Raw genomic sequence first — 144,179 nt, 5'->3', positions numbered from 1 at the left:
TGTGGTAGCTGCATCTAAAATATGACATAGAGATTTTTAAAGCACACACGGATCTGAATATTGCAGACCCGTTGACTAAAACCTCTCTCGTAAGCATAACATGATCAAACCCTAGAACTCATTGAGTTTTAATCACATGGTGATGTGAACTAGATTATTGACTCTAGTAAACTCTTGGGTATTAGTCACATGGCGATGTGAACTTTGAGTGTTAATCACATGATGATGTGAACTAGATTATTGACTCTAGTGCAAGTGGGAGACTGTTGGAAATATGCCCTAGAGGAAATAATAAAATGGTTATTATTGTATTTCCTTGTTCATGATAATTGTCTATTCTTCATGCTATAATTGTATTAACTGAAAACCATAATACATGTGTGAATACATAGACCACAACATGTCCCTAGTAAGCCTCTAGTTGACTAGCTCGTTGATCAATAGATGGTTATGGTTTCCTGACCATGGACATTGGATGTCATTGATAACGGGATCACATCATTAGGAGAATGATGTGATGGACAAGACCCAAACCTAAGCATAGCACAAGATCGTGTAGTTCGTTTGCTAAGAGCTTTTCTTATGTCAAGTATCATTTCCTTAGACCATGAGATTGTGCAACTCCCGGATGCCGTAGGAATGCTTTGGGTGTACCAAACGTCACAACGTAACTGGGTGGCTATAAAGGTGCACTACATGTATCTCCGAAAGTGTCTGTTGGGTTGGCACGGATCGAGACTGGGATTTGTCACTCCGTATGACGGAGAGGTATCTCTGGGCCCACTCGGTATTGCATCATCATAATGAGCTCAATATGACTAAGTAGTTAGTCACGGGATCATGCATTATGGAACGAGTAAGTGACTTGCCGGTAACGAGATTGAACGAGGTATTGGGATACTGACGATCGAATCTCGGGCAAGTAACGTACCGATTGATAAAGGGAATTGTATACGGGATTGATTGAATCCCCGACATCGTGGTTCATCCGATGAGATCATCGTGGAACATGTGGGATCCAACATGGGTATCCAGATCCGCTGTTGGTTATTGGCTAGAGAGGTGTCTCGGTCATGTCTGCATGATTCCCGAACCCGTAGGGTCTACACACTTAAGGTTCGATGACGCTAGGGTTATAAGGAAGGTTTGTATGTGATTACCGAATGTTGTTCGGAGTCCCGGATGAGATCCCGGACATCACGAGGAGTTCCGGAATGGTCCGGAGGTAAAGATTTATATATGGGAAGCGACCGTACGGTCACCGGAAGTGTTCGGGGGTATGCCGGTATTGTACCGGGACCACCGAAGGGGTTCCGGGGGTCCACCGGGAGGGTCCACCTGCCCCGGAGGGCCTTATGGGCTGTAGGTGGAAGGGAACCAGCCCCTAAGTGGGCTGGGGCGCCAAACCCCCTAGGGCCCATGCGCCTAGGGTTTGGGGGAACCCTAAAGGGGGCACCCCCCCTTGCTTGGGGGGCAAGCCACCTCCCCCTTGGCCGCCGCCCCCCCTCTAGATCCCATCTAGAGGGGCCGGGCCCCTTCCTCCTTCTCCCTATAAATAGAGGGGTGAAGGGAGGGCTGCAAGACAACATCCAAGGCGCAGCCCCTCCCCTCCCCAACACCTCTCCTCTTCCGCGTGTGCTTGGCGAAGCCCTGCCGGAGAACTGTCACTCCACCACCACCACGCCGTCGTGCTGCTGTTGGAGCCTTCTTCCTCAACCTCTCCCTCCTCCTTGCTGGATCAAGGCGTGGGAGACGTCACCGCTCCGTACATGTGTTGAACGCGGAGGTGCCGTCCGTTCGGCGCTTGGATCATCGGTGATTTGGATCACGACGAGTACGACTCCATCAACCCCGTTCTCTTGAACGCTTCCGCTCGCGATCTTCAAGGGTATGAAGATGTACTCCCCTCTCTCTCGTTGCTAGTTACTCCATAGATTGATCTTGGTGATGCGTAGAAAATTTTGAATTTATGCTACTTTCCCCAACACTTCCACAGGTCCGTCTTCAGATCATATTGAGGCATCTACCTTGTCTGGCCACTCAGCCATCGACGTCACCATGACGCCAGACAGCTACCTCCTCTTGCGCGAGTCCATCCCGCGCATCGGACGCCGAGCCTCCACAGTGCCATGCCGCCGATAACCGCCGCCATCAATGTGTGAGATGAAGCACCGCTCCGCCGAGTCTGGCAGGGCTGCTGAAGACCAAGCACTGTGGAAGAAGGACTCCCAGGCTGAGCACATAGGCGGCAGAGCGTCAACGCACCGCCACCAGACGAACTCCGACCACGCCACCAACCGCCGCCAAGCAACCAAAGCATCACATCCACCCCAAGCTCACCACGAAAGACACCCCCAAGAGGGTGACGACGCCCGGAGCGCCGCTGTCGCTCGATCCGGCAAGGATTTGGGCTTTCGCCCGGCATACGAGCTGGTGGAAGGAGGAGGGGAAGGAGGCAACCTGGACGGCGCCTACAAGAAGGGTACGGCGCCCTCGGGCGTCGCCGCCGTCGTGGCCAGCACTGCTGGCCTCGGATTTCTCCAGAGCCACCTCCCACCTCCAGCCGCCAAACAGGTACAACTCCGGCGACAAAGGCCGCCCAAAGCAGGACCATCGGAGGCAGCCCTGGTTGAAGTAGACAGAGGCCTTCAGATCTGGATCGGGTGCCGCCGAGACGCCCGCACCACAGCCGCCACCTACCGCCGCCTCGCCGCCCCCGCGGCCGAGGAAGAACGGCCAGCACCAACGAGCACCGGTCACCGCTGACCCGGCGTCGATCCACCAGCCGAGGCCGCCACCACGAATCCAGATAAACATGCCATTACACATCCCGAGACATTGATTGGCCAAAAATCCGTCTGTGATGATGTAGATTGGCCGGTCAGTGTTGTTCAGATCTGTAGTAGTGCATGCAATTCTAAGGAGCCATTAAAGAACTAAGAGTGGTTGTTCTAAGGATCAGTAAGGCTATTCATAGTGGGTCATAGTGGGGAGTAACATATACTAGTATCATGCATATGATACTAGTATATGATACTACCTCCATAGTGCATCGTATCGTAAAGTAGTATCATAGATGGTCATATTTATTGCCATGCATGACACAAAGTAGTATAGCATTTAACATGATATGATATCTACCTATGTTACTCTAACCCTCCCTCTCTTATTTAATTGTGTGCCACATAAGCATGTTTGCTAGTTCCAGTGCATGTTACCGGTTATGTTACCCCCACTATGGCCAGCCTAACATTCGACTAGAAGGCCCCCCCGTCCCCATCCCGCGTCGCCCTCCTCTGGCGACACGGGGCAACCCTAGCCACTGTCGCGTACAGCCCCGCCGCCGGCCTCCCCGTCATCCTCGGACGCCCCCTCCTCACGCACCTCCACCCCCTCCGCTCGCGACCCGGGGTTCCTCCCAATCATTCTCGCCCCCCCCCCTACCAGCTGCTGCTCGTGCCCGACGGCCAGCGGTAGTCCCGGCGCTCCTGGTCGTTGCCATGGGCGGAACCCCCTGCAGCTACACTCCTTCCAGTGTTGTTGGTGTTTGCTAGCCGTAGTTGGGGTTTGAGATCTGCAGTCGGTCGCGGGGCCGTTCGTGGCCTACCTCCCGTGCAGGCGGCCCTCCTTGCCCGAGCCCTAGTGACGGCTCTCGTGAGGAAGCGGCAATGCGTCTGCGGTTGTGGCTCACACGGGGCCCCTCGCGGCGTGTCCTTGCTGGCGCTGTTCTGGTCCCGGCGGCCTCAGGCCCGTGTCTCTCTGGTGTCCTTCGCTATCGGCATCCTCCACCGGTTAGCTCCGGCCTCGGCAACCGGGTAGCTGCGCGCCTTCCAGCTCACCGGGCTCACCGACACCCTGATTGTTAAGGCCACAACAGCTCGGATTTACGTCCCTCCTGTCCTAGCTTGCCGGAGTTGTTGGACGCTGTCGCGCCAAGACTCCCGCATGGTTAGCCCCGTCGCCCTCCCTACCCTGTACGCCTCAAAGCCCCCCTTTGCCAGATCCAATGCTCGCAGGTTCGAAGGCGGTCTCACCCTGCGATGGCAGGTGCAGCCCCGCCAACTCCCTGACTTGGTGATTCCGACCAGCGTTGGCCTCCCCATCTACGATTTCCGCTTCAGCGGCTATAGGATCTCTCAGCTTCAGGCCAGGGGAGAGATCCCTGCTGAGCTCGCCGGTGCTAACCGCGACGGCGCCCTCGGGTGTCGTTTTCCTCTTTGAAGGCGATGCCAAGGCCTTCAGATACACCCGTCTTCGAGCTAAGGGGAAACTCCAGGTCCGGGCCACCCAAACCAGATAGTGACGAAGTCTCGACATCGTATTCTTTATTGAAGGCACTATATTGCGCGCTCGAAGTGTCTCCGGTTTTGGCTCGGGCAATGTTGGAGTTCTTGTTGGTTTGACATCGCCACTATTGGCTCGGGTTTGGTAGGTTTAGCTGTGATGTATCCTCTGTTCGGGCCGAGCATCCCTTGTCTCTCTGCTCCGAGCACCATGTTCACGTCTTCCTGCGTTCGTGTCATGTGTAGGTTTGGTATGTTTTGGCTCGGGTTTGGTAGGTTTTGGATCGGGCAATGTTGTACCACCTTGTACTCATTCTACTTCTTCTATAAATGGAAAGATACGCAACATTGCCTATTCGCGAAAAAAGTGACCATTCTAAGTTTGCCTACGTCTAATTTTATCAAAATGCCACTTTTTTTTAAAGAATCAAATCCATCACCAAGAACCAAATTTGCATATCATATGAGTATATGGTATGATTACACTCATTTTAGTGCTTGTAAATGATGATTGGTAGGTCCCAAGTACATTTCACCACTAACTGTCGTTCCCCTTCCCTCCCCTCCTCCACATGAATCACAATCATTGGAATAATCAATAACTCAAATCTGTATCGTCCCCTCCCCCCCCCCATTGGATACTCTCGTATCATGGTGAATCAATAATAATTAACATAAAATATATCGCTAAGAATCTGTCACATTTTTTCCCGGGCATAACCCCTTTCTATTAACTAAATAACGGAAATACAGCCGCCCATGTCAGCAAGAGTTTTAAGGAAGCTAGAAAGGTGAACCAAGAATACGTCACATATTTATTGTTTCTGTGTTGTAGTCGATTTTTTAACCGTACAATTTGCTGCAAGATTTGTGCGTGGCAGTGTCCTCAACCCTTTATATCTCCGCTCGCTTTCTCCACCTAATCCCATATCCATTCGCCCTAGCGCGGCCTTTATGAGCACCCACGCCTCGATCACATCTTGACCACAGCCAGCAGCCAGCTCTCCATCGTGGCTCCGCCCTCCACGCGTAGTTGAGCTACCGGGCGAAACCCAGCCTTGTCGGCGACCATGTGACGATGGTGGTTAGTGATGGTCTCAACCATTTGGAGTTGGTTTTCAAGGATGGTCTTGGTCGATCGGGTGGCGCTGGTGGCAACGGTGTCGGTCTCGTCGACGAAACGATCAAGAGATGTGTATCGCCATTCCTACCTTATTGTTTCTTCATCTAGACAATCGGGGTTTTGCCAACCAAAACGAGCGAATCCGTGCGGGAAAGGGGGCTAGGGCGCCATAGTGTAGTAGGTTGTGGTGGCCGCAGTCAGTCAATCAGGAGCAGGGTTTTTAATCTCGACCGAGATTTTCGGAAACCAGTCAAAAACCGGCCTACCTGTTAACAACCGACAAAAAAACGGGGGCGATGGGCGAACGGGCGACTGGGCGGGCGACCGAGGCCACGGCCGCGGCTGCGCCGTCCCTTGCCGCCGGTGATCGCCGGCGAGTCGGAGGCCGGTTTTGGGCTCTTGCCGATTCAGACGAGGAGGATGCGGACGGCAACGGGGATGGGATCCCGGCGGTTTCTCCACCGTCTCCGACTCCGTCAGATCTCATCTGTGAGTTTTTTCATTCAGGGTACGACGAAGATGAAGTGGCAATGACGATCAACAGTGTTCTGCCACCTGATGATCCGGCAAGAATTGGATTGCACGCGGGTGAGAAGAAAGAGATGATCCGTCGCGTAGTTCACCGGAGAACGGCGGCGACGGCAATCAGACCATGGAAAGGTCCCTTCCCGAAGGTAAGTCTTCCAAATCTTACTCTGTTCGATTTGATTAGGCCGGAATCGTGGATCACGGTTAAGAGAAAGAAAAATGCGCGCCGGGCAACCGCATCTAGGACGCCGGCGGCGGCCGTGGCGTCATCGTCGGCGGTTCAGGCGATCGGGATCTCCGCGGTGCGTGCGCACCGTTTGAATTGCATCTTGGGCCACGAGCTGGGAGCGCGAGCGGATGGGCCGGCTCTGGGTGAGTTGGGCGAGAGAATAGACGGGCCAGGGCTAGCTGGGTATGTGGCCCAGGCTAACCCAACCCCTATACCTCGACGCTGCGCCGCCCCATGCACGCTTTCGATCGCTTCACCTCTGTGTTCGCCGTCGTCTGATCGGACTGGGGTTCCTCGACGCGGCAAGCCGGGGTTCCGTGTGTGTGGCGCTGGTAGAGCCCGGCGCATCCCTTCCCTCCTGGCCATGGCTGGCCGTGGGTTGGCCGCGCCGCCAGGCAAAAACGCCGTCGCGGGTGGGGTTGGCCGCGGTGGGACGGCTCCGCTGACGGGAACCGGCCGCGGTGGGATTGCTCCTCTGCCGGGGACGGGCCGCGGGAGGACTGCTCCTCCGCCGGGCACTGGTGCCGGCCGTATTGCCCCGGTTTTGTCTGCCCCGAGGCCGCAAGTGGGTGACGGGGCGGCACTTGGCACGGTAGGGCGCGGTGGTGGTTTCCCGGGCGCTAGACCGCCGGTGCAGGTTCCGGTCGCGCAGCCGGCGGCGGGACGGGGTGGTGCGAGCCACGCTCCTCGCCCACCACTGCCGAACTCGGTTGCGGCTGCTGCTGCGGGCAGGGGTGGTTCGGCCCAAGGACTGAGGCTGCCAACCCCAGCGACCGGCCTTCAACCTCGTGCGGCGCCGCCTCATTACATCGCGAGGCCGCCGCAAAAGCGACCTGGTCCGGTGCAAACTCCGACACTGACGCCTCAGAACGGGGGTGCCGGAGATGATGGTGGACCGCCCCGAGGACAGCGGGGTGATGATGGATATAATGCTTATGGTGATGGTCAGCACCGGGGTTCCTCGTCGACCAGGTGGTGGCCGCGGGTATGCTTGGCAGAGTGACGGCTCTGCTGAGAGGCTGTTTTATGGTCCGCCGGGTGGTTTCGTTGAGGGGGCGTCTGGCCCTAACCATTGGCATCGAGGTGGATACCGGGGCCCTCGTGGTAGAGGGGGTCGGTACCGTAACCGTCAGCCGCCTCCGCATGTTGTCGTCGAGCAGACGGCCGATCCCGGACAGACGCCCGCACTGTCTGGAGGAGAGATGGAGGTGGTCACCGTGCTCGCCAGTGCGGAGGTTCCGGAGACTGGGACCGTAGGGACGGGCTCGGTCGAGGCTGCGGACAGGTCTGATGTTGATAGGGCGTCTAAGTGGGCGCGTAAGAAAGAGAAGATGCTTTGCTACCGTTGTGGCGAGAGGGGCCATTTTATTGTTGAATGTGTGGAGCTATGTGACACTTGCGGCAAGCCAGCGCATGCTACGGGGGACTGCCCGATACTTCGTGATCAGATGCCGACTATCACTATGTATGGAGTGTACTGCGCTGAGCTAATGTTCTTTAAGTCTCCCAGTGCGAGGGAGATCCCAGAGGAGGCACAGAGCTTGACAACTGGGGTGGTGAAAGTAACCAAAGGTGAGGTCTCTAAGAATCAGATTGTACAGAGGCTCAAGGAGTTAGCTCCTGGTGACTTTCAGTGGGACCTTGTTAGTATCGAGGCCAACATGTTTAAGGTGGATTTTCCTTCTGTTGAGGATTGGCAGAGGGTTCTGAGCTTCGGGCTGTGTAAAGTGCCTGGCACGGAGTGTATCCTGGAGTTCCATGAGTGGAAGAGGGTTGAGCCTCAGGGTAAGCCTCTTACTCAGGTCTGGTTGCGTTTCTCCGGGGCTCCCTCGAAGCCGTTGCAGGATGCTCGAGTCGTTGCTAGCTTGGGAATCCTGTTCGGGAAACCCGAGAGAGTGGATATGGCATTCACACGAGCCCACGGAGTGGCCCGATTATTGGTGAGTGTTCTGGATATTGAGTTTGTGCCTGATGTGGTTAAGTGGACTTATAGGGGCTAGATATTTGATCTTGAGATTGAGTTTGAGGATGCTGATCTCTTCGCCGAGGCCATTAATGGTCCTGATATTAACATGCACGAGGGTGATGACGACCAGGGTGCTAAGGAGGCGCCCGTGGACGAGGCTGGACGCGAGGTGACTAACGGGTCGGCATCCGTCCCTCAGACACCCGGAAACGGGGCGGCACCATCTTCTACGGTACCTATGAGCACCTTGAGATTTGGGTCTTTTCAGCCAGCTTCTGCTCCTTCCCGACTCTGGAGTGAGAGGGTGGAGTCCGATGATGTGTGGGAGCGCGTGCGACCGACATTACGCGTATGCTTACGCGAGACTGGTTCTACCGACGTGCTTTGCACACAGGTGGCTGGCGGGTGTCAGTTTCTCCAACTTTAGTTGAACCGAGTGTGGCTACGCCCGGTCCTTGCGAAGGTTAAAACAGCACCAACTTGACAAACTATCGTTGTGGTTTTGATGCGTAGGTAAGAACGGTTCTTGCTAAGCCCAGTAGCAGCCACGTAAAACTTGCAACAACAAAGTAGAGGACGTCTAACTTGTTTTTGCAAGGCATGTTGTGATGTGATATGGTCAAGACATGATGCTAAATTTTATTGTATGAGATGATCATGTTTTGTAACCGAGTTATCGGCAACTGGCAGGAGCCATATGGTTGTCACTTTATTGTATGCAATGCAATCGCCCTGTAATGCTTTACTTTATCACTAAGCGGTAGCGATAGTTGTAGAAGCATAAGATTGGCCAGACGACAACGATGCTACGATGGAGATCAAGGTGTCGCGCCGGTGACGATGGTGATCATGACGGTGCTTCGGAGATGGAGATCACAAGCACAAGATGATGATGGCCATATCATATCACTTATATTGATTGCATGTGATGTTTATCTTTTATGCATCTTATCTTGCTTTGATTGACGGTAGCATTATAAGATGATCCCTCACTAAATTATCAAAGTATAAGTGTTCTCCCTGAGTATGCACCGTTGCGAAAGTTCTTCGTGCTGAGACACCACGTGATGATCGGGTGTGATAGGCTCTACGTTCAAATACAACGGGTGCAAAACAGTTGCACACGCGGAATACTCAGGTTAAGCTTGATGAGCCTAGCATATAACAGATATGGCCTCGGAACACGGAGACCGAAAGGTCGAGCGTGAATCATATAGTAGATATGATCAACATAGTGATGTTCACCGTTGAAACTACTCCATCTCACGTGATGATCGGACATGGTTTAGTTGATATGGATCACGTGATCACTTAGAGGATTAGAGGGATGTCTATCTAAGTGGGATTCTTAAGTAATATGATTAATTGAACTTAAATTTATCATGAACTTAGTCCTGATAGTATTTTGCAAATTATGTTGTAGATCAATAGCTCGCGTTGTTGCTTCCCTGTTTTATTTTGATATGTTCCTAGAGAAAACTAAGTTGAAAGATGTTAGTAGCAATGATGCGGACTTGGTCCGTGATCTGAGGATTAACCTCATTGCCGCACAGAAGTATTATGTCCTTGATGCACTGCTAGGTGACAGACCTATTGCAGGAGCAGATGCAGACGTTATGAATGTTTGGCTAGCTCAATATGATGACTACTTGATAGTTTAGTGTACCATGCTTAACGGCTTAGAATCGGGACTTCAAAGACGTTTTGAACGTCATGGACCATATGAGATGTTCCAGGAGTTGAAGTTAATATTTCAAGCAAATACCCGAGTTGAGAGATATGAAGTCTCCAACAAGTTCTATAGCTAAAAGATGGAGGAGAATAGCTCAAGCAGTGAGCATGTGCTCAGATTGTCTGGGTACTACAATTGCTTGAATCAAGTGGGAGTTAATCTTCCAGATAAAATAGTGATTGACAGAATTCTCTAGTCACCATCACCAAGTTAGTAGAACTTCGTGATGAACTATAGTATGCAAGGGATGACGAAAGTAATTCCCGAGCTCTTCGCGATGCTGAAATCGACGAAGGTAGAAATCAAAGAAAGAGCATCAAGTGTTGATGGTTAACAAGACCACTAGTTTCAAGAAAAGGGCAAAGGGATGGAAGGGGAACTTCAAGAAGAACGGCAAGCATGTTGTTGCTCAAGTGAAGAAGCCCAAGTCTGGACCTAAGCCTGAGACTAAGTGCTTCTACTGCAAAGGGACTGGTCACTGGAAGCGGAACTGCCCCAAGTATTTGGTGGATAAGAAGGATGGCAAAGTGAACAAAGGTATATTTGATATACAGATTATTGATGTGTATTTTACTAGTGTTCGTAGCAACCCCTCGGTATTTGATACTGGTTCAGTTGCTAAAGAGTAGTAACTTGAAACGAGAGTTTCATAATGAACATAAACTAGTTAAGGATGAAGTGACGATGTGTATTGGAAGTGGTTCCAATATTGATATGATCATCATCGCACACTCCATTACTTTCGGGATTAGTGTTGAACCTAAATAAGTGTTATTTGGTGTTTGCGTTGAGCATGAATATGATTTGATCATGTTTATTGCAATACGGTTATTCATTTAAGTTAGAGAATAATTGTTGTTCTGTTTACATGAATAAAACCTTATATGGTTACACACCCAATGAAAATGGTTTGTTGGATCTCGATCGTAGTGATACACATATTCATAATATTGAAGCCAAAAGATGCAAAGTTAATAATGATAGTGCAACTTATTTGTGGCACTGCCGTTTAGGTCAAATTGGTGTAAAGCGCATGAAGAAACTCCACGCTGATGGGATTTTGGAATCACTTGATTATGAATCACTTGATGCTTGCGAACTATGCCTCTTGGGCAAGATGACTAAAACGTCGTTCTCCGGAACAATGGAGCAAGCAACAGATTTGTTGGAAATCATACATACTGATGTATGTGGTCCGATGAATATTGAGGCTCGTAGCGGGTATCATTATTTTCTGACCTTCACAGATGATTTGAGCAGATATGGGTATATCTACTTAATGAAACAAAAGTTTGAAACATTTGAAAAGTTCATATAATTTCAGAGTGAAGTGGAAAATCATCGTAACAAGAAAATAAAGTTTCTACAATCTGATCATGGAGAAGAGTATTTGAGTTACGAGTTTGGTCTTCAGTTAAAACAATATGAAATAGTTTGACTGCTCACGCCACCTGGAACACCACAGTGTAATGGTGTGTCCGAACATCATAACCGTACTTTATTAGATATGGTGCAATCTATGATGTCTCTTACCGATTTACCACTATCGTTTTGGGGTTATGCATTAAAGACAGCTGCATCCACATTAGAAAGGGCACCGTCTCAGTCCATTGAGACGACACAATATGAACTGTGGTTTGGCAAGAAACCAAAGTTGTCATTCCTTAAAGTTTGGGGTTGCGATGCTTATGTGAAAAAGTTTCATCCTGATATGCTCAAACCTAAATCGGAGAAATGTGTCTTCATAGGATACCCAAAGGAGACAGTTGGGTACACCTTCTATCACAGATCCAAAGGCAAGACATTCGTTGCTAAGAATGGATCCTTTCTAGAGAAGGAGTTTCTCTCGAAAGAAGTGAGTGGGAGGAAAGTAGAACTTGATGAGGTAACTATACCTGCTCCCTTATTGGAAAGTAGTTCATCACAGAAATCTGTTCCTGTGACTCCTACACCAATTAGTGAGGAAGCTAATGATGATGATCATGTAACTTCAGATCAAGTTACTACCGAACCTCGTAGGTCAACCAGAATGAAATCCGCACCAGAGTGGTACGGTAATCCAGTTCTGGAGGGGTCATGTTACTTGACCATGATGAACCTACGAACTATGATGAAGCGATGATGAGCCCAGATTTCGCAAAATGGCTTGAGGCCATGAAATCTGAGATGGGATCCATGTATGAGAACAAAGTGTGGACTTTGGTTGACTTGCCCGGTGATCAGCAAGCCATAGAAAACAAATGGATCTTCAAGAGGAAGACAGACGCTGATAGTAGTGTTACTATCTACAAAGCTAGACTTGTCGGAAAAAGGTTTTTGACAAATTTCAAGGTGTTGACTACGATGAGATTTTCTCACTCGTAGCGATGCTTAAGTCTGTCCGAATCATGTTAGCAAATTGCCACATTTTATGAAATCTGGCAAATGGATGTCGAAACTACATTCCTTAATGGATTTGTTAAAGAAGAGTTGTATATGATGCAACCAAAAGGTTTTGTCAATCCTAAAGGTGCTAACAAAATATGCAAGCTCCAGCGATCCATCTATAGACTGGTGCAAGCATCTCGGAGTTGGAATATACGCTTTGATAAGTTGATCAAAGCATATAGTTTTATACAGACTTGCGGTGAAGCCTGTATTTACAAGAAAGTGAGTGGGAGCACTACAGCATTTCTGATAAGTATATGTGAATGACATATTGTTGACCGGAAATAATGTAGAATTATTCTGCAAAGCATAAAGGAGTATTTGAAAGGAGTTTTTCAAAGAAGGACCTCGGTGAAGCTGCTTACATATTGAGCATCAAGATCTATAGAGATAGATCAAGACGCTTGATAATTTTTTTCAATGAGTACATACCTTGACAAGATTTTGAAGTAGTTCAAAACTGAACAGTCAAAGAAAGAGTTTCTTGCCTGTGTTACAAGGTGTGAAATTGAGTAAGACTCAAAGCCCGACCACGACAGAAGATAGAAAGAGAATGAAAGTCATTCCCTATTCCTCGGCCATAGGTTCTATAAAGTATGCCATGCTATGTACCAGACCTATTGTGTACCTCACCAGGAGTTTGGCAAGAGGATACAATAGTGATCTAGGAGTAGATCACTGGACAGCGGTCAAAATTATCCTTAGTGGAATAAGGAAATATTTCTCGGTTATGGAGGTGATAAAGAGTTCATCGTAAAGAGTTACGTTGATGCAAGCTTTAACACCGATCTGGATGACTCTAAGTCAAAATCTAGATACATATTGAAAGTGGGAGCTATTAGCTAGAGTAGCTCCATACAGAGCATTGTAGACATAGAAATTTGCAAAATACTTACGGATCTGAATGTGACAGACCCGTTGACTAAATTATCTCACAAGTAAAACATGATCACACCTTACTACTCTTTGGGTGTTAATCACATAGCGATGTGAAATAGATTACTGAATCTAGTAAACCCTTTGGGTGCTGGTCACATGTCGATGTGAACTATGGGTGATTAACCACATAAAGATGTGAACTATTGATGTTAAATCACATGGCGATGTGAACTAGATTATTGACTCTAGTGCAAGTGGGAGACTGGAGGAAATATGCCCTAGAGGCAATAATAAAGTTATTATTTATTTCCTTATATCATGATAAATGTTTATTATTAATGCTAGAATTGTATTAACCGGAAACATGATACATGTGTGAATACATAGACAAACAGAGTGTCACTAGTATGCCTCTACTTGACTAGCTCGTTGATCAAAGATGGTTATGTTTCCTAGCCATAGACATGAGTTGTCATTTGATTAACGGGATCACATCATTAGGAGAATGATGTGATTGACTTGACCCATTCCGTTAGCTTAGCACTTGACCGTTTAGTATGTTGCTACTGCTTTCTTCATGACTTATACATGTTCCTATGACTATGAGATTATGCAACTCCCATTTACCGGAGGAACACTTTGTGTGCTACCAAACGTCACAACGTAACTGGGTGATTATAAAAGGTGCTCTACAGGTGTCTCCGAAGGTACTTGTTGGGTTGGCGTATTTCGAGATTAGGATTTGTCACTCCGATTGTCGGAGAGGTATCTCTGGGCCCACTCGGTAATGCACATCACTATAAGCCTTGCAAGCACAGCAACTAATGAGTTAGTTGCGGGATGATGTATTACGGAATGAGTAAAGAGACTTGACGGTAACGAGATTGAACTAGGTATTGATATACCGACGATCGAATCTCGGGCAAGTAACATACCGATGACAAAGGGAACAACGTATGTTGTTATGCGGTCTGACTGATAAAGATCTTCGTAGAATATGTGGGAGCCAATATGAGCATCCAGGTTCCGCTATTGGTTATTGACCGGAGACGTGTCTCGGTCATGTCTACATAGTTCTCGAACCCGTAGGGTCCGCACGCTTAATGTTTCGATGACAGTTATATTATGAGTTTATATGTTTTGATGTACCAAAGATAGTTCGGAGTCCCGGATGAGATCGGGGACATGACGAGGAGTCTCGAAATGGCTGAGACGTAAAGATCGATATATTGGACGACTATATTCGGACTTCGGAAAGGTTCCGAGTGATTCGGGTATTTATCGGAGTATCGGAGAGTTACGGGAATTCGCCGGGGAGAAGTATTGGCCTTATTGGGCCATACGGGAATAGAGGAGAGAGGCCAAAAGGAAGGAGGCGCGCACCCCCCCTCTGGTCCGAATTGGACAAGGGGTGCAACCCCCTTTTCCTTCTCCCTCTCCCCCTCTTTCCTTCTCTCCTACTCCAACAGGGAAAGGAGGAGTCCTACTCCACCGGGAGTAGGACTCCCCCCTTGGCGCGCCCTCCTCCTTGGCTGGCCGCCTCCCCCGTTGCTCCTTTATATACGGGGGTAGGGGGCACCCCATAGACACAACAATTGATCATTGATCTCTTAGCCGTGTGCGGTGCCCCCCTCCACCATATTCCACCTCGATAATATCGTAGCGGTGCTTAGGCGAAGCCCTGCGTCGGTAGAACATCATCATCGACACCACGCCGTCGTGCTGACGTAACTCTCCCTCAACAGTCGGCTGGATTGGAGTTCGAGGGACGTCATCGGGCTGAACGTGTGCTGAACTCGGAGGTGCCGTGCGTTCGGTACTTGATCGGTCGGACCATGAAGACGTACGACTACATCAATTGCGTTGTGCTAACGCTTCCGCTTTCGGTCTACGAGGGTACGTAGACAACACTCTCCCCTCTCGTTGCTATGCATCACCATGATCTTGCATGTGCGTAGGAATTTTTTTGAAATTAGTACGTTCCCCAACACCTTGAGATTTGGGTCTTTTCAGCCAGCTTCTGCTTCTTCCCGACTCTGGACTAAGAGGGTGGAGTCCGATGATGTGTGGGAGCGTGTGCTGCCTGTACTGGATTTTGATGTTGCTGAGAGTCCCGCGCATGGGGAACCGGAGGGGATTAGGCTGCTGACGACAGCCGTGTTGACGGCTACGCCTAGAGGAGGGGGCTCGGGCCAGGTGGCTTCGGCCCCTTCTTCTCCTCGAGCGGCGATGGCGGTGCTGAGGGGAGGGAGCTTGGGGCAGGCGGCCTCGGGTTCTTTTTCTCCACTTGCGGCGCCGGAGGCACCTAGGGGGTGGGGCCCAGGGCAGGTGGCCTCGGCTCCCACTTCTCCTCTTGCGGCGACGATGCCGCACCAGGCGACAAGGCTTAGGGTAAGGAGTCCGGACCAGGTGGTGTCCGCTCCCTCCTCTCCTCTCGCGGCGACGGCGGTGCCGAGTGGAGGGAGCCTGGGGCAGGCGGCCTCGACTTCCTCTGCTCCTCTCGCGGCGACGGCGGCGCTGAGTGGAGGGAGTATGGGGCAGGTGGCCTCGGCTTCCTCTTCTCCTAGCGTGGCGACGGCGGTGCCGCGGGGAGGGGGCCCGGGGCAGGTGGCCTCGCCCCCTTCTTCTCCTCTTGCGGCAACGGAGCCGCTGCCGATGTCCAGGCCTAGGGGAGGGAGTTCGGGGCGGATAGCCTCGACCCCCCCTCTCTTCTCCGGTGGCTAAGGTGGCCGGCCAGAGGGCCGGGACGGCAGGGCCATCCACCGCCCTTGAGTCCACGGACCATGGTTCGAGGGCACCCGTTTCTCGGGAGGAGGTCATTGCTTTTGGTGGGATTCCGGACCCGGTTTCTGCAGGGAGACGGATGAGCTGTCGTCTCCAGGAGCATCCGGAGGTTGACGACATACAGCAGCGGTGCGCCATGAGGGCGGCCAAGCTTTGTGGTATTGAGGCCACTACTGGTATGTCGGTCAACATATCTAATTCCATTTTGCACTATACTAATAATGAGATTATTAATAATGCAAGTCAATTAGGAGTTTCATTAGGCAGAAATGATAGTGAAATTTCTAGTTCCGTCAATCATATGCTTGATTTGGAGGCTGAACGCGCTTTAGAAATGATTCGTAATTTAGCTGCGGTCAGGCCTATGAATGATTCCGAGATAGATGCATTGGGGGTCAGGGTGCACGATAATTTTGTTGGAAATATGCCCTAGAGGCAATAATAAAATGGTTATTATTATATTTCCTTGTTCATGATAATTGTCTGTTGTTCATGCTATAATTGTGTTATCCGGAAATCGTAATACATGTGTGAATACATAGACCACAACATGTCCCTAGTGAGCCTCAAGTTGACTAGCTCGTTGATCAACAGATAGTCATGGTTTCCTGACTATGGACATTGGATGTCATTGATAACGGGATCACATCATTAGGAGAATGATGTGATGGACAAGACCCAATCCTAAGCATAGCACAAGATCGTGTAGTTCGTTTGCTAGAGCTTTTCCAAATGTCAAGTATCATTTCATTAGACCATGAGATTGTGCAACTCCCGGATACCATAGGAGTGCTTTGGGCGTGCCAAACGTCACAACGTAACTGGGTGGCTATAAAGGTGCACTACGGGTATCTCCGAAAGTGTCTGTTGGGTTGGCACGAATCAAGACTGGGATTTGTCACTCCGTATGACGGAGAGGTATCTCTGGGCCCACTCGGTAATGCATCATCATAATGAGCTCAATGTGACCAAGTGTTTGTTCACGGGATCATGCATTACGGTACGAGTAAAGTGACTTGCTGGTAACGAGATTGAACAAGGTATTGGGATACCGACGATCGAATCTCGGGCAAGTAACGTACCGATTGACAAAGGGAATTGTATATGGGATTGATTGAATCCTCGACATCGTGGTTCATCCGATGAGATCATCGTGGAACATGTGGGAGCCAACATGGGTATCCAGATCCCGCTGTTGGTTATTGACCGGAGAGTCGTCTCGGTCATGTCTGCATGTCTCCCGAACCCTAGGGTCTACACACTTAAGGTCCGGTGATGCTAGGGTTGTAGATATACTAGTATGCGGTAACCCGAAAGTTGTTCGGAGTCCCGGATGAGATCCCGGACGTCACGAGGAGTTCCGGAATGGTCCGGAGGTGAAGAATTATATATAGGAAGTCCAGTTTCGGCCACCGGGAAAGTTTCGGGGGTCACCGGTATTGTACCGGGACCACCGGAAGGGTCCCAGGGGTCCACCGGGTAGGGCCACCTATCCCGGAGGGCCCCATGGGCTGAAGTGGGGAAGGGAACCAGCCCCTGGTGGGCTGGTGCGCCCCCCTTGGGCCTCCCCTGCGCCTAGGGTTGGAAACCCTAGGGCTGTGGGGCGCCCCACTTGACTTGGGGAGCAAGTCCCCCCCCCCCCTGGCCGCCGCCCCCCCTTGAGATGGGATCTCAGGGGGCCGGCGCCCCCCTGGACCCCTATATAAAGAGGGGGGAAGGGAGGGCAGCCGCACCCAAGCCCTGGCGCCTCCTCTCCCTCCCGTAACACATCTCCCTCCTCCCGCGGCGCTTGGCGAAGCCCTGTTGGAATCCCGCTACTTCCACCACCACGCCATCGTCCTGCTGGATCTCCATCAACCTCTCCTTCCCCCTTGCTGGATCAAGAAGGAGGAGACGTCGCTGCTCCGTACGTGTGTTGAACGCGGAGGTGCCGTCTGTTCGGCGTTCGGCGCTCGGTCATCGGTGATTTGGATCACGACGAGTACGACTCCATCAACCCCGTTCACTTGAATGCTTCCGCTCGCAATCTACAAGGGTATGTTGATGCACTCCTCTCTCTCGTTGCTAGATGACTCCATAGATTGATCTTGGTAATGCGTAGAAATTTTTTAATTTCTGCTACGATCCCCAACAGTGGCATCATGAGCTAGGTCTATGCGTAGTTTCTGTGCACTAGTAGAACACAAACTTGTTGTGGGCGTAGATGTTGTCAATTTTCTTGCCACTACTAGTCTTATCTTGTTTCGGCGGCATCGTGGGATGAAGCGGCCCGGACCGACCTTACACGTACGCTTACGTGAGACAGGTTCCACCGACTGACATGCACTAGTTGCATAAGGTGGCTAGCGGGTGTCTGTCTCTCCCACTTTAGTCGAATCGGATTCGATGAAAAGGGTCCTTATGAAGGGTAAATAGAAATTGGCATATCACGTTGTGGTTTTGGCGTAGGTAAGAAACGTTCTTGCTAAGAAACCTATAGCAGCCACGTAAAAACTTGCAACAACAATTAGAGGACGTCTAAGTTGTTTTTGCAGCATATGCCGTGTGATGTGATATGGCCAAAAGGATGTGATGAATGATGTATGTGATGTATGAGATTGATCATGTTCTTGTAATAGGAATCACGACTTGCATGTCGATGAGTATGACAACCGGCAGGAGCCATAGGAGTTGTCTTTATTTTTTTGTATGACCTGCGTGTCATTGAATAACGCCATGTAAATTACTTTACTTTATTGCTAAACACGTTAGCCATAGAAGTAGAAGTAATCGTTGGCGTGACAACTTCATGAAGACACGATGATGGAGATCATGATGATGGAGATCATGGTGTCATGCTGGTGATGAAGATGATCATGGTGCCCCGAAGATGGAGATCAAAGGAGCAAAATGATATTGGCCATATCATGTCACTATTTGATTGCATGTGATGTTTATCATGTTTTACATCTTATTTGCTTAGAACGACGGTAGCTTAAATAAGATGATCCCTCGCAATAATTTCAAGAAAGTGTTCCCCCTAACTGTGCACCGTTGCGAAGGTTCGTTGTTTCGAAGCACCACGTGATGATCGGGTGTGATAGATTCTAACGTTCGAATACAACATGTGTAAGCCAGATTTACACACGCAATACACTTAGGTTGACTTGATGAGCCTAGCATGTAAAGACATGGCCTAGGAACACGGAACACCGAAAGGTCGAGCATGAGTCGTATAGAAGATACGATCAACATGAAGATGTTCACCGATGTTGACTAGTCCGTCTCACGTGATGATCGGACACGGCCTAGTTGACTCGGATCATGTTTCACTTAGATGACTAGAGGGATGTCTATCTGAGTGGGAGTTCATTGAATAATTTGATTAGATGAACTTAATTATCATGAACTTAGTCTAAAATCTTTACAATATGTCTTGTAGATCAAATGGCCCACGTTGCCCTCAACTTCAACGCGTTCCTAGAGAAAACCAAGCTGAAAGATGATGGCAGCAACTATACGGACTGGGTCCGGAACCTGAGGATCATCCTCATAGCTGCCAAGAAAGATTATGTCCTAGAAGCACCGCTAGGTGACGCACCCATCCCAGAGAACCAAGACGTTATGAACGCTTGGCAGCAGCGTTCTGATGATTACTCCCTCGTTCAGTGCGGCATGCTTTACAGCTTAGAACCGGGGCTCCAAAAGCGTTTTGAGCAACACGGAGCATATGAGATGTTCGAAGAGCTGAAAATGGTTTTCCAAGCTCATGCCCGGGTCGAGAGATATGAGGTCTCTGACAAGTTCTTCAGTTGTAAGATGGAGGAAAATAGTTCTGTCAGTGAGCACATACTCAAAATGTCTGGGTTACACAACCGCTTGTCTTAGCTGGGAGTTAATCTCCCGGATGACGCAGTCATTGACAGAATCCTTCAGTCGCTTCCACCGAGTTACAAGAGCTTTGTGATGAACTTCAATATGCAGGGGATGGAACAGACCATTCCTGAGGTATATTCAATGCTGAAATCAGCGGAGGTGGAGATCAAAAAGGAACATCAAGTGTTGATGGTGAATAAAACCACTAAGTTCAAGAAAGGCAAGGGTAAGAAGAACTTCAAGAAGGATGGCAAGGGAGTTGCCGCGCCCGGTAAGCCAGTTGCCGGGAAGAAGCCAAAGAATGGACCCATGCCTGAGACTGAGTGCTTTTATTGCAAGGGAAGTGGTCACTGGAAGCGGAACTGCCCCAAGTACTTAGCGGACAAGAAGGCCGGCAACACCAAAGGTATATGTGATATACATGTTATTGATGTGTATCTTACCAGCACTCGTAGTAGCTCCTGGTTATTTGATACCGGTGCGGTTGCTCATATTTGTAACTCAAAGCAGGAGCTGCGGAATAAACGGAGACTGCTGGCAAAGGACGAGGTGACGATGCGCGTCGGGAATGGTTCCAAGGTCGATGTGATCGCCGTCGGCACGCTACCTCTATTTTACCTACGGGATTAGTTTTAAACCTCAATAATTGTTATTTAGTGCCAGCTTTGAGCATGAACATTGTATCAGGATCTCGTTTAATTCGAGATGGCTACTCATTTAAATCCGAGAATAATGGTTGTTCTATTTATATGAGAGATATGTTTTATGGTCATGCCCCGCTAGTTAATGGTTTATTCTTAATGAATCTCGAACGTAGTGTTACACATATTCATAGTGTGAGTACCAAAAGATGTAAGGTTGATAATGATAGTTCCACATACTTGTGGCACTGCCGTCTTGGTCACATTGGTGTGAAGCGCATGAAGAAGCTCCATGCTGATGGACTTTTAGAGTCTCTTGATTACGAATCATTTGACACGTGCGAACCATGCCTCATGGGTAAGATGACCAAGACTCCGTTCTCCGGAACAATGGAGCGAGCAACCAACTTATTATAAATCATACATACTGATGTGTGCGGTCCAATGAGTGTTGAGGCTCGCGGAGGCTATCGTTATGTTCTCACTCTCACTGATGACTTGAGTAGATATGGGTATGTCTACCTAATGAAACACAAGTCTGAGACCTTTGAAAAGTTCAAGGAATTTCAGAGTGAGGTTGAGAATCAACGTGACAGGAAAATAAAGTTCTTACGATCAGATCGTGGAGGGGAATATTTGAGTCACGAATTTGGCACACACTTAAGGAAATGTGGAATAGTTTCACAACTCATGCCGCCTGGAACACCTCAGCAAAATGGTGTGTCCGAACGTCGTAATCGCACTCTATTGGATATGGTGCGATCTATGATGTCTCTTACCGATCTACCGCTCTCATTTTGGGGCTATGCTTTACAGACTGCCGCATTCACTTTAAATAGGGCTCCATCGAAATCCGTTGAGACGACACCGTATGAATTATGGTTTGGAAAGAAACCTAAGCTGTCGTTTCTTAAAGTTTGGGGATGCGATGCTTATGTCAAGAAACTTCAACCTGAAAAGCTCGAACCCAAGTTGGAAAAATGCGTCTTCATAGGATACCCTAAGGAAACCATTGGGTATACCTTCTACCTCAGATCCGAAGGCAAGATCTTCGTTGCCAAGAACGGGTCCTTTCTGGAGAAAGAGTTTCTCTCAAAAGAAGTAAGTGGGAGGAAAGTGGAACTTGATGAGATGACCCCTCTCGAACCGGAAAGTAGCGCAGCACAAGAAAATGTTTCTGTGGTGCCTGCACCGACTAGAGAGGAAGTTAATGATGATGATCATGATCAAGTTACCACTGAACTTCGTAGGTCCACAAGGACACGTTCCGCACTAGAGTGGTACGGCAACCCTGTCTTGGAAATCATGTTGTTGGACGACGGTGAACCTTCGAACTATGAAGAAGCAATGGCGGGTCCAGATTCCAACAAATGGCTTGAAGCCATGCAATCCGAGATAGGATCCATGTATGAAAACAAAGTGTGGACTTTGACAGACTTGCCCGATGATCGGCGAGCGATAGAAAATAAATGGATCTTTAAGAAGAAGACGGACGCGGATGGAAATGTTACCATCTATAAAGCTCGACTTTTCGCTAAGGGTTATCGACAAGTTCAAGGAGTTGACTACGATGAGACCTTCTCACACGTAGCGAAGCTGAAGTCCGTCCGAATCATGTTAGCAATTGCCGCATTCTACGATTATGAAATGTGGCAAATGGACGTCAAAACGGCATTCCTTAACGGCTTCCTTAGGGAAGAATTGTATATGATGCAGCCGGAAGGTTTTGTCGATCCTAAGAATGCTGACAAAGTATGCAAGCTCCAACGCTCAATCTATGGGTTGGTGCAGGCATCTCGGAGTTGGAACATTCGCTTTGATGAGATGATCAAAGCGTTTGGGTTTACACAGACTTATGGAGAAGCCTGTGTTTACAAGAAAGTGAGTGGGAGCTCTGTAGCATTTCTCATATTATATGTGGATGACATACTATTGATGGGAAATGATATAGAATTCTTGGAAAGTATAAAGGCCTACTTGAATAAGTGTTTTTCAATGAAGGACCTTGGAGAAGCTGCTTACATATTAGGCATCAAGATCTATAGAGATAGATCGAGATGCCTCATAGGTCTTTCACAAAGCACATACCTTGACAAGATATTGAAGAAGTTCAATATGGATCAGTCCAAGAAGGGGTTCTTGCCTGTATTGCAAGGTGTGAGATTGAGCACGGCTCAATGCCCGACCACGGCAGAAGATAGAGAAAAGATGAGTGTCGTCCCCTATGCCTCGGCCATAGGGTCTATTATGTATGCCATGCTGTGTACCAGACCTGATGTAAACCTTGCCGTGAGTTTGGTAGGAAGGTACCAAAGTAATCCTGGCATGGAACACTGGACAGCGGTCAAGAACATCCTGAAGTACCTGAAAAGGACTAAGGATATGTTTCTCGTTTATGGAGGTGACGAAGAGCTCGTCGTAAAGGGTTACGTTGATGCTAGCTTCGAACAGATCTGGATGACTCTAAGTCACAAACCGGATACGTGTATATATTGAATGGTGGGGCAGTAAGCTGGTGCAGTTGCAAGCAAAGCATTGTGGCGGGATCTACATGTGAAGCGGAATACATGGCGGCCTCAGAGGCAGCACAAGAAGCAATCTGGGTGAAGGAGTTCATTACCGACCTAGGAGTTATTCCTAATGCGTCGGGCCCGATGACTCTCTTCTGTGACAAGACTGGAGCTATTGCCCTTGACAAGGAGCCCAGGTTTCACAGGAAGACCAGGCATATCAAGCGTCGCTTCAACTCCATTCGTGAAAGTGTTCAAAATGGAGACATAGATATTTGTAAAGTACATACGGACCTGAATGTAGCAGATCCGTTGACTAAACCTCTCCCTAGAGCAAAACATGATCAACACCAGAACTCTATGGGTGTTCGATTCATCACAATGTAACTAGATTATTGACTCTAGTGCAAGTGGGAGACTGTTGGAAATATGCCCTAGAGGCAATAATAAAATGGTTATTATTATATTTCCTTGTTCATGATAATTGTCTATTGTTCATGCTATAATTGTGTTATCCGGAAATCGTAATACATGTGCGAATACATAGACCACAACATGTCCCTAGTGAGCCTCAAGTTGACTAGCTCGTTGATCAACAGATAGTCATGGTTTCCTGACTATGGACATTGGATGTCATTGATAACGGGATCACATCATTACGAGAATGATGTGATGGACAAGACCCAATCCTAAGCATAGCACAAGATCGTGTAGTTCGTTTGCTAGAGCTTTTCCAAATGTCAAGTATCATTTCCTTAGACCATGAGATTGTGCAACTCCCGGATACCATAGGAGTGCTTTGGGTGTGCCAAACGTCACAACGTAACTGGGTGGCTATAAAGGTGCACTACGGGTATCTCCGAAAGTGTCTGTTGGGTTGGCACGAATCAAGACTGGGATTTGTCACTCCGTATGACGGAGAGGTATCTCTGGGCCCACTCGGTAATGCATCATCATAATGAGCTCAATGTGACCAAGTGTTTGGTCACGGGATCATGCATTACGGTACGAGTAAAGTGACTTGCCGGTAACGAGATTGAACAAGGTATTGGGATACCGACGATCGAATCTCGGGCAAGTAACGTACCGATTGACAAAGGGAATTGTATACGGGATTGATTGAATCCTCGACATCGTGGTTCATCCGATGAGATCATCGTGGAACATGTGGGAGCCAACATGGGTATCCAGATCCCGTTGTTGGTTATTGACCGGAGAGTCGTCTCGGTCATGTCTACATGTCTCCTGAACCCGTAGGGTCTACACACTTAAGGTTCGGTGACGCTAGGGTTGTAGAGATACTAGTATGCGGTAACCCAAAAGTTGTTTGGAGTCCCGGATGAGATCCCGGACTTCACGAGGAGTTCCGGAATGGTCCGGAGGTGAACAATTATATATAGGAAGTCCAGTTTCGGCCACCGGGAAAGTTTCGGGGGTCACCGGTATTGTACCGGGACCACCGGAAGGGTCCCGGGGGTCCACCGGGTAGGGCCACCTATCCCGAAGGGCCCCATGGGCTGAAGTGGGGAAGGGAACCAGCCCCTGGTGGGCTGGTGGGCCTCCCCTGCGCCTAGGGTTGGAAACCCTAGGGGTGGGGGCGCCCCACTTGACTTGGGGAGCAAGTCCCCCCCCCCCTTCGCCGCCGCCCCCCCCCCCTTGAGATGGGATCTCAGGGGGCCGGCGCCCCCCCTGCACCCCTATATAAAGAGGGGGGAAGGGAGGGCAGCCGCACCCAAGCCCTGGCGCCTCCCTCTCCCTCCCGTGACACATCTCCCTCCTCCCGCAGCGCTTGGCGAAGCCCTGTTGGAATCCCGCTACTTCCACCACCACGCCGTCGTGCTCCTGGATCTCCATCAACCTCTCCTTCCCCCTTGCTGGATCAAGAAGTGAAGGAAATATGCCCTAGAGGAAATCATAAAGTTATTATTTATTTCCTTATATCATGATAAATGTTTATTATTCATGCTAGAATTGTATTAACCGGAAACATAATACATGTGTGAATACATAGACAAATAGAGTGTCACTAGTATGCCCCTACTTCACTAGCTCGTTGATCAAAGATGGTTATGTTTCCTAGCCATAGACATGAGTTGTTATTTGATTAACGGGATCACATCATTAGGAGAATGATGTGATTGACTTGACCCATTCCGTTAGCTTAGCACTCGATCGTTTAGTATGTTGCTATTGCTTTCTTCATGACTTATACATGTTCCTATGACTATGAGATTATGCAACTCCCGTTTACCGGAGGAACACTTTGTGTGCTACCAAACGTCACAACATAACTGGGTGATTATAAAGGTGCTCTACAGGTGTCTCCAAAGGTACTTGTTGGGTTGGCGTATTTCGAGATTAGGATTTGTCACTCCGATTGTCGGAGAGGTATCTCTGGGCCCACTCAGTAATACACATCACTATAAGCCTTGCAAGCATTGTGACTAATGAGTTAGTTGCGGGATGATGTATTACGGAACGAGTAAAGAGACTTGCCGGTAACGAGATTGAACTAGGTATCGAGATACCGACGATCGAATCCCGGGCAAGTAACATACCGATGAAAAAGGGAACAACGTATGTTGTTATGCGGTCTGACCGATAAAGATCTTCGTAGAATATGTGGGAACCAATATGAGCATCCAGGTTCCACTATTGGTTATTGACCGGAGACGTGTCTCGGTCATGTCTACATAGTTCTCGAACCCGTAGGGTCCGCACGCTTAACGTTACGATGATGACAGTTTTATTATGAGTTTATGAGTTTTGATGTACCGAAGGAGTTCGGAGTCCCGGATGAGATCGGGGACATGACGAGGAGTCTCGAAATGGTCGAGACGTAAAGATCGATATATTGGACAACTATATTCGGACATCGGAAAGGTTCCGAGTGATTCGGGTATTTTTCGGAGTACCGGAGAGTTACGGGAATTCGTATTGGGCCTTAATGGGCCATACGGGAAAGGAGAGAAAGGCCTCAAAAGGTGGCCGCGCCCCTCCCCATGGTCTGGTCCGAATTGGACTAGGGAAGGGGGGCGCCCCCTTCCTTTCTTCTCCTTTTCCCTTCCCTTTTTCCTATTCCATGTGGGAGGAGGAATCCTACTAGGACTAGGGAGTCCTAGTAGGACTCCACCCTTCTGGCGCGCCCCAGGGGCTAGCCGGCCTCCCCTCCTCCATCCTTTATATACGGGGGCAGGGGGCACCCCATAGACACAACAATTGATCTATTGATCTCTTAGCCGTGTGCGGTGCCCCTCTCCATCATATGACACCTCAATAATATCATAGCGGTGCTTAGGCGAAGCCCTGCGTCGGTAGAACATCATCATCGTCACCACGCCGTCGTGCTGACGAAACTCTCCCTCAACACTCGGCTGGATCGGAGTTCGAGGGACGTCATCGAGCTAAACGTGTGCTGAACTCGGAGGTGCCGTACGTTCGGTACTTGATCGGTCGGATCATGAAGACGTTCGACTACATCAACCACGTTGTGTTAACGCTTCCACTTTCGGTCTACGAGGGTACGTGGACAACACTCTCCCCTCTCGTTGCTATGCATCACCATGATCTTGCGTGTGCGTAGGAAATTTTTGAAATTACTACATTCCCCAACACTTCGCAATGCTAAAGGCCGCGGAGGTAGAAATCAAAAAGACCACTAGTTTCATGAAAAGGGCAAAGGGAAGAAGAAGGGGAACTTCAAGAAGAACAGCAAGCAAGTTGCTGTTCAGGAGAAGAAACCCAAGTCTGGACCTAAGCCTAAGACTGAGTGCTTCTACTGCAAGCAGACTGGTCACTGGAAGCGGAACTGCCCCAAATATTTGGCGGATAAGAAGGATGGCAAGGTGAACAAAGGTATATGTGATATACATGTTATTGATGTGTACCTTACTAATGCTCGCAGTAGCACCTGGGTATTTGATACTGGTTCTGTTGCTAATATTTGCAACTCGAAACAGGGGCTACGGATTAAGCGAAGATTGGTTAAGGACGAGGTGACGATGCGCGTGGGAAATGGTTCCAAAGTTGATGTGATCGCCGTCGGCACGCTACCTCTACATCTACCTTCGGGATTAGTATTAGACCTAAATAATTTTTATTTGGTGCCAGCGTTGAGCATGAACATTATATCTGGATCTTGTTTGATGCGAGACGGTTATTCATTTAAATCAGAGAATAATGGTTGTTATATTTATATGAGTAATATCTTTTATGGTCATGCACTCTTGAAGAGTGGTCTATTTTTAATGAATCTCGGTAGTAGTGGCACACATATTCATAATGTAGAAGCCAAAAGATGCAGAGTTGATAATGATAGTGCAACTTATTTGTGGCACTGCCGTTTAGGTCATATCAGTGTAAAGCGCATGAAGAAACTCCATAATGATGGACTTTTGGAATCACTTGATTATGAATCACTTGGTACTTGCGAACCGTGTCTCATGGGTAAGATGACTAAAACACCGTTCTCCGGTACTATGGAGAGAGCAACTAATTTGTTGGAAATCATACATACAGATGTATGTGGTCCGATGAATATTGAGGCTCGTGGCGGATATCGTTATTTTCTCACCTTCATAGATGATTTGAGCAGATATGGGTATATCTACTTAATGAAACATAAGTCTGAAACATTTGAAAATTTCAAAGAATTTCAGAGCGAAGTTGAAAATCATCGTAACAAGAAAATAAAGTTTCTACGATCAGATCGTGGAGGAGAATATTTGAGTTACGTGTTTGGCCTACATTTGAAACAATGTGGAATAGTTTCGCAACTCACACCACCCGGAACACCACAACGTAATGGTGTGTCCGAACGTCGTAATCGTACTCTACTAGATATGGTGCGATCTATGATTTCTCTTACTGATTTACCGCTGTCGTTTTGGGGTTATGCTTTAGAGACGGCTGCATTCACTCTAAATAGGGCACCATCAAAATCCGTTGAAACGACACCTTATGAACTATGGTTTGGCAAGAAACCAAAGTTGTCGTATCTTAAAGTTTGGGGTTGCGATGCTTATGTGAAGAAACTTCAACCTGATAAGCTCGAACCTAAATCGGAGAAATGTGTCTTCATAGGATACCCAAAGGAGACTGTTGGGTACACCTTCTATCACAGATCCGAAGGCAAGACATTCGTTGCTAAGAATGGATCCTTTCTAGAGAAGGAGTTTCTCTCGAAATAAGTGAGTGGGAGGAAAGTAGAACTTGATGAGGTAACTGTACCTGCTCCCTTATTGGAAAGTAGATCATCACAGAAATCAGTTTCTGCGACACCTACACCAATTAGTGAGGAAGTTAATGATAATGATCATGAAACTTCAGATCTATTACTGAACCTCGTAGGTCAACCAGATTAAGATCCACACCAGAGTGGTACGGTAATCCTGTTCTGGAGGTTATGTTACTAGACCATGACGAACCTACGAACTATGAAGAAGCGATGGTGAGCCCAGATTCCGCAAAATGGCTTGAGGCCATGAAATCCGAGATGGGATCCATGTATGAGAACAAAGTATGGACTTTGGTTGACTTGCCCGATGATCGCAAGCCATTGAAAACAAATGGATCTTCAAGAAGACTGACGCTGACGGTAATGTTACTGTCTATAAAGCTCGACTTGTTGCGAAAGGTTTTCGACAAGTTCAAGGGATTGACTACGATGAGACCTTCTCACCCGTAGCGATGCTTAAGTCTGTCCGAATCATGTTAGCGATTGCCGCATTTTATGATTATGAAATTTGGCAAATGGATGTCAAAACTGCATTCCTGAATGGATTTCTGGAAGAAGAGTTGTATATGATGCAACCGGAAGGTTTTGTCGATCCAAAGGGAGCTAACAAAGTGTGCAAGCTCCAGCGATCCATTTATGGACTGGTGCAAGCCTCTCAGAGTTGGAATAAACGCTTTGATAGTGTGATCAAAGCATTTGGTTTTATACAAACTTTTGGAGAAGCCTGTATTTACAAGAAAGTGAGTGGGAGCTCAGTAGCATTTCTGATATTATATGTGGATGACATATTGCTAATTGGAAATGATATAGAATTTCTGGATAGCATAAAGGGATACTTGAATAAGAGTTTTCAATGAAAGACCTCGGTGAAGCTGCATATATATTAGGCATCAAGATCTATAGAGATAGATCAAGACGCTTAATTGGACTTTCACAAAGCACATACCTTGACAAAGTTTTGAAGAAGTTCAAAATGGATCAAGCAAAGAAAGGGTTCTTGCCTGTACTACAAGGTGTGAGATTGAGTAAGACTCAATGCCCGACCACTGCAGAAGATAGAGAGAAGATGAAAGATGTTCCCTATGCTTCAGCCATAGGCTCTATCATGTATGCAATGTTGTGTACCAGACCTGATGTGTGCCTTGCTATAAGTTTAGCAGGGAGGTACCAAAGTAATCCAGGAGTGGATCACTGGACAGCGGTCAAGAACATCCTGAAATACCTGAAAAGGACTAAGGATATGTTTCTCGTTTATGGAGGTGACAAAGAGCTCATCGTAAATGGTTACGTTGATGCAAGCTTTGACACTGATCCGGACGATTCTAAATCGCAAACCGGATACGTGTTTACATTGAACGGTGGAGCTGTCAGTTGGTGCAGTTCTAAGCAAAGTGTCGTGGCGGGATCTACGTGTGAAGCAGAGTACATAGCTGCTTCGGAAGCAGCAAATGAAGGAGTCTAGATGAAGGAGTTCATATCCGATCTAGGTGTCATACCTAGTGCATCGGGACCAATGAAAATCTTTTGTGACAATACTGGTGCAATTGCCTTAGCAAAGGAATCCAGATTTCAGAAGAGAACCAAGCACATCAAAAGACGCTTCAATTCCATCCGGGATTTAGTCCAGGTGGGAGACATAGAAATTTGCAAGATACATACGGATCTGAATGTTGCGGACCCGTTGACTAAGCCTCTTCCACGAGCAAAACATGATCAGCACCAAGACTCCATGGGTGTAAGAATCATTACTGTGTAATCTAGATTATTGACTCTAGTGCAAGTGGGAGACTGAAGGAAATATGCCCTAGAGGCAATAATAAAGTTATTATTTATTTCCTTATATCATGATAAATGTTTATTATTCATGCTAGAATTGTATTAACCGGAAACATAATACATGTGTGAATACATAGACAAACAGAGTGTCACTAGTATGCCTCTACTTGACTAGCTCGTTGATCAAAGATGGTTATGTTTCCTAGCCATAGACATGAGTTGTTATTTGATTAATGGGATCACATCATTAGGAGAATGATGTGATTGACTTGACCCATTCCGTTAGCTTAGCACTCGATCGTTTAGTATGTTGCTATTGCTTTCTTCATGACTTATACATATTCCTATGACTATGAGATTATGCAACTCCCGTTTACCGGAGGAACACTTTGTGTGCTACCAAACGTCACAACGTAACTGGGTGATTATAAAGGTGCTCTATAGGTGTCTCCAAAGGTACTTGTTGGGTTGGCGTATTTCGAGATTAGGATTTGTCACTCCGATTGTCAGAGAGGTATCTCTGGGCCCACTCAGTAATACACATCACTATAAGCCTTGCAAGCATTGTGACTAATGAGTTAGTTGCGGGATGATGTATTACGAAACGAGTAAAGAGACTTGCCAGTAACGAGATTGAACTAGGTATCGAGATACCGACGATCGAATCTCGGGCAAGTAACATACCGATGACAAAGGGAACAACATATGTTGTTATGCGGTCTGACCGGTAAAGATCTTCGTAGAATATGTGGGAACCAATATGAGCATCCAGGTTCCTCTATTGGTTATTGACTGGAGAGGTGTCTCGGTCATGTCTACATAGTTCTCGAACCCGTAGGGTCCGCACGCTTAACGTTACGATGACAGTTATATTATGAGTTTATATGTTTTGATGTACCGAAGGTTTTTCGGAGTCCCGGATGTGATCACGGACATGACGAGGAGTCTCGAAATGGTCGAGACATAAAGATTGATATATTGGAAGCCTATGTTTGGACATCGGAAGTGTTCCGGGTGAAATCGGGATTTTTCCGGAGTACCGGGAGGTTACCGGAACCCCCCGGTAACTTAATGGGCCTTAGTGGGCCTAGGTGGAAGAGAGGAGAGGAGGCCAGGGCAGGGCCGCGCGCCCCTCCCCCGCCCCCCCAGTCCGAATAGGACAAGGAGAGGGGGGCAGCGCCCCCCCCCCTTCCTTTCTCCCCTCCACCTCTTCCCCCTTTCTCTCCTAGTCCAACATGGAAAAGGGGGGGAGTCCTACTCCCGGTAGGAGTAGGAATCCTCCTGGCGCGCCTCTCCTCTAGGCCGGCCGAACCCCCCCCCCCCCCCTGCTCCTTTATATAACAGGGCAGGGGCACCTCTAAACACACAATTGATCAACGATCTTTTAGCCGTGTGCGGTGCCCCCCTCCACCATATTACATCTCGATAATATCGTAGCGGTGCTTAGGCGAAGCCCTGCGTCGGTAGAACATCATCATCGTCACCACGCCGTCGTGCTGACAAAACTCTCCCTCAACACTCGGCTGGATCGGAGTTCGAGGGACGTCATCGAGCTGAACGTGTGCTGAACTCGGAGGTGTCGTGCGTTCGGTACTTGATCGGTCGGATCGTGAAGACGTATGACTACATCAACCGCGTTGTGTTAACGCTTCCGCTTTCGGTCTACGAGGGTATGTGGACAACACTCTCCCCTCTCGTTGCTATGCATCACCATGATCTTGCGTGTGCGTAGGAAATTTTTTGAAATTACTACGTTCCCCAACAAGAAGGAGGAGACGTCGCTGCTCCGTACGTGTGTTGAACGCGGAGGTGCCGTCCGTTCGGCGCTCGGTCATCGGTGATTTGGATCACGACGAGTACGACTCCATCAACCCCGTTCACTTGAACGCTTCCGCTCGCGATCTACAAGGGTATGTAGATGCACTCCTCTCTCTCGTTGCTAGATCGATGACTCCATAGATTGATCTTGGTGATGCGTAGAAAAATTTTAATTTCTGCTACGATCCCCAACAGATTTTTGTACGGATCTTGCACCATCCTGTCCTGGGTCTGAGGCAGAGGAGGATGTCGTTGATGAGATAGTAGTAACGTCCACGGAGCCTCGTTGTGAGGACTGGGTGGAGGATCAAACTAAACCTAGACGCAAGTGGAAGCGGAAGGTCTATCCTTTGTCGGCGGTGCGTAGGAGTGCTAGGATCCAAACTAAAAAATTTCATGATGAAATATGAAAGGAATCTTTTGGAATAGCAGAGGTCTTACGGACTTGGCTAAGAGAAGGTTCCTGGCGGATGCATCTATCGAACATAGGTTGGGTTTTATTGCGCTTTCGGAAACTGGTAGAGAAAAATTTTCTCCGCGGTTTCTTAGTACCCTATCGGGTGGTGTAGATTTTGATTGGCATTGCTTGCCTCCGAGAGGAAGGTCGGGTGGGATCTTACTTGGAGTCAAATGCGATTCTATGGAAGTACGGAGCGTAGTAATGTGTGACTTTCCAGTTAAGTTCCGGGATAAGTCCAAGGTTGATGGGTTCAATTGGGCTCTGGTGGCGGTTTATGGTGCCGCACAGCCCGAACACAAACCAGACTTTTTGGCAGACCTTGTTCGAATTTGTGGTTCTGACCAACTCCCAGTTCTGGTTGGGGGTGATTTCAATATTATTAGAAGAAGAGATGAAAAGAACAATGACAATTTCGACGGTAGGTGGTCGTTCATGTTTAATACCATTATCGAAAGTTTGGATCTGCGAGAGATAGAGCTTTCAGGTAGAAAGTTTACCTGGGCTAATACTTTGCCCGTTCCGACGTTTGAGAAGTTAGATCGAGTCCTTGCGAGCGTTGACTGGGAACAGAAATTTCCCTTGGTTACAGTCCAGGCGCTTTCGCGCGGTATTTCTGACCACACGCCTCTGCTCGTGGATTCTGGGGAGGCCACTCGCATGGGGAACAAAAATACTTTCTCGTTCGAAATGGCTTGGTTTGAACGAGAAGGCTTCTTGGATCTGGTAGCCAGGGAATGGGCTAAGGATGCAGGAGGTAGGACTGCGGTCGAGCGTTCGCAGAATAAGTTGCGACACTTGCGAAGTTTCTTGCGTGGGTGGGCTAAGAATCTTAGTTGGATGTATAAGGTTGAAAAGGAGAGGCTCCTTACTCTTATTCAGTCCCTGGACCTCAAAGCTGAGTCCACAATTCTTCCTGCCTTGGAGCTTCATGCAAAGCTTGAGGCGGAGATGAGATTGAAGGAGCTTCTCCGTGAGGAGGAATTGAAGTGGGTTTTGCGGGCTAAGGTTCGCAAAGTCGTCCAGGGGGACGCAAATACTCAATTCTTTCACATGATCACTAATGGTAAGCATAGAAAGAAGAGAATCTTTCAGCTTGAACAAGACGAAGGGACGATTCTAGGACAAGAAAACCTAAACTTTATATTACCGAATACTATAAGCAGTTGTTCGGGCCTTCGAAGGATAGTTGTGTATCCCTGGATGAGTCTAGGATTGAGGATGTGCCTCAACTTGCTGCTGATGAGAATGGTATTTTGACCGCCCCATTTATGGAGAAGGAGGTGTTTGATGCTATTTCCCAGATGAAGAATAATAAAGCTCCTGGGCCGGATGGTTTTCCGGCAGAGTTTTAGAAAAAATGCTGGCACATTATTAAGGGGATTTGTTACCGATGTTCCATGATTTATTCTCTGGACAGCTTCAGCTATTTCACCTGAATTTTGGAACAATAACCCTGCTTCCTAAGAAAACGGAGGCCGTGAGGATTGAGCAGTTCAGGTCGATCTACCTCCTCAATGTTAGTTTCAAAATTTTCACCAAGGTTGGGACTAATAGGCTCACGCAGATTGCACATTCTGTGGTGCAACATTCCCAAACTGCTTTCATGCCGGACAGGAACATCCTAGAAGGGGTTGTGGTCCTTCATGAAACGCTCCATGAAATTCACTCGAAAAAACTAGATGGACTCATTTTTAAGGTGGATTTCGAGAAAGCGTATGATAAAGTCAAATGGCCTTTCCTTCAACAGGCCTTGCGTATGAAAGGTTTTGATGAAGCCTGGCGACGTCAGGTCGAGTCATTTACGCAAAAAGGGAGTGTTGGAATTAAAGTGAATGACGACATAGGTCATTATTTCCAGACACATAAGGGCCTGAGACAAGGAGATCTGATGTCCCCTATTTTGTTCAACATTGTAGTTGATATGTTGGCAATTTTGATAGGAAGGGCTAAGGACGCTGGTCAGGTGGGTGGCTTGGTACCTCATCTAGTTGATGGAGGTGTCTCCATCCTTCAGTACGCCGATGATACGATCATCTTTATGGAGCATGACTTGGCCAAAGCAAGAAATATGAAGCTGGTGTTATGCTTATTTAAACAATTGACCGGGTTAAAGATTAACTTTCACAAAAGCGAATTGTTCTGCTTTGGTAGAGCCAATGACGAACAAGAGGCATATAGGCAATTGTTTGGGTGCAAATTGGGGACTTTACCTTTTACGTACTTAGGTATACCAATCCACCATCGTAAGCTGACAAACAGAGAATGGAAATGCATCGAGGACCGATTTGAAAGGAAACTGAGTTGCTGGAAGGGCAAGCTCATGTCATACGGAGGCCGATTAATTTTGATTAACTCGGTTCTCACGAGTATGCCTATGTTTCTTTTGTCGTTTTTCGAAGTCCTAGTTGGAGTTAGGAAAAGACTGGACTTTTATCGATCCCGATTTTTCTGGTAGAGCGATGAATTAAAAAGAAAATACCGCCTCGCCAAATGGGATATCATATGTCGACCAAAGGACCAAGGGGGTCTTGGTATTGAGAATCTTGAGGTCAAGAACAGATGTCTTCTTAGCAAGTGCCTGTGGAAGCTATCGATTGAGACGGATGCCACTTGGGCGCAGATCCTCCGTAGCAAGTATCCCCACTCCAAAACTTTGTCACAGGTGACAGCAAGGCCAACTGATTCACCTTTTTGGAAAGGGCTTATGAAAGTCAAATTAACCTTGTTTAATAGGACAAATTTTATTATTGGCAAGGGTGCTAGTACATGATTTTGGGAGGATACTTGGCTCAGAGAGAACCCCCCCCCCCCCTTGCCATTCAATACCTGTCTCTGTATCGTATTGTTCAACGACGTGAGGCGTTCGTTGCAACAGTACTTCAATCCAACCCCCTTAATATTCAGTTCAAAAGGACGCTAATTGGCAATCGTTGGGAAGAATGGCTCCATCTAGTAAGTAGACTGATGGAGGTTCAGCTAACTCAACAACCGGATAAATTGCGTTGGAAGCTTACTAGGTCTGGAAAGTTTACTGTCAAATCAATGTATGTTGATGTTATCAATTCAAGCTCGATTCCTAGTTCCAAACATGTTTGGGCTGTTAAAGTCCCTTTGAAAATCAAAGTGTTTATGTGGTTTGTCCATAAACAAGTAATATTAACCAAGGACAATTTGGCAAAACGTAATTGGCCGGGATCTACTAGGTGTAGTTTCTGTGATCGGGATGAAACCATCAAACACCTCTTTCTTGATTGCCCGTTAGCAAAAGTCTTATGGCGGACAGTCCATATTGCATTTAACATTACTCCACCGAGTTCTGTCAACATGTTATTTGGAACGTGGCTTAACGGGATTGAGTCCCAAACAGCGAGACATATTCGAGTAGGAGTTTGTGCTTTATTGTGGGCAGTCTGAAACTGCAGAAATGATTTGGTCTTTAACAGAACAATAAATATTCATTTTTTGCAGGTTATCTTCTGAGCCACTGCCTTGATCGGTATGTGGTCGCTACTAACTCTGACGGAGGCCAGGGAGCGTTTGGTTACTGGGTCTACCCGCTGGGAGATGGTAGCACGGGATATCTTCAACCGGTTTGGATGGCGGTCATGTAGGATAGGCAATTAGTTTACCTATCTCTCTTATGCCAGCCGGTTGTGGCTTTTCATGGCCAGTTTGTTTTTGTTCCTTTTGGCTCTTTGTGAGCTCTCTTTTGTTTTCGTTTTGAGACTATAAGACCTTGTTGAACCTATCTATCTTTTTAATAAGTTGGCCGTATGCATCGTTCTGATGCAGAGGCCGGGGAGTCCCCTTTTTTAAAAAAAACCGACAAAAGTAAATACCGTCTGATTTTTTTTTTTTGGAATTTAATAGTTTAGCTCATATCAAATAGCGCTCGTATGGCTTGGGAGACACAAGTCATCCCTCACCTTGGTGGTAAGGTGCTTGTTGTTAGTTCAGGGGATCGCAGTATCAAATCTCTATATTTCCCAAAAAAATAGCAGAAAGCCGGAGGGGTGGTTCGAAACCGTGAGCTTGTGAAGGAAAGAAGGACAAGCTAACCACTCGAACAGATACATGGCCGTCTAAAAGAAGGCTTAAAATATAATATTTTGAAGAGAAAAAAAATTCATTTGAAAAATTCCCACAGAACAAATTCGAAAATTCTGAGATTTTCCGAAAACCGTTTTTCAAGGAAAAAAACTGTGGTCACGAGTGAGACCACCCACCCGGTCCCCCTGTACATTAATTACTACGAACGCTCGCCACGCCCCCTGACTTGCCGTCCACATCCCGCGTCTGCTCCTCAAATCCTCGTCTCCCTCCTCCCGCCCACGCTCCAGCGCCGCCATTCACCACACTGCTTCGCCGTCGCCGCCTCGCACGAGATCATCGTCGAAGGGGCCGCCGGGCCTGACGATTTCGATGGGGAGCGGGAGCTCGAGCGCGAGCGGAGCTGTGGAGTTGAGGGAGATAGCGCCGCCGCCGCCGGCCGGCGGGCGGCCGTCATCGATTCACCGCGCAGGTTCGCGTCCCTCTTCCCTTTCTTGCTCCCGGCAGACAATCGATCCTATTGCTCCCGTCGCATGGCCATGACGCCCGAATCGAGGACTCGCAACCCCTCCAGCGCGACCATACCGCCCTCGCTCGCAGCCGGGCATGCCCAGACGCGGTGGTTAGGTGGAAAAAATTCCGTAGATCCGGTACGCAGAGCCGCGCCTGTGCATGCCGGCGCCCCATGCGCAACACGTGATGGCTGATGCAATCTTACGGGCTAAGGCAATCGCCCGCCGCTCCTCGTGATGCCTCATCTCGGCTGGGACCTCGGCTCCAACGCGCACGCGATCCCATCGGCCCTCCCAGGCGAGAGTCCGGCTCCGCAGTCAGCCGCTCGCGACCGCGATCCCATCTATTGCAGTTCGCGAGCGAGCATGATCGCCATGGGCCCATGGCCAGCGACGCGCAGTCTCCTTCTGCCGCGCCTCCTCGTGCCCGCAAGTCGTCACGCCGCAGCGGACGGTCCGTCCGGCTGCTTGGCCAGGTGATGGACCTCATGTTCGCCGGCGCGGATATGTTCTCGTGAGCAGATGATAGTCATGCTAGTCGACAAATCGTGACACCTTTTCTTTGCTCAGCATTCGACTGGTAGTGCTGGCTTTCAATTCTATTTTTGTTCTTCTCTACCACTTTCCCCCTGGCTATTTCCTTAGCTATCGTACAGTATTTCTTCTTCCCCAACTATAATGAAAACTGCAGCGTTGCAGCGGGAATTAGTAGCACAAAATTTATTGATAATACGGTTAAGAACATATGAAATTGATAAGCAAAATTATCATCGTTATGAATAACAATGACTCCTGACGATAATATTTTATCAGGTTTTTTGAGAATATAGCACATCTATAATATTTTGTAGAACAAAACTTGTACACCATTATTTTCCAAAAGAATCATCATCAAGCAAAAAAAGTATATTAGGCAGATAATCAAAGCTACTGATTCCCTTTCAGTCACCTTCATTAGATCTCAATGTTTTAATAGACTATATCACTTTACTGTTTCACACTTCTCTCCCCTACTTATCTGCAAATGAGAAACAACCACTATGATTAGAGAGGAATGATAATCTTCAGCAATATATGCTATATATTAGTTATTCTTGGAAAAAGAAGCTAGCCTGCCATTTCAGTAAATACTCAATAGTATACTGGTAAGTGCCAATGGAAAATATATTAAAATGTTGTTCGAATCATCACACTACAAAGTTCCATATATCAAATCATCAAAAGACCTGGAGAAAGGCTCTTTGTTCTATACTTAAACTGGTGTGAGATGAAGCAGTGCAATATGAGGCAAGAAAATTGGTAGTTTTTTTCCTAGTTGAACGGCGATTTCTTCGATTATGCAATACCCAAATTACAACCTACAAAAAAACGACAGACTCGAGAATATGTATAGCTCCCAAGCAGCAACAATCGACGGCAGCCCTGAGGGGACGACATGATGTACTCCCGAGCGCGTCAATGGGACCGTGCGGCAGTGGTAGCGCCTTCCATCGGTGTGGCGGCTTGAGTTCGGGAGGGAGCAAGCAATGTGCCATAGTCGATTTAGCCTACTTTTCCTCCCCCGGCGATCTCCCTGCACCACACACGTCCAGGACCTGCACGAAATCCTTGGCCAGACCACCGTGGCTAGCGGCCGTGAGGCCACCATCTTTGAGCTAGGCCGTGTTGCTACATATTGCAACATTCTCAAACTAACGCTTCTATATACAACTTATTGGTAAGACCTTTTTTTTTACCGGAATCAAAGAGGACAAACCGTAGGTGCAAAGTTCAGCAAGAGACGTTGGGTGAAGGACCTCATCTCACCTAATTGATCTGCAAACAGCGCAAATTTGTGGAATACTATCCCTCTTGAGTTTTGATTCCTTCACCTTCTCCATCCAGCCAACAACGGTGTTTCGGATATGCTTTGGTTTCACTTCGATATTGCAGCGCTACTACCTGTTCCATGCATCTTTATGCAAGTTGAACATTATAGAGGTGCTAGAGTTGAATGCCCATGGTATAGAGGGGGCTTCGGTAGGCTAGTAACTATGGCATACCCGGCCCGAGAATGGAGGAGGGGTGGGAAAAAAGCCAGTGTAGAGAATTTGGCCCGACCCTCGTCTTGGAATTAGGGAGTCACGATGGGATGTGGAATGCAGAAGACAACCTGTGCCAGGCAATAAAATGTTGTGCACATTAGTAATAGATGATCGGTTACAGAATTATGTCGGCTGGTCATCTTCCTTGCCGATCGATTCATTTGCACCCTATGGTGAGAGGAGATGTATGGTGCTGCACGTTCGAAAGAGCGAATCAAACTGATGGGAATTAACAATTGCAGTAACTGCAGACGAAGATCTCATTTATAATAAAAATATAACAAAAAGATATGTTGATGTGGCAATTGCATAGGTGAAAATTTGTGATGACATGGCAGCTTGCATGGACTGGATGGCATGTATAATGATGTGGCATAGTTGCATGTGGAGAGAATTAGAGTACTGGGGATTAAATTTTTAGGTACATAGGATGCAGAGCTCCTGCAGTTCCAGTCATAAAAAATAACTAAAAGTACTTCAGTACAAACCCCTTAAAAATATTAGAAAATGGTATTTTTGTCCATCATCTTTTTTGATCATGTTGGAGTTTTTGGGCAGCTGTTGGAGACATTTTTTGCCCTCCAAAAGCCAAAAATGGCAGTACAGCCCTATAAAGGGCAGGTGTTGAAGATGCTCTAAAGAGATGAACATGGCGACACCGCTCAATAACGTCCATGAGGACGCCGAGGGTATGCATGATGCGACTGGAGCCACATGGTTTGAGGAAACAATGAAACTTAGACGGGCCTTTTGAGGAAGAAGCACTTCAAGATTTATCTCATTTTTCACCAATGCAGAAGGACTAAACTGTTCTTTTTAACGCTCTTTCTCTCGCTCTCCCTCTCCCTCCCTCCCCCCCCCCCCCCCCCCCCCCCCCTCCGCTAAACCACTGATAGTTGCAAGTGCAAGATGGCTTGAGATTATGGACAATTGTGGGGTAGCATTAGATTGTGCGATGCACTCGAGGGCCGAGTTTTTATTACTAGTTAGGTCTAGCGAGTTGGCGCATGTAGCTCTGGCGGAGGCTGTTGCGGCCAAAGTTGCGTCGGTTGGCACAAAAGTTGTGGCTTCCAGGGTTAATGTCATGTTGCCCAAGGCGGAAGAGAATGTAGCAGGGGTTGCAGACCCTTCCTCTGCTCGCCGTGTTAGGATGGTGAGGCGTGTGATCAAGGTTGTGAGCTCAAAGGGAGTTCGCATCAAGAATTTGTATCTTATAATGCACTACCTATTGTAGAACATGCATGGTTTCGGCCACACTGGTAGGAGGACACAATTGAAAGAATACATGAGTAGAGAGAATATCCACATGGTGGCGTTGCAAGAATGACCAAGTATGCGTTTAGTGCCTTATATTTGAAATCAATTGACCCACTGGAACGTTTTGACTGGCCCTTGGTAGCATCAATTGGGCATTCAGGATGATCAAGTCTCGAACCGCTCTCGATGGGATTCGAGGAGCTTAATCCATGGCAGTTCATTTGGATATATTGGTGACGGAGGTCCTTTGCACATCCTAGCCTTTGATTGCTTTTCGTCACAAACTTTCTCCTCTGAGATCGCAAGCTGGACTACTTTGTGCTCGAGGCTTCGTAGTGTTAGCCTTACCAATGAAACGGACATCGTGTCATGGCACCTCGTCAATTCTCGGCCAAATCCCAGTACGCCAAACTTCAGAAGGGCCCTTCACAGGACATGGCTATGGGGCTTTGGAAAGCCAGCTTGCCTCTTAAAGTTAAAATTTCTTGTGGCAAATGTTTAGGAATAGGCTTCCGACCTCCGATAACATGGACAAATGTAACAAGCCCTCTAACGGGAATTGTGCAATCTGCGCAATACAGGAGGATGCTAACCACATATTCTTGAGATGTCCCTTAGCACGCTCCACAAGGAGTGCAGTTAGGTAAGCTGCGGACATGAGCTGGAACCCTTTTTTGGGCACAGAGCTGCTTACGATCCTAACTGCTTTGTGTGGCTTTGCTAAATGCGTGATGTGGTGCCATGTCGGGGTTCTTCTATGGGCCATTGGCATATTCATAACAAAATTACTATCAAGGTCATTTTTTTCGGCTCAGGCTCCTGATCTTTTTAAATGCCTTTTGTTATTGCAGCAATGGGTGTCGTTGGGGAAGCGCCTGGACTCTGGGCACATGCAGCCGGCGACGAACAATCTCCGTCACATTCATAGCATTGCTAGATATCCTATCGTTGTTACTTAGAGCAGTTGTGACTTCTCGTGTATCCAAGCCTATGTGCTCTTGTAGGGTGTTCCGGCTCTGTAAATATCCTAGATGTTTTATGTTTGGTTGAACTCCCTTGGTTTCGTGCCTTTATGACGAACCTTCTGTACTCTGCCTGTTGTGGGCTTTCTCAATTTGGAACTGAATGTTGCATGTGTTTTTGTTTAGAAAAAAGAAGAACAAAGCCTTCTCGCCGTTTCCAATCGTGACCGGTGTGGCTGAGGCAAAGAGCACCCTTCCAGTCTGATTGCAAGGTGGTTCCATCCTGGTTCACACATTTAGAATGTTCTAGTAGGGCATGTGTATAATACTATATTAGCCCATGCCGCACTTTTTCACCATATCAGACACCCCGAATCTATCACAATTTTCAGAGGTTCACACTCTCTGCACCCTTCCTTTTCTTGCTTCTGGCTGGCAAAGGCAAACGACATCTCTATCGCTTTTGGACGACAAACAATGTACCCAGTGTGTTGTCAAGTTGTCTTCTCATACACTAGTTAAACGGGTTGTCTTCCTTTTCTCTTCTCCTGATTCCTCCAAACCATGGTCGCACGAGTCGCCATGGCAGTGCCAAGTAAGGATTCAATTATGAAGTGTCCTAGTCATTCAATGTGACCTACTACCTTCTCTTCATCATTCATTAGCATGCACATAGTTTTCATTAAGAGGGAGTGCCCTGATTTCCATTAAGTAATATAAATCAAACCTACATTGTCCACCTCACGCACCCATCCAAAACCAACAATTTTAACCAGGAGCACTTACAAAGAGCAAAGCAAAAGCAAATAGGGGGGAACACAAAGCAAGCAACATTGTTTGGGACTTGCACAAAGAAAACAAGATCAAAAAAAGAACAACAACAACAAGCAAAGATCATATCCATCATCGCCTCGGCAGTTAGCCAGCCTTGGACTCCAAGTGTTCCAACTCCGGCGGCGCACTGTGGACATCAGTGACGATTTGCTCCTGTCATTTTGCACAATGCAGCAGTGCCAGTTTTAAGCCCTCCCTCACCTGCAACACTCTCCCTTCCTCAATTTTGTAGAAGATTTGAAACCTGACTACACTAAGGGCGCCGAACGTAGGTGATATTCCTAGCCTTCTAGATCCCCCAAGAACCCGAGCAACCCCTACTTTAGTTGTTTTCCTACTGCAGTCAGTCATGCCACCTAAACTTGAGCAGATCCCTCAGAAGCTATATTTAAGGGGGGGGGGGAAGGGGAGTTTTGAGCGATTAAACCCCAACTAGCAAATCCCCTAAACCTTTCGTGCATAAAAAATTTGACTTCTAACGCTAAAATATCTCCTCCACTCTATGCACAGATGGTGCCAAGGCATTGTGTCGTCTTGGATGCACGACGCCTTTCAATTGCGTCGATGGTGCATTATCCTGGTTTAGTCTACTAGGCGAGATGGCCTTTGACTTCTCCGTGGCACACAAGTACCGTCGTGTTGTCTCATCCTTGCATGACCTTTCAAATGTACCCTACGACATAGGTGGTGTTGCGGCGTTGTGCAGTCTCGGATGCACGACACCTTTCAATTGCGTCATCGGTACAATGTCATGGCTTGGTCTTGGTTGGCCAATGTCGTTTGATTACATTGGTGGTGCTTTTGTTGTGTCGTGTTATGTTTTCCCTCTTTCTCCCCGTTAATGTGTTGTTTTACTCTATCTCTTCTCCTCATGTTCCCATGTACTACCGGTTCATTTGAACCTATACTTGCAACATGCTACAAAGCACTATAGGATGGATACTAACCTTCCACACTCATGGCATGGTGACCAGCGCTGTGGTTGATTGTCCCTGCACTGGCTGTAAAACCCACACCGTCACCCGAAACCCTAGCCAACCTGGCCGTGCATCCGTTTTCCCAGCCGTCTTCCTCTAGGTCGAGCTCGCGGCCGCCGGTTGAGCCCTCCCCGTCCCCCATGCAGCCCCGTGCTTCCTTTCGTAGATCTTGTACGCCTCCCATACGATACAACCCCATGGCCCCACGCCATGTCCCGCATCCCCGTGCTACCCACCTGCGCCATTTTCGTGACTTCGGCATTGCCCGCCCCCCTGAGCCCCGCGGCCCCAGGTTGCCTCTGCCAACACCGTCCTCTCCAACACAGTCGTCCACTCGGCTTGTCGTCATCCTCCCCACCACAGCTCCGATGCAGCCCCCACCCCGACACTGCCACCACCATCTCCGAAGTACCGCGGCGCCAGCGCCAACCGTGGGGAACTCATGATGGAGATCTGCCAACGTGAACTTGGTCGTCAGTTGTTGGGGATGTTTAACACTGCTGAGGAGGTGTCGCGATTCGTTTCTTTGGGCCAACACCGCAGCCACAACCGCACTTGCCCCTCCCACCATTTGGATTGTCTCACGGCGCGAGGAGATCGAGAGCCGGAAGGCCCAGGAGTAGTTGTACTCTGAGCTCTTGGATTCAGAGTTGATAGCCAAACTCATCGCGGAGGAGCCGGACCTCCTCGCGATAAACCAAGCTTTTTGGGGTCCGTGGAGACGAGCACACAGTAAAGCACGAGCTTGCCGAGCTCGACAGCCTCAAAGTCGAGAGCAATCCATTATTTTACGAGCTCGTTGAGATGCTAGCCGAGTCAGAGTCCAAGGACGACGTGCCATGCAGTTGGTCCACTACCAACGACAACGAGGCAGGCCCCTCCCACTTTCCGGGGGTAATCACCATGTGCTCATCGAACCTAGGCTTGGATGACGACTTCGGTATCTATCTTCGGCACTTGGACTAGCTAGTATGTAGTTCTATAGGTTTAATACCGAGGCTTGGACTAGTTCAATGCCTAGTTATGTTATGTATGATGTAAATGTAGTAAGCATGGGTTATTTAATTATGGTATGTATGGTGCTATTGTGATAGCGTTGTCAAATTATGAAATTAACTAGTTTAAATGGTTTATGCAGAACGTGCATCATCAGGTGTTAATGCAAGTAACACTGGGCAGCAACTGCCTTCCTGCAGAAAAGGCAAGGGTCCCGGGAAACATGCCAAGTTGAAAGGCAACGACGGGGCTACTGGGTTGGGGAGAGTTCAGACACCAGTTGGCGTATTTGAAGATGAATGTATTTTCTGCCATTCATTCAGAACCAGTGAGCCGGTAATATGCTGCATATCATTACATTATCAACTAAAAAATGTCCGTTGAAGTCTTCTTATTTGTACTGGCACTAAAAGAATGTTCACTTTTCCTATGTCAGTGTCATGGTCCGATGGTACTGTATCACGATAGAAGGATTATGCCCAATGACAAGGGAAACCCTACCAACGCCGTCTATGTCCACGAGAAATGCATCGTTTGGTAAGTTTATTTAATTTATACACCATGGTTAACTCTTCATATTTAATTTATTTAGAAAATCATCATACACAGTGTTCATCCATCCATTTCATTCTTTACCCATGTTTGTGAAGGGCCCCAAGAGTGCAATCCAGTGGCAGTACTTTTAAGAACGTGGAGAATGAAATCAATCGTGCTTCAAGATGGGAATGCAGCAGATGCAACCTCCGGGGAGCAGCGCTTGGTTGTTATTACGGCCACTGCCGCAAAACTTATCATGTCGCATGTGCAATGATGATACCAGAATGCCGCTGGGATGTTGTAAGCTTTTGAGTATACCTTGTCCTTGATCCATTTATAAACAGTACTCATGTTCTGACATGTCTAGTTTTGATTTTGAAGGAGGGTCTCCATGTTTGGTGCCCCAATCATGCACCACATGATGATATGAGCTCACCAACGATGGAGAGTGACATCGTGCTTCAAGTAGTTCAGCTGAACACCTCAAGTTCTTCCTTGTCTCAGGGGTACACATTGGTGGAGGTTACTGAGCAGATCTTCAATCATTCTTCATTAATATTCTAATATAATTTGCACGGTACTTCATCATTGCAGCCAATGTTCAGATAAAGAAAGAATTTCTTCCAATTACCGGAGAGAACAAAACCTACAAAATCAGTCTAGCACCCTGGTGGATCAATGGGTTTTGCTTGGTATATCTTTAAGTGCATCAGAAGAGGTAGCACAGACTGTACTAGTATACTAGCGAACAATACTTTCCTTTTAGAGCATTTGGATATATCTGAACAATACTAGCAAACATGTTTACGGACAAGCTTAAGTAATGCCTCAATCCTACTTTATCGTCAAATTTAAATTATATATAATCTGATAGTTTTCGAAATAAATTTTGTTCCATACCAAGCTGTGATAAAATTGTTTGTGTTTGTCATGCAGGATTCCTTGAAGGAATTTGCGTCCTTGACCAATTCAACCTTGGTTGAGGATTGGGACAAAAATGTGACTCATGTTATTGTGGGCAGAAACACAGATACCGCATGTGTGAGATCATATGCGGTCCTGATGGCGATACTGTATGGGAAATGGATTGTCAGAGCCGGATGTTAGTGTTAACCCATCTTACGCCCCCTTGTTTTTATTATATTGATGATATTTTACTATCTCCAAGCTCATGCTACATACTTCTTAACGCGGCAAGCTGCTGGTCTATTTGCACTTCCATTTATCCGCGATGATTTAAAACTTATCCTAGATCAGCAGAGAATATTATTTATCCCTGCACTGAAGCAGTTCGTGTCATATATCTGTCTTAGGGATTGTGGATTTCTTGGTGCAACGAATTCCACACCCGGAAACTCCTTACGAGATGACATTCTATGGGGGTTTGCACACATCAATTTCTGGACCAACGAAAGGAAGAGCTAGAGCTGCTGAAGGGGTATGTAAACATTTCTCTACAGATTCACTATAGATTTAAAGATATGTAGGGAAAACTGATTGCAATTTGTCTTATGCATATGTTCAGGGAATTTGTTAAAAAGAAAATGGATTTTTTTCCTACTGCAACTAACTGTAAAAATGTTTATTTTTTGAAAAAGAGGTTGAAACCCTTTGCCTGTGCATCAATATGTTGCACACAGGACAGAACCATCTTTATTGGAGTTGATGCAAGGCAACGAGGCCAACGTGGCGCGCAGCCGTTGGTCAGCACTTGACGGCGGCCGCCGTTAGGCGGCCGTCGGCATAGATCCTATCCCGACGGCCTACCGGGCTACGCCGACGGATATGTTGCCGACGGCCCTATGCCAACGGGGGCCGTCGGCATAGGCCTGTCCTGACGGGCCGTCGGCATAGGGGTCGATTCCGGTAGTGCAAATACATCAACAAAAAAAGTACATAACATGACAACTACGATAAAGGCTGTTTGACACATCAAAAGCTTAATAAGTGCATCTTTTAGTGTAGGTGTTGTGTGGATTTTTTTTTAGAATCATTTTAAATTGAGAATTGGTCAGTATATTCCAAGAGCCTTTTTTAAAAAGTTGCTGAAGTGCTAAACAGATTTCCTTAGTTTGATCGCATCCACATCCAACAAAGCAATTATCTTTTGCAGTGGTATTATACAAATTCTCTTTGAAGTGGCATTTCCCCTAGAGGGGTGTTTTGGAGTGCCATACACCATAGTGTGTTTATTTTATGATGCACTTCTTTTTTTTTTTGTGGCAAAGAGGAGTTTTATTCCAAAATTATAGGATTACAATCTACTGGCAAGAGATCCTCGATACATGGAGGGCCTCTCTGAAGTAAAATCATGGATCTTATGAATGCACCTCAAAATCATTGTCTAACAATAACAATATTGGGAACACCTTCTACAGCCAAATGATGATAAACCTTGATGTTTGCAGGCACCAAAACTGTTCTCAGGACTGAATTTCTGCTTCAGCGCCTACCTGCACGTAGAAGACTTAGAGGACTTCCAGAATCTCATAGCAGCTGGTGGAGGGCAACCGATGGAGGGAGTCAGCCCAGACTCGTTACCTGAGATTAGGAACAGATTTCCAGGGAAGGTGTACTTCATCTACCACGGCGGACCTCCAAGGGACTCAACTCGGTATTTCAATTGTATCCTAAAGAAGCAGATAGAGGAGTGCGTCGAGTATGGGAAATCGGGAGCACAGGTGATCAGCCACCTGATGCTGTACGATGCTATCCTGTCCTATGACGCGCGGATCCTGGAACCTGGACGGTCTTTTCACGAATATATGTGAGTGAAGGGCGCGCTTCGGATGATGGCTTTTTGCTCGTGTTACTGGAGTTTTTTACTTTGGGTTCATTCCCCCTCATATGAGTTGTGAGGACTGGGGGATGTCGAAACTTGACAAATATCGCATAATCTACTCACCCATTAGACTATAGGGTGATGTCATTGTTGTTGTTTTGGTGCTGGATTTACTTGTTTACCGGCCTCTCTTCTAGTGCTTGCGCTGGACGGGTGTTTGGCGGTATTGAACGCGCTTGTTGTGCAACTGTTATATTATTTGTCATTGACTGAAACATTCAGCAACAGCATATATTTGAACTGTGAAGTCTTAAACCATCGAGGCGTGGCCTGCTGCCGTCTTCTACTTTTTTTTTTGTTCCTTGCATCTTTCTTTCGTGTTTCGTTGCTCAATTTGACGATCTAGGGCTCTTTCTCTGTTTTGTTGACGACCAAAGCAAAGAGAAACCTGATTGAAGTCTGAGGGAAAGAAAACTACATATATATATACTGCAACCATCCCTAGAGAAATTTCCATTGCGCCTGTCCAGCTCACTCCTTTGACTTTCAGGAGTGATGCAAGAAACTGGCAGCCAGATCATTTAAAATCCAGTTATTTCTTTCTCCAAATTAGCCACGCCAAACCACCATTAATTATTAGCACGGAGGTGTTTTTGCTGTTGATGTGTACATTGCATCTCCGTTCAACCGATCGACGACTCGCCTGCCTGTGTGCTAGCTGGAGCCTGGAGGCACACATGCATTATGCATACTCCAACAGAAGCAAATCAAATACTACTACTTGCTTAGTCAACCACCGGCCGGTTCACAAAGAGCACGCATGCCAGAGACATTCCGCTGCCTAGTGACCTCTCGTAGCTCATGTTAGGTTGATCTCTCTCCCGTTCGAGCCCAACGGGTCGAACGGGCCCTTGACTCACGCCCTGATCGGGGGCGCCCAACCAAACCATGGTTGGTGGGCCCCTGTGACCCGCGCTATATAAACAGAGGTGGGGGCCGGGGCGCTATTCACGAGGTTAATCGCTGCCGCAATCCCCACCTACAATCCCTACCGATCTAGGGTTAGCGCGGTGCTCACGGGAAGCTCCACCACCTCGCCCACTCTCTGCCATCGCCGTGCGCCCCAGCACCACGATGGCCTCCAGCTCGAGTTCATCTACTGCTGCACAAGGTAGGTTCACCGGATCTACTAGCCTACTCCGATCCAAAGTCCTATCAATGGTATCAGCCAGATCGGGCTAGTTGTTTTCGGTAGAAAGAAATCACAGCAATAGTTTTTCCTTCTCCCAAAGAACCCTAGAAGGGCAAAGAAAGCTCAAAGAAAAGTTGTGCCGCCGTCATGGCCGCACTTGTTCCTCTCGATCCGGACGCGCATCGGCAAGCCGAGGCGTCGGACGAAGAACTCACCCCACAGGGGCAAAGAGCACCACCACCGATCCGTTCGACGGCGGCGCGCTCACCGCAATGGGAACGCGCGACCGGCGAAGGGGTCGGCAGGGGCGCAACCGCTCCATCCATCTAGGTCGCCGTTGGGCGTCAGCTGCCTCTCTTTCTCTCGGGAGGTGGTGGTTGGAGAGGAATGAAACAGAAGAAAAGGGAAAGAAGAGGAGGAGCGCGCGGCGCGCTGGCTTCCGCCGCCGCCGCCGGCGGCCGGACAGGGCGGTCGGGGCGCAGCCCCGTGCTCACGCCGCGGGAGCGAGTCCAGAAGAAAGAAACAGAAAGGGGGAAGGGAAAGGAGAGGCTCGCGCGGCGCGGTGCTGAACGCCGTCGCCGGCGGCCGGCGCTCTCGCGCGGCGGCGCTCGGCGCCGTTGCCGGCGAAGTCCCGTGCGGGACAGAGGCGAGCGGCGCGTGCAAGGCGAGAGGAAGAAACAGAAATGGGCTAGGGTTTTTCGGATCGACCGTGGGGGCTGTTTTTGTTCACGCGAGATCGACGCTGGATCGTTGGATCGTGTTCGACGGCCAGGATTGAAACCCTAGCCCCGCCCTGGGCTTTTTGGGCCGAAAGCGCTGGCCAGCTGAGCTGCTGGGCCGGCAGCCGCGCGCGCGAGCCGAACAGGCCTTGAGAGGCTAGGCCGGCTTCGGCCAGGACAGGCGCGCACAGCGCGCGAGCAGGCCGTGGGCCGGGCGAGAGGGCAGGCCGTTGATGTGCTGCTCGTTTTCTTTTTGTTTTCTGTTTATTTTGTTATTTGTCCAGTTTTGGGCAAATTCCAAATAGTGTTTTCTATGCAAAATTTTTCCAACGAAAATTTTTGTTTAGTAAATAGCAAAGTAAACAGAAAAATTTCATGAGAACGAAAATTTTCAGAAAAGGAAATGTTCATGAATTTTATAAAGAAAATAATAAAGTTCATGAATTTTTTTATCTTGTCAAAGAAAAGTTTCTGTAAAGAATTAAAAGTTCATGAATTTTTATTCATGTTTTTCCGCTGCGTAAATAATTAATGCTCTTTTACAAAGAAAATAAAAGTTTAGAAAGAATTAAGGTTTTAAGAGCATGTTAAAGTGATTATTAAAATGAATATGATTATGTTATTTTTATGACCAACGTTGTTAATAACATGATCATGTTTTATTATTGAAGTTTAAAGGTGCATTTATTTCTAATTTTTGCCCAACGGTAATATAGATTTAATTGCATAGACAGTTATATGTTTAATTTGACCAACGTTAGATTAATACATATGATTGTTATATTGATGTCACTTAAATTGTAATTTCAGGAGGCTTTCATTTGATGAGTTGCCTAAAAGAAGTTCCGACACTCAGAGGTGACAACCACACTGAGTGGAGGAAGAAAGTTGAACTGGCGTTTGTTTGTGCTGATCTTGACTGGGTTGTGGAGAAACCACAGCCGGTCAGACCCACAGAGCCAGTAAGAGAGGCTACTGACGATGATGCTGCATGGGCTAAAAAGAAAGGGGACTATGCTCCTTTGGAGCAGTCCTACCTTATAGATAATCAAAAGTGGGTCAATGCAAATAAAAAATGCATGGCCTTTATAAAGAACACCATTGAGAGCGCCATTGTGGGCTCCATTGCAGAGTGCACTTCCGCAGGGGAGTTGCTCTCAAAGATAAAGAGCCAGTTCACTGGCTCTTCAAAGATATATGCCACCCAGGTGTTAGAGCAACTGGTGACAGAAAAATACACAGGTGGTAGTCATGGCATAAGAGAGCACATCCTCAGGATGAGCAATATGGCTGCAAAGCTCAAACCCATGGATGCGGATCTGGAGATCAAACCAGCGCTCCTGGTCCACCTTGTCATGGCTTCATTGCCGAAGGAGTTTGAAGCTTTTGTTGTGAACTATAATATGTCACCTGGAACATGGGACGTAGAAAAGACAATAGCAATGTGTGTTCAAGAAGAGGAGAGACTAAAAGCCTCACATGGTGGTACACTCAACTATGTGCATGGTCACAAAAGAAAGAATTACAATCTAAACAACAAAAGTTCTCCTTCAAAGCCACAAGGAAAAGTTTCCTATCAGCATCAGCGTCAGCAACAGCCTTTCTCAGTGGACAAAGACACTTGTCTCCACTGTAAGAAGACCGGGCATTACAAGAAAGACTGTCCTGTTTGGCTAAAGTCGATCATGGAAAAAAGAGGGATTCCATTCGACGCGGACTACGCTAAGAAGCGAAAGACGCATTGAAGTGGCGAACGGAGTCGAAGCAGAAGTTGAAGCTGTCGGTGATATCTCCTTGGAGTTAGCTGATGGATTCAATCTTCTACTTAGAGATGTTTTATTTGTTCCATCATGTCATAGAAACTTAATAAGTGTTTCTTGCTTGGACAAAGATAATTATGAGTGTTATTTTGGACATGGCAAGTGTGCCATTTGGTTAAATAATGCTTATGTGGGTGATGCTTTACTACATGATGAGCTTTATTTGTTATCACTTCGTGAAAAAGTTTATTCCGTTTGCAATGTGAAAGAACATGTTTCTGCGTCGAATAAAGAACAAAAGAAAAGGAAAAGAACATTTGACTCATCGAAATTATGGCACTGTCGCTTGGGCCATATTTCGAAGGGGAGAATAGAAAGTTTAGTCAAAAGTGAAATTCTTCCTCCATTAGAATTTTCAGACTTAGAACAATGCATAGATTGCATTAAAGGAAAGTACGTAAAACAAATCAAAAAAGGTGCAATCCATAGCACAGGCACACTAGAAATCATTCACACTGATATTTGTGGACCATTTCCAGTGAAAAGTGTGGATGGATATGACTCGTTCATAACATTCACAGATGATTACTCTCGCTATGGTTATATTTATCCAATCAAAGAAAGATCGGAAGCGTTAGATAAATTTAAAATATTCAAAGCTGAAGTTGAAAATCAGCACGATAAAAGAATAAAGATAGTAAGGTCCGACCGTGGGGGAGAGTACTACGGTCGACACACTCCATATGGCCAAGTCCCTGGACCTTTTGCGAAGTTCTTGCAGGAGACTGGCATAGTAGCCCAGTATTCAATGCCGGGCGAGCCTCAGCAAAATGGAGTAGCTGAAAGGCGCAACCGTACCCTTATGGATATGGTGCGCAGCATGATGAGTTATTCCAACTTGCCATTGGGATTATGGATGGAGGCGCTTAAAACCGCCATTCACATTCTCAATAGAGTACCAAGCAAGTCGGTGCCCAAAACACCGTACGAGCTATGGACAGGAAGGATGCCCTCCCTACAACACTTCAGGGTGTGGGGGTGCCCTGCTGAGGCCAAAATGTTAATCCAAACATTGCAAAGTTAGATCCCAAAACAGTAAGTTGCCACTTCATTGGCTATCCAGACAGATCAAAAGGTTTTCGTTTCTACTGCCCTGACAGATATACAAAGTTTGTAGAAACGAGACATGCAGTCTTCTTAGAGGACAAAATGATGAGGGGGAGCTTGGTAGCTCGGAAAATTGATCTTGAGGAGAAGAGGGTGCATGCACCTAATCCGATGATTCAGGAGCCATTTTTCTCACTACCAGTTGCAACTCCACCCATGACAGCTATGGGGGAAGACCCGGAACCTGTCCGTCAGGAGCCGACTGAACCCGTTGTTGAGCATGAAAGGGAGGTGCAACAGCAAAATTTAGAAGAAGTGCCGGAAGTTGAGGCACAAAATGTGCCAGAAACTGAGGCCCTTAGAAGGTCTACAAGACCAAGAAAGTCAGCTATTTCTACTGACTTTAAAGTTTATAACACAGAAATGGTTCATATGGAAAAAGATCCCACCTCATATGAAGAAGCCATGAGAAGCCCTCATTCATCGAAGTGGATGAAGGCAATGGAAGACGAGATGAAATCAATGAGTTCCAAAGATGTTTGGGACTTAGAGGAAATTCCCAAAGGAGCCAAAACAGTAGGCTGTAAATGGGTCTACAAAATTAAGTATGACTCTAAAGGGAATATAGAAAAGTATAAAGCACGACTCGTGGCAAAAGGATTTACACAAAGAGAAGGGATAGATTACAATGAGACATTTTCTCCAGTCTCATGTAAGGATTCCTTCAAAATCATAATGGCATTAGTTGCTCATTTTGATTTAGAGTTACATCAAATGGATGTTAAGACGGCATTTCTCAATGGTGATTTAAAAGAAAAGGTCTACATGAAACAACCCAAGGGTTTTATCATGGAAGGCAAGGAAAATATGGGATGCCGCCTGAAGAAATCCATTTATGGATTAAGACAAGCCTCTCGGCAGTGGTATCTAAAGTTTAATCAAACGATTAAAAGTTTTGGATTTAAAGAAAATATTGAGGATAATTGCATTTATGCAATGTTTAAAAATGGGAAATATATTTTCCTAATCTTGTATGTGGATGATATCCTGCTTGCTAGTAGTGATGTTAGTCTACTACAAGAAACAAAGAAATACTTATCCTCAAATTTTGACATAACAGATCTTGGTGAAGCATCATATGTTTTGGGCATAGAAATTCACCGAGATAGGAACAATGGAGTCTTAGGACTATCTCAGCAAGCATATTTAGAAAAGGTTCTTAAAAAGTATAATATGCATGCGAGTAAAGCCACACCTGCTCCAATAGTCAAGGGCGATAGTTTTGGGAAATTTCAATGCCCCAAGAACCAGTATGAGATCGATCAACTAAAAGCAGTACCATATGCTTCGGCAGTTGGCAGCTTACAGTATGCACAAGTGTGCACTCGCCCTGACTTAGCTTTTATCACCGGGGTACTCGGTAGATATCAAGAGAATCCAGGCCTAGAGCACTGGAAGATGGTAAAGAAAGCATTGCGTTATGCACAAGGCACGAAGGACTACATGCTAATATACAGGAGAAGTGATTCCCTAGAGATAAAAGGGTATTCAGACGCAGATTTTGCGGGGGACAGAGATGATAGAAAATCCACGTCAGGATACATATTCACCCTCGCTGGGGGAGCTATTTCATGGAAAAGCTCCAAACAGTCGATAGTTGCATCATCCACGATGTATGCAGAATTCATAGCATGCTTCGAAGCCACGGGGCAGGCGATATGGCTAAAGAAATTTGTACCCGACTTGAAAGTGGTAGATTGTATTCACAAACCACTAAAGATGTACTGCGACAACCAGCCCGCGGTATTTTACGCTCACAACAACAAGTCGAGTAATGCTGCCAAAACAATAGAGATAAGGTATTATGTTGTGAAAGATAAAATCCAGGATCAAACTATAAGTCTCGAGCATATAAGGACAAAGGATATGCTTGCGGATCCGCTAACGAAAGGCTTACCACCCAATGTGTTCAAGGAACACTTAGCCGGCATGGGTTTAAGGGAAAGCCTTATGATTCCTGGATAGGCCCAAAAGGAACAGAATTTGTTTCTGAACATAAAGTATGTTGTAGCTGTATGATTCTAACGGCAATTAAGCCGTGACGATGAAACATGCTCTATGTACCAATATGTGATGAAACAGATAAACTAGAAAGTATAAAGTTAAAAGTAAAGTCGAGATCAAGGGGGAGAATGTTAAGTTGATCTCTCTCCCGTTCGAGCCCAACGGGTCAAACGGGCCCTTGACTCGCGCCCTGATCGGGGGCGCCCAACCAAACCATGGTTGGTGGGCCCCTGTGACCCGCGCTATATAAACAGAGGTGGGGACCGGGGCGCTATTCACGAGGTTAATCGCTGCCGCAATCCCCACCTACAATCCCTACCGATCTAGGGTTAGCGCGGTGCTCACGGGAAGCTCCACCACCTCGCCCACTCTCTGCCATCGCCGTGCGCCCCAGCACCACGATGGCCTCCAGCTCGAGTTCATCTACTGTTGCACAAGGTAGGTTCACCGGATCTACTAGCCTACTCCGATCCAAAGTTCTATCAGCTCAATCCCGCTTGATGCTCATATAATCGCCAACTGTATTGCCTACTAGCAATTAGGTGGCAGTGCACTGTCGCACTGCAAATTAACCGCACTATTAGTACAAGATAAATTTGTAAAGAAGAGAGAAAAACCACTCAAAGAAGAAGAAACAAACACACAGCTATACATTAAGCTAATTCCAGCAGCCTCCATGTTCTATATCAGCTAGATCAGTGCACGCTGATCAATTATTACTCCATTAATTGACATGCATGTGCATGAACACATATCATCTAACTAACAATGTCAAGTTGCTATCTTATCAAGTGCACATACAAAGTACATTCCATCACCTCATCCCATCTGCTCCTATAGCCCACATCAAAATCACACGCTCTCTGGTTCACATCGGCTAAATTCACTAAGAGCTAGCTTGAGAAGACAGAAGACAGACAATGGCCTTAGCTTCTCGTAAGCTTTCTGTTGCGCTGGCATGTGTACTGCACTACTGCTGCTGTTGGTGCCGGCGGCGTGCCATGGCCTGGAGGTGGGTTGCTACAAAGAATACATGCCCCCGCGTGGTGGCCATCGTGAGGGACGAGGTCAAGAAGTTCGTCTACAAGAATGTCCTCGCGCACAAAGTGTTGTTCACGTCGGACACCACCCTTCTTACAACGCTGGCGACGACGCAGATGGTGCGCGACAGTACCAACATCCCCAGGCAGTGGGAGCAGAAGTTTAACAAGGCCACGGTCAAGATGGGAGCCATCGAAGTGAAGACCGGCTACCAAGGCAAAATCAGGAGGAAGTGCAGGGTTGTCGACCACTGATCAATCCATGAATCATCAAGGTGTCGCGTCAATTTGTTTGTGCGCTTTAGGTTTTGCACTGTCTGAGGTCACCTACTTGTGATTTTTGTTAAAATGTTATGCATGTAATTGGTTGTTTTGACTGTGTCCAAATTCTTTGGCTGCTTATTGGTGTTGCAGTTTGTTGTATTATATATTCTTAAAGTATTAGATAAAGGATCTAAACTGGACATCTTAGATTGATTCTCATCTTTCAGGGTCTCTTTTAGTCGTAAGATTATTAATAGAAGTGCAGAAATAGGAAAAATATGAATGCAGCTGCAAAACAAAGTACTGGAAAATGCACAAATTCTGGAAACTTAAGGGCATGATTGGTTGCTCGGATAACACCTAGGCCATGGGGGACTAAATTTGGCCTGTTTGAATACCCGTGCGGTCGGCTGGGCCTGCATAGCACGCTTCTCAAAACAGCCCAGAACTTGCTCTCGAGGAACCGTTGAATCGACCATTTCCAGCGAGTTAGGCATGAGCGAACGCAGCGAGGGCGCGCAGCTGCACACGTGTGGATGAGCAGGAGACGTTGCGGTTTTCCGTGAAAGCCCGCTATAAATCCCCTCATCGCTCACTCTCCCTTCACTAGTAGAAAAAGGGCCTATTGTCCCGGTTGGTAAGGGCCTTTTGTCCCGGTTTTTGAACCGGGACTAAAGGGTCGTTATTAATGCCCTAACCCTTTAGTCCCGGTTCTTACACAAATCGGGACAGATGGGCCTCCACGTGGCCGGTGCGGCGAGCCCAGGCAGGAGGGCCTTTGGTCCCGGTTGGTGGCACTAACCGGGACCAATAGGCATCCACGCGTCAGCATTTCAGGGGCTGGGGTTTTTGTTTTTTTTTTAAAGGGGGGGGGGGTTGGGGTAGGTGTTTCATATATTGTGTTAGCTAGCTAATTAATAGAGAGAAGTGTCCTCTCTTATCTCCGTGCTTGGTCGACGCTACGTACTATATACGTATGGAGAGGACTAGACACGCTAGCTAGTAATCAAATGAAGAAAACAGAAGATCGTCATGAACATATGCATACAGAGAGAAGTGATATCGAGCACCTCTCCTTCTCCGAGAGATTGGTCGAACAACAAGTTCTCGTATATCTATCCGACACTACCGGCTACATATATATACAATAATTATCTCTTACAATATAATATCCTAATTAAATTGTAAAAACACAGGATCCACATAGTATTCTCCGTTTTCAGCGATCACGTGGTCAAGGAAGAATGCCTCCAATTCCTCTTGAATTGCTCGCATACGATCTGGTGCTAGGAGTTCATCTTGCATCCGAAAAATCTAATTTGAAGAAGGGGGTCAATACATATATATATGAATAAATGAAACTCAACACAAATGATGGTAATAAAATAAAATTGTGAATATTATTGCTTACGCACTTCATATTGTTCGTCAGAGTAGCCCCGCTCACAGGTCGTGTAGCGGATGGACTCGCAAACATAGTATCCACAGTAATTATTCACGGGTTCCTGCCACAACCACTTTACAAGAAATAGAGGTCAATCAAACTGATAAGCAAGCATGCTAAATGGTATTGATGAAACTAGCGCTTGAATCACTAGGAGATGCGCGGAACATGCTACTATAGTACTTACTTTCGGGTGTTTAAATTGCAGCTTCTTCGGCAGTCCCGGAGCCTTTTTGGTGAATTTTCTCCAAACCCTGCCAGACAAAGAAAACAATTACTAGATATCAGGAAATGAACAAAGTTGCTGATATGGTGGATAATGATCGATTTAACTTACTTCTCGAGCATTTGAGTCATGTCCGCATAGTCCTGGGGATCTTTTCGGCTCGAGTCTAAGACGGTTACTACTCCCTGCTCAAGCTTAATCTCTAAGAGAATATAGTGGAAACTGCGCACGCATGCATAAGTCATCAATTACATTACTATAACCTGGACTAATAAGGGAAACCGAATATGCACAAGACAGTAACACTCACTTGAAGTTGTAAGGAAAGAGTATTATATCTTTGTTTTCATTTATTACCAACGATCGTAGCAAGTTGGCCTCGGTATTTTCGGCATGATATTTAACCTCAGTTGCATCTATGAGATTTGTGTTAATGAACCCAATATCACCGATTTGTCTTTTCTTCAATTCGGTGATTTTCAATCTGCATAATATAGTGAGGATAATTATAAATACATGCAATGAAAGAGCTGACCTATATAGAGAGACTTAACAACAGAAGTAGTACTACTTACAGACAGTAGCAAGTGATCATTGATTTATCGAGGGCCTTTTGATTGAAAAACTGGAATAACTCTTCAAATGGAACATTCAACAGTTCAATTCCAACGAGGTCATGCTCCGGTTTAACTCTCAGCGTCAAAGTATTCGTCCCCCCAGACTCTCTGCAGGTTTTCATGTACCAATCATGTAATCTTCGCATCATCGTTGTTAGAGGTCTTTCATCTTTGACGAGAGGCTTCCCGTAATGGTATTTGTGTTCGTCCACCTCCAAGATATCATAATGTACATCGTCGGGCAGGTAATCTCCAAGATTGCTATAACCAGGCACCATCCTCGGATCATTGGCGACGATGTCGCTATACACCTTGAGCGGGGCGGCACGATTGGTTTGCTTGTTCGCCGAGCTGGGCAATTTTTTTCCCAGCTCATCGTTCTTTTAACCTTTGATCACTGACAGTACTTCCCGACCGCTCCGCTTCGGCAAATGTCTTTGCAATAATGCGCTCATAGTTGCCTTTCGGCGGAGACTTTGGTGGTTTTGTCAGGGCAGCCAGAGTGCGCTTCGCTTTCACCGGATCTACCTTCTCCTCCAGAGGTGGATGTTTATTTGCTTTCACCCCTTCAAAGAAGTTCGTCACTTCGGCTCGCACGATCTTCATGGTTTCCTCCTTGGTCCTCTCGTATGGTAACTTCTCTGGAGTCTTCAGAGAAGGACCGAATCTGTATTGCCTCCCGCCTCTGGCTATACTGCTAGACGCCGGCAGAGCAGACGGAGTGGTTGTGGATGTCTTCTTTCCTTGCTTACGAGGCGGAGGAGAAGGACTATGACGCGCCGGAGCAGCCGGAGCGGCGGCGGGTCTCTTCCGCCCTTGCTGACGAGGCGGAGAAGGAGGAGGTTGGCTGCTCTGGCGCGCCGGCGCAGGCGGAGAAGGAGGCGGAGTGCCGCCACGCGCTGGAGAAGGAGGCTGAGTGCCCTGATCACTCGCCGGGAGGAGGCGGAGGAGGAGGCGGAGTGCCGCCACGCGCCGGAGAAGAAGGTTGAGTGCCCTGATCACTCACCGGAGGAGGAGGCGGAGTGCCCTTACTCGCCGGAGGCGTCCAGTTCGGAAGGTTGATGAGCTCCTTCCGCCATAGGCATGGAGTCTTCAGAGCAGAACCTAGCCGAGTCTCCCCTTCACCGGTAGGGTGGTCAAGCTGGAGGTTCTCAAATCCCTCCGTTATTTCATCCACCATCACCCTAGCATATCCTTCTGAAATCGGCCGGCAGTGGTAGGTTGCGCCGGGTTCAGGAGGTGAAACAGAGCCAATAGCCGCCTTGACTTTGAAGTTCTGCCATTGCGTCATAAGGTGGCAATGTTGAGACTCCGTGATAGCATCCACGGGGTAGCTAGCAGGAGCCGTCAAGACATGCTCCGGCTGAAGCAGCTCGGTGGAAGCCACGCTGCTTCTCCGCTGAGATGGCGGGGTAGCTTCGGGGGTAGTTTCGGCATGTCGATTGCCGTCTCGTTCCTCTAGCGCTTGAACCCTTTCGTGCAGCTTCTGAATTTGGGTCTGCTCCACTTTTTTCCTCCTCTCCGGGCTTTTGTAACCGCCTGCGTCCGGAAAACCAGCCTTCCATGGAACGGAGCCTGGCGTGCCTTGTGTCCGTCCAGGGTGCTCAGGATTCCCGAGGGCCATTGTGAACTCGTCGTTCTCTCTGTCTAGAACGAACGTCCCTTCCTGCGCTGCATCGATATGGTGCTGAAGCCTCTTGACTGGTATTCTCAAAAGCTCGTCCGTGCAAACGCACCTCCCTAATACAGGGTCCAATTTTCCACCAGCCCCGAAGAACCAAGTCCGGCAACGGTCTGGCCAGTTCATTGTCTGTGGTTCGATCCCTTTATCAAGCAGATCATTCTCAGCCTTGGCCCACTTAGGCCGGGCTTTGAGGTAGCCACATAACCCCGTGCGATGGTGAAGTTTCTTCTTCGCAGCATTCTTTTTGTTTGTCGCTGACATCTTCTTACTCTTTTCCGATGTCTTGTGGGCCACAAATGCGGGCCAGTGATCTCTGATCTTCTCATACCGGCCGATGAATTTTGGTGTCTCTTCTTTGTCGACAAACGTTTTCAGCTCATTCTTCCACCTCCTGAATAGGCCTGCCATCTTCTTAAGAGCATGAGACTTGATTAATTGTTCTTTAACTGGCTTCTCCGAATCCTCCTCTGGCGGTAGGGTGAAATTTGCCTTTAGCTCAGTCCAAAGATCATCTTTCTGCATATCATTGACATAAGACACCTCAGGGTCTTCCTTCTTAGGCTTATACCATTGGTGGATGCTGATCGGCATCTTGTCCCTAACAAGAACCCCGCAGTGAGCAGCAAATGCATCCTTTGTCCGGATGGGTTCAATCGGTTGGCCGTCGCGCGCGATTGCTGTGATCTGAAACCTTTCATCCGAGCGCAACTTTCTCTTCGGGCCTCGTCTCTTTACCGAAGTTGTGCTCGATCCGGAGGGCTAGAAAAAAGAAGAAAGACGAGAGTTAATTAATATGTGTACATACCAAAACAATGAATGCATCAATTAGCTAGTCAGCACAGGCTTAACTAATATATTTACCTGGCCGGACTCTATTCGGTCACCGTAGCCGTCACCACGGGCTCCTTCTTGCACCAGCATTGGGTCACCGGAGCGATCATAATCATGTCTTTCCTCCTCCACTCTTCGATCACCGTAGCCTGCTTCTTCACCCTGTTCAGACCATCATTGTCGTTAAGATACGACAAGATATCACCTCCGGCTAAGATTATGTCCCCCAACACCTCTTCTGCTTCCTCATCTCGTCCGTGCTCCATTGTTTCTGCAAATATTACAACATGGCAATTATTACACAAACATGACATCAGGTGGATATATTAGTGCAAACGTAGACCTAGCTTATTCCGGGTTTGGGGTGGCCTCGGCAACGCTTCAAGGGTAGGGGCGCGGAGGGAGGGGGTAGGAGACCGACATCATTTTTTTTCTAGGGTTTGGGTGTCCTCGAGAGTTTTGGTCGAGCGAGAGGGCCGGGGGGTGCTCCCGTGGTATAAGTTATCACGGTCGAAGTTATCCGGGAGGGGGTTATATCGACAACGACGACATACATACATGGGAAAATAATGTTATCGGGGAGGGGGTACGTCGAACCCCCCCCCCCCTCGTGTTGAAGTTATCGGGACACGGGGTATATCGACAATGACATATCCGATAAAAAATAAGAAGACGAAGAAGAAATAAAAAGAGGAGAAGAAGATATTAATAGAGGAGAAGATTGAAGAAAAAAAAGAAATAAAAAGAGGAGAAGAAGAAAGGAATAGAGGAGAAGATCGAAGAAAAAAAGAAGAAAAAAAAGAGGAAAAGAAGAAAGGAATAGAGGAGAAGAAGAAAAAATAGAATATCTATTTTTTTTTCTTCTCCTCTATTCCTTTCTTCTTCTCCTCTTCTTTTTCTTCTTTTTTCCTCTTCTTTTTTATTTCTCCTCTTCTTCCTCTCCTCTTCTTCTCCTTTCTTCCTCTTCTTATTTTCGTTTTTCCTCTCCTTCTTTTTCTTCTTCTTCCTTTCCTAGCTAGATATATAAAACTTTTCTAAAAATGTAACTTTTGCATATATAAAACTTTTCCATGGATCATCATTTCTCATATATATCCATCTATAGCGACATGCATATATAAATGGAAAAAAATGCTATGAACAAAAATACATATATACTTGGTAAATATTCTATGAACATCGTTTCTCATATATATCAATGCATACATCCATGGATCATCATTGCTCATATATCCATAGTCATATATAAAAACTTTCTGTATATGAACAGAAAACTTTCTATGAACAAAAAAACATTTTTGACATATTTAGCACATTCTAAATTTTTATAACTCTTTTACAACCACAAAAATTACTCCAACTTCATGACAGTACCCACACTCAGAGAACATATATAGATAAAACTTTTCTAAAAATCTAACTTTTGCATATATGTATTTTTAAAACATCATTACAATTGAAAAAATACATACATACATACAAAAACATGTAAAAAAATACATACATACATATATGAACATACATAAAAAAAATACATATATCTAAAAAATACATCGGGGCAGGAGCGGCGCGCGGCGACGGCGTCGGGCGAGGGCGCGGCGACGGCGAGGGCGCGGGGCGACGGCGACAGGCGAGGGCGCGGGGCAGGGGCGGCGCGCGTCGGGGCAGGGACGGCGCGCGGCGACGACGTCGGGCGACGGCGAGGACGCGGGCGACGGCGACGATGGGCGCGGGCGACGGCGACGGCAAGGGCGGCGGGCGGTGTCGGGGCAGCCTGGCGGCGTCGATGTCGTCGAGGGGTCGTCAGGGGCAACTGCGAGATGAAGATAAAAATTTTCACAAGTGTTGGTTATATACCCAGAGCTTTGGTGGCCCAGTAGGTGGCATTTTTTTTATTTTTTCCCATTTTTTGTTTTCTTTTTTGCTTTATTTATTTTATTTTGTTTCTACTTACAACAAAATACTTATTTATTTTATTTTATTTTGTTTCTAATTACTTATTTATTTTACTTTATGATAATTCTTTTTTTATTAAAGTTTCTATCAAAAAAAGTTCTTTATGAAAATTCTTTTTGCTTTTAATGATTTTGAACAGAAAATATTTCGATAATTTTAGTTGCATCAATTTTATATGATTTCAGTTTCAATAATACTATAGGTTTCTTATAATGTTTTGAACAGAAAATACTTTGTTAATTTTACTTTCATAAATTTTATTAAATTTTATTTTATTTTGTTTCTACTTATATATTTTAATAAAGTTTATATTTATTTTTTCCTAATTACTTATTTATTTTATTTGTTATTTTTCATGTACCATTTTTCATGCATTTACTAATTATTTTAAGATATAAGACCCTAAAATTGAAAAGCATTTCAAATGAACTCTGAAAAGGTTGAAAGTTGGCATGGTATCATCATTTCATCCACATAGCATGTGCAAAAAAGTTGAGAGGGTTACGGCAAAAACTAGATGCACTTCGTGTACAAAACGGACAATGGTATCATACTCGTCTGTTACAAAGTTGGCATGGTATCATCATAATAGTTGCGGGAGAAAGTCTTCACTTTTTCTTCGCTTGTGTCATTTGCTTATTGCGCCGTAACCATGGATAATTTTCATCGTTTATCAGGATGCTTGGGTCTGCCTTGACTTTGAAGCGAGGAATTTCATGAAACTTTTCATAATCTTCAGACATGTCTGTCTTGCCCTCCACTCCCACAATGTCCCTTTTTCCTGAAAAAACTATGTGGCGTTTTGGCTCATCGTATGATGTATTCGCTTCCTTATCTTTTCTTTTTCTTGGTCTGGTAGACATGTCCTTCACATAGATAACCTATGCCACATCATTGGCTAGGACGAACGGTTCGTCAGTGTACCCAAGATTGTTCAGATCCACTGTTGTCATTCCGTACTGTGGGTCTACCTGTACCCCACCTCCTGACAGATTGACCCATTTGCACTTAAACAAAGGGACCTTAAAATCATGTCCGTAGTCAAGTTCCCATATGTCCATTATGTAACCATAATATGTGTCCTTTCCCCTCTCGGTTGCTGCATCAAAGCGGACACCGCCGTTTTGGTTGGTGCTCTTTTGATCTTGGGCGATCGTGTAAATGTATTCTCATTTATCTCGTATCCTTTGTAAGTCAATACAGTCGAAGATGGTCCCCTGGACAACGAGTACAACTCATCACAAACAGTGGTGTCACCTCTGAGACGTGTTTCCAACCAACTGCTGAAAGTCCTGATGTGTTCACATGTAATCCAGTCGTCACACTGCTCCGGGTGTTTGAAGCGCAGACTGTTCTTGTGTTCATCGACATACGGGTTACCAAGGTAGAGTTCAGTAGAACTGTGTAGTGTGCTTGAGACCAAGAATGCCCGTCCCTGCATATTATTGAGTCCGCTCCTAGCGTGCCTTTTCCATTCAGTCTCCCCTCATACCGCGATTTAGGGAGACCTATCTTCTTAAGGCCAGGAATGAAGTCAACACAAAACCCAATGACATCCTCTGTTTGATGGCCCATGGAGATGCTTCCTTCTGGCCTAGCGCGGTTACGGACATATTTCTTTAGGACTCCCATGAACCTCTCAAAGGGGAACATATTGTGTAGAAATACGGGCCCCAGAATGACAATCTCGTCGACTAGATGAACTAGGACGTGCGTCATGATATTGAATAAGGATGGTGGGAACACCAGCTCGAAACTGACAAGACATTGCGCCACATCACTCCTTAGCCTTGGTATGATTTCTGGATCGATCACCTTCTGAGAGATTGCATTGAGGAATGCACATAGCTTCACAATGGCTAATCGGATGTTTTCTGGTAGAAGCCCCCTCAATGCAACCGGAAGCAGTTGCGTTATAATCACGTGGCAGTCATGAGACTTTAGGTTCTGAAACTTTTTCTTTGGCATATTTATTATTCCCTTTATATTCGACGAGAAGCCAGTCGGGACCTTCATACTGAGCAGGCATTCAAAGAAGATTTCTTTCTCTTCTTTTGTAAGAGCGTAGCTGGCAGGACCTTCATACTGCTTCGGAGGCATGCCGTCTTTTTCGTGCAAACGTTTCAGGTCCTCCCGTGCCTCAGGTGTATCTTTTGTCTTCCCATACACGACCAAGAAGCCTAGCAGGTTCACGCAAAGGTTCTTCGTCACGTGCATCATGTCGATTGAAGAGCGGACCTCTAGGTCTTTCCAGTAGGGTAGGTCCCAAAATATAGATTTCTTCTTCCACATGGGTGCGTGTCCCTCAGCGTCATTCGGAACAGCTAGTCCGCCGGGACCCTTTCCAAAGATTACGTGTAAATCATTGACCATAGCAAGTACGTGATCACCGGTACGCATGGCGGGCTTCTTCCGGTGATCTGCCTCGCCTTTGAAATGCTTGCCTTTCTTTCGACATTGATGGTTGGTCGGAAGAAATCGACGATGGCCCAGGTACACATTCTTCCTGCATTTGTCCAGGTATATACTTTCAGTGTCATCTAAACAGTGCGTGCATGCGTGGTATCCCTTGTTTGTCTGTCCTGAAAGGTTACTGAGAGCGGGCCAATCGTCGATGGTTACAAACAGCAACGCGTGCAGGTTAAATTCCTCCTGTTTGTGCTCATCCCACGTACATACACCGTTTCCATTCCACAGCTGTAAAAGTTCTTCAACTAAAGGCCTTAGGTACACATCAATGTCGTTGCCGGGTTGCTTAGGGCCTTGGATGAGAACTGGCATCATGATGAACTTTCGCTTCATGCACATCCAAGGAGGAAGGTTATACATACATAGAGTCACGGGCCAGGTGCTGTGATTGCTGCTCTGCTCCCCGAAAGGATTAATGCCATCCGCGCTTAAACCAAACCATACGTTCCTTGGGTCAGCTGCAAACTCAGCCCAGTACTTTCTCTCGATTTTTCTCCACTGCGACCCATCAGCGGGTGCTCTCAACTTCCCGTCTTTCTTACCGTCCTCACTGTGCCATCGCATCAACTTGGCATGCTCTTCGTTTCTGAACAGACGTTTCAACCGTGGTATTATAGGAGCATACCACATCACCTTCGCAGGAACCCTCTTCCTGGGGGGCTCGCCGTCAACATCACCAGGGTCATCTCGTCTGATCTTATACCGCAATGCACCGCATACCGGGCATGCGTTCAGATCCTTGTACGCACCGCGGTAGAGGATGCAGTCATTAGGGCATGCATGTATCTTCTGCACCTCCAATCCTAGAGGGCATACGACCTTCTTTGCTGCGTATGTACTGTCGGGCAATTCGTTATCCTTTGGAAGCTTCTTCTTCAATACTTCAATAGCTTCTCAAATCCTTTGTCAGGCACAGTATTCTCTGCCTTCCACTGCAGCAATTCCAGTACGGTACCGAGCTTTGTGTTGCCATCTTCGCAATTGGGGTACAACCCTTTTTTGTGATCCTCTAACATGCGATCGAACTTCAGCTTCTCCTTTTGACTTTCGCATTGCGTCCTTGCATCGACAATGACCCGGCGGAGATCATCATCATCGGGCACTGGTTCCTCTTGATCTTCAGCAGCTTCCCCCGTTGCAGCATCATTGGGCACATCGTCTGGTTCCTCTTGATCTTCAGCAGCTTCCCCCGTTGCAGCATCACCGTATTCAGGGGGCACATAGTTTTCATCGTCCTCTTCTTCTTCGCCGTCTTCCATCATAACCCCTATTTCTCCGTGCCTCGTCCAAACATTATAGTGTGGCATGAAAACCTTGTAAAGCAGGTGGGTGTGAAGGATTTTCCGGTCAGAGTAAGACTTCGTATTCCCACATGTAGGGCATGGACAACACATAAAACCATTCTGCTTGTTTGCCTCAGCCACTTCGAGAAAATCATGCACGCCCTTAATGTACTCGGAGGTGTGTCTGTCACCGTACATCCATTGCCGGTTCATCTGCGTGCATTATATATAATTAAGTGTGTCATAAACCATTACAGAACATCATGAATAGATAATTAAGTGACCAAATTAATAGAAGTTCATCATCACATTAAAACCAAAGTACATACATAGTTCTCATCTAACAACATATAGCTCTCCAGAGCATCTAATTAATTAAACCATACATTGAAACTATGTAAAACATTTCAATGCGAAAACAAATGCGATCATAATCGCAACCAAGCTAACAATTGATCCAACGGCATAATGATACCAAGCCTCGGTATGAATGGCAAATTTTCTAATCTTTCTAATCTTCAAGCGCATTGCATCCATCTTGATCTTGTGATCATCGACGACATCCGCAACATGCAACTCCAATATCATCTTCTCCTCCTCAATTTTTTTCTTTCTTCCTTCAAGTAATTGTTTTCTTCTTCAACTAAATTTAACCTCTCGACAATAGGGTCGGTTGGAATTTCCGGTTCAATCACCTCCTAGATAAATAAAATCTATGTCACGTTGGTCGGCATAATTGTCATAAACAATAAATGAACCAAATGTTATAAAAAGATAATATATACCACATCCGAATCATAGACGGGACGAGGGCCGACGGGGGCGGATACCAAAACCATCGCACTATATAATAAGAAGGAATAATAAAAGTAACAAAATTAGACAAGTATCTACCTGAAGTAAGAATTTTTTTTCTTTCAGAAAGAAGATAAGAACAAGAGGCACACCACGGTGGTGCTGGCGACGAGATCGGCGCGGGCGATCGACGGCGGTGAAGACAGGGACGAGACGTGACGGACCGCTAAACCTAGACAAATATCGGGGAAAATGGAGCTCGGAGGTCGAGTTTCGAGAGGAGAAAGATTAACTAGTGTGGCTCAGACATTTCATCGAACACCTCATGTGCATAGGAGGTGAGCTAGAGCACCCAAATGCCCTCCCCTCGACGGCCAGAAAAAACAGAGCACTGTGGAGTGCTCTGCTGCGGCGATGGGGTATATATAGGCAGCTCATTTGTCCCGGTTCGTGGCTAGAACCGGTACTAAATCCGGGCCTTCTGTCCCGGTTCATGCCAAGAACCGGGACCAATGGTTGTGGGCCAGGAGCGAGGCCCATTAGTCCCGGTTCGTGCCTCGAACCGGGACAAATGGTTCCATACGAACCGGGACCAATGCCCACGAGGCCCCGGCCGGCCCCCTGGGCTCACGAACCGGGGCGAATGCCCCCATGGGTCCCGGTTCGTGACTGAACCGGGACTAATGGGCTTGCCATGCCCGAACGAAAGCCCTGTTTTCTACTAGTGCTTGTCTCCACTATCACTCTCGCAACGAGCATCGGCGGCATGAAAAATTTGATGTCGAGCATCAGAGGCGTGAAAATCTGGACGGCGACACCAGCGATGACCATCCACAAGCGCTTTAGCTCCAGTTCATCAATGGTGGTAAGCCCTTCCCCCTACCCGATTTGGTTTCGATTTGGTGCGATTTAGGATTTGATAGGGCTCGAGTTAGCTCTTGATTTGGGTGTCAACTTAGGGTTTTATTTAGGGTTAGATTTGGGGGGAGATCCGTTATATTTGGGGGAAGATCAATCTGATTTGGGCTTAGTTCGGTTCGATTTGGGGGGAGATCGGTGTGATATAGGCTTAGATGTGGTACTGTGTTGAGCAATGATCTTTATTGAGGTGCAGTCAGTGTCTTAGGGTGATCGTTGATACGAGGGTTGGTTCTAAACATTGTAGTTCTGATCCTTGTACCAGCTCTCCCCTTCTACATGACAACATGAAAAGTGAAGATCATCATCATTAACATGCATATTGTTATGATCGTACACATCACCACTCACATTCACATTGCTATGATCCTACACAACTCAGTGCACATCACCATTTACTTGAACAGTGGTCATATGTTCTTCATTGAAGTGCTCTGCCGACAGGTTGGCCTTTGGCAATGTTGTTGAGGGGAGCTGCTCCAAGGGCAAGGATGTAGCAGAAGGCAACACCTTCAAGAGGCGTCGAGGGAGGCCGACAAATGTTGGCTACTTCCATGACGAAGTTGGATTTACTTCCCATCCCTGATACCTTCATGGAGCACCTAGGCACCATCCCAACGGAGATCTCTCCAAGGACAAATAATGGCCGCTCTTGGATGACGAGGCTATGAAATGTTCACAAGGCTCTAGGATGTCAACAAGAGGGTGGCGATGGATGAAGGATGGCCCGGCTTCGCCATAGCTCACAAGTTAAAGATCGGGTACTTCTTCACCTTCAAGGTCCTTGCCCCGGATGTTTTCAAGGTCACCATGTTCGACTATTCATGTGTGGAGGTGGTGATCAAGTGCGGCCAGCACGGCCCAACACTTGCTAGGGTTCAGGAGTGAGGGCTTTGCACGTCTGAATCCAGGGTAGGTGTGCGTGGATGATTTGTACACGTGCACTTTGTGAACCTTCACACACTTCACCAGATGGGTGAGTTCACATGTAGTAGTACTGTCAGTCACCGGTGACAAGCAAATCACGAGCATCATTCCCAGACTATTAAAAACGAGGGGCACGATGTAAATCCAAAGTACCGGTAATTAACTCATAGATAAAGAGTACAGGTCTGAATTTTACGAAAGCTAAAAGACTCAAGTCAATTACAGCCAACAATACCAAATTGAACCTACTGGTTTACAGCCAACGGATTAATGAGGAGCATTTTCCTCGGCTACATGTCTAAAGCTACCATCAGGGCTGCCAGCCAACACAGAGAAGCTCCTTCTTCGGAACAGCACACAAGTCCTGCCCAGACGAAATAAAATTCAGCGCCACAAAGTAAATTAATCTTGACAAACAAACAAGAGTATTCAGATGAACTTACAGAATCATTTTGCACAAATGTACGCCACCTATATCCTATGATAATAACAGGTACTGATCCGGATGAAGAAAAACGACATTCTCTAATACAGAAGAAGTACAACAGCTGCAATAAAAAATTGGTAGCATGTCAGAAAAGCCGGGCCTACGTACATGGAACTATGAAACTGCGGCATTAGGGACATAATACATGAATGGGAGGCGGGAAATCCAAGTGCTGACCTTATAATCTAACATTTTGGCTGGCGGAAGGGAGGACAGGTCTCTTCTCTACAGATTCATATTGGAGCACAAAGTTGTCCTGCAATCAACGAGAAATGCTCAGATTACTTTCCCAGCTGTGCGATCAGGCTATAAAGACTATCAGTTCTTGTTCGGATGAAACCTTCTGAATTGTATCCCACAGGTTGGGATCAAAACAAATGTAGGATCCTCGTTCATACAGTGGAGTTTTCACAAGAGGCGCCACATTTGAAGCTCGTGTGAGCCACACACGATACTCTCTATGGTAAAACCACCCTTTGTTATATCTGGAAAATAGGTGGAATCAGAAATTTGAGTCATTTGACATTGACAAGCCAGGCCATTTCGATTCAAAATAGTGGGAAAATGAGAAAACAACTAAAGGTCAAAAAGTGATGAATAGACCAATAAATATTGTTATATGTAAGATAGGTCCAAGCATGATTGGAGTGTCAAGATTAGACAATGTGAAAAGAACTGGTATAGTGTGAGAAGAGGCCTATTCTCAATAATGAACAAGATGATGCAGCTCCAGCAGGAGGCGGAGGACGTGGACACAGAAGGAATAGATCCAGGGGGTCATAAAAATTGAGGGAGGTTGTACAACCAAGGATGGAGTGAAGGAAAAAGGGCATAAAGGACTTCTAGTTATATTTTTTTCAAGAAACTTCTTAGCTGTAATTCCATCAATAGCTGGCTACCCTATAAACTTGTTATTGTATACATTTGGTCAAACTTTATAAAGTGCGGCTTCAGTCAAAGCAAATATGCAGAATAAATAAAAACGGAGGGAGTACTACAAAAGAGCAAACACATGAAAACAGTTGACAAATGTAGGGTGTGTGAACAGCAGGCAAATGAAGGTCCACTAAAATAGTATTCTGCTGAGATACCAACAACTGTGCAGGTTTGTGCTTACAGTTCATTCGCGGCATATAACTGAGCAACATCCTTCGGCATACTGCACAAAGAGCAAAGTTAAATAATACATAGGCTAGTAAAACCAGACACACAGTTCATTCTATTCAATATACCTGTAGAAGATGTAGAATAGTGTCAAGGGGTGAAACTTTGGAAAATTGAATGGCTGCAGATGGAGAAAAAATATATGAAATGTCAGGGTTCAAGAGGCTATTGTAAACCAAATGGGAAGCAGCTTACCTGCAGTGGTGGAGGTTGCTCAGCAGAATAACAAGCAGGGATCTGATAATCAGGTTCTCCTTTAGCTGGTTCATTTGACCATGGAGAGCCAAATGTCTTCCAAAGACAATCTGGAGAGTTCAAATTCAGCCCTAGTGTAGTTAAATCAAGCCCTAAAGCAAGAGCTGTTGGTCCAGGCTCTTTTGATTTTATTAAGTTCAACAATCCAAGTAAACTATATGGGTCTGGCACAGTTTCTTTTCCCTGAGCAGACTTTTGACTCTGATCCTTAGATGGCTGTTGGCCCGAAGACGTCTGCGACCTAAGTGAATTCTGAGTCTGTGGTTGATGGTATTGCTGGATGAGTTGCTCATAAGACCCTGAATTAGAAGACGGACTTGGAGAATTTATCGGCCTTAGCCCAATATTATCAAGACCATTTTGAACCTAATGAACACAATCATAGTAGTTAACAATCCACAGTCAAAAGCTTAGCAGACACATGAAAAGGGTTAAAATGTGTGTATCCTAACTTCTAAGAGTGGTGTGGTCAGCCCCAAATATGTGCTGGCTACATGAAAAAAATGCTAGTATGCTTACCGAAGTAGTGCTCTGCTGCTGTTGTTGGCGGGGTGGATAGCTACCTCCCAAATTAAAGCCAGATGATCTACCCATCTGCAGAATCATATGTGAGAATTTAAGAATAAGAAGGTATGGCTGGCCTCGGATGAAATGATAGAACAACATGAACTCACAGGAAAATGTTGTGCCTGCATAATATTTGCATTCTCATGAAGGTGGTCCTTGTGATGCAAATCCATACCATAATCTGACGAATTGCCTTATATTCCAAAGAAACATACAATAAGGTAATATCCAGAAAATAAAAGCAGGCGGTTTGCCCAGAAGTAATCAGCAGAAAGGAACATGATAGGAATAACTGCCATGATATGAATTTAGCCGAACAACTTCGATAGAACACATTGCAATACATATAACGTGAATACAAATCTCTGATGAAAGTTTACTACCCCAGCTTGCGAGAGAAGGATAAACTTATGCCAGATGAAGAATTGAGAAGAAGATTGAACCATGATATGTGGTTAATAGAGAAGAAAATAGTGAAGGAATTGACAAGACATGAAGCATTATCTTTTCCAGATAACAGTAACAACAAGATAAAAAATACTACTACAAGGGAAAAGGCTAAAAGCTAACAAGAAACAGAGAGTTAATCTCATCAAGATTTATAGAGTTGTCCACTACGTGCATAGTGAGACTACCAATGGAGGAGACATACCTTTATATCCTGGTAAAGCTGGAAAATCTTCATTCTGAATGCTGAACTCCTGGTTTTGTTGCACAATGGCATTTACACTTACTCCTTGCTTTCGCAGTGACCCTTCAAATTACAAAGTATGAAAAGTTAGTTACCTGACATTATCAAAGCACTAAAGATTGCAGATTTTGTTAGTGTTGTAGCATTACCATATTGCCCTTGACCACCTCCAGCAGAATTAGGACGCCCAGTTAACTGGGGAAAATCATTTATGTCAAACGGAGAATTGTCACCAGAGTTTCCGTCATGTAGCATTCCAGAAGAACTAAAAGAATTGTTTCCTGCCTGAACTTGGTTCTGAGATAGCGTTCCTCCAGGTGTTGGATAAGAACTCCCAAGAATGTTCATGAACTGTGGCGACGCTGGTGAAAAAAAATTAAACAGACTCATTATTTTTTACAAAATAAAAAATCCATTAGGTCAGTTTGCCCCACACCCCTTACACCAAGAGAGAAGAAATTCCTAGCTCTTAATAAACCCAGTAGTTGTATATACAGTTTAGTTGCTTCCACTGGTAGTGGTATACGTATAATCTAGTGTGGGCAACCAAGGCAGACAACCTCAAGGTGGTGGCACTGCTTTATGAATGCAATAGGTGAAAACTCAGTTCCCCGTGTCAATTTCCAATCAAATTGAGCCACATTGAAGTTCAATCCATAACACTTCAGAGAGTTACGCTGTCATATGACTGAAATGTACCTTACAACACCACTTCCCTATACTTAAAAAAATGCAAAGCTTGCAGCTCAACGCATTGATAGAAAGCAAACAATTACAAGCCTAAGACAAGACTGAAACATCTGACAACTCAAGACAAGACCACAATCAATGCAAGACAGAAATTGCAACCGACACAACAAAACAACCCCAGCCTAGAAGCCATCCACACAAGCGCAGGGCGCGACGAATATACTGAAACCTCAGCCACAGGAAGAGAGAAACACACACCAGTTCACTATTCAGCCAGCAAGAAAGAAAAAAATGAGAATAGATATTCGCCGAAGAAGCACGAAAAGTTCGAAAGAACAAATAAAGATTAACAATTAACCATGTACCTTGATGCATACCACTCAGTCGATTGGATGGGATATTAAGAGCCCCACTTCCAGAGTTGCCGCTAGAATTGATACGGGATGAAATACCAGGCATGGACATTCCTGCTGAGCTTATGCTTCTGCCAATACTGCTGCCACCCACTATATTGCCCGCAGAATTTGTTATCCGTGGGCCTAAGTTCCCCAAAACTGAAGAAGCTGTCAACCCAGGAGCAGAATTTCGATTACCAACATTAGCCATGCTTGAGGATAAACCTTGTGCTGAACCACCAATAGCATTCATGCTACTACTAAATACAGCATTCCCCCCAACATTCATACCTCCTCTGTTGCTGATCCCAGAATGGCCATGAGAAATCTACAGAAGGGCAAGAAAATTAGTTAAGTGATAGAACACTCAGCATGATATTAACATGTTGTGGACTTAAAAAGAGGAGAACAAACCTGAGACATGGACACTGGAAGGTTATTTGAAGGAAACCGGCTACCAGAAATATTGCCCCCAGGTTGTTGAACACCTGGGGATGGAATACCTGACAATGAAGCATTCCTTGGCGATAGTGATGCAAGATTGAGATTTCCGTGGATATTATGCAAGCCTTCCAAGAAGTTCAAATGAGTTAGCTTTATGAGATACTTTCGAAGATGATTATTGGATTACACAAATATGTAAGATTTATACTAACCAGAGTGATGGAAATTAGGAAATGATCCAGACTGACCAGAAAAGGTTGATGTGAATGGCCTTCCTGTTGAATCCCCACCAATATTTGACTGCAAAAGGTAATGACAATAAACCAAAGGCCTTTTGAAAAACGTAGCTAGCCATTGTCATCACTACACAGAAGTGGACAATGAACCCTGATAACGATTAAAGCTATTCTGTCCACTTTTTGAGACAGAGGAACTTGGCAAGGAGTAATAAATAACATAAAGACAACACCATGTCTAAAAACAGACAGGTTAAATGAGTCGACATATTAGCTCAAGCAATATATGGAAGTGGAAGCCAAAATGAGGTGGAGTTAGGTGATTTACTGAATAGGAAAGGGAGAAAATGAGTAACCATATTAAGTAAGGAAAGATGGAAGCATACATTCAGTGATCCTGACATTGTGATGATGCCCAAAGAACGATCAAGGCAACAGGAAGTCAAAATACTATTCCGTTATTTCCCCAACTGAGTGATAATCGGTCCAATCTGGAGTCCAGGAAGAGATAATATATGTAAGTAATAAATATCGGGGGTCCTTCCAGAGGTGCAGGATGCTTATAGTAAACCAGAATGAAATAAGTACATAGCTAAACGCAACACATGACCTAAAGTTGAATCTCAAGATCAAAACACTAACTAGTCAGAAGATATTAGGGCTCTATATATACTGCATTCTAAAAAACTGCAGTCATGCAGGACAAACTATCACACTGCACAATTTTACAAAATACAGTTAACAAGATGACACAATAAGGAGGGTAGAAAAAACATGAGAATCAATCTAGAAAACAAATGAGGCTGTGTGCAATTTCCAAAACCTGTTTGGTATTTAGAACATTACGACTAGCATTCTGATTATTTCCAAAATGGACAAGCACAGAAGGAAGATTGATCCAAAGGATAAACCATCATTATTTCCAAGTTTACACCTAGAAGCAAGCCACTAGCTAATATCTAAAAGGATTCATAAAGTTCTACAAAATTACAAAATATATTCGACAAAGAAAGTACTGAATGGAAGAAACAAAATATTAATACTGGCCATGACTAAAACTTGCAATACACCAAAGTCTAGGACAAACACTCCGGAAGAGCACAAACTTATAGCATTATGATGTTCCACTGCCTCAGATGATCCTCGTATTTATGGGCCCCTCCAAATCTAGACATGAAAACACCGTTGCGGTATTAAATCAATACAAGGTTTTGAGTCGCCGACTAATCACCGATGAGACGCAGGCTAATCGCCTTGCCAATCAGTGACGAAGTCTAGCTACGGTGACTCAACTAGCAGATAAAGTCATGCAACTCACCCCCCAGTAGACGCTTGTGTGCTGGTTTCGGAGGCCGGCGAGGTCTTCGGCGAGAAATCAATCTCCTTGACGCCGCCGGCTAGCGATCTACCCCGCTGCCGGCTAGCGATCTACCCCGCCGGCGGCTACCGATCTACCCTGCCGCTGGTGTGTTGTAACTTGTAAGAGGGAAGAAGGTATGGGAAGAAAGAAGGAATCTGCACTGGCGGCGGCTATGTATAGTCCTGGTCACGCGCTGCTGGGCAGTTACCACTCTTCTATTCTTCATGGACGGTACAGATGGCTTGGATAAGTATGGACGGTCTAGATACATCAAGAAAGCTAGGGTTTTCAAATGGGCCTTCATGGGCCAAATATGCTCCTAACCCTATCAACTTGGGGCCATCTTCCTCCTACGCTGAAGCAACTCGGCTCCTCCGAGGCCCAGCTGAGACCTTGCCTAGGAGCTTCATGCCACCTTGACCTCAAAATCAAGCTCCTCCCCAACTGCAACTTTCCCTCAACATCGTCTCATCCTCTCTGTAAACTCCCCTGACTAGTTGCGGCGACTTGGGGCTATTAGCCATAACAAGTCGCTGAATAATCAGGGCTAGGGAGACTCGACCCGACTCCACGACCCAAAAAACTTCAAATCAATATAATATTTTGGTTTAGCATGAGATGCAGGCTTGCAGCTGGTGGCCTACTTCCTCTAATAGATTTCTGGGAACAAAACAAGGAAAATTCTCCAGGGAACCTCAATAGGCCAGAATGCAGGCCACTTCAAATCAAGGGTCTGGTTTTTCTATTTGACCAGGTTTGGTAAGGAACAGAGGTGTGATTGAAGGACTGATATTAATCATGGAGATGGTAAATTTAACTGTATTAAACGAGAAAAACAAAAAAGAGCTAAAAAAATTCCACATTGATTGGAAACTTCCAATGATGGGGGCCTGCATGTACAATCACAACATGCCATGTTGCAACACTCATCTTCCTTCCATCCGATCGTCATTAGACACATTAACCAAACTATGTTATTAAGGGACCAAAGCCATGTCAACTTTTCTATCAGATCACACATTTGTACTCAGCCATAGGCAATCGCAAAACAACATGGTTATCCTATCTTTGAACTGATTGATGTGCAAATAAAAGTGAGGAAAATGCTTTCTACATTGATTAGTTCACTGCCAGTTGTTCCATCTTCCACAAGCACCGGTTTTGAGTAGGTCAACAGCAAAAGTACAACAATCCTTTTTTGCAGGGGTGAAGTCCTCCCCACTTGTGCCAAGAGGTCCTGGGTTCGAACCAGCCTCTCTGCATTGCACTTTGCAGGGGTAAGACTAAGTTCCTATAATCCCTCCCCAGACCCCACCTTGTGTGGGAGCTTCTATGCACTGGGTCTGTCCTTTTAACAGCAAAAGTACAACAATCCTTAGTATAAGGCTAGTTGTAGTTCGAATCTTAGGTTCTTACCTATATGGCTACAAATGTGTGTTTCCATTTGTGTACAACATGGTAAATTAAATAATCTATATGCCAACTGGAATAGAAAACATTGTGTGTAGGCTTCATGCTTGGTTTGTCTCGTTGTGGCATATTTCTATGATGAGAGATAATAATGCAGCATTTTGAAATCAAAAAAAGGGAAGAGAATCCAAGTAAATTAGGAGCATCACATGATTTGGCTAGTTTCTTGTCAATCTTATCTCCTTCTACAAGCTAAAAAAATTTCTGCACAACTATCTGAAATCTGAAGCTACCCCTATTTTGTATCATGTGCTAAACTATGAACCTAACTCTGCTAGCTTCATGGTTGCAGTAATACCAAAACCGACGACAAAATGCTGGTCACCAGTTGGATTATACATTGAGAGCAGAAATTTTGTTCCGGCTACTTCGGGGAAAAAGTTAGCACTCTGGTTATGATGCTCCGACCGGCAAAAGGTTCCATCCAGAAGAATTTACGGCCACAACAACAGGGACAACAGGGCAATGCACACCCAGCTTGCCGAAGCTAATATGTGACATGCTGGCGAGCTTGAATCAAGCTCACAAGCTCCCAATCACAGCTATAGCACAAAAACAGCTAAGAAAACCTACTTGCTGAGAACCAAAGCAATCGCGAGCATACAGTCACCCACACTCTCCAACAGATTGCTGAAAAATATCAAGCTACGCAGAAAAGCACGGAAGCAATCGGCAGCTCAGATTCCCCAGGCCCCAATCCAGGGTTGGTCCCGGCATCCGACCAGCGGCACGAAAAGCCCCACCGCCAAAATCGAATCTACTGGAATTCCAAAGCCACCGCACCCCACAGCGAACCCACGACCGAAGGCGAGACCAAATGGCGGGGATCCAGAAGCAAGCGAGCCCCGCCCCGCCCCGCCAAGCCCCGCGCCCGCACGTCGGCGGCCACCGCTATCCTGCCCACGGGAAGGGGAAGAGGGTTCTAGCTGAAGGTTCTGGAGGGGGAGAGACCTGACGAAGTGACGGCGGCCAGGCCCCGCGAGCGGATCTCCCCGCGTCGAGGCGCCGCGGCGGTGGAGGAGGTCGGCGACGATGCGTGGAGCAGCAGCACGAGTGCGACCGGGGGAGGGGGGACGGATGGGGAACGGAGCGGCGACGGCGGTGCGCGTCCGCTTTCATCAGGCCCTAACCAACGGCCCATATGCGGCCTGGTAAGCAAACATTCCAACCAAGCCGCCCATACGCCCGAAAAGGGGTCCATCGGCCTCTGACTCGTCGGCCCAACACGGCCCGCACATTGTCTCTTCCACGACGACTCGGCGGCGTGGTAGATCTCACCACACCACTCAGCTCGCGAGACCGGAGACGGACTGGGGGAAGAAGAAGCGGCAGCGCCAAAACCCTACTGCCCCCGCGCGCTGCCGCCTCAGATCTCCGATCCTAGCCGCCGGTCCAGGTGAGGATCTCCGTTCTCCAGCGCCGCTGCTAGGGTGATTTTGGTTCTTGGATTCGGTGCGAGGTTGTTGATTTCGTTGTCCGCTGGCTGTCGGAGATCTGTCGTCGCAGATGGCGGGCACGGGGCGGTCCATGCTTCTGTCGCTCCTGCTGTTCGCGGTGACGCTGTCGCTGCTGGAGATGTACCGGGGCTGGTTCGCCGCGTCCGAGCTCAAGACCATCGCCGGCGGATTCGTCAGCTCCCTCCTCTTCCTCCTCCTCCTCACCGTGCGTCGCCCATCTCTTCTTCTTTCTGCTTCTTATTACTTGTGGTGGTGGATAAAGCCCTCTCACCTGATTGCTAGACATTCGTAGGTTGTGATTTTTTCTATTAGAAAAAAAATGTTTAGGGTATAGCACTGGGAGCAAATGGGCATGGGATTTGCAACGGTTCTTGTATCCAGTGTGGCAACATTCCGCGGTGCAAGATAGAAATCTCGGTCATGTGACGTCTGATAGCTAGTTTCTGCAGGTTTTATGTGTTCTTCAGCTTCAGTTTTCTGGACCTAGAGTAGCTTCACAAATAGAATAATACCCTATCACATTGCTCTTCTAAGATATAAATATCCCTTGATTCGAAATTCACATTGATCTGTTATGTAGGCTCAGTTGCCAATTATCTCCCACAATGTGAGCAATCATAAGTGGCGGCTAAGGTCGTGTTTGTCTAGTATTACCTCTGTCCCAAAATTCTTGTCTTAGATTTCTCTAGATACAGACGGAGAAAGTATTTGTCTCCAGCTGGAGCCATGAAGAGTTGACTTCTCAAATCCAACAATCTTGGAGACATAAGCTTGTTTGTTCTAATATATTAAGCTCCTGAAGTATAATTGACTTTGTGGTAAAATATTTAGGTATATAGTACTAAAAAGTTATGACTAATGACAAGCCTTAATTGTGGTAGTTTTGTGGGTTCATGTCACTTTAAATCCGCAGAAGACACCAAAGGGGACCTTGTTTTCGTATTGGAATCCACTCTGGCTTCAACATGGTGAAGCATTTCCTAAACCCCAAAACCTCCACAGATGGCTATACATAAGTTTATCTTTTGTCAGCTTTGTTTTCTATAACGAGAAAATAGTGAAAGCGGACCCTCATCAAGGGGGGAAATGTAGCAACTAGGAAGCATGTATGCTATAAACATTTGACTGACACCCTTTTATGGTTTTGTGTTGTAAATAGGAATGATGATTTCTGTAGTCATCATTTCCTTTATGAGCAAACAACAATTATTACTTTGCTGTATAGATTTTTTTAATGTGCTAACTAGAGCAAGTTTTGCAGTTTATCGGTAATTACCAAGAAGCTAGTGGTGTTAGAACTGGGTGGGGTGCAGGTATATATTTCATTCCCATGTTTTCTTTCATTTTTGAACTTGAACCATCTGTCAACATTTCTGTTCTTTTCATGCAGTTGTTGTAGCACAACTTGTTGCTCTTATTGTAGCTGGCACTGTCCACCGCGTTTGCATCACAACATGGTATGCTTCCTTTAACATACTTCGCCAATTATTTGTTCAAGTCGTTAATAGTTGTATGGTCCCATGATAGAACTGATAGACCTTCACGATTCCTTGTTCAGAAATGCTAATCTTAGATGTGCTAATGAATTTTTTATTTGCTCTTGTTTGCAATAGTAGATGGGAATATAAGGTAACGAATGCATACAAAGTTTAATGGGCCGGTACCGTAAAAATAATACCTTAAGATTTTGCATGTTGCCAAGAACTGTATTAGATTAGACAATACTCTCCATATAACAGCATTGCCAACTGTATGTTACATATTCTTTGATGTTGACAGAAGTTATAGGATGCATGATTAGCAGCTGAGCCAAAACCATAAATTAGTGATCCTTCTATAGCCTGTGAGATTAGAACGAGTTATTGTTGCATATACTTGTATGCAATAAAAGTTCCTTAGCTAATCGGAAAAATTCTGTCACCTAACAATCATGATGAGCTAGGGGAGGAGCTAAAGTTATCTGAAATTATTAAAATAATCACATTTTTTTGGTTATGTGGGCTGAAATTATTTGCTACATCCACCATGGTGTTGACATTGTGGTGCTCAGATGCTCTGATAGAGCTTATATTATTGTGGTGCATTGTGAAGATCTTAGCTGACTTAGCTTATGTTACTCTGGTACATGATGAAGAAGCTTAGCAGCCTTAGCTTATGTTACTCTGGTCACATGATGAGGGAGCATTTTCCAAGTGTTTTGTGTGTTGTACACATAACAGGCTACCAAGCAAAAGAAGCCTGGATGGCACCAACACAATGATGCTAGACTACCACCCCTTAAAGGATCTAGCAAGGGAAGGGCACCATTTACAAAAAATAAAATACCAAGAGCTCTGCCCTATTTAAATAATTTTGATCTGTCTTTTTTGTATTTTGCTGCCTTTGCTGTTCTTGCCTTTTTCCGATGATTACTTGGTACACAGTCGTTATGAACTATCTAATATTCTTTTTTTTTCTTGCTCCACCTGGCCGCAGCTTCCTGTTCTCTGCCGGGATCCTTTACGAGGTCGACAAGCTCTCCGGGATGATCCTCGCGAGGAGCGAGTCCAAGGCGAGGCGGTACTGAGGACGCAACACATGTTTTATGTAAGGTTGACCTGTTTTGTAGATCGAATCAGAAACTAATGCCCACACCCTCCGTCAGACTTCTCAACCCAATCCGCTTTCTTTTTTTCCCGCGAGGCATATAGGATTGGAACTCTGGGCACTCGCCCGCTGTGCTTGCTCGCTGAGACGTCACATTTTGATTTTAGTCTGAAATCACAGCCTTGTTGACCAGGTAATTATCCCTGTTAACCATCTGCCCCGGTTGGCGATTTGGGATGATTTCGCGTGGCCGCCGCCGTGTTGCGCGTATCGAAAACGTTGCTTGCTTGGTTAGCATTGTGTATTATTTGCGGAGCATGTTTTTTATCAGTTAGTCCATATGCTATGATATTATTATTAGTGTGAAGCACGATGCAAGTTTACCACTATGCATGAAACTGTCAAAGGTAGAACCATCGAGGATTAGTTCTCCGTGGCCTGTGCCTGCCTGCGTCCGTGGTGACGAGGGCCGACGTGCCCCCGTGCGTGGTACGCCGTGCGCCACCAGGACCAGTTCCTGGCCGCCATTTTGCCGCCGCCAAGGAGGCGGGAGGCTGGAGAGCTGCGGAAGGCGAAGGAAGTACACTCCCGTGGCCGGCGACCCACATCGAAGTCTCTAGGCTAGCCACTAGGGGAGAGAGCGAGGCCTCGACGGGGACACCGGATTTGGAGGGGATAGAGGAGCGGAGCACGCGTGCAGGCTAGGCTGGCTGTTGTTCTCTGACCAGGAGCAGGTCACTGACCAGGCCTCAGGTCCACTGTCCGTCCGCTGTAACTTGCAGGCCGTGCACACACGCGTTCCAACGATAGCTACGCCTCTCTGGCCTCTGCCTCTGCGATGTGATGATAGACACATGCACACGTAGATGAAGACGCACATTCGATCCAGTTGCAGTGCCCGGCCTCAACTGTTCCAATCAATAAGAGACCGATGCCGAGATACATAAAGTCGCCGTCGCCGTCGCCATCAGCCACTACCCCGGGACGCGACGCTCGCATTAAAAATCGGCAACCCACGAGCAAAACAACAAACATAAACACCGTACCCGGCCGGAGGAGGGACGGACGGACGGACGATGGATAGATAGATCCATTCAGCCACCCGCCGGGCCAACCGATTGGGCCTCAACCCAGTTGCATCAGATGCATGCCCTTTTAATTGTCAACCACCCTCGGATGTTTTCCTCGGCGTATAAACTAATCTCCGCGAACCGAAGACGACGCAATCAAAGGCTGGTCGTTGGATTTTTAAGCCGATGGCCGGGCGAGCACCCAGACCTCTACTAGCTAGCCACGGATAAAAGAATGTGCAGCTATTAAGACGACGATGGCAACGGCAACGCGCAAATCAAATCATGCAACCGGGGCGGAGCTGGAACTGGGTGTCCGGCGGCGATGGCTACAGGCCACCAGCAGGTCGTCGTCCCGTGGGGATCCTTCTAATTTTCCCGAGAAAACGTCTGATGGTGATTCCAAATTTGCTCTTTGTCTTTACCATAACCGGGGCCCACTTTCGTCGAGGATTTGAATATTCCAGCTCGGATTTGTATATGCGTAAATAATAAAATAAAATAGAAAGATGGTGGAAATGCGCGGTCGGCTCCGTCTCTCTTTCCTCCCGGCCGCTCGGCTCGGTTTGTTTGACCAACGTGGCGCAGTGCAAACCCGGCTGTCTTGTCTGAACGCGTGCGTCCCTGCGTTCGCTCGCTCGCTCGCCTCACCTTGCCCCGGGTGGGGTTGACCTCTTCCCTCCTCCGCGCTGCGTCGGGGAAGAAGCAAGCAGGCTGCTGCTGGCGTTGGGTTGGTAGGATTTATACACCCAGACGTGGCCGCCTCCTTCCCGTCTCCGACTTTTGCCACAGACAGAGACAGCGCAGAGTTTCCGCCCGACGACCAGAGGAGCCAGGCAGGCAGACGATAGGCAAAGCGCAAGCGCGGCGGTGCTCTGCTCGCTCCGGCGAACGTGCTTCCGCCTCCCGGGGCAAGGCTCCGATCAGTGAGTCAGGCGGCCACCGTTGTTGTTGCCCCGTCCTCCGTGGACTGGCGCGTGGATAGAATGGACGCGGCGACGCGGCGGGCGCTGCTGCTCCTGCTGCTCGTGGCAGCCACCGTGCCGGCGGGGCTCTGCCAGACCAACCCGGACGATGGTCGGTCACTCCCTCCCCTCACCCATCCAAAAAGCTCCGTTTCATTTCATTTCACGTCCCTCCGCCCACCCCACCCAGCTGAGCTGACCTTGTTTGCTGTGTGTGGGTTTTTGCCGGGGCAGCCGCGGCGCTCCGGTCGGTGATGAGCGCGTGGAGCAACTACCCGTCGAGCTGGAACTCCGGCGACCCCTGCGGCGCCCCGTGGGACGGGATCATGTGCAACGGCAACGGGAGGGTCACGTCGCTGTGAGTACAATCGATCGCGTCTCCTTCAACCGCCAAGTGTGCGCCTCATCTCATCATACCAAATTTCCTCTGGTTTGTTCTCGCAGGCGGCTATCCAGCGTCAACATGCAGGGCACGCTCAGCGACAGCATCGGGCAGCTCGGCCAGCTCATGTTCCTGTAAGTTGTCGCCCGCCTCGCCCGCCATGAAATCGCTGCCTCCAATCTACCATTGTTCAGGCTATGGAACCAGTCAGAGCAGTTTTGCTTCTCGATTATGAACTCTGCTTTCTTAAGAGAAGCCTGACCAAGTCCTGAAAGAAAATAGAGCTGAGCTGACCCATTCAAGTTTACCATGCCTAAGTTTTGATAGTTAGTTTGTATTATAAAAAATGGTAGTTGGGCAGTGAACATGGATTAGGTAATATATTTGAAAATGAAGGAAAAGTAGAGATGCTTCAATTCAATATTGCATGGAACGAAATCTAGATGAGACTAGATGTAAAAGTTCTGAAGACCTGCTGCTGATATGTGGACACTCTAACACAAGCATTTGCATTGCAGGGACCTTTCGTTCAACAGTGGTCTCAGTGGCACGATCCCCGCTTCGATTGGGAACCTTGCGCAGCTTACGACGCTGTAAGCGATGCATTAATTGCTCATTGTTCTCAACCTTACTGCTCCTGCCGCAATAGCAGTTGACCGAACAGGCTTACTGAATCGCTTTCGATGTGCTTGTCAGGATCTTGGCTGGTTGCAGCTTCAGCGGAGACATACCAAAAGAAATAGGCAACCTCCTGCAGATGACATTCCTGTAAGTGGCTAGCTTGATTCAAAAAGAAACTTCTCGCATTATTTCTGTTTATTGGACAGAAAAAAACTAACTGGCTCTGTGGAACGTTATCTATACATATAGGGCGCTGAATTCGAACAAGTTGACGGGCACAATACCGCCTCAGCTTGGTCTACTCTCAAAACTCTTCTGGCTAGACCTGGCAGACAATGCCATCACAGGAACTGTCCCTATCTCAACAGGAACGACACCGGGCCTTGACCTTCTTACCAACACGAAGCACTTGTAAGTTTGATACTACTCTTTTTGTCTTGATCTATCAAGGAAGATCATCGGTTTGCAAACACATCTCTTCCGGTTGTTTCATCTTTCTAAACTTTGATTGGTGGACAGCCATTTCAACAAGAACCAGCTATCTGGAACGCTTACAGGCCTCTTCAAGCCTAATATGACCCTCATACACATGTAAGGGATTGCCAAACTTTCCAATTTATGTTATATCGATAAATATATCCTGCTGATATTTCTTTTCATTTTTTTCAGATTGTTTGATAGCAATCAGTTCACAGGCCCAATTCCGCGTGAGCTTGGAAGCATTACCTCGCTCCAAGTACTGTAAGTAGCTTCAGAACAATGAAACACACATTTTCCTCAAGAGTTGTTTTTATTACAATCTTTGACACACTTCTCGTCTTCGACAGCCGACTGGATAGGAACCAATTTGCGGGAGCAGTCCCTAACATCACCAACTTGGTCAACCTAAATGAGCTGTAAGTGTCTTACTCCTCTGTAAAGGAATGTTAGACTTTTTAGATCACTACTTGTCAAGATAATATATTTTTTGACTTGAGATACCTATTACTGAAAATGCTTTCTGCAGGAACTTGGCAACCAACAAGCTAACTGGATCAGTGCCAAATCTCAGCAGCATGAACGTGTTAAATGTTGTGTAAGAACCTAACTATAATGCTTCCATGCTGCATTGCCCAGTGATAGAAAACAATCTCGGAAAATACTGACTAGTCGTTGCTTTAATAATCAGGGATTTAAGCAACAACAGCTTTACCGCGTCCGCAATACCAGCCTGGTTCACAAATCTAACAAATATTTCTTCAATGTGAGTTATCTTAAAAGGTTGACTCTCTAAAGCAACAATTTGTTTCGATGATGTCATACTTATCGTGATATTCTTGTTATCACTCAGATCGATGTCTTCTGCGAGGCTCACTGGCGAGGTCCCCCAGGAACTCTTCAATTTGCCCCAGCTGCATGAAGTGTAATTTTTCTAGCAAACTATACTCATAGTAACTTGAATAAGAAAAGAAAAATAAGTCATTCTCATGTTCACGTGTTTGTATTGACGATGGTACAGTGTAATGAGCAAAAACCAGTTGAGCGGAGTACTTACGATGCCAGGCAGCATCGGCACACAACTGCAAACCGTGGATTTCCAAGAAAACGTCATAGTTGATGTCGCTGGCATTTCAAACTACAAAAAGACACTGCTGTAAGATCCTAAAATGCTGGCCATTACTTCTTTTCTCCATGCATTCACTGACATGCCTCTCTCTTTTCTCAAAATCTGCATACAGGCTTGCCATGAATCCAGTCTGCTCCGATAAACCCACTGTAGCATTCTGCACGGTCCAGAAACCGAACGTGATAGCATACAGCACTAGCATGGCCAAATGTAACTCGGCAAGTGGGTGCCAAAGTGGTCAGGGCCAGAACCCCGCAAACTGCGGCTGCGCCTATTCGTACAATGGCAAGATGGTCTTCAGAGCGCCGTCCTTCAAGGATGTGTCGGACACCGTTAGGTTTCAGCAACTGGAGGAAACCCTCTGGAGGCTACTGGGTCTGCGTGAAGGCGCGGTTTTCCTGAGCCGTGTCCACTTCAACGAGGACAACTACCTCCAAGTTCAAGTGAGTCTGTTCCCGTCAACGGGGACGCTCTTCAACGTGTCTGAAGTGAGCCGTATTGGGTTTCTTCTCAGCAACCAGACCTACAAGCCACCGCCAGTATTCGGGCCTTACTTCTTCATTGCAGATCAATATGTCCCCTTTATAGGTACTTGAGTTTCCCCTGTTTAAAATTGAAGATTTGAAGCGGCGCGGCGGTGTGAAACTAACTATTTAAACATTCTGTGTCAGTTGCTGGTGGCAAAAAATCGAAGTTCAGTACAGGTGCTGTTGCTGGAATTGCAGTGGCCGGTGGGGTTCTTGTGATCGCCCTCATTTTGGTGGGACTATTCGCTTTGCGACAGAAGAGAAGAAACAAGGAACTAAAAGAACGAAGCACCGACCCTTTTGGTAAGGATAAATATACAAACTGGTCTTGCAGTTTCTGTTATACCAGTAGGATCACTGTTGAACAATCTGCGATGAACTGAAGATCCGAAAGCAACCATGACATGACACTGGAAACTGATCTGATCATTTCTCTGAAATTCCAGCTTCGTGGGGCGCGGCGCAGAAAGACAGCGGAGGAGCTCCACAGCTGAAAGGAGCGAGGTTCTTCTCCTTCGAGGAGCTGAAAAGCTGCACGGACAACTTTGCAGATAGCCATGAGATAGGTGCAGGAGGCTATGGAAAGGTGACAATTAAAAACCGCATCAACTCATTTATCCATCTTATTCCTGAAAACAGTTGAAGCACAATTTAGCCAACCGCACTGGCTTACTCACTGCGATGTGTCAATAGGTGTACAAGGGAACACTCGTGGACGGAATACGGGTGGCGATAAAGCGGGCGCAGTCCGGGTCGATGCAGGGCGCGCCGGAGTTCAAGAACGAGATCGAGCTGCTGTCCCGGGTTCACCACAGGAACCTGGTGAGCCTGATCGGCTTCTGCTTCCAGCAAGGGGAGCAGATGCTGGTTTACGAGTTCGTCGCCGGTGGGACGCTGAGGGAGAACCTTGTTGGTAAGCACATCTGAATTACTGAGTCCCAAACAACTCCACTGACAATGCCCCTGATCTAAATTTGCATTAGTTGTTTACCATTTCACTTGTGCCCAAAATTGATGGAACTGCACGTTTGCAGTTAGAGGGACGTACTTGGGCTGGAAGAAGAGGCTGAGGATCGCGCTCGGGTCGGCGAGGGGGCTGGCGTACCTTCATGAGCTCGCCGACCCGCCGATCATCCACCGCGATATCAAGTCCACCAACATCCTCCTCGATGAGAACCTCAAGGCCAAGGTCGCCGACTTCGGGCTCTCCAAGCTCGTCGCCGACACCGAGAAGGGCCACGTCTCCACCCAAGTCAAAGGAACACTGGTAACCATCATAACCACTGCTACATTTTTCACCTCGATCAGTTGCTCGATATGATTTGCCGATTAATCATGCGTGCATTTTTGGCAGGGATATTTGGACCCGGAGTACTACATGACGCAGCAGCTGTCGGAGAAGAGCGACGTGTACAGCTTCGGCGTGGTGATGCTGGAGCTGGTGAGCGGGAGGCAGCCGATCGAGAAGGGGAAATACGTGGTGCGGGAGGTGAGGCAGGCCATCGACCCGGCCGACCGCGACTACTACGGCCTGCGCGCCATCGTCGACCCGGCGATCCGGGACGCCGCGCGGACGCCCGGGTTCCGGCGGTTCGTGCAGCTGGCGATGCAGTGCGTGGACGAGTCCGCGGCGGCGCGGCCGACCATGGGCACCGTCGTCAAGGAGGTGGAGGCCATGCTGCTGAACGAGCCCGACGGCGAGGGGTCCAACTCGGCCGGGTCGTCGGCCACCGAGTTCGACGGCGCCGGCAGGGGCGCGCCCTCGCACCCGTACAGCGACGTGGAGATCACCCGGTCGTCCTACGGCGGCGCCGGCGACGCGTCCGATTACATGCCCTACTTCGAGGTCAAGCCCAAATAATAGACGCATTGTACATTCATTTTGGGGTATAGAAAGTGTACATTTTGTTCCTTCTCGTGTCAGCTTGTGACGATTAATTGTACATTGATTTTTTTGTACGTGTTGCGAGTGATGTGACTTGTGATGCATCGTATAGTATTAGATTCTTCTTTGTTCATTGGATGCAAGTTTCACTCTCTTGACATTCATTGTATGCAAGTTCATTGTTTACATTGTTCATGTCATGGTTTTCGGTACCAAACATGATTACTCGGAGTCACGGCCTACCACTAGTAGGAAAAGAGGCTTTTACCCCGGTTCATAAGAGCCTTTAGTCCCGATTCAAGAACCGGGACTAAAGGGTCGTTACTAATGCCCTAGCCCTTTAGTCCCGGTTCTTACACGAACCGGGACTAAAGGCCGTCCACGTGGCCGGTGCGGGGAGCCCAGGCAGGAGGGCCTTTGGTCCCGGTTGGTGCCACCAACCGGGACCAATAGGCATCCACGCGTCAGCACCTGGCAGGAGCTGAGGTTTTTTTTTAGGGGGGGGGGGGGGGGGGTTGGGGGTTTTGGGGGGTTAATTTAGGTTGTTATTAGGTAGCTATTAGAGAGAAGTGTCCTCTCCTATATCTCCGTGCTTGGTTTACCAACGCTACGTACTGCTATGCCTAAACATGGCTTAGATTGAAGTGAAGGCAACATGTGGTGCATGTCGAAAGTAATACTAATCCGGACTTGATCAAGTTTGGATTGTACTACTTTCGACACGCACCACATGCATGTTGCCTTCACTTCAATCCAATCCATGTTCATTTCACCCGCTGATATATAATAACTCTTCATGCGCGCATCATGCATCATCATATATAATAACAAGTCCTACTAATCATCATCATACAACTTCTACTCGTTATTAATAACAAGTCATACGATCATCATCCTCACAGTCATCGAACCAACCCTACTTAATTGTTCTTAGCACATGATCATCAGTATTAGGTAGGACCGAAATACCCTCTTTAAGGTAAAATAGCATAAAACAATATAGACCCTGACTCTCCATTATGGAGAATGGAGATCATCCTGTCTCCAATTCTTGCGCCTCGCTTCCTTTTGCTTCCAAGAAGCTCCTTGCGACTGTCCATACATTTTTTCCATTCTTTGATTTGCATGTCTCCACTTCTTTTAGAAATCTGGTATGGACAGTTGAGATTCGTAGGATGACCTGGTTGTATATTCAAAACATCAAGCCTACCATTCTGATACATCAAATGAGGCACACAATCCTCCGGGATTATCTGTTGAAAAACATAGTAATAACTTCATAGTTAGCAATGATAATGTACTAGTTTTAGAACTATGCAAAATATGCACGGATGTCGTAATAGTAAGAAATCTTACCAGGGTATCTCCATAGTAGTTACCGTAGTTCAACACGTGCACTAGTGGCACGTATTGAGGACCATAATGATGAGGAGTTTGATTGTAGATATTGTAATTCTCAATATCAGTACAAAATCCGACCAGATGAGTTTTCTCCTTATAAGTTAACTCAGAGCCATCGGTGTAGTAGGTTCTGTCTATCATGTTCCGCACATTGTTTGAACAATCAAAATAAGCTGTCAATGAAAATAAGCTGTCAACTATTTTGAAATAAACAATATAAATTAGCTAATAACTATGTTTGAGAAACTCACATAGCGGTAGAATTGGAGGCGTATCAACAAGGACCCAAATGTCCATATTGTCTTGCTCGATGTCAGGATCACCAAGATCCATGGTGACAAGCATACCCTCATCAAAACCATACATCTTGCAAAATGCTTCCCAATTTTTTGCAACCAAAATGGGTTACGCTCTCAGAATTATATAGCTTTACTTCAAAATCTATACCATGATGGGTCCTTAGGTGAATTTTCTTTGTTTCCATACTTTCATGGTCTTCAAAACCCATCCTCTCCAAGACGTAGCGTCTTGCATGGCATGGGATAAGCTAGCCGAATTGTAAAATATGAAAAGTACACGTTGAAATAGTTGAAGTCGTGCTTAATTACGAAAAAATAACACTTGTCGTCGTTGCGTACCATTTCAACATCGAACGTCTCCTCCAGCTTAATACTGAAGCGCCGATCTTCGTCCAGGTGAGGCCTGTCGCACTGGCCTCGGTCGTCGTGGCACCAGTCGCACTCCCCCGGGAGACTTTCGTCGTCCGAGTACGACATTTCCTATGTTCATAATTCAAATATTAAACATCTACAATTAAATATATGTACTAAAAAACCTAAGTTAGATCATTATTATTCATCACGGGTTGACTATCAGTTTGTCGAGTCTTTTCTTGAAAACTCTCAGCTCACGTGGTGTATACATTCGACCGTTGGTGATGGTCGCTCCTCCCTTTGTCCCCGTGTGCATTACACCAAAATGTCTAGCTAGCACACGGGAATAAAGGAGAAGCGACCCCCACGACAACAGTCGGGATTTTTCGTCCTCTCATATATATATGGTGGAAGTCTCCCTCACTGATTCCTCTCTGACATTTGCGACCGTCGGTGATGGTAGCTCCTCCTTTCGTTCTCGAGTGCATTACACCAAATTGTCTAGCACACGGGAACGAAGGAGAAGCTACCCCCACGACAACAGTCGGGATTCTTCGTCCTCTCATATATGGTGGAGACTCGACAGACTTACAGTCAACCCGAAATATCGTTTAATTATCTTTCTAAAAGAGGATTTGGCTGGTCTCACCTCGATGTCGGAGGGGGCGGTGACGGGGACGACGGCGGGGATGATGGAGGGGCCGGGGGCTCCTAGATTTCTGCGAAAACAAAAACCCTATAAGCTATCAACTAATCATAGTGCTCTCCAATTTTAGCATTCAAAGTAGGATCGGAGTAGTTTTCCACTTTGAGCATTCAATAAGCAAAATCAAATCACAAAATAAAGTAGTATTCAAATTAGGATGCATTCAATTATAAGCAAAACTACATCATCTCCATGCGTTCGTACATCGCCGAATATTATCACTAATACACCTCGAATACTATCATACATATAGCATCGCTAGTACAGCTAGAACAGTAGCGCCCGACGGGTATCGGCGCGGGCGGTGGACACCCAAAGGGACGGAACCATCACAGGATCATAGCTCCAGTGAGATCCCTGAAGAACCTGCCAGGTATTGTCGAACCTGCCCTCCAACACAACCATGTAGCGACGGACGTGCTGGTCCTCCTCGCTGACACGGTGACGTACCACCTCCGCGGTGTCCGGAAGCCTCGGCACCGTCACTGGCCCACGCGAGCGCCACCAAACAAGGATCGGGTCAACGACGGGCTGGTTCCTCACCAACCTACGCCCACCGGAAGGTAGCACCTCCCAAAACCAGCCCGGCAGAGCCCAGTCCCGGACATGGCCCCTCTGATCAAGCCGGCCTCCTCCGCCGAGTCGACGACGAGGATGCGGGATAGGCATCGTCGACGTCGATGCGGGAATAATTGCTTTAACTAAAAAAACAAACTAGTTCTATTAATTTCCTTACTATAAATAGAATAAAGTAGTACTTACTAAAAATAAACTAGCTAGTTTAACTAGTTCTATTATTTTTCTAACTAATTCTATTAAACACTTTCTAAGTAGTACCTACTAAAAGTTGTCGGGGAGGGGGGTACATATATCGACAACGACATACCCGATAAAAAATAAGAAGAGGAAGAAGACGAAAAAAAGAGGAGAAGAAGAAAGGAATAGAGGAGGAGATCGAAGAAAAAAAAAGAAAAAAAGAGGAGAAGAAGAACGAATAGAGGAGAAGAAGAAAAAATAGAATAATATATTATTCTATTTCTTCTTCTTCTCCTCTATTTCTTCTTCTTCTACTCTTTTTTTTCTTCTTTTTCATCTTCTTATTTATTTCTCCTCTTCTTATTCTTCTTCTTCTTCTTCTTCTTCTCCTTCTTCCTCTTCTTATTTTCCTTTTTTCTCTCCTTCTTTTTCTTCTAAATATGAACATACATAAATGACTTCTAAATATGAAAAATCTAAACTACACATCTAAATTACAACAACTAAATTAACTACACATCCAAATTAATACAACTAAATTACAAATCTAAATTAAACTACGTACACTATAGCTAGGGGGCGCGGCGGCAGCGGCGGCGGCCATTACAGGGAGGAGGAGGAGGGGATCGGGGCGGCGCTCACAGGGTGGCGGAGGGCGACGGCGACCGCGGCGGGCTGGGGGCGGAGGGCGGCGACGGTGACGTACGGGGCGACGGCTCGGGGGCGCGCGGCGGAGGCCGACGGCGACGGCGGCGGGGGGCGGAGGACGACGGCGACGGGCGATGGTGTGGGCTTGGGGGCACGGGCGACGGCGACGACGGCGGGGCAGCCTGGCGGCGTAGATCGAGCTCGCGGCGTCGTCGGGCGGGGGGACACTGGCGATGGAAATCAGAAAATTTCCAAAGTGCTACTTATATAGCAAAGGCTTTGGTCCCGGTTGGTGGCTCCAACCGGAACCAATGCTCCTCTTTGGTCCCGGTTGGTGCCACCAACCGGGACCAAAGCCCTCTGCTTCCCGCCCTTTGCGCTGGTGAAAAGAGGCCTTTAGTCCCGGTTGGTGGCACCAACCGGGACCAATGGGTGGGTATTGGTTCCGGTTGGAGCCACCAACCGGGACTAATGTGCTAGCGCGGTGCGGTGGGAAGTTTAGTCCCACCTCGCTAGCTGAGAGAGCTCAGCACCTGTTTATAAGCTGCGTTGCAGTTCAGGTGCTGAGCTCCTCTCTAATATGCAGGCATTATACATGCCTACCTTTGTCACTGCCATGTTGGGCCTATTGGGCCTGCGGGCCTGCATCCTGACCCATGTGCAGATGGGTTTCTAGTCGTATGCAGGCCGTGTGGCCCATTAGGCGGCATTTTTTTATTTTTCCCAGTATTTTTTTGTTTTTCTGAATTATTTATTTTCTTTTGATTTTTGCTTTATTTTTTATTCTTTTTGCTTTTAGCTCAGAATAATTATAAACTTTCTGTTACTCCATTAGTTTCCAAATTTGAATAGTTTAAATTTCATCCGGAAACTCGTCTGTTACAAAGGGATTTCATTTTTTAAAACTTATTTGAACTCCTGACTTTTTGTGTGTTCAAAATGCACCATTCAAAGCCACATCATCATTTGTCAATCCTTTCTGACTTCATTTGTTATTTTTCATGCATTTACTAATTATTTTGAGCTATAAGACCCTAAAATTGAAAAGCATTTCAAATGAACTCTGAAAAGGTGGAAAGTTGGCATGATATCATCATTTCATCCACATAGCATGTGCAAGAAAGTTAAGAGGGTTACGGCAAAAACTGGATGCACTTCGTGTACAAAACGGACAATCTCTTTCAAAGTATCAGGATTTCATCCGGAAACTCGTCTGTTACAAAGGGATTTCATTTTTTAAAACTTATTTGAACTCTTGAATTTTTGTGTGTTCAAAATGCACCATTCAAAGCCACATCATCATTTGTCAATCCTTTCTAACTTCATTTGTTATTTTTCATGCATTTACTAATTATTTTGAGCTATAAGACCCTAAAATTGAAAAGCATTTCAAATGAACTCTGAAAAGGTTTTGTTTCTACTTACAACAAAAAACTTATTTATTTTATTTCTAATTACTTATGTATTTAACTTTAATTATTTTATTTTTATTTATTTTACTGCTGCTATTTTTATTTATTTTACTGCTGTTATTTTTACTTAATTTATTAAGGTTTATTTATTGTAGTTACTATAGTTTATTTTATTTTATTTTATTTTATTAAGGTTTATTTAGTTTTATTTATTTTATTAAGGTTTATTTATTTTATAAATATAAAAAAATGAACATAGATGCACTTATAGAGAAAATTCAACCTAAATTCATAATAAATTTCTATGAAATTTACTATGAATTTAAGTCAAATTTCCTGTATAAGGGCATCTATTTTCACTTTAATAGAAGCTCAACAAGGCATAGAGGGACGGGCTTATAAACTGGTGTGAGCGCCCTTCGGTTGGCGAGGTGGGACTAAACACTGGCCGCAACTAGGACCAGCCCTTTAGTCCCAGTTTGTGGTATGAACCGGGGCTAAAGGGTGGTGGGCCAGGAGCGTGGCCCATTGGTCCCGGTTTGTACCACCAACCGGGACCAAAGGGTCCATACGAACCGGGACCAATGCCCACGAGGCCCCGGCCGGCCCCCTGGGCTCACGAACCGGGACCAATGCTCACATTAGTCCCGGTTCGTGACTGAACCGGGGGCTAATGTGAAAACTGCCCTGTGACCTAAGCCCTGTTTTCTACTAGTGTACACGCCCCTTTTTCGCAGAAAAATCTTCTGACCTATTCATTAATTGTCATAGCAGTACACAAAAAGCATCAAAAGTAATAAAAAGGGTCTGTTTAGAACTCAATCGACTGAGACTTAACGAAGTCTCAATCAAGTGACGTCAGCTTAGTTGTGGTGTTCCAAGAGGCATGGCTGGATGTTGCAAACGGCGATGAAAAATGTTGCAACGGTACTGCAAGCAACGACAACATATGCTACATCCGTTCTGATAAAAATGCTACAACCGTCAAAGGAGGATGTTGCGACCCGTGAGATGATGTGCTACAGTTGACGAGGGACGACATGCTACAACCATCAAGACGGATGTTGCAAACGATGAGACAAAATGCTGCAAGGTCGACTGAGACTTCGTTACATCTCAGTCGACTGATTTTTAGCAAGCCCGTAATAAAAATTACATTTAGGTGACATATAAATAAACACCCAGCGTCAGATTTTATGACCTTCTTCGATGATCTGCTCCGGAATCAAACCCAAATAGGATGGTACATTTTCAAGGCGTTAGATACATTTTGGAGCAGTTTTATATTAGATACTTGGACAATTTTTTTTAATGGAGGTAAAAGATTTGTCTCGTTCATTAATGAAACAGAAGACGATTGATCAATTAATTGATGAAAAATCGGGCAACCGTTGCAAACATGTCCTAATAGGTGAACAAGCAACAGTTCCATCTCGCCCCTCTTTTTTTTTCCTACTCACGCATGTCTAAGGAGGCAGTTTCCTTTTTTCCGGCCATCATTCCTGCGAGGGAGTTTCCTTATTTTTCAGCCATCATTCCCGCGAGGGAGTTTCCTTTTTTTTCGGCCATCAATCCCTCGCACAAGTTTCTTTTTTGGGTCCCTCGATCTGGTTCCATTTCTCACAAAAAGTGGGGAGCTTGGAGTCGAACCTCGTACCCCTATATGTTAGTTATGAACTCAATAACCACTTGGGCTGGCTCGGCTTTGACGACAAATTCAGTTTTCTTTCTTTTGTACCTTCACATATCCAGCCAAAAAATAACAAAGAAAAGAACGTTGTGTAAATAGCATGGTGCATAGGATTCGTACATGGGGTCCCTACCTAACTAAGTTGATGTCCATTAACCATCTCAAACTAAGTACTCCCTCCGTCCGGAAATACTTGTCGCAAAAATGGATACAAATGAATGCATCTAAAACTAAAATACGTCTAGATACATTCATTCCTCCGACAAGTATTTCCGGACGGAGGGAGTAGATTTTTTGTGTGAACTAAGCTCATTTTGTCTTCGGATTGAAAAAATTATGGATCCATCAAAAAAATTCTTAAAAACAAAACCCCGGTAAATTCTATGTAAATAGCATATACACCATGCACCTGATATTTTACACAAAAACACCGCGGTAACTTTGATCGAGCAAAAAAGTTGTTAAAAGATTAAAAAAATACCCCTCGATAACTTCTGTATAAATAACATAATAACATAAGCACCGTTGACCTGATAACTTATGTACAACACCATGATAACATTGACCCAAGGAAAAAATTGTTGAAAACATCCTATGATAACTACTATATAAATAGCATGGTAATTTATGCCCCACGTCACCTCGAGAAAGCTATTTTCCAGTCGACTGGAAATTCGCTAACAGATCCGAACGATTCGGTATCCGTTAGATCGGCATCTCACGGTCACGATCGAGCGAGTAAACTACTCCTTCCGCACGCCTCGCGCGCGAGAAAATCAGGGTCCCCGGGTCCCCACGTCACCCATGCAGCGTCGCACGTCCTGCGCCCGAGGAACGACTTGATAACTTATGTGTCATAGACGTGATAATTTACATAGTACATGCCTGATATTGACCTGGAAAAAAATCATCGAAACATATCGGCATGTTATCTAGTTTCAAAGGTCTCGTTGCGACGAATCTTTATGTGAAGACAGTTTCTCAATCCCATGGATGGATCACGCCTGAGCTACATATGTTATCATTTTTTTCTGCATGCATGTGATTAGCTGCTAATTAAACTAACTATTAGTGGACAGTGAACACACACATAAAAAGGAAATGATATGAGCTATGTCGAAAGTCAGCACTGCCCTTATGTGAATAGCATGGTAAGTCACATATCGCAAACCTGATAAATTATGTACCTCGGTCCTAATAACTTTGGCATGGGGGGGTAGGGGGAGGCGGTTGATGAAATATCTCCTCGGTAACTTTTATGTGAATAGCATGGTAACTCACATATCGCAGACCCGATAACATATGTACCTCGATCCTGATAACTTTGGCATGGGGGGAGGGGGGAGGGGGTTGATGAAATATCCCCTCGGTAACTTTTGTGTGGATAGCATGGTAACTCACATATCGCTGACCTGATAACTTATGTACCTCGGTCCTGATAACTTTGACATGGGGGAGGGGGGGGGTTGATGAAATATCTCGATCGGACCTGAAGTTTCGAAATAAAGGGCAATCAAGGATGACATCAACTTTTTGGTATTCTAATTCATTTGCATGTGGGGAGAATTGGAGGACCACTTTTATGCCCCGGTAATTTCTATATAAATAAGATGATAACTTACGTATCATAGACGTGATAACTTACTTAGCCTGGGCCTGATAGCTTTTGACCCCGAAAAAAAGCCGTCGAAACATACCAACATGGGATCTAGATTCGAAGATGACGAGTCTTTTATGTGAAAACAGTTTTTCAATTGGAGCTATGGTTTGTGCTACAAAACATTTTAAAGTTTAAATTTCAAAGAAATCTTCGATGACATCAGCAGTTTTGTTTTTATATGCATGCATATTTAGCAATGCAGTTGCAAGCTACGCGCGCATGCAAAGTCGTCATCGCTCGTCCTACATGCATGCGTCTTTGTTGCGATCGTCCGTGCCTATAGCTAAAATCCTGCCGTCCGGTCGTTAGCACAGTCCTCAAACTATTAGGCTACCCCTAAAAAAATCAAACTATTAGGCCCAAGCACAAAGGTAACTCAACAAGCTACTTCTAAAACCGCCAACATACAAACCTCGACATCACAAAGTACCCCCATCGACTAGTGGTAATATGTGAAAAATACAAATACATTGACATAGACAACATACACAACCAAAGGCATGTTTTTATGCATGTTGACATTCACGGAAGCTATGAACCATCCATCATGTAACTACATACGGACATACCCCTTTCCTTTAGTGCCATCCTTCTTATTTTTGCTCTTGTTTGGTTTATCTTTCAATATATCAGATCAAGGGTTAGCTCCATCCTTGTTGCTTTTTGTCCCTGATTGCTTTCTCCTTTAGGAGGCAGCCAATCGTCTTGACAAAGCAACATTGCGTCCATATTTTACTAGTGAAAATGTCATAATAAGTTGCATCCTTATTTTGTTTGGACACATGAATATATTTTTATAGATAGTGGAGCATTTTTATAATAATTAAATACTATATTTACATGAAAAAATTATATTATCTAATCTGTTAAACATGACATGCAATTATATTCTCCTATTTATTTAGGAATTTGTATAGAGAACCATGCGAGCAACTAATCCAGTGACACTCCTAGCGCACGCACATGGATAGGGTAATGTGATGAGCACTTTAAGGGCTAAACTCCCTCTTGTGGAGAGGAGGCAGATGTCGGTTTTCTTTTTTGAAAAAATATTTAATTATGAAAAAAAAAATGGTCCCAAACATGAACCAATGGCTTTATCTCCTCGCAGAGTTTTCTCGCGCACTCTTTTTCTCCTCCGCGCGCGCGCGCGCGTGTGTGCCTCGCTTCGTCATCTTCCCCGCGTCATCTCTCTTACTTTCTCTGGAAAATCTCACTAGTTCCATCGTCGCCCACATCGTCCTAGCAATGTTCGCTTTCTACGCCAACTGCTACAAACCAGCGATGAGCGACAACAATGTCGATGTCGTTTCTGCAAGGGCGAACACCGGTGTTGTAGCCTGGGGGAACACTGGCTTTGCAAGCATGCGTCGGTGTTGCAAGGTCTGCCTGCACCGTCGAGCGTTGCTTCAAGGAGCCATACAGCCACTCGGTGCCGCGATGCGCTAGTGCTGTGTGCTAGGAGCCGGCCGCTCGGTGCCGTGAGACGACGTCTAGGTGCTGCAAGGTGAGTGGGTGCCGTTGGGGCATGCTTCTTGGTGCTACATAGCGTGTTAGTGATGCAAGGTAGAGGGGAGTGTCAGCACTACTCTCTCTACTCATCGATCATGGCGGAATTCAATCATTCGGAGTACAATTTTGGGGATCAGAGGAGGGGATCGAAGTTCATGAGCTACACGCACTTGCCGTGCCCCGGCTTCTAGCCGTTCTGCCAGCCTGGCCCTACTCACGCACACACGCCAGTATATGTATCCGTTACAGAGAACTAGGCCCACTCAGGCCCAGCAAGCCTAGCGGGCCGCTGAGGCTTGCGACGAGGCCTGGCCGGAACTTGAACTGCTGCTTCCCACGTCACCGGTTCGCCTGGAGGCACTTGATCGCTGACAACTCCTCCTCCCTTAGAAACGGCTTGTCCTCAAGCCGGCGCGCGAGGAAACAACTGCTTGAGGGTTTCCTTGTCCTCCCAGGTGGCCATGTCTTCAGTAGAATCGCTCCATCGGATCAAGACTTGGACGACTGAGTCATTGCCGCGACGGACCACCCGCTGCTGCAACACCTGTTCAGGGACTTGCAAATGTGTGTTAGGGGGCGGCAACTGAGAACGAACCTGACAGTCCGGCGCCAACACTCGCTTCAGCAGTGAAACATGAAACACTGGGTGCACACGACTGGTAACAGGCAAGTCCAACTGATAGGCGACTTCTCCCACCCGAGAAATGATCTTGAAGGGGCCATAGTACTTAAAAGCTAGCTTGTGATTGGCCCGAGGAGCGACTGCCGACTGAAGGTAAGGCTGCAGCTTCAGAAAGACAGACTCACCAACAACAAAGGTGCGTTCAGTGCGGTGCTTGTCGGCTTGAGCCTTCATGCGTTGTTGAGCACGCAACAGATGCTGACGGACTGAATCGATGACCACTTGGCGCTGCGTCAACCACTGTTGAAGATCTTCAGACTGAACTGCATCATCAGTCGTCAGTCCAAAGTGGCGCGGGGGGTGTCCATAAATGATTTCAAACAGGGTAGAGCCAGTAGCAGAATGCCAATTGGTGTTATACCAAAATTCACACAATGGTATCCACTGAGCCCAACGAGTTGGATGAGCACTGACAAAGCAGTGAAGGAAACACTCGACTTGCTGATTCACACGCTCTGTTTGGCCATCAGATTGAGGATGGCGAGCAGAGCTCATTCGCAGCAAGATTCCAGACTTGGTAAAGAGTTCCTTCCAAAAGAGACTGGTAAAGATACGGTCACGATCGGACACAATAGACAGTGGCATCCCATGCAACCTATAAACTGAATTCAAGAAGGCCTCGGCAACAGTTTGGGCAGTGAAGGGATGGTGCAACGGAACAAAGTGGCCATATTTCGACAGCTTGTCAATGATCACCATAAGACAGTTATACCTTCCAGAAGTGGGCAATCCTTCTACGAAGTCCATGGTGACCATTTCCCATGGCATTTTGGGGACGGGCAGTGGCTGGAGAAGCCCAGGGTAGGAAGTACGTTCAGGCTTAGCTTGTTGACAAGTCAGACACTGGCGCACAAACTGTTTGATAAACCCTCGCATTCCTGCTCAACGGAAAAGCTGGCGAACTCTTTTGTATGTGACAGGGAAACCAGAATGGCCGCCTACCGGGCTATCATGGAAAGCACTGACGACTTTCTGATGCAAGGAAGGTGCATTGCCAATCCAAATACATTTATCCACATGAAGCAATCCTGCTTTTAAGGAGAACTTCTTGTCAGCTTCAGAATCAGCAGCTAGGCGTTGCAGTAATCCAACACAGAAAGGATCATCCGAGTAACTGTCCAATATTTCTGTGAGCCAAACTGGCTGAACCGACGACACAGCCAAAACTTCAGGAAGAGCTTCAGAAGGAGAGTGTGGCCTGCGCGACAACGAGTCAGTTGCACCATTTTCGGTGCCCTTCTTGTAGCAAATAGTGTAACTGAGCCCCAAAAGTTTGGTAAGTGCTTTTTGCTGCCACACCGTATGCAATCTTTGTTCAGACAAGCTAGACAGGCTGCGTTGATATGTTCTGATAACAAATTCAGACAACTACAAGTACTGACGCCAGTGGTCTACAGCAAGTAGTATAGCCAAGTATTCTTTTTCATATACAGATATGGTCTGGTTTCTGGGGCCCAAGGCCTTACTAACACAAGCCAGTGGATGCCCATCTTGCATGAGGACTGCTCCAATTCCCACATCACATGCATTTGTTTCAATCACAAACTGTTTTGAGAAGTCTGGGAGGGCCAGAACAGGTGCTGAAACAAGAGCTTGTTTGAGGGCCTCAAAGGACTGTTGCTCAATGTCTGTCCAGTGGAAGAACACCCCTTTCTTGAGAAGATTTGTGAGGGGCCTGCTGATCACTCCAAAAAGCCTGATGAACTTCCTGTAATATCTAGCCAGACCAAGAAATCCTCTGACTTCTTTGACAGTAACAGGAACAGGCCAGTTCTGAATAGTTTCAATTTTAGTTGGGTCTGTAGCAACTCCCTGCCCACTGATAACATGCCCTAAATATTCAACCTGCTGCTGAGCAAAGGTGCACTTAGATAACTTAACTTGCCACTATTGTTTTTGAAGGAGCTGCAACACCTCTTCCAAATGCTGCAAGTGCTGAGAATATGTGATACTGAAGACCAATATATCATCAAAGAAAACAAGAACAAATTTCTTTCCCTTATGGCGTCACATGACTGGTTTCAGATCACTATTCATAGCAAACTGAAATGTGTTGGGGCCACTAGTGAGACCAAAGGACATGACCAGGAATTCATAGTGGCTCATATGTGTCTGGAAACTAGTGAGACCAAAGGACATTGCCGCAGACAGGATAACTGATACGAAATATGGGAAACTGCAGGTTAGTTCTGCCTTCTTTCTTGCACGACATTCTTCAATTTCGATGTTGCATAACATATGAAAAAATCCCCATACGGCAATCATTTGTGGCTAACAAGAGATAAATACCTTGGCAGCCATGGCTGTCTGCACATGGCACCCATGTCTGACCCCATACGGCAACTCCGCCATCCGTGTCAAAACTTCTTCCTTTTTCCCTCTTTTTTTGCAATACATGAATTGTTAGTCACTCCTCCTTATTTATCTCTTACATCTTAGTTGTTTTTGCTGTTTTCCAGCTGATGGCCAAGCATGCTATAGACCACAGTGTGTTTGGTGGGCCACAAAACTTTGGCAAGTGGATGGATGTGCATTCAGCTCCATCTTGTCCTGCTGTGGTAATCAAGGATGTTTATTTTTGTTTTTTAAAATTGTTTTTTCTCTTTGCGTTTTGATATATCTCTATGGTTGTTTTGGTTTATTTGTTCTTACGCACGTGACTCTAATATGTTTTGTTATTGCTACTTTTTTGTTTTGTGCTCAGGCGAGGGCACCTGTTGAGCATCTAGTTGGGCAGTTTGCTTCTGGCATGACCAGCTTGCTCGGGAAGTTGGTTGAGGGTTGGACGGCACTTAATGGCTCTGACAGCGACGCGGTTGTGAGGCAGTTCACACCATTCATTGGAGAACGAACACATCGACCAACTGGTTGCTGTGGCCGGTACGACTACAACAGCTCTCAGGAGCTCCCTGACACGCAAGATGAGCTAGATGGAGATGCTGGTCTCGACAAGGACGATGACGATGACATGGAGAATGTGCAACATGAAACCGTTGACGATGAACATGTTGAAGATCGTGTAGGTGGTAAGGACAAGGCTGCACCAAATGTTCCTCCACCGGAGAAAGTCATTGAACAAACAATTGCGAGAGACACGGGGGTGTCGCCATCAAAGAGGGGCAGGGCTCCAGAGGATGTTGGGCAGGGCTCTGTTGGCAAGAGGTCTAGGACCGATCCCGTAGCTGCTAGGAGGAGGTTCAACATCTATTTAGTGTTTTGTTTGTCCCTCCTTTTTAACAGACTGGCCCTTTTTCCATTGTTTGCTAAGTGCGGCATGATTTTTGTGTCTCGCACTTGGTATCCTTTTATGCCATTTTTTCTACGTGCAGTGAGGCGACAGCTGGTGGACGAGCAGTTAAGAAGAAACAAGCACCAACCCCAACCCGTGTTTCTGCCCGTTTGAACAAGGGTGCTCCCACTATTGGTGACACCACTTCCACTAGGTCGTCTCCTCGTACGTCGATGTCGAACACTGGGGATCCTGTCGTGTTGGAAGACTTGAGGAAGACAATCAAGAAGTAGGTTCTCCCTGTTTTTCATTGTCATCGTGCTATTTTTTTGCTTGATGCATTCTAGATCATACACAACTTTTTTACTTGATACATTTATTTGGCAACTACCGTCTACTTTTCATGGCAGCTGTCCAGCTTGCCACATGGGCTACTGCCATCAGTCCCACATGGCAACTGCTATTTTTTCATGATCTATTTTTTGTTGCATGGCAACTCCTGCTTGTTCTGTATGGCAACTGCTAACTAGGCCACATGGCAATTCTTATTCCACTGATATGGCAACTAGCAGCTTTCCACTGACTTCCACCACCTACATTGTCATGTGTGCTCATCCATACCATGTTCTCAAATGGCAGCTCTGGCACATCTCACATTTTTTTCATTTTTTATGATGACTACCATGGCAACTATTTTGTTCAATTTTTTATACTCTTCATGCGCTTTCTTTGCAGGGTGAAGAAGACTACTACACGCGTGACCAAACACAACCCTAGAGACCCTCTCGAACGCATTCACTCCAAGTTGTCGACAAGTGGCAACTCAGATGTTCATGAGCCGCCAGTCGACAAAAATGCTGCTGCACCGTCCACTGTTCCCACTAGCTCTGATCAAGCGGCCGACCATCTCCGCCGGTTGTAGATGTGCAGGCTACAACAATAGGCACCCGTACATCTGGGAGTGATGAGTCAGTATCTGCCAAGACTGCTGAGATATTGCCCACTCTGCTGGCAATGAGGGATGCTGCTGTGACCCATGCCACCCGATCAGCAAGTGCTGAAGTGGACGCTCCCGAGATCAACCTAAGCAAGGAAGATTCCTGCTCATCTGATACGGATTCCAAGCGTGTGGCTGCTAGTACTTCTGCGTCCACAAAAGAAGGGGATGCGGCCACAATTCAGAATGAGATGCCATCCACAGGTGAGACTCATGGCACAACAGCTCCAGCTTCTGGTGGTCCATAGGTTGCTATGGCGACCGTTGCGCGAGCTGGTCTTCCACCTAGGTGGCGTAGCCCCCGCAAGCATCCTGCAGACATATCCAATGCACCAGATGTAGCTAGGAGCAGCAGAGATGACTCTGGTTATGTGCATGCTTCCACACTGTTCCCACCTCCTGCAAAAAGCAATGTTATGGAGAAAACAGAAGTCCGGAGTACAACTGATGCAGGTGGCAAGCCGTGCACGACTGAAGGAGGTGAACGTCCAGAGCAGACTGCGTCTTTCACCGCCGTGGAGAGCCTCAGCTTAATCTGCGCACTTCTAAGCTCCCAGTCAACATTGGTGTCCCATACAGCCCAAACAAGAAGATTGGCAAGAAAGTTACGATTGATACAGCTGGCAGCACGCCCCGCCCTATTAATAAGCCTGATGATTCTGCAGCAGATGAGGTAGAAATGTTTGTTTATTTGTCACCCCTAGATTCTACCAAGCAACTTGTTCGCGATCCGACTGGTAGGCAGGAGAGGCACCCAATGGCCTTCACCCCACCGAGCTGTAGCCTTGGCATCGATCGCAGTCAAGATGAACCAGTGGTGCAAGATCCTATGCCAGTTGCCTTTGCTTTCCCGACAGGCATGGCCCCAATGATGGCGCAACCAATGGCTGATGGCAGGAAGGCTGTGAAGTTTGCAGAGCCGATAGTGCAAGGTACATTTTTTGTGTGTTTATCATTTTGTTTTCTACATTTTTTTAGTCTGACGTTTGCCACAAGATTTTTTGATTTCTTACTGGTGATGGAAAATCTCATGAGATGCACATGGCAACTGGAGTTGCTGCAACATGGCACCTACAGTTGTTTCCATGTTGCAATTCCTTTCGCAAAGCACATAGCAACTGAAGTTCAGTACAAAAAAAAGACACATCCGTGACATTTTGGGCTGAACGAAAAAAATTCTGTCATACTTATGACACTTCTATGACGATAATTGTGACAAAACCCGGTATCATCATAGATGTGGTGGGGTCCTACTTCTATGACAAAAAATCATGACAGAAAATGGGCTTTTCGTCCTGGGCAGGCCGGAGACGCAGCTGCATGACATTCTTTGGGCCGTCCATGACGAGAAAAACCGTGGTAGAAGCGAGGGCGAGGAAAATATCGGGGTGTTCCCGGTTACGGTGGGTGGTCGGGGCCGAGCGATGCGTGTTTCTCTCGTACACGCACGCGCGTGGGTGCGAGGCATTGGGCTCTAACTGAACCCAAGCGAGGTGTTGGGCTCTAACTGAACCCGAGCGATTGCACTGCAGGCTACGCGTTACTGAACCCGAGCGATCGATCGATGGCTGTTAACTGAACCCAATCGAGCGATTCCTTTGCTACTGCTGCTAACTGAAGCCGATCGATGCTGCCTCTGGATGAACAGTGAGCGTTGCTGGGGGGGGGGGGTTGGATGAACAGTTCCCGGTGGGGGTGGATGAACAGGACCCCCGTGGTGTTGCCTCTGGATGAACAGGACCCCGATCAATCGAGCCGGTTGGGGCTGGATGAACAGGACCACCCCGTGGAGGGCTGGATGAACAGTAGACGGTGGAGGGCTGGATGAACAGTAGCCCGTGGAGGGGTGGTTGAACGGGAGCCCGTGGAGAGGGCTGGTTGAACAGTAGTCGGTGGAGTAGCACGCGGTGGAGGCTAGATGAACAGGAGCCCGTGGATGAACAGTCGTAGGTGGAGGCTGGAGGAGGTCGACGGTGGATGAACAGTAGCCCGTGGAGGCTGGAGGGGGTCGACGGTGGAGATGAACAGTATCCCGTGGAGTCCCGTTTTGCGGTACGCCACACCCCTCCCGATGAACAGGACCCCCGTTTTAATCGTAGCGCTCCAACACAAGTCCGTTTCCTCCATTTTGCGGTACGCCACACCCCTCCCGATCAACAGGGCCCCCGTTTCGACCGTAGGAGGTCCGTTTCATCCGTTTTGCGGTACGCCAGACCCCTCCCGATGAACAGGATCCCGTTTCGACCGTGGCCGGTCGAACACAAGGCCGTTTCCTCCGTTCTGCGGTACGCCAGGCCTGGTTTCCATCGGTTGTTCCGTCCAAGCCCTCCCAATGAACACGACGACGCATTTCGTTCCGACCCAGCCGGTTGGCTCCCCATGAACACGACGACGACGCTGTTTCTCCGTTCCGACCCAGCCATGTACACGAGCCCTGGCCGTACGAATGCGCGAGTAGGCGTTAGAGACCCCGCCCGTATGTACGTACGTGGCCGTATTTACTTTCTTGCACCCTGGCCGCTGTACATACATGTACATGCTATGTGCGTGCCTCTACTACGACACGTGCGCGCCTCTACATCGACCAGTATGTACGTACACGTTCGCGACCAGAATGACAAAGCTACGTACGCTTCGACCAGGTGGGTCCCGGCTGTCAGGCACTTCCTTGCGTGCGAAGATGTAGCTGGTGGGTCCCAGCAGTCAGGGGGAAACTTTTTTTCACGAAATACGGTGGCCCGTGCGGTGGGTCCCTGCTGTCAGGTGGAGGAATAATTATTTTGCGTGTAATAAGGAGGCACTTCCTTGCGGCCGCCGTGGACCCAGCTGTCAGCCTCTCCACGTACAGTACTCTTCCGATGGAAGTCGTTCCTTGACCACGTTGACCACGCCGTGCTTAGAGCACCAGGGCGGTGGACGACGGCGAGGCCTAGGAAGGGGACGACGCGGAGCCGGGGAAGACGCGGCAGTGGAAGCCCGCGCGGAGAGGAGTACGAGGGTTCACTGGTTCGGCTGCGGTGTGAGGCTGCCGTTGCCGCAGAATAACAGGGGGTGTGGGTGAGTAGAGGGATGGCCTGGCCAGCGGTGGGAGTAGTAGGGGCGGTGAGGCCTCCGCGGCATCACAGCCGGCCACGGGAGGCAGGAGCACGCGACACGACTGGCGCTGGTTTGGGCGGCTGGAGCAAGAAGACCAGAGGTTGAAAAAGCACTACTGCCGTTGGATGGACATCGTACGGTCACTGGAGCTAGAATCGTTCATATTGACTAAGTTGACAAAGCCCTTCATCCCCGTCAACTTAGTAGGCCCACAAGTCAGCCTCCCACAAAGGTGGGTCCCAGCTAGCAGGGGGAGTATTCATTTTTTTCTGCGTAATAAGGAGGCACTTCCGGTGGGTCCGAGTTGACAGCGGGGGGAACGTTTTTTTCGTGAAATACGGTGACCCGTCCAGTGGGTCCCAGCAGTCAGTGGGGAATTTTTTTTCGCAAAATACGGTGGCCCGTCCGGTGGGTCCCTGCTGTTAGGTGGAGGAATCATTATTTTCCGTGTAATAAGGAGGCACTTCCTTGCTGCGGCCGTGGACCCAGCTGTCAGCCTCTCCACGTACAGTACACTTCCGATGGAAGTCGTTCCTTGACCACGTTGACCACGCCGCGTTCCGTTGCATGCATGCGTCCATGGGCATGGTGAGTCCCCACTATCAGCCTCTCACGTACAGTCATCTTCCGATGACTCTCGGTTGTTGACCACGTTGACCATACCGTGCCGAGCGCACCAAAGGCCGGTGGACGACGGCGAGGCCCCAGACTGGAACGACCCGGAGATGGGGAAGACGGGGTAGTGGAGTCGCAGATGGAGGGGAGTGGGAAACTTGACTGGTTCAGGTGCGCGGCAGCACAGCCGCGATGCCGCCCACGGGAGACAGGAGCAAGAACAGTGGTTGAAGAAGGAGCACGGCTGTTGGATTAACATCCAACGGTCCAACTTCTAGAATCATTTGTTGATTAAGTTGACAAAGCCCTGCGTACACGTCCGCTTAGTAGGCCCACAAGTCAGCCACCAAATCTGACGGGTCCCAGCTATCAACGAGAGGAATAATTTTTTTGCATAACAAGGAGGCACTTCCTTCCGTGCGAAGATACAGCCGGTGGGTTCCAGCTGTCAGGTGGAGGAAACATTTTTTTCAGCTTAATAAGGAGGAACTTTCCTTGCGTGCGACCATGGACCTCGTGGGTCCCAGCCGTCAGGCTCTCCACGTACAGTCCTCTTCCGATGACTCTCGTTTGTTGACCACACCACACCGAGCGTAGCGAGGCGGTGGACGACGGCGAGGCCCCGGACGGGAACTGCTCGGAGATGGGAAGACGCGGCAGTGGAGTCGTAGATTGAGTGGAGGAGAAGGGTTATAACTGGTTCTGGTGCGGCATGGGGCTGCAGCCGGTGGAGAATAACAGGAGGTGTGGAGGGGTGGAGGGATAGCCTGGCCAGCGGTGGGGTAGCGCTTCACAGCGATGCGTGCTAAGCAGAGCCGCTAGCCGCCGGAGGCCGGACCAGGCGATCCCGGCGACGCTGGAGGAAGAAGACGAGAGATTGAAGGTGCATGCTGACCAAGTTGACAACGCCCTGCGTAGGCTTCGACCTATTGGCCCACATGTCAGCCTGCAAAAATGTGGCATATATTCAACCCATGTTTTCTAGAATGTACAGTCCATTTTCTGGGCTGGGTGAACAAATAATTTCGCGTCAATGCGGCCCATTTATATTATCTAAGAAATCCCAGCCCATTTGCACTTCCTTCAAATACACGAATTAGCTGGGCTCGTTATATATATAATGTTATGTTAGAAGGAGCAATTAATATCAAAAATAAACCGGAGAGGCACATTTTTTATATACATAATTAACAAATTAGCGAGTTATTGCTCAAAATAAAAATGAGCGCATTATTATTACATTGGTCCTTAAAATCTTCGCAAGCTTTTGTACGCAATCACCAGGATTTTCCTTGCGTGTGAGTAAAAAAACAACCAGGATTTTCCCTGCCAACTTCTGTTAAACATTTACTTTTATAAGTTAATAACACGTGGGATGTTTTTATAATGTATATATAAGTCTCTATAAAATATACGATAATAGTAATAATATAAATATATATAATGTGGTTAAAAAATACATTGGGCTGCCGATCTTTAAGAAAAAGCCCATAGGCCAGTATGGACCTCAAAAAATAAGTTGAAACCATTGTCACCGTATGTCGTGGGCTACGCATGTTAAAATACAAAACCTAGGCCTAGCTGATACTTGTTCGCCCTCTGGAAAAAAATGATACCAGATCCCCGAGCGAACTGGATTAAAGAGGGGGCCGGCGGCACGACTGAAGAAGCCCATCAGGAGCGTTTTTTTTCTTCAGTGGATGGCTCTCGATGGTAGTTTTTTACTTGCCTCTGCACCATACAACTTGTATTTTTAGCCTCGCAGTCCGTGGTGGACCAGAAGCCCATTTGCTGGGCGGGCCAACCTACAGAAACCAGCACTCGATTTTTCATCAAGCCCCAAAAACAACGCAATACTATGTTTGTTTTGAGGCCGAAAACATTACGGCAGGGGTTGAGCGGGGGAGGGGGCAAGACAGAGCAAAAAGATTAAAAAGAGCTGATGCGCCGTTGCTACCCTAATAAAGCAGGTGCAATTCTTCTCGGGAAGAAGGTGTGCCGTTGACACCCACATGTCACATACCCCACAGTAGGCATACTAACAAGTTCACACACAAGCACAACAGAAAAGGTAAACCTTCATATCAAACTCAGGTTCACAGGACATGTTCATATTCATAGCCAACATTCACTATCAACAACTCAAAAGATTCATATATACACAAGTTCAGCATGTCTATGGATCCAAATGATTGATATATCACACAACAATATTCATAGATAATTCACAAAAAGATTCAGATATACACATGTTCAGTATGTTTATGCATCCAAATGATTGAGATCACAACCAATATGATCCATGGACGAACTTTAATTACCTAGGGTACAGACTGGTAAATGGTGTTCAGTCGGAGGTACTTCTTGCTAAAATTAATGCTTGTACGAGTAAACTTTCGAGTACATAGGAGGCAGCACAGACAATCTGAACTTTGCTTGTAGGTTTATCCTCAAATAGTGGTCTCGTGCCGAGGGAGGTTTGAGCAACTTGGCCACTACTTTCATCCAACTAGTTTACTGGCTCATCTTGGTCCTGTAGCTCACCAAAATTCTACATTGCAGACTGGTAAATGGTGTTCAGTCGAAGGTACTTCTTGCTAAAATTAATGCTTGTACGAGTAAACTTTCGAGTACATAAGAGGCAGCACAGACAATCTGAACTTTTCTTGTGGGTTTATCCTCAAATAGTGGCCTTGTACCGAGGGAGGTTTGAGCAACTTGGCCACTACTTTCATCCAACTAGTTTACTGGCTCATCTTGGTCCTGTAGCTCGCCAAAATTCTACATTGCAGACGAGAAAGGAGGCGGTTGAGAAAATGAACCACCCAAATTTTTTGTGCAGTTCAACTGAAATGGAGCATCCCTGGCGTGCAGACTGACTAAGTGCCAGATGAATATACACGTCAACCAACTTGTCTGGAATCTTTAGACTCCATGCCATACAGTTCGCTACCATATGTGCCGATAACCAAAAGGCACAAGTTGGGACCAAAGACTGGACTGCATTTTTCTGGGCTATGCGCCAAGCAATATTTTTGGCGTTCACTCTCCTAATACTTGGATTTTGACAATTGGTTGACGCCGGTTGATACTCGAATGAATATAGGCACTTCTTTTTGTCAACATCGATTCTTGTCTGAGTGAACTTTGGAGTACATAGCAGCAGCATAAGTACCTGTCCATCTGATCTTTTTGTGCAGTTCTACTAAAATCACCCGATGTAATGATTTGCCTGCGAGTTCAGGCTCCAAGTTACTCCTTTATGAAATCGGCAAACAGTAGCACAATACCAAATTACCAATACATATGACAAGCACAATAATCAGGATAAAGACCAGTACCAACCTGTGTGAGGTAGCATATCAATTACTGTTTCCTTTAACTGGAAGCCGAGATAAGCCAAGCGACTGACAGCAAAGGAAGAATGCAAGCCGAGATTAGCGACTAATAGGAAAGGATGGAAGCTATCGAGGCAATGAAGCACCCAAAGTTTTTGTGCAGTTCCACCAAAATCGAGCATCCCTGTTGGCATATATATTGAGAGAGTGAGATTACTGTAATAGTGGGACTAGTTGATGAAACATACACTCACAAATAGAAGCACCCTCATTATCTTAATGGGTAAAGTTAGCATTCCCTCCCTGCTCCACCACATGATTCACCTCCATAGACAAACATACACACGTACATGATTCAGCATAGGGTGCTACTAAAGATTTGTTTAACTCCGACAGGAAAATTAGGCAGCAATAAATTAGTGGTATTTAAGTACTCCTAATTAATTAAGTGAGACAGCAGAAGTGGAAGGGCTCCCTGGAGGATCGTCTCACATGTAAGGTAGTCGTTGCCGGAGCCCTTGAATGGCCTCGACTGAGGCCTCTGGCTTCAGCAAGATCGCCTTGGCACTGTTTACTCTTCTTCTTCCTCTTCATGCTCTGTTTCTCATTCTCCTCACCAGTTGGTGAAACCAAGTACATGATTGGCCTTCTATTTCAGAATTGGTTTTGTCAGTGAGGGAGTACAAGTGTACTAGTAAAAAATAGCATTATTTTCTCATGGCAGTCGCAAAATAGAGATGAACACATGCATTAAATATCATTTTTACCTAAAGGAAGGTTATGGTGCCAATATGGATGATGAGGATTGGAACACAGATCTCCCTTTGTGCGGTTCCACCGAAATGAACCAACTGTTCCATTCTGACATTCCAGTTAAACAACACAAAAGTCACTTCTTTTAAGAAGAGTTTTGTGCAGTGCACCAAAAGGTCACAACAGCAACCAGGTGAAATGGATATCCCTGTTTGCACAAAAAGCTACAGAGGAAACAGTCAGAGTCTCAAACAATTACAGGCAAAAACATTTGGCTAAACTTGTCATGGCTTATAACAGTGGCATGGCTTCATTTTACCAGGGCCATTAGATTAAGAACTGCTAAATATTTGGTATAAGGGCATGGGATAGTGGGTGCACCAGCAGTCCAGCACCATGTACCTAAATAGGGGCATAAAGTGGTGATTCATAGTTTGTTGCCCCGAGAAACAAACATCCAAGAAACATATCTGGGTTAGTCCCATTTTTGTTCACTCTAGCCACCTACTCCTACGTGTGGATAGAAAATCTAGTCCTGGTCATACCACTGTGTACAACGTTACCCCTATATTTCCCTTTTCGACCAAGAGACCGGTTGGATGACCAGTCTGTACTACTTTCACCCCTTTCCTTCCTGTTTGTACCAAGTCCGATGTACTACATACTAAATTCCCCCACCCCCACTTTATTTCTTGTTTGAACCAAGTACAAGATTCGACTCCATGAAGTAGCCTTACCTCTAACAATAGAAAAAAAGGTGACATTGGACCATCCGATCGAGAGGGGCTGAGAGGTAGAAAATGATGCACATGCAGCGACACAGCAAGTTGGGGAAGTAGAGCTAAGGCAGTTTCGAAGGAAGATATACCTGAAGGTCATCGGGATGTGGATAGGTGGGCGGCGAGAGGCCGGATCCGCCCACACTAGGGCAACGACGAAGGGATCGGAGGACCTCCCGCACCGGCGCTCGGCCAGAGATAACGGTGCGGCCGGCAATGGGTCTCCTCCCTCGCTGTTGACGACGGCCTAAACGCTGCCCCTCCTCCCCTTCACTGGCGGAGGGGGATACGTCCGGATCTGTAACCAGCGGTGAGGATAGAAAGACAGTGTTTTTTGAAGGGAGAAAGACAGTGTTACCACCCCTATCTTATTTAGATCTGGAGAGGATGAGAGTGTGTGAATAGAGCAACCCTAGCAAGCAAGCGCGGAGGCTCCGGCCTATATATACGTAGTGGGGTAGTTTTCCTTTTTCACTCCATCAAAACAATCATTTAAAATTGTGTACTACGTGTCAGGTCGCCTTTTTTTAGTTGTTGATTGTTTTTTGAGATAGCTACCCGCTTGTTCCAAGTGGTGTTACGGTGTGCCAGGTTGCACTTTGTATCGTTCAAGTGTGGTACAAGTCCCTCCATTAAATGAACAACCACCCCCTCGTAAAAATTGTGAACAAGCCCACGACTAAAATTATTGGAAATGTGGGTTGCCCCAACATGCATTATTATTTATATTTTCTACACCCTCCGTTCCTAAATATAAGTCTTTTTTATTAGCCACACCTAAGACAAGAATTTTTTTATTAGCAGTGAACCCCACATGTCATAGACACAAAAAGTGTGGCAAGATTCCCTTAGGCAAGCCAAAGTGTGTCTAACAATTTGAGCAACTCAAGTTAGGCAAGTGTGGGAAAAATAATGTGGCAACATAAGACAAACATAGTCACAATCCAAACAGCCCCGTAATTTTTTGTGACATGCATGAAAATTTGGTTAGTTAAATTTATAGTCAAAATTTGGCAAGGTGCATCAAATCAACACATGCAAGTATCAAAAGGGAAGTCACGGCATGCATGCATGCGTTGTACTCCCTCCGTTTCCAAATATAAGTCTTTTTAGAGATTGCAACAAGTGACTACATATGAAGCAAAATATGTCTACATATATCCGTATGTAGTAGTCCATTTGAAATGTGTAAAAAGACTTATATCGAGTGCAGTGCTTTGATGTGTCGCGTCAACTCATACAAGACCGAGAAGTTTGATTACTACAACGCCCTCTCCCTCGTGGACTGAGCTCTGGTGCCTTAACTGCACCTGCCTTTGGCTGCATGACAGGTGGGCCAACCACCTGTTGGGCCCACCTGTCATAGACGCAAAGGCAGGAGCAGTAAGTCAATGAAGCTGCGTCCCTCCCTCGCGCATGAGCGTTGTGGCTGGCAGGACTAGTAGGAGCTTTCGCTACACGCTTCTTGACGGCGGCGAACTTGCGGATGGAGTTGACCATCATGTCGTCCATGCGAGAGGCGAAGCCGGCGTCGGCAAGGGCTACGACGCCGGCAGTCGCCAGCATCGTCTGGAAACGCTGCGCGGTGCGGGGCCGCAGGCCGGCGCCTGGGATGATTTGGCATAGCCGACTGCCGCTCGCGACCATCGCCTCCATAGGTGCTTCTGGCTTCTGGTCACTTGGTCTTGGATTGGAGTGAGCAGTGTTGCGCAGAGACAAAGGAGTAGATGGATTGGAGTGGTGGGGCGCCTTTATATGAGAATCCAAACTCTGTTGCATTCACATCGTGCTGGCTCTATTCTACTTCTCCAATTAATTCCCTCTGCATGTAGAGTAATTTGAGGATGCATCATTGACCGTTCAACGTCTCGGGAACCGCTACCCTCTCCCTCCTTGGCATTCAAGCACCTATGGAGGCGACTGCCGCTCGCGTCTATCACGTGTTAGGAGACGTTCCCGTCGATGACGAGGTGCCTATGGTGACTTCGTAAATTTCAAGAGGATAGTACTAGTATACTCAATATTGTGCACCGCGACCAAGGCCGAGAGGAAAACGAGGTATTTATTTATGGTGTAGATTCACTCATTTTGCTCCATATGTACGAGTTGACGCGACACATCATAGCACTGGCCCCACATGGTTGCCTCTAAACTTGGCTGAAAGACCCGCAGTGTACAATACTCCATTTGCTGCAACCTCTAACATTTACCCCACCACAAATTAAAATATATATTCCTGTCTTGACCAGATGAGCATGCAAACTAGAATCACCAGGATGACAGGTAGGGCCAGAAGATTATTTTAATCAAAAAACATAGCATGGAGCCGACCCCAACGATTTTAAGCTTACAGGCACGGTACACGCTATCCTAGACTACTCTACACATGAAACTGCCACACGAGCGTCCGGCTGTGCTTGGCTCTTCGCCTCTTCGGGAAGTCGAACAATGTACTACTGCAGCGAAGGAGTACTACAGTATGCTTCTGACCATCTGACACCGATTGAACTGCTGCATGTCCACAGCGTACGGGAGGGAAGCGTGTAGCGAACGAAAGCTTCTCCTAGTCCTGCCAGCCACCACGCTCATGGGCGAGGGAGGGACGCAGCTTCATTGACTTACTGCTCCTGCCTTTGCATCCATGACAGGTGGGCCCAACAGGTCGGTTGCCCACCTGTCATGCAGCCAAAGGCAGGTGCGGTTAAGGCGCGAGGGCGTTGTAGTAATCAAACTTCTCGGTCTTGTACGAGTTGACGCGACACATCAAAGCACTGCACTCGATATATTTCAATAATTTGCGTTTACCGATGCATTAATTACAACGCATGCATGCATGCATGCCATGAGTCTCCTTTTGATACTTGCATGTGTTGATTTAATGCACCTTGAAGTAGTATGAATATGTGACGGTAAAGCTTTGTAATGCCCCAGCCCTAATAAAGCGAGAGATGGTTGTGCACGAGGAGGGCGAGATCATGCAGACGGAACAGGACTCGACGATGGAGTTCTCTATGGTCTCGATGGACCCCACCTTGCTCCACTGCCCCTTGTGCCTCCGCCCCTTGAAGCCTCCAGTGTATGAGGTTCGAATACACCTCGTCCGTTCGGCTAATCGAGCAAGGTGCAGGTTTCTTGATTGATGTGTTGTTCGATTGATTTGTGCAGTGCAAGGGAGGGCACCTGGCTTGCGCGGACTGCCGCGTCAAGCGCCCCGGGAACCAGCGGCAGTGCCAGAAGTGCGAGCTCGGCGGTGGCTTCGACGTGTGGAACACAGCGGTGGACGCCGTCCTCTCCTTGGTGAGGGTGGAGTGCCCGCACGAAGGCTATGGGCTCTACGTCACTTACCACAAGCTCGCCGATCACCAGAGCGTGTGTCCGCTCGCGCCCTGCAAATGCCCCGTGCCCGTTTGCGGCTACGAAGGCCCGCCGCCGGTGCTCTCCTACCACATCAGCACCGTGCATCCCATGCCCGTGCACAGGATCCAGTACGGCAAGGCGCTCCAGCTGCAACTGCCACTGTCGGAGCCACAGCTCTTGCTGTTCGCGGAGGAGGACGGTCGCGTGTTTTTCTTGGTCGGCGGCGTGCTCGACATCGGCGCGCCCATCGCCGTGCCGGTCGTCTGCATCAGAGCGGGGGCGTCCCCACTGCCGCACTACGTGGCCAAGCTGTGGGCGAATGGCCCGCCGGGGGAGCCCAAAGGCAGGACCGACACCGTCAAGGTGGAAATGGAGGTGACAAGCAGCAGGGATCCCGGCGACGTCGCCGTGCAGGAGCTGACCTTCTTCACAGTTCCGCCCAAGCTGCTGGCCGGGGCTAAGCTGGTGTCCCTCCATATTCAGATTGACAAGCTCACGTCCAAAATGATTCTACAGTGCCTTCTGTTTATCTTAGTAATATGCTAATATAGGGGTTAGCTCGGTCTACTTTAGCTTAAGAGATGGTGGGTTTTGGTGGCGATGCAGCAATTAACTCGACATCAGATCAGCAGTGAAAATAATTTCAAACAGTCGAATGGATATTTTGTGTCTGTTGGATATAAAGATCCTTTGGGTAATAAGTAACGGCTTATATGCTTTTTTTTCGAAACGGAACAGCGATACTAGTATAATTTTTGTTGACATGCACTAATATTTTCGAAACGGACGTCGGGCTGTAGCTAGAAGGGCGGTTGGGACGCGGCATCGGCCCATACCGCGGTGACCCCCGATTGGGATGCACCGACTGTGGATTTTCTCCCTCGCCGATGTCGACCGCGTCTATGCAGAACATTGTTCCCTTCCCCCAGCTGCGGGATCAGGCTGGATATGTGACCAGCGGTGTGGCCACCGTCATTCTATGCTTGTGAAGAGAGCAACCCAAGCAAGCAGGCTTGTAGCTTAGGCTCCTGCTACTGTATATATAGTGGTTTTCTTTTTCTCTCCATATCAACCATTTTATATTGCGTACGAGTCATTGTAGAGTGAAATGATGGTTGCTTCTTCCGACTAACTTACTGTGTGATTTGACTGCTCCTTTAGTGGCCCCTACACGTACTCCCCCTACGTGTATGCAACAGTCACACGTACACATGGATGCAAAAACGCGCGCGACGCCCTAATGCATGCATGTCCGAGCACACGACGGAACACACACGGTCACGCTCAAGTGCTCAACCTACACGTGCATGCACACACATACTCAGCCAGGGTGAGCTAGTGACCGTATAAACACTGGAAAATGTATATATTGAGCGCAGTGAGCGTATTATGAAGTCCACTGACCGTATTTTTACAAATATACAGTGACAGACAGTGTATTTATCTCGTTTGAGATTAAGCCATATTAACCGGAGAGGAGGCAGTATGGACTGGCATTACTTTGTTGTGTCCCGTCAACTTGCTGAACGAGGAGAAGCTTGCGCGCGGTGGCTCGCAGGACAAGGAGAAACTTTGGACTAATGCAAGCTCTCCTTCGCTCAGGCGGTGGACGTGCAATAGTTAATTCGGTGTCAGATTGCCAGAAGCATACACTATACTAGTACTATTATTGTTCCACTTCCCGAAGAGGCGAACAGCCAAGCGCAAAGTTTACTAGTACTAGTACTACTACTATAGTCTATAGAGGTATGTACTATACTAGTACTAGGAACCGGATGGAGGAGCGTCTGCACTCTTATTATATTTTTAAAATGTGATAAAGCAATCTTCAACACATTTGGTTCTCTTCGAGGGTTCACGCATGTGATAATGGAAGTTGATTGCATGGAACACTCGCCACAATTCTCGCTTAATTCTGGCTCATATACTGTTACAAATAGGAGCGCTCGGTAATATTTCCTCTTTTTTTGTTATTCAGCATGTAAACAGGTCAGCAAACCTTGCGGCGCATCTTTGTGCGAACCGTGCTTGCTGCACTTTGAATGTGGCCGAGAGCTGGCTTGATGAAACACCTTGCTTCCTACTTCTTTTTTGCGGGGTACCTCGCTTCCTAGTGACCAGTGTCTTGGCTGATCGTCCTAAGAATGCTTATATATGAATAAAGCTCTCTCATTTACCCGCAAAAAAGATTAAGCCATATTGACCGGAAAGGAGGGAGTATGGACTAGCACTACTTGTTGGTGTGGCCCGTCAACTCGTAGAACGAGGAGAAGCTTGCAGGACAATGTGAAGCTCGCTTACGCCTTTTGACTAATGCAACGTACCCTCGCCCAGGCGGTGGACATGCATCAGTTCATTCGGTGTCAGATTGCCAGAGGCATACACTGTAGTACCGAACATGCGGAGTACCATCATTGTCCGACTTCACGAAGAGGCGAAGAGCCAAGCGCAAGGTTTAGTAGTACGAGTAGTACTACTACTAGAACCACATGGTGGAGCCTCTGTACTCTTATTTTTTTAATCTCTGATAAAGTACACTTTTATTCCGGAGAAGGGCGGAAAACGGCAGCCCAACATGTAATGATGATATCGATCAACCATGCTCGAAGATATCTTGGCCTCCGTGCGAGCCCGTCTGTGTGTTCTCACTCCTTGTCTCTCTCAAGGAACGGCGGGTTGGCCATTTGACCGTCAATTGAGATCGGTTTGCTCACACTCCGGTCCCACATGTCAGGGATATGCCAAGAGGAGGTGCGTTGACCGACTGGCCATACGCGTACTTGGTTTTGCACCTTCATACTACTCCTCCCTCCGTCACAGTTTACAGGGCGCGCTTCATTATGACGCATTTCTCTCGATGCATTTCCACCACCAGAGAGACTTTAGACGCGTTTGGTTTAATGCTCAATTAATTAGGGCGTGGTAACCGCAATTTTCTCTCGATGTAGTACTACGAAGTGGAGTAAGTGCATGCATGTGTGTACCCGGGGTGGAAGCACTGCATGCATGTGTGTACGCATTATTTCCTCTAGTAATAGACGCCGTGCTATAACTACCAATGCTATTTTTCAGGCCGATCGCTAGTCGCCTTGGTCCCAGAGATTTTTTTCTTTTTCTGAAGCACGCTCTATAAACAGTGACGAATGGAGTAGTATGAGCAGATTCAAAGAAGAGCGTATTGATGGTTGCTTCTTCCGAGCAACTTACAGTGGGAAAGGTGGGGCTTATGATTTGACTGCTCATTACTCACTATTAATGTGGCGCAACGACCGGTCTGAGTCTCCCATGCGGCTGTGCACTACCCCCTCGGTTCTTAAATATACTCCGGAGTATTTGTCTTTCTAGAGATTTCAACGAGTGACTACGCAAATATTTGCCTTTTTAGAGATTCAAATGGACTACTACATACGGATGTATATAGACATATTTTAGAGTGTAGATTCACTCATTTTGCTCCGTATGTAGTCACTTGTTGAAATCTCTAGAAAGACAAATATTTAGGAACGGAGGGAGTACACATACGAAGCAAAATGAGTGAATCTACACTCTAAAATATGCCCATTTGAAATTTGTAAAAAGACAAATATTGTTGATGACAGTTGCGACGACAAAAAAGAAGCATATTCCTTGTCCTAAGGGAAGATAACAACACGGTTGTGTTAGTCTAAAACGGTGTGAGGACGAGATTGCAATATGGAAAGTACGCCGGACGAGCTACGTTTTGGGCAAAGAACTATGGAAGATCCACATGCAGCGACGTGGGAAGATGGGCAGTGGAGCAAGGCCGGAGGGGATACCTGGAGGTCGTCGGGATGTAACTAGGTGAGCGGGGGCGGGCGGAATCTGCCCATACTGCGGCAGCGAGCAGGTGGCGTAGGCCCTACCGCGCCGGAGCTTGGTCAGAGAGAACGGCGTGTACCGCAGAATCGGGACGTGCTGCCTCGGCGCCGTCGAACGGAGAAACGATGCACATCCTCCCTTTCCACCGGCGGACGGGATGCGGCCGGATCAGTGACCAACGGTGAGAGAGAGAGAGAGGCCACCGCAGCCTTGTGTGAGATACTCTGAAGAGAGACAAACCAGGCAGGCAGGCTCCATTGTATATAGTGGAGCGGACTACCTTTTTCTCCATAAAAATCGTTTTATATTTTGTGTACGTCCCATTGAGCGATATAACTTTATTTAAAAATAACGCGCCAACGCATCAAGTCGAACTTTGTTTCGTGCATGCGTGGTACACGACTTCCGTAGGTAAACAACCGCTACACGCGTTAAAGTAGCACGTGGGCTGCCATTTCATACAGAAATGAGCTCCACCGCGTACCCGCGTGGGTGTGGCTGGGCACGAAGCGTGAGTACATGCACGGTGCACCTATTCTCTTCTTGTATACGTACACCACCTATGTGGGGTTGTGTGAGAGAGATACAAACGTAGAGCGATATAGTGTGTGGGTTCGTGAGAGTTTGGGGGGGGGGGGTTAATCAAAAAATGTAACATATGCAATGTGTGTGAAATAGAGTCCTGGATATATCATATATATAGAGGGGGCGATCCACGAGAAGAGAGTGGAGGTATCATCGACTTGAGGTGTCCATAGAATCGAAGAGAGGGATGATGTGTATGTGTGTGCGCGCGCGGTCGATAAAGAGTGCCATCGAATTTGTGTGTGCCCACATCAAAGATATAGAGTGGCTGGCCTACTAGAACGAGAGAGGGGACAGGTGCAGTTTGTCTCTGTGGCATGTATACCTACCTACAGCACTCGACTATCGGTGTGTGGTCGGGGGGAGGCCTAATTAACTATAGAGGTACAATGGCTGGTATATGTGTGGAGGAGGAGAGAGGCCTACCTCATGTATTAAGGGAGATCGATCGGCATCCATGCATATGTGTAGGAGAGGAATAAGGTTGGGAGAGAGACAGAGATATAGTGTTGGAGGGGGTGGTAGTGGAGTTGTTTCTAACAAATGGTGGGATAGGCTTGCTAGACAACCGGAGGGCACGCCTGCAATATCAATAAGAGAGGGGATGGCTGCCTGTCTGTGCACGTGCATGTGAGAGACGGGTCAGGAGGCATGCACGAATGATGAAGGGGGACGATATGGCTGTGGTAAGCAGACATAACTACATAGGGAGATCAATCGTCCTTTGTCAGAGAAAGGAGAGACATAACTTGTGAGGTACGTTGATCGATGGGGGGGAATAGTTAAAGTCGACCTAGGTATATGTTGGGAGATCGATCGGTATACATGCATGTGTGTGTTAGAAGCAAATGAGGCACGTGGAGAAGGATAGAGAGAGAGGGATGCATCTAGGAGGTGGTGCGAGAGTCGTACTATATCGAGGGGGAAGGAGTGTGCGAGTACCAGATCGATGAAAAGAGTGGTGGGAGTGAGGCATGGACGGTGATAAGAAAAGAGGGGAAGCTTGTGTTTGTGCTAGGCACACCTGGCTAGAGAGGCATATCGATCGATGTGTGCCGTAAAGAAGGAGCTGGGGGGCCTACACACACCGTGGGTGAACGACCTAAAGTGAAAAGACAAATTTGCGCGATGGAGCTAGAGAATGCTGAGGGAGGGTGAGAGGGATGCGGGCGTGTGCATGCATGAGAGAAAGTTAGCGCTAGCTAGCTACAAAGATAAGAGGATTGTGTGGGTGTAAAAGACGAATAGAGAGCATACTTCATTATAAAAAGCAAATTCAGATATTTGAAGAATTTATCATAGTGTTTTAAACCAACGCATGTGTGAATATATATAACTGTGATACACATGGTGTGGTTGTGAACATGTTATACTACATATAATATATTTTATCTCTACTCTTATAAAAAACGGAGTTCTTGATGATGGTGTGCCTGCCGTCCTGCAATATAGGCCGTCCAATTTATATCTGACGGATAGGAAGGAAACTATGGCAATTTTGGAAAAAGATACCCACACCCCTCTCCATATTTGCAAATTAGGCCTCCCGTTGATCATGTTGATGTTCTGTGGAATGCATGGGCATCTTGCTAGTACTACATATAATATATAGAACATTGATCATAATTTGGGCTAATGCGTGGCTTTTGCACCTCCGGTCTAAATACTTGTCATAATGTAGGGGGCGGGGGACTATACTATGTGTGATAAACACGGTGTACATGTATGGAACATGGTTTAGATTATGAATATATAGTTAGTACATCAAATGTACTATTATTTGGAATCAACATCAAGTGTATTCAAAAAATAGAATTCGAGTTCCTGTAGTACACATAGTTCATATTTATCTCTATAGTAATCATGTGGTGTGTTATTAAGGTAATACACGAATGATGGTTGAAGTTGGCAACAATCATTATTGTAGATTCTAATTGAAATAGAGAAACGAATTCAAATTCAGTTCGAATTGCAGCGGTAATATAGACATTTGGAATGCACTAAAATGTTGGTATGAGTAGGTTACATGCATTCTACAGCAAGCGAATAAATTTAATTGGACATAACATGGATTCATACTCCCTCCTTCCATCTATATAGGGCATAATGCGTTTTTTAAGACCGCCTTTGACTATTGACAAGATTAATAGTACATGACATGCACAATGTGAAAATTATATCATTGAAAGAACCTTTCACAGACGAATTTTAACGGTGTGCTTTGTGTAAGTTGCATGCCATATATTATTGCTCTAATATTTGGTCAAAGTTAGCATCGAAAAACGCATTAGGCCCTATATAGATGGAAGGAGGTAGTAGCTTTGAATATCATTTTTATAGTAAAACGGGGCAAGACTCTCTGTTTGTGTGGTGTGAATAGTTTTATTTTTTTCATTTTCTTTTTGGTTGAGGGAAGTGCGAATTGATTTGGTACGTACAAGTACAATATTACATGTTAGGATTGTCCCTAAAATTCAACCCGCGCCTTGCTATCCCAAAATTACAACGCGCGCGAAAACTCCCTCCAGCTGCCAAATCCCGACACGCGAAATCCCCCTTCTAACCCTGAGCCGAAAGGGCCGCTAGTTCAAATTGGCGGGGGGTACTTTTGTAACACACCCTACATTATGGACAAGCGCGTCCCTAAGTCATGGTTCACCCCCTCCTATCGCCTCCTTTTTGCCATTCGAAATCCCAGGCCGCCATAACCTCTCCGCCCCAGCCGCGAAACCCCACCCTCCTCCGTCCGCCACCTCACCGCTGCCCAGCCGGAGCCTCTTCCCCAACGTCGTCGTCCACCGCAACAGCTCGACGCCCCTCGTCCACCTCCCCGGATGAGGATCCTTCATCCATCTCGTCGTCCCGCCGGTTCAGCCGCCCCGTCCTCCACCTCCAAGGAGCTGCTCCGACGATCGCCTCGTCTATCGCGACTGCTCCATCCCCACAGCGCCGCCTTAACCTACTCCATCGGAACCACAACATCCTCACCGACTCCTCGGACGAAGCCGAGGCCTACTCGGCACCACCAAAGAGGCTGTACACTCATCGCATCGCACCTTCTCCTTAGCTCGACCTCCCTGCGCCGACGGTGCTCCATCCCGCACCCCCATGGAGCGGCTACCTTGAAGCCAGCGCCGCGAGCGACATCTCCACGGCGGCTCTCCCCCAGTGTGAGGCCCCTTCGGCAGCGGCGTCCATACTAGCCAGATCTGCTGCTGCTACTCCAGCTTTTGCTCGCTCGCACGCGCTGCTGCTGCTGCTCTGCTCCGATTTAGCTACACTTCAGTTGACTGAATCGACTTTTGGGCCAGTCGATTTTCAGGGGGTGGGGGGCTCGCCGGAGTTAAGGAAGAACCACCCGCAGCGGGGACGGGGGGCTCGCCGGAGAGGTACCCCACTATCTATCTTAGGGTTCAGGGTGGGGGCGGGGGGCCTATAGGGCTGGCCGGGGCGGCGGCAGACCGGCGGTGGGAAGTTGTTTCGAGGCGGCGAGGCGGCGCTGGGGCCGGCGGTTCGGCCGGTGGTGGCTGGCGGCTCAGGGGGGTGCAGGTTGAAGATGAACTGCAGGCCCTCCCTAAATTACATGTCAAGTGCCTCTCTGCTACCATTGCGTTCAGTTTCGACAGTAACATTCAAATTCCATAGTAAATTTCAGTTTCGACAGTTAAGTTCAGAGTCAACAGTTTTTACCTCATCTGTTATAGTCAGGTGGTTTCTGGTGATGTAAATTTTACATCTATTTTACATCATCTATTGGAGATTCTATTAGAATCCCACTTGAGATTGACGATGTCTGTCTTGTGCTGCTTCAGCATTGACGTCTTACGGCTCACCGGGGCTGCTCCAATGACAGAACGATCCATCATAACAGAGCAGTGCCCTGGACGCCATCTACAGATTCCTCAGATCTTCCTCCACACCTCCAACAACCACCTCTGCCTCAATTGCTTCAGCGACCAACCCAATGATGCTGAGGTCGACACGGCTACGGCAAAGAGGTTGTACACTTGCTGCATCACTTATTACTATACATTCATGTCGATCCATTTGGGCTATTTTGGTTCAACAGAAAAACATAGCAATAGGGAATTTTCCAATGGCACTCTACTATTCAATTATTCATGCATTTTGTTGAAAGGAATGAAGCAAAACATCCACCTAGACCTACTTTTCAAAATCCTATGCATGAAAACAAGACCAAGTGCATTAGTGGAAGAATAACATTCTAACTGTACATGCTTTCATATGGTTTCACTTTATTTTGGCCATGTTTCTTTGCATTCCTCTGCTCTTCCAATTCCTGTAAACCAAACACTCAAGTTGAAAGAAATCCTGTGTTTACAAATGCTCTGTTTACCATGTGCATTCCTATCCTATTCCGGTGTTTTTCCTATCCCCGCGTTTTTAGTATCATGCAAGCCAAATGAGCCCTTACAGAATTAATTCAGTTACATGTAGGTGTCGAAGGGAACTTTGTGTGGTTTGTCCTGCTCCTGCCGCGATGTCGTCCACCTCAACTGAGCTGATCCATCGACAGAAACATCCACCAAACCAGACATCACGACTCCGGACCGTCTTTCGCCGCCTCAGATCTCCTTCCCTGCCGTCGGCACCCACCGCAACGGCATCACCATCATCGACTCAGCAGATGAACCTGAGGAGTACACGGGTCCACAAGAGAGGTTGCACTCTTTTGTTTCTGCTTATGTTATGCATTGTGATGACCCACAAGTATAGGGGATCTATCGTAGTCCTTTTGATAAGTAAGAGTGTCAAACCCAACGAGGAGCAGAAGGAAATGATAAGCGGTTTTCAGCAAGGTATTCTCTGCAAGCACTGAAATAGTAGGTAACAAATAGTTTTGTGATAAGCTAATTTGTAACGAGCAAAAAGTAACAAAAGTAAATAAAGTGCAGCAAGGTGGCCCAATCCTTTTTGTAGCAAAGGACAAGCCTGGACAAACTCTTATATAGAGGAAAGCGCTCTCGAGGACACATGGGAATTATCGTCAAGCTAGTTTTCATCACGTTCATATGATTCGCGTTCGGTACTTTGATAATTTGATATGTGGGTGGACCGGTGCTTGGGTGCTGTCCTTACTTGGACAAGCATCCCACTTATGATTAACCCCTATTGCAAGCATCCGCAACTAAAAAAGAAGTATTAAGGTAAACCTAACCATAGCATGAAACATGTGGATCCAAATCAGCCCCTTACGAAGCAACGCATAAACTAGGGTTTAAGCTTCTGTCACTCTAGCAACCCATCATCTACTTATCACTTCCCAATGCCTTCCTCTAGGCCCAAACAATGGCGAAGTGTCATGTAGTCGACGTTCACATAACACCACTAGAGGAGAGACAACATACATCTCATCAAAATATCGAACGAATACCAAATTCACATGACTACTAATAGCAAGACTTCTCCCATGTCCTCAGGAACAAACGTAACTACTCACAAAGCATATTCATGTTCATAATCAGAGGAGTATTAATATGCATAAAGGATCTGAACATATGATCTTCCAGCAAATAAACCAAGTAGCATCAACTACAAGGAGTAATCAACACTACTAGGAACCTACATGTACCAATCCCAGACTTAGAGACAAGAATTGGATACAAGAGATGAACTAGGGTTTGAGAGGAGATGGTGCTAGTGAAGATGTTGATGGAGATTGCCCTCTCCCGATGAGAGGAGCGTTGGTGATGACGATGGTGATGATTTCCCCCTCCCGGAGGGAAGTGTCCCCGGCAGAACTGCTCTGCCGGAGCCCTAGATTGGTTCCGCCAAGGTTCCGCCTCGTGGCGGCGGAGTCTCGTCCCGAAAGCTTGCTTATGATTTTTCTTCGGACGAAAGACTTCATATAGCAGAAGATGGCCACCGGAGGGCCAACAGGGGGCCCACGAGGCAGGGGGCGCGCCCAGGGGGTAGGGCCGCCCCCCACCCTCGTGGCCAGGGTGTGGGCCCCCTCTGGTATTTCTTCCGCTCAGTATTTTTTATTATTTCCAAAAATAACTTTCGTGGAGTTTCAGGACTTTTGGAGTTGTGCAGAATAGGTCTCTAATATTTGCTCCATTTCCAGCCCAGAATTCCAGCTGCCGGCATTCTCCCTCCTTATGTAAACCTTGTAAAATAAGAGAGAATAGGCATAAGTATTGTGACATAATGTGTAATAGCAGCCCATAATGTAATAAATATCAATATAAAAGCATGATGCAAAATGGACGTATCAACTCCCCCAAGCTTAGACCTCGCTTGTCCTCAAGCGGAAGCCGATAAGGATAAATATGTCCACATGTTTAGAGGTAGAGGTGTCGATAAAATAAAATACGTACATGAGGGCATCATGATTATTCTCATAACATCAACATATATGGATATTATCATATGATTTCTTATGCTCAAGTAATAATCTATTCACAATGCAAGGTATGAATCAGAAACTTTATTGAGAACCAACAAACTATAATCTCAGTCATTGAAGCAATTGCAATTTATCATAACGTCAGAAAGAGTCTATGTTAGAGCTTTTTAGCAAGTACACATACTCAACTATCATTTAGTCTTTCACAATTGCTAACACTCACGCAATACTTGTGGTTATGGAGTTTTAATCGGACACAGAGAAAGATAGGGGCTTATAGTTTCGCCTCCCAACCTTTTACCTCAAGGGTAATGTGAACAATAATAGTTCATGCTAACTTACATCCAATTATATATATATATATATATGTATATATATATATATCAGGATCTTTCCAACACACTGTGCTTGCCAAAGGATAAAATGTAAAAAGGAAAGGTGAAGATCACCATGACTCTTGCATAAGGTAGAAGATAATAATAAAAGATAGGCCCTTCGCAGAGGGAAGCAGAGGTTGCCATGCGCTTTCAGGGTTGGATGCACAAAATCTTAATGCGAAAGAACATCACTTTATATTGCCACTTGTGATATAGACCTTTATTATGCAGTCCGTCGCTTTTATTTCTTCCACATCACAAGATCGTATAAAGCTTATTTCCTCCACACCAATCAATCATACATATTTAGAGAGCAATTTTTATTGCTTGCACCGATGACAACTTACTTGAAGGATCTTACTCAATCCATAGGTAGTATTTGGAAGGTAAAACTGTTTTAAAGGTATTTGGAAGCACAAGTAGTATCTCTACTTGGTGCAAAGAATTTGGCTAGCATGAGGGGGAAAGGCAAGCTCAACATGTTGGATGATCCATGAAAATATACTTTATCTCAGATAAAAGAAAACATAACCCATTGCGCTGTCTTCCTTGTCCAACATCAACTCTTTAGCATGTCATATTTTAATGAGTGCTCCCAATCATAAAAGATGTCCAGGATAGTACATTTATATGTGAAACCTCTCTTTCTTTATTACTTCCTATTAATTGCAACGATGACCATAGCTATGTTTCCCAACTCTCAACAATTTATAATAATCATACTCTTTCTATGTGAAGTCATTACTCTCAATAAGATCAATATGATCTCTTTGTTTCTTTCTATTCTTTTCTTTTTTCTTTTATTCACTCAATATCATAGCAAGATAATCAAGCCCTTGACTCAACACTAATCTTTATTATATAGCTCACGAACTCGATTACCTAGAGGGATCATAAAGCAAAACTCAAAACTAGATCATACCAAAACTTTATTCTACTATATCAAGATACTACTAATAGGATCGAACTAAGAAAATGGTAAAGATAGGAGTGTGATGGTGATACGATACCGGGGCACCTTCCCCAAGCTTGGCAGTTGCCAAGGGGAGTGCCCATACCCATGTGATTATATCTCCTTTGCTAGTGAACAAGGTGGAGGTGATGATGGATAGTCGCACATCGAGCGTAAGAGGTCCTCCAACTTACGGAGAATGCCCTTGAGATACTTATTTTGTATACGAGCTAACTCAATCATCTTGAAAGCTTCGATCTCAGTTGGGGTAGGAAGATTGTGATCAAGTTGAAGGTTGTCTTCAGGAGCTTGATCCTCCGTGGCCTTCTTGATCCCTTCATCCTTGTGGATCTCCATGGGTTCTTCCCTCTTCAACTCTATCTTCATTAGCCAAGCATCGTTGTCACCATTGTTGGAGGAGGGGGACGACATCATGCATGGCCTTGACAACCCTGACAGAAAACAGCTCGAAACAAGAACAGAGGACAATTGCGTGATACAGGAATCAAAACCTTCGGGGGATTATATAATGAATTTTTACCGACCAAAATACGTATCGTGCAAGAAAACGGAGTCCGGAGAGCACACGAGGTACCCACGAGGCAGGGGGCACGCCCAGCGGGTAGGGCGCGCCCTCCACCCTCGTGGAGCCCTCGTGTGCTTCCCGGACTGCTTCTTATTTTTCTATTTTTCCAAATATTCCAAAACGGCGAAAAATTGCCTTTAGAACTGTGTTAGAGTCGTTTTACTTACCGTACCACATACCTATTCCTTTTCGGAGTCTGAAACGTTTCGGAAAGTGTCCCTTATGTATTCCTCCGGGGTTATGGTTTCAATAACAGTCGTTTCAACATTTATAGGATTACCTGAGATGTAATGTTTGATTCTTTGACCGTTCACCACCTTCGGATTGGTGCCTTCGAAGTTGTTGATTTTTATGGCACGGGAACGATAGACCTCCTCGATAACGCAATGACCTTCCCATTTAGAGAGAAGTTTACTGCAAAAAATCTTAAACGAGAGTTGTATAGCAATACATAATCACCTACATTAAACTCACGCTTTTGTATCCTTTTGTCATGCCATCTTTTAACTTTTTCTTTAAACGACTCGGCATTCTCATAGGCTTGGGTTCTCCATTCATCAAGTGAGCTAATGTCAAATAACCTCTTCTCACCGGCAAGTTTGAAATCATAGTTGAGCTCTTTAATGGCCCAATATGCCTTATGTTCTAGTTCTAGAGGTAAGTGACATGCTTTTCCATAAACCATTTTATACGGAGACATACCCATAGGATTTTTATATGCAGTTCTATAAGCCCATAATGCATCATCAAGTTTCTTGGACCAATTGTTTCTAGATCTATTAACAGTCTTTTGCAAAATTAATTTGAGTTCTCTGTTACTCAATTCTACTTGGCCACTAGACTGTGGGTGATAAGGGGATGCAATTCTATAATTAACATCGTACTTAGCAAGCATTTTACGAAAAGCACCATGAATAAAATGTGAACCACCATCAGTCATTAAATATCTAGGTACTCCAGACCTCGGAAAAATAACTTCTTTAAGCATCTTAATAGAGGTGTTATGATCAGCACTACTAGTTGGAATAGCTTCTACCCACTTAGTAACGTAATCAACAGCAACTAAAATATGTGTATATCCATTAGAGGCAGGAAAAGGTCCCATATAATCAAAGCCCCAAACATCGAATGGTTCAATAACAAGTGAATAGTTCATAGGCATTTCTTGACGTCTACTAATATTACCAATTCTTTGACATTCATCACAAGATAAGACAAACTTACGGGCATCCTTGAAGAGAGTAGGCCAATAAAAACCGGATTGCAATACCTTATGTGCAGTTCTATCTCCAGCATGGTGTCCTCCATATGCCTCGGAGTGACACTTGCGTAGGATCTGTTCCTGTTCATGCTCAGGTACACAACGTCTAATAACACCATCTACTCCTTCTTTATAAATATGTGGGTCACCCCAAAAGTAATGTCTTAAATCATAGAAAAACCTTTTCTTTTGCTGATATGTGAAACTAGGTGGTATAAATTTAGCAACAATATAATTAGCATAATCAACATACCATGGAGCAGTACGCGAAGCATTTATGACATTTAATTGTTCATCAGGAAGGCTATCATCAATAGGTAGTGGGTCATCAAGAACATTTTCTAACCTAGACAAGTTGTCTGCAATGGGGTTCTCAACTCCATTTCTATCAATAATGTGCAAATCAAATTCTTGTAACAAGAGAACCCATCTAATAAGTCTAGGTTTAGCATCTTTCTTTTCCATAAGATATTTAATAGCAGCATGATCAGTGTGAATAGTTACTTTAGAATCAACAATATAAGGTCTGAACTTATCACAAGCAAATACAACTGCTAAGAATTCCTTTTCAGTAGTAGCATAATTTCTCTGAGCATTGTCTAGAGTTTTACTAGCATATTGAATAACATTTAATTTCTTATCAACTCTTTGCCCTAGAACAACACCTACAGCATAATCACTAGCATCACACATAATTTCAAAGGGTAAATTCCAATCAGGTGGCTGAACAATAGGTGCAGAGATCAATGCTTTCTTAAGTATTTCGAATGCTTCTACACAATGATCATCAAAGACAAATGGTATATATTTTTGTAATAAATTAGTCAGAGGCCGAGAGATTTTTGAGAAGTCCTTAATGAACCTCCTATAAAAACATACCCACTGACTATCAGCAACGGGATAAATTATACCTGCCTCAAGGAGCTTTAGTATTTCCTTTCTTACCACTTCTTTCATCTTAGGGTTCAGCCGTCGTTGGTGATCACGAACTGGTTTGACATCTTTCTCCAAATTTATTTTGTGTTTACATAGTGTGGGACTAATGCCCTTAAGATCATCGAGAGTATATCCAATAGCAGTACGGTGCTTATTCAGAGTTTTCAATAATTTTTCTTCCTCCTGCTCTGAAAGGTTAGCACTAATAATAACAGGATATATCTTTTTTTCATCAAGATAAGCATATTTAACAGTATCAGGCAATGGTTTAAGCTCAAACACAGGATCACCCTTGGGTGGAGGAGGATCCCCTAGGATTTCAACAGGCAAGTTGTGTTTCAGGATGGGTTCCTGTTTAAGGAATACTTCATCTATTTCCCTTCTTCCATTCATAAACATATCATTTTCATGGTCTAGCAAATATTGTTCTAAAGGATCACTAGGAGGTACGGCAATAGAAGCAAGACCAATAATTTCATCCTTACTAGGTAATTCCTCTTCGCGGTGTTGTCTACGAAATTAAGAAAAGTTAAAATCATGAGACATCACCTAGACCAATAGTAACAACATCCTTTTCGCAATCTATCTTAGCATTAACTGTGTTCAAGAAGGGTCTACCAAAAATAATGGGACAAAAGCTATCTTGTGGGGAACCAAGAACAAGAAAATCAGCAGGATATTTAGTTTTTCCACACAAGACTTCAACATCTCTAACAATTCCAATGGGTGATATGGTATCTCTATTGGCAAGCTTGATGGTAACATCAATATCTTCAATCTCAGCAGGTGCAATTTCATGCATAATTTCTTTGTATAAGTCATGAGGTATAGCACTAGCACTGGCACCCATATCGCATAAGCCATGATAACAATGATCTCCTATTTTAACAGAAATAACAGGCATGCCTACCACGGGTCTATGTTTATCTTTAGCACAAGGTTTAGCAATTCTAGCAGTCTCATCACAGAAATGAATAACATGCCCATCAATATTATCAGACAAGAGATCTTTAACAATAGCAATATTAGGTTCAACTTTAACTTGCTCAGGAGGTGTATAAGTTCTAATATTGCTTTTACGAACCACAGTTGAAGCTTTAGCATGATCCTTTATCCTAACAGGAAAAGGTGGTTTCTCAACATAAGTAGTAGGAACAATAGGATCATTATAAGTGATAGTCTATTCTTCAACTTTAATAGGTGCAACTACTTTTACTTCTATGGGAGGATGATATTTAAACCACTTCTCCTTAGGGAGATCAACATGAGCAGCAAAAGATTCACAAAAGGAAGCTACTATCTCAGAGTCAAGTCCATATTTAGTGCTAAATTTACGGAAAACATCGGTATCCATAAAAGATTTAACACAATCAAACATAGGTGTCATACCTGACTCCTTACCTTCGTCGAGTTCCCAATCTTCAGAGTTGTGTTTAATCCTTTCCAATAAATTCCATTTGAATTCAATTGTCTTCATCGTAAAAGGGCCAGCACAAGAAGTATCGAGCATGGTGCGATTGTTATCAGAAAGCCGAGCATAAATTTTTTGAATAATTATTTCTCTTGGGTGCTCATGATTGGGGCATCAATATAACATTGATTTAAGCCTCCCACAAGCTTGAGAGATGCTTTCTCCTTCGTGAGGCCAAAAATTATATACATTATTGTGATCACGATGAACAAGTTGCATAGGATAAAACTTCTGATGAAATTCCAATTTCAATCGTTTGTAGTTCCATGATCCCATATCATCACATAGCCTATACCATGTCAATGCATCTCCCTTCAAAGATAAAGGGAAGACCTTCTCCTTAGTAACATCATCGGGCACACCTGCAAGCTTAAATAATCCACAAACTTCATCCACATATATTAGGTGCTCATTAGGATGCATTGTTCCGTCTCCTGCAAAAGGATTAGCTAGCAGTTTTTCTATCATACCCGAAGGAATCTCAAAGTAGACATTTTCATTTTCAGTAGGTTCAGTAGGTTGAGGATCAACTCTTTGCTCTACTGGTCGGGGTGAAGATACCCCGAACAAGCCCCTCAGAGGATTACTTTCCATAGTAACAAGTGACAGTAAATTTCAGCACACTATATAAGTTTTTCTTTACCAAATTCCACCTACCAAAGGCGCTTCACTCCCCGGCAACGGCGCCAGAAAAGAGTCTTGTTTACCCACAAGTATAGGGGATCTATCATAGTCCTTTCGATAAGTAAGAGTGTCAAACCCAACGAGGAGCAGCCGGAAATGATAAGCGGTTTTCAGCAAGGTATTCTCTGCAAGCACTGAAATAGTAGGTAACAAATAGTTTTGTGATAAGATAATTTGTAACGAGCAACAAGTAAAAAAAGTAAATAAAGTGCAGCAAGGTGGCCCAATCCTTTTTTGTAGCAAAGCACAAGCCTGGACAAACTCTTATATAGAGGAAAGCGCTCCCGAGGACACATGGGAATTATCGTCAAGCTAGTTTTCATCACGTTCATATGATTCGCGTTTGGTACTTTGATGATTTGATATGTGGGTGGACCGGTTCTTGGGTGCTATCCTTACTTGGACAAGCATCCCACTTATGATTAACCCCTATTGCAAGCATCCGCAACTACAAAAGAAGTATTAAGGTAAACCTAACCATAGCATGAAACATGTGGATCCAAATCAGCCCCTTACGAAGCAACGCATAAACTAGGGTTTAAGCTTCTGTCACACTAGCAACTCATCATCTACTTATTACTTCCCAATACCTTCCTCTAGGCCCAAACAATGGTGAAGTGTCATGTAGTCGACGTTCACATAACACCACTAGAGGAGAGACAACTGAACATACGATCTTCCACCAAATAAACCAACTAGCATCAACTACAAGGAGTAATCAACACTACTAGCAACCTACAGGTACCAATCCCAGACTTAGAGACAAGAATTGGATACAAGAGATGAACTAGGGTTTGAGAGGAGATGGTGCTGGTGAAGATGTTGATGGAGATTGCCCTCTCCCGATGAGAGGAGCGTTGGTGATGACGATGGCGATGATTCCCCCCTCCCGGAGGGAAGTGTCCCCGGCAGAACAGCTCTGCCGGAGCCCTAGATTGGTTCCGCCAAGGTTCCGCCTTGTGGCGGCGGAGTCTCATCCCGAAAGCTTGCTTATGATTTTTCTTCGGACGAAAGACTTCATATAGCAGAAGATGGCCACCGGAGGGCCAACAGGGGGCCCATGAGGCAGGGGGCGCCCCAGAAGGGTAGGGCGCGCCCCCCACCCTCGTGGCCAGGGTGTGGGCCCCCTCTGGTATTTCTTCCGCTCAGTATTTTTTATTATTTCCAAAAATAAATTTCGTGGAGTTTCAGGACTTTTGGAGTTGTGCAGAATAGGTCTCCAATATTTTCTCCTTTTCTAGCCCAGAATTCTAGCTGCCGGCATTCTCCCTCCTTATGCAAACCTTGTAAAATAAGAGAGAATAGGCATAAGTATTGTGACATAATGTGTAATAACAGCCCATAATGTAATAAATATCAATATAAAATCATGATGCAAAATGGACGTATCAACTCCCCCAAGCTTAGACCTCGCTTGTCCTCAAGCGGAAGCCGATAAGGATAAATATGTCCACATGTTTGGAGGTAGAGGTGTCGATAAAATAAAATACGGACATGAGGGCATCATGATTATTCTCATAACAGCAGCATATATGGATATTGTCATATGATTTCTTATGCTCAAGTAATAATCTATTCACAATGCAAAGTATGAATCAGAAACTTTATCGAGAACCAAGAAACTATAATCTCAGTCATTGAAGCAATTGCAATTTATCATAACGTCAGAAAGAGTCTATGTCAGAGCTTTTTAGCAAGTACACATACTCAACTATCATTTTGTCTTTCAAAATTGCTAACACTCACGCAATACTTGTGGTTATGGAGTTTTAATCGGACACAAAGAAAGATAGGGGTTTATAGTTTCGCCTCCCAACCTTTTACCTCAAGGGTAATGTCAACCATAATAGTTCATGCTAACTTACATCCAATTAGATATATATATCAGGGTCTTTCCAACACACTGTGCTTGCCAAAGGATAAAATGTAAAAAGGAAAGGTGAAGATCACCATGACTCTAGCATAAGGTAGAAGATAATAATAAAAGATAGGCCCTTCGCAGAGGGAAGCAGAGGTTGCCATGCGCTTTCAGGGTTGGATGCACAAAATCTTAATGCGAAAGAACATCACTTTATATTGCCACTTGTGATATAGACCTCTGTTATGCAGTCCGTCGCTTTTATTTCTTCCACATCACAAGATCGTATAAAGCTTATTTCCTCCACACCAATCAATCATACATATTTAGAGAGCAATTTTTATTGCTTGCACCGATGACAACTTACTTGAAGGATCTTACTCAATCCATAGGTAGATATGGTGGACTCTCATGGCAATAGTGGTTTAAAGGTATTTGGAAGCACAAGTAGTATCTCTACTTGGTGCAAAGAATTTGGCTAGCATGAGGGGGAAAGGCAAGCTCAACATGTTGGATGATCCATGACAATATACTTTATCTTAGATATAAGAAAACATAAGCCATTACGCTGTCTTCCTTGTCCAACATCAACTCTTTAGCATGTCATATTTTAATGAGTGCCCCCAATCATAAAAGATGTCCAGGATAGTACATTTATATGTGAAACCTCTCTTTCTTTATTACTTCCTATTAATTGCAACGATGACCAAAGCTATGTTTTCCAACTCTCAACAATTTTTAATAATCATACTCTTTCTATGTGAAGTCATTACTCTCAATAAGATCAATATGATCTCTTTGTTTCTTTCTATTCTTTTCTCTTTTCTTTTATTCACTCAAGATCATAGCAAGATAATCAAGCCCTTGACTCAACACTAATCTTTATTATATAGCTGACGGACTCGATTACATAGAGGGATCATAAAGGAAAACTCAAAACTAGATCATACCAAAACTTTATTCTACTAGATCAAGATACTACTAATACGATCGAACTAAGAAAAACGGTAAAGATAGGAGTGTGATGGTGATACGATACCGGGGCACCTTCCCCAAGCTTGGCAGTTGCCAAGGGGAGTGCCCATACCCATGTGATTATATCTCCTTTGCTGGTGAAGAAGGTGGAGGTGATGATGGATAGTCTCACATCGAGCGTAAGAGGTCCTCCAACTTGCGGATAATGCCCTTGAGTGCAACGATATGCTCCTTCAACAAAATATTTTCACGTGTGAGATACTTGTTTTGTATACAAGCTAACTCAATCATCTTGAAAGCTTCGATCTCAGTTGGGGTAGGAAGATTGTGATCAAGTTGAAGGTTGTCTTCAGGAGCTTGACCCTCCGTGGCCTTCTTGATCCCTTCATCCTTGTGGATCTCCATGGGTTCTTCCCTCTTCAGCTCTATCTTCATTAGCCAAGCATCGTTGTCACCATTGTTGGAGGAGGGGGACGACATGATGCCTGGCCTTAACAACCCTGACAGAAAACAGCTCGAAACAAGAACAGAGGATAATTGCGTGATACAGGAGTCAAAACCTTCGGGGGATTATATAATGAATTTTTACCAACCAAAATACGTATCGTGCAAGAAAACGGAGTCCGGAGAGCACACGAGGTGCCCACGAGGCAGGGGGCGCGCCCAGGGGGGTAGGGCGCGCCCTCCACCCTCGTGGAGCCCTCGTGTCCTTCCCGGACTGCTTCTTATTTTTCTATTTTTCTAAATATTCCAAAACGGAGAAAAATTGCCTTTAGAACTGTGTTAGAGTCGGTTTACTTACCGTACCACATACCTATTCCTTTTCGGAGTCTGAAACATTCCGGAAAGTGTCCCTTATGTATTCCTCCGGGGTTATGGTTTCAATAACATTGGTTTCAACATTTATAGGATTACCTGAGATGTAATGTTTGATTCTTTGACCGTTCACCACCTTCGGATTGGTGCCTTCGAAGTTGCTGATTTTTATGGCACCGGAACGATAGACCTCCTCGATAACGTAAGGACCTTCCCATTTAGAGAGAAGTTTTCCTGCAAAAAATCTTAAACGAGAGTTGTATAGCAATACATAATCACCTACATTAAACTCACGCTTTTGTATCCTTTTGTCATGCCATCTTTTAACTTTTTCTTTAAACAACTCGGCATTCTCATAGGCTTGGGTTCTCCATTCATCAAGTGAGCTAATGTCAAATAACCTCTTCTCACTGGCAAGTTTGAAATCATAGTTGAGCTCTTTAATGGCCCAATATGCCTTATGTTCTAGTTCTAGAGGTAAGTGACATGATTTTCCAGAAACCATTTTATATGGAGACATACCCATAGGATTTTTATATGCAGTTCTATAAGCCCATAATGCATCATCAAGTTTCTTGGACCAATTCTTTCTAGATCTATTAACAGTCTTTTGCAAAATTAATTTGAGTTCTCTGTTACTCGATTCTACTTGGCCACTAGACTGTGGGTGATAAGGGGATCCAATTCTATGATTAACATCGTACTTAGCAAGCATTTTACGAAAAGCACCATGAATAAAATGTGAACCACCATCAGTCATTAAATATCTAGGGACTCCAAACCTCGGAAAAATAACTTCTTTAAGCATCTTAATAGAGGTGTTATGATGAGCACTACTAGTTGGAATAGCTTCTACCCACTTAGTAACGTAATCAACAGCAACTAAAATATGTGTATATCCATTAGAGGCAGGAAAAGGTCCCATATAATCAAAGCCCCAAACATCGAATGGTTCAATAACAAGTGAATAGTTCATAGGCATTTCTTGACGTCTACTAATATTACCAATTCTTTGACATTCATCACAAGATAAGACAAACTTACGGGCATCCTTGAAGAGAGTAGGCCAATAAAAACCGGATTGCAATACCTTATGTGCAGTTCTATCTCCAGCGTGGTGTCCTCCATATGCCTTGGAGGGACACTTGCTTAGGATCTGTTCCTATTCATGCTCAGGTACACAACGTCTAATAACACCATCTACTCCTTCTTTATAAAGATGTGGGTCATCCCAAAAGTGATGTCTTATATCATAGAAAAACCTTTTCTTTTGCTGATATGTGAAACTAGGTGGTATAAATTTAGCAACAATATAATTAGCATAATCAGCATACCATGGATCAGTACGAGAAGCATTTATGACATTTAATTGTTCATCAGGAAGGCTATCATCAATAGGTAGTGGGTCATCAAGAACATTTTCTAACCTAGACAAGTTGTCTGCAATGGGGTTCTCAGCTCCATTTCTATCAATAATGTGCAAATCAAATTCTTGTAACAAGAGAACCCATCTAATAAGTCTAGGTTTAGCATCTTTCTTTTCCATAAGATATTTAATAGCAGCATGATCAGTGTGAATAGTTACTTTAGAATCAACAATATAAGGTCTGAACTTATCACAAGCAAATACAACTGCTAAGAATTCCTTTTCAGTAGTAGCATAATTTCTCTGAGCATTGTCTAGAGTTTTACTAGCATATTGAATAACATTTAATTTCTTATCAACTCTTTGCCCTAGAACAACACCTACAGCATAATCACTAGCATCACACATAATTTCAAAGGGTAAATTCCAATCAGGTGGCTGAACAATAGGTGCAGAGATCAATGCTTTCTTAAGTATTTCGAATGCTTCTACACAATCATCATCAAAGACAAATGGTATATATTTTTGTAATAAATTAGTCAGAGGCCGAGAGATTTTTGAGAAGTCCTTAATGAACCTCCTATACCTTTGATGTCCTTGGGACATGGCATCTTTTCAATAGCATCAACCTTGGCCTTATCAACCTCAATACCTCTTTCAGAAACTTTATGCCCCAAGACAATACCTTCATTAACCATAAAGTGGCACTTTTCCCAATTCAAGACAAGATTAGTTTCTTCACATCTCTGCAAAACTCGATCTAGGTTGCTCAAGCAATCATCAAAAGAGGATCCATAAACGGAGAAATCGTCCAGGAAAACCTCACAAATCTTTTCAGAAAAGTCAGAGAATATAGCCATCATGCATCTTTGAAAGGTAGCAGGTGCATTACATAAACCAAAAGGCATACTTGTATAAGAAAAAGTACCGAAAGGGCAAGTAAAAGTGGTCTTTGATTGATCATCAGCTGACACAGGTATTTGAGAGAAGCCAGAGTAACCATCTAGAAAGCAAAAATGTGTATGCTTGGATAATCTTTCTAGCATTTGACCAATAAAAGGTAAGGGGTAATGATCTTTTTTAGTAGCCTTATTCAATTGCGGAAATCAATTACCATCCTATAACCTGTAATAATTATTTGCGGAATCAATTCATCTTTATCATTAGGAACGACAGTAATACCTCCCTTCTTAGGGACACAATGGACACGACTTACCCACTGACTATCAGCAACGGGATAAATTATACCTGTCTCAAGGAGCTTTAGTATTTCCTTTCTTACCACTTTTTCATCTTAGGGTTGAGCCATCGTTGGTGATCACGAACTGGTTTGACATCTTTCTCCAAATTTATTTTGTGTTGACATAGTGTGGGACTAATGCCCTTAAGATCATCGAGAGTATATCCAATAGCAGTACGGTGCTTATTCAGAGTTTTCAATAATTTTTCTTCCTCCTGCTCTGAAAGGTTAGCACTAATAATAACAGGATATATCTTTTTTTCATCAAGATAAGCATATTTAACAGTATCAGGCAATGGTTTAAGCTCAAACACAGGATCACCCTTGGGTGGAGGAGGATCCCCTAGGATTTCAACAGGCAAGTTGTGTTTCAGGATGGGTTCCTGTTTAAGGAATACTTCATCTATTTCCCTTCTTCCATTCATAAACATATCATTTTCATGGTCTAGCAAATATTGTTCTAAAGGATCACTAGGAGGTACGGCAATAGAAGCAAGACCAATAATTTCATCCTTACTAGGTAATTCCTCTTCGCGGTGTTGTCTACGAAATTAAGAAAAGTTAAAATCATGAGACATCACCTAGACCAATAGTAACAACATCCTTTTCGCAATCTATCTTAGCATTAACTGTGTTCAAGAAGGGTCTACCAAAAATAATGGGACAAAAGCTATCTTGTGGGGAACCAAGAACAAGAAAATCAGCAGGATATTTAGTTTTTCCACACAAGACTTCAACATCTCTAACAATTCCAATGGGTGATATGGTATCTCTATTGGCAAGCTTGATGGTAACATCAATATCTTCAATCTCAGCAGGTGCAATTTCATGCATAATTTCTTTGTATAAGTCATGAGGTATAGCACTAGCACTGGCACCCATATCGCATAAGCCATGATAACAATGATCTCCTATTTTAACAGAAATAACAGGCATGCCTACCACGGGTCTATGTTTATCTTTAGCACAAGGTTTAGCAATTCTAGCAGTCTCATCACAGAAATGAATAACATGCCCATCAATATTATCAGACAAGAGATCTTTAACAATAGCAATATTAGGTTCAACTTTAACTTGCTCAGGAGGTGTATAAGTTCTAATATTGCTTTTACGAACCACAGTTGAAGCTTTAGCATGATCCTTTATCCTAACAGGAAAAGGTGGTTTCTCAACATAAGTAGTAGGAACAATAGGATCATTATAAGTGATAGTCTATTCTTCAACTTTAATAGGTGCAACTACTTTTACTTCTATGGGAGGATGATATTTAAACCACTTCTCCTTAGGGAGATCAACATGAGCAGCAAAAGATTCACAAAAGGAAGCTACTATCTCAGAGTCAAGTCCATATTTAGTGCTAAATTTACGGAAAACATCGGTATCCATAAAAGATTTAACACAATCAAACATAGGTGTCATACCTGACTCCTTACCTTCGTCGAGTTCCCAATCTTCAGAGTTGTGTTTAATCCTTTCCAATAAATTCCATTTGAATTCAATTGTCTTCATCGTAAAAGGGCCAGCACAAGAAGTATCGAGCATGGTGCGATTGTTATCAGAAAGCCGAGCATAAATTTTTTGAATAATTATTTCTCTTGGGTGCTCATGATTGGGGCATCAATATAACATTGATTTAAGCCTCCCACAAGCTTGAGAGATGCTTTCTCCTTCGTGAGGCCAAAAATTATATACATTATTGTGATCACGATGAACAAGTTGCATAGGATAAAACTTCTGATGAAATTCCAATTTCAATCGTTTGTAGTTCCATGATCCCATATCATCACATAGCCTATACCATGTCAATGCATCTCCCTTCAAAGATAAAGGGAAGACCTTCTCCTTAATAACATCATCGGGCACACCTGCAAGCTTAAATAATCCACAAACTTCATCCACATATATTAGGTGCTCATTAGGATGCATTGTTCCGTCTCCTGCAAAAGGATTAGCTAGCAGTTTTTCTATCATACCCGAAGGAATCTCAAAGTAGACATTTTCATTTTCAGTAGGTTGAGGAGCAACTCTTTGCTCTACTGGTCGAGGTGAATATACCCCGAACAAGCCCCTCAGAGGATTACTTTCCATAGTAACAAGTGACAGTAAATTTCAGCACACTATATAAATGTTTCCTTACCAAATTCCACCTACCAAAGGCGCTTCACTCCCCGGCAACGGCGCCAGAAAAGTGTCTTGATGACCCACAAGTATAGGGGATCTATCGTAGTCCTTTCGATAAGTAAGAGTGTCGAACCCAACGAGGAGCAGAAGGAAATGATAAGCGGTTTTCAGCAAGGTATTCTCTGCAAGCACTGAAATAGTAGGTAACAAATAGTTTTGTGATAAGATAATTTGTAATGAGCAACAAGTAACAAAAGTAAATAAAGTGCAGCAAGGTGGCCCAATCCTTTTTGTAGCAAAGAACAAGCCTGGACAAACTCTTATATAGAGGAAAGCGCTCCCGAGGACACATGGGAATTATTGTCAAGCTAGTTTACATCACGTTCATATGATTCGCGTTCGGTACTTTGATAATTTGATATGTGGGTGGACCGGTGCTTGGGTACTGTCCTTACTTGGACAAGCATCCCACTTATGATTAACCCCTATTGCAAGCATCTGCAACTACAAAAGAAGTATTAAGGTAAACCTAACCATAGCATGAAACATGTGGATCCAAATCAGCCCCATACGAAGCAACGCATAAACTAGGGTTTAAGCTTCTGTCACTCTAGCAACCCATCATCTACTTATTAATTCCCAATGCCTTCCTCTAGGCCCAAACAATGGTGAAGTGTCATGTAGTCGACTTTCACGTAACAAGATCAGCACCAGAGTGGTATGGTAATCCTGTTCTGGAGGTTATGTTACTAGACCATGACAAACCTACGAACTATGAGGAAGCGATGATGAGCCCAAATTCCGGGAATTGGCTTGAGGCCATGAAATCTGAGATGAGATCCATGTATAAGAACAAAGTATGGACTTTGATTGACTTGCCCAATGATCGGCGAGTCATTGAGAATAAATGGATCTTCAAGAGGAAGACGGACGCTGATAGTAGTGTCACTATCTACAAAGCTAGAATTGTCGCAAAAAGGTTTTCGACAAGTTCAAGATGTTGACTACGATGAGAGTTTCTCACTCGTATCTATGCTTAAGTCTGTCTGAATCATGTTAGCAATTGCCGCATTTTATGAAATATGGCAAATGGATAAACAAAACTACATTCCTTAATGGATTTATTAAAGAAGAGTTGTATATGATGCAACCAGAAGGTTTTGTCAATCCTAAAGGTGCTAACAAAATATGCAAGCTCCAGCGATCCATCTATGGACTGGTGCAAGCATCTCGGAGTTGGAATATACACTTTGATAAGTTGATCAAAGGATATAGTGTTATACAGACTTGCGGTGCAGCCTGTATTTACAAGAAAGTGAGTGGGAGCACTACATCATTTCTGATAAGTATATGTGTATGACATATTGTTGATCGGAAATAATGTAGAATTATTCTGCAAAGCATAAAGGAGTGTTTGAAAGGAGTTTTTCAAAGAAAGACCTCGGTGAAGCTGCTTACATATTGAGCATCAAGATCTATAGAGATAGATCAAGACGCTTGATAAGTTTTTTCAATGAGTACATACCTTAACAAGATTTTGAAGTAGTTCAAAATAGAACAGTCAAAGAAAAGAGTTTCTTGCCTGTGTTACATGGTGTGAAATTGAGTAAGACTCAAAGCCCGACCACGGCAGAAGATAGAAAGAGAATGAAAGTCATTCCCTATGCCTTGGCCATAGGTTCTATAAAGTATGCCATGCTGTGTACCAGATCTATTGTATACCCTACACTGATTTTGGCAAGGGGGTACAATAGTGATCTAGGAGTAGATCACTGGACAGCGGTCAAAATTATCCTTAGTGGAATAAGGAAATGTTTCTCGATTATGGAAGTGACAAAAGGTTCGTCGTAAAGGGTTACGTCGATGCAAGTTTTGACACTAAATCTAGATGACTCTAAGTCTCGGTCTAGATACATATTGAAAGTGGGAGCAATTAGCTAGAGTAGCTCCGTGCTGAGCATTGTAGACATAGAAATTTGCAAAATACTTACGGATCTGAATGTGACAGACCCGTTGACTAAAATTATCTCACAATCAAAACATGATCACACCTTAGTACTCTTTGGGTGTTAATCACATAGAGATGTGAACTAGATTATTGACTCTAGTAAACCCTTTGAGTGTTGGTCACATAGAGATGTGAACTATGGGTGTTAATCACATGGTGATGTGAATTATTGATGTTAAATCACATGGCGATGTGAACTAGATTATTGACTCTAGTGCAAGTGGGAGACTGAAGGAAATATGCCCTAGAGGCAATAATAAAGTATTATATATTTCCTTATATCATGATAAATGTTTATTATTCATGCTAGAATTGTATTAACCGGAAACATAATACATGTGTGAATACATAGACAAACAGAGTGTCACTAGTATGCGTCTACTTGACTAGCTCGTTAATCAAAGATGGTTATGTTTCCTAGCCATAGACATGAGTTGTCATTTGATTAACGGGATCACCTCATTAGGAGAATGACGTGATTGACTTGACCCATTCCGTTAGCTTAGCATCCGATCGTTTAGTATGTTGCTATTGCTTTCTTCATGACTTATACATGTTCCTATGACTATGAGATTATGCAACTCCCGTTTACCGGAGGAACACTTTGTGTGCTACCAAACGTCACAACGTAAATGGGTGATTATAAAGGTGCTCTACAGGTGTCTCCAAAGGTACTTATTGGGTTGGCGTATTTCGAGATTAGAATTTGTCACTCTGATTTTCGGAGAGGTATCTCTGGGCCCACTCGGTAATGCACATCACTATAAGCCTTGCAAGCATTGTGACTAATGAGTTAGTTGCGGGATGATGTATTACGGAACGAGTAAAGAGACTTGCCGGTAACGAGATTGAACTAGGTATCGAGATACCGACGATCGAATCTCGGGCAAGTAACATACCGATGACAAAGGGAACAACGTATGTTGTTATGCGGTCTGACCGATAAAGATCTTCGTAGAATATGTGGGAGCCAATATGGGCATCCAGGTCCCGCTATTGGTTATTGACCGGAGACGTGTCTCTGTCATGTCTACATAGTTCTCGAACCCGTAGGGTCCGCACGCTTAACGTTACGATGACAGTTTTATTGAGTTTTGATGTACCGAAGGAGTTCGGAGTCCCAGATGAGATCGGGGACATGATGAGGAGTCTCGAAATGGTCGAGACGTAAAAATCGATATACTGGACGACTATATTCGGACTTCGGAAAGGTTCCTAGTGATTCGTGTATTTTTCGGAGTACCGGAGAGTTACGGGAATTCGTATTGGGCCTTAATGGGCCATACGGGAAAGGAGAGAAAGGCCTCAAAAGGTGGCCGCACCCCTCCCCATGGTCTGGTCCGAATTGGACTAGGGAAGGGGGGCGCATCCTTCCTTCTTTCTCCTTCCCCCTTCCCTTCTCCTACTCCCACAAGGAAAGGAGGAGTCCTACTCCCGGTGGGAGTAGGACTCCCCCCTATGGCGCGCCTCTCCCCTTGGCCGGCTGCCTCCCCCTTGCTCCTTTATATACGGGGGCAGGGGGGCACCCCAGAGACACAACAATTGATCCTTGAGATCTCTTAACCGTGTGCGGTGCCCCCTCCACCATATTACACCTCGATAATACCGTTGCGGAGCTTAGGCGAAGCCCTGCGTCGGTGGAACATCATCATCGTCACCACGCCGTCGTGCTGAGGAAACTCTCCCTCAACACTCGGCTGGATCGGAGTTCGAGGGACGTCATCGAGCTGAACGTGTGTAGAACTCGGAGGTGCCGTGCGTTCGGTACTTGATCGGTCGGATCGTGAAGACGTACGACTACATCAACCGCGTTGTGTTAACGCTTCCGCTTTCGGTCTATGAGGGTACGTGGACAACACTCTCCCCTCTCGTTGCTATGCATCACCATGATCTTGCGTGTGCGTAGGAATTTTTTTGAAATTACTACGTTCCCCAACAGTGGCATCCGAGCCTGGTTTTATGCGTTGATGCTATGCACGAGTAGAACACAAGTGAGTTGTGGGCGATATAAGTCATACTGCTTACCAGCATGTCATACTTTGGTTCAGCGGTATTGT

General features: G+C 45.8%; 5 protein-coding genes, 1 long non-coding RNA gene and 1 other non-coding gene across 13 annotated transcripts; 6 read left to right on the top strand and 1 right to left on the bottom strand.

Annotated features, from left to right (window-relative positions):
* Positions 1-36,288: 36,288 nt before the first annotated feature.
* LOC141023274 (uncharacterized) lies at positions 36,289-41,283 on the top strand. The gene is made up of 2 exons (XR_012184019.1): positions 36,289-36,769; positions 41,002-41,283. It is a non-coding gene; the product is annotated as an uncharacterized lncRNA (long non-coding RNA).
* Positions 41,284-45,400: 4,117 nt separating this feature from the next.
* LOC109763934 (BRCA1-associated RING domain protein 1) lies at positions 45,401-47,532 on the top strand. The gene is made up of 3 exons (XM_045228196.2): positions 45,401-45,558; positions 45,770-45,894; positions 46,865-47,532. The coding sequence occupies exons 1-3, from the start codon at positions 45,519-45,521 to the stop codon at positions 47,225-47,227; spliced, it is 528 nt and encodes a 175-aa protein (XP_045084131.1). The 5' UTR covers positions 45,401-45,518; the 3' UTR covers positions 47,228-47,532.
* Positions 47,533-55,000: 7,468 nt separating this feature from the next.
* On the top strand, positions 55,001-55,375 carry LOC109763935 (peroxidase 2-like). Its single transcript, XM_020322815.1, has one exon. The coding sequence runs from the start codon at positions 55,001-55,003 to the stop codon at positions 55,373-55,375; it is 375 nt and encodes a 124-aa protein (XP_020178404.1).
* Positions 55,376-68,673: 13,298 nt separating this feature from the next.
* Positions 68,674-77,404, bottom strand: LOC109763927 (probable NOT transcription complex subunit VIP2). 6 transcript variants are annotated; one of them, XM_020322807.3, is made up of 17 exons: positions 77,245-77,404; positions 73,850-73,954; positions 73,476-73,527; positions 73,198-73,352; positions 73,075-73,111; positions 72,754-72,951; positions 71,848-72,060; positions 71,660-71,761; positions 71,115-71,200; positions 70,960-71,034; positions 70,381-70,806; positions 70,254-70,306; positions 70,139-70,180; positions 69,362-69,506; positions 69,199-69,277; positions 68,978-69,082; positions 68,674-68,898 (listed from the first exon to the last, which is right to left on the bottom strand). In XM_020322807.3, the coding sequence occupies exons 2-15, from the start codon at positions 73,865-73,867 to the stop codon at positions 69,200-69,202; spliced, it is 1,680 nt and encodes a 559-aa protein (XP_020178396.1). In that variant the 5' UTR covers positions 73,868-73,954; positions 77,245-77,404; the 3' UTR covers positions 68,674-68,898; positions 68,978-69,082; position 69,199. The 6 variants fall into 6 exon arrangements, with proteins under 6 accessions (XP_020178396.1, XP_020178394.1, XP_073355806.1 ...); XM_020322805.3 differs by having other exon boundaries at positions 73,440-73,527; positions 77,245-77,395; XM_073499705.1 differs by adding an exon at positions 74,570-74,630 and having other exon boundaries at positions 72,754-73,111; positions 73,440-73,527; positions 74,782-77,305.
* On the top strand, positions 73,440-73,517 carry LOC120973088 (small nucleolar RNA snoR35). The gene has a single exon (XR_005767209.1). It is a non-coding gene; the product is annotated as a small nucleolar RNA snoR35 (small nucleolar RNA).
* Positions 77,405-77,529: 125 nt separating the features above from the next.
* LOC109763931 (uncharacterized) lies at positions 77,530-80,630 on the top strand. 2 transcript variants are annotated; one of them, XM_020322811.4, is made up of 5 exons: positions 77,530-77,689; positions 77,800-77,955; positions 79,012-79,063; positions 79,141-79,207; positions 80,226-80,630. In XM_020322811.4, the coding sequence occupies exons 2-5, from the start codon at positions 77,800-77,802 to the stop codon at positions 80,314-80,316; spliced, it is 366 nt and encodes a 121-aa protein (XP_020178400.1). In that variant the 5' UTR covers positions 77,530-77,689; the 3' UTR covers positions 80,317-80,630. The 2 variants fall into 2 exon arrangements, with proteins under 2 accessions (XP_020178400.1, XP_020178401.1); XM_020322812.4 differs by having other exon boundaries at positions 77,569-77,689; positions 77,786-77,955.
* A 1,024-nt stretch (positions 80,631-81,654) lies between these two features.
* On the top strand, positions 81,655-87,525 carry LOC109763928 (leucine-rich repeat receptor protein kinase HPCA1). The gene is made up of 19 exons (XM_020322808.4): positions 81,655-82,483; positions 82,606-82,729; positions 82,816-82,887; positions 83,272-83,346; positions 83,450-83,521; positions 83,624-83,785; positions 83,894-83,965; positions 84,044-84,115; positions 84,202-84,270; positions 84,381-84,449; positions 84,543-84,617; positions 84,705-84,776; positions 84,873-85,007; positions 85,093-85,568; positions 85,652-85,810; positions 85,954-86,093; positions 86,201-86,420; positions 86,542-86,774; positions 86,862-87,525. Exons 1-19 carry the CDS (start codon positions 82,393-82,395, stop codon positions 87,366-87,368), a joined length of 2,895 nt encoding a protein of 964 aa, XP_020178397.1. The 5' UTR covers positions 81,655-82,392; the 3' UTR covers positions 87,369-87,525.
* The last annotated feature ends 56,654 nt before the right edge of the window (positions 87,526-144,179 follow it).

Source organism: Aegilops tauschii, chromosome 1 (genome assembly GCF_002575655.3).
Source record: "Aegilops tauschii subsp. strangulata cultivar AL8/78 chromosome 1, Aet v6.0, whole genome shotgun sequence".
NCBI classification, from domain to species: Eukaryota; Viridiplantae; Streptophyta; class Magnoliopsida; order Poales; family Poaceae; genus Aegilops; species Aegilops tauschii.
The sequence above is the reverse complement of the archived record's forward strand: the minus strand, read 5'-3'. Positions and strand labels throughout refer to the sequence as shown.

What these genes read in the sequence shown, in the direction of transcription:
- LOC109763934 (XM_045228196.2), top strand. Translation starts at nt 45,519, where the DNA reads ATGGCGATACTGTATGGGAAATGGATTGTCAGAGCCGGAT. An exon ending in ATGGATTGTCAGAGCCGGAT is followed by an intron (nt 45,559 to 45,769) that starts GTTAGTGTTAAC and finishes TATCTGTCTTAG; the next exon opens with GGATTGTGGATTTCTTGGTG. An exon ending in GAGCTAGAGCTGCTGAAGGG is followed by an intron (nt 45,895 to 46,864) that starts GTATGTAAACAT and finishes TGATGTTTGCAG; the next exon opens with GCACCAAAACTGTTCTCAGG.
- LOC109763935 (XM_020322815.1), top strand. Translation starts at nt 55,001, where the DNA reads ATGGCCTTAGCTTCTCGTAAGCTTTCTGTTGCGCTGGCATGTGTACTG.
- LOC109763927 (XM_020322803.3), bottom strand. An exon ending in AGGTGGTCAAGGGCAATATG is followed by an intron (nt 71,762 to 71,847) that starts GTAATGCTACAA and finishes TGTAATTTGAAG; the next exon opens with GGTCACTGCGAAAGCAAGGA. An exon ending in TGTGGGATACAATTCAGAAG is followed by an intron (nt 69,278 to 69,361) that starts GTTTCATCCGAA and finishes CGTTGATTGCAG; the next exon opens with GACAACTTTGTGCTCCAATA.
- LOC109763931 (XM_020322811.4), top strand. Translation starts at nt 77,800, where the DNA reads ATGGCGGGCACGGGGCGGTCCATGCTTCTGTCGCTCCTGCTGTTCGCG. An exon ending in TCTTCCTCCTCCTCCTCACC is followed by an intron (nt 77,956 to 79,011) that starts GTGCGTCGCCCA and finishes CAAGTTTTGCAG; the next exon opens with TTTATCGGTAATTACCAAGA. An exon ending in TAGAACTGGGTGGGGTGCAG is followed by an intron (nt 79,064 to 79,140) that starts GTATATATTTCA and finishes CTTTTCATGCAG; the next exon opens with TTGTTGTAGCACAACTTGTT.
- LOC109763928 (XM_020322808.4), top strand. Translation starts at nt 82,393, where the DNA reads ATGGACGCGGCGACGCGGCGGGCGCTGCTGCTCCTGCTGCTCGTGGCA. An exon ending in AACGGGAGGGTCACGTCGCT is followed by an intron (nt 82,730 to 82,815) that starts GTGAGTACAATC and finishes TTGTTCTCGCAG; the next exon opens with GCGGCTATCCAGCGTCAACA. An exon ending in AACTACAAAAAGACACTGCT is followed by an intron (nt 85,008 to 85,092) that starts GTAAGATCCTAA and finishes ATCTGCATACAG; the next exon opens with GCTTGCCATGAATCCAGTCT.